Below are 122,703 nucleotides of genomic sequence, written 5' to 3'. Positions count from 1 at the left end.
AGTTCTAATCTTGCAGTCACACTTGATGAAATTGTTCTGGTCATTCCGTTCCAGAAACACAAACTTTGTTGCATGCTTTTGCCAAGCTGTACATTTCATATTCACTGCTGCTTTCTGTGCCAGACTGCTACTGTGTATGGGTCAATTGTGCTCAAAGAAAGCCACCACAAAGACAGCTTCACACTTGTTCAGCATTTTCTTCTCTGCACTAAACTAACTAAGCCAACCATTTTTCCATGTTTTGTCCTCTTCAAATTGTAACTATTTTCATGTGTCCTCACTGGCAGACAATGGTTCCCATTCATTTCTGTACCGTGTGACCTCACTAGAGTCTTGAAACAAAGTATAGAGTTTTGAAATAGGTGAATGTGTTGTAAATTGTCAATTTCAAATGACAACAGCAAAAGCAGAGGTGATGGTCACCGCAGTGGATTTCTTCTTCCATGAAAATATTTTATCAGTGCAAGCAAATGTTCATTCTATACAGAAATGAATGGAAACTAGCAGAACAGACATATAAAGGAAACATATAAAGCACTATGGTATGCCTGGGAGAATGGTTAGCTACCAGAGCTGTAGCTTTGGTCTGACATGTGCAATCATTGGTATGGTGCTTTAATGGGGTGTTTTCCTTTCTGTTGTTTGTGCTCTATATAGATTCCTATAATCAAAATTTAAAAGAAAGCAGGTAAATTACCCCAAAGAAGGAGCACAGATAGCACATTAAATAAAACTCATTTCTCCTTTATTCCTGTGTGCACATTAGATCTCTATCTGACTAATGCTACGAGACGTTGTTGGTCCTCTGAAGACAAACAAAGGAAACAGTGGAGCCATGAATGGAAGTACTGACGTCACCACAGTAGTGGAGATCTCTGTGAATCTTAGTTGCCGTGGTCACTGGCGTCAGCTGAAACCCACATGCAGCAACCATGTACTCAGAAATCAGAATCAATGGCTTGTTGAAAGCTCCATGGGCAGTAATCACTTCAGACCCAATTGCCTCACTGCACCCTCTTACCCCAAATATGGACCTTAGATCTGCCTGATTATGACTGACACAAGGGAAGAAGAGGGATTATGATTTCAAGCGTGCAAGTCTGCTGAATCCATCCCCGCCTTCCTGGAGAGCTACAGATTGTCTGCTGTTCGTTCTTCACACCTGTTGCCAATCTTCTTTCAACACTATTTTTAAAAAAAAAGATGGCAGGAAGGCTGTTAATGAGAAGCCCTTCCAGTCCACAGCAGCTTCTTTTTCGCCAGACTGATTCCATGTGAACTTAATAAGGCTAAAAGCAATGAAGCGCTCTCTTTATAGCCTTTATACTGATCTTGAATTGGAAGACTGTAGAGTTTTGTTTCAGTGATGTAACATCAGTCCGTCTCATTTGTTTTTAGAATGGAAACTACAAAATTTGTTTCTTTAATTGCGTCATCTTACAAAATGTCTCCACATTTTCAGTAATCAGGTTAATAATCTATATCATATGTCTGATTTCTTTGTATTATGATGATAATCAACTTAATATCACACACACACACACACACATGCGCATATATATATATATATATACACACGTGGACAAAATTGTTGGTACCCCTCAGTTAAAGAAGGAAAAACCCACAATTCTCACTGAAATCACTTGAAACTCACAAAAGTAACAATAAATAAAAATTTATTGAAAATTAAATAATCAAAAACAGCCATTACTTTTGAATTGTTGATTAACATAATTATTTAAAAAAACAAACTAATGAAACAGGCCTGGACAAAAATGATGGTACCTCTATAAAAGATTGAAAACTATTTGACCAGAGTGACATGATTAACTCAGGTGTGTCATTTAATTGACATCACAGGTGTTTCCAAACTCATAATCAGTCAGTCTGCCTATTTAAAGGGAGACAAGTAGTCACCCTGCTGTTTGGTGAAAAGGTGTGTACCACACTGAACATGGACAACAGAAAGCGAAGGAGAGAATTGTCCCAGGACATCCGAAAAAAAATGATAGACAAACATCTTAAAGGTAAAGGCTATAAGACCATCTCTAAACAGCTTGAAGTTCCTGTGACAACAGTGGCTCATATTATTCAGAAGTTCAAGACCCACGGGACAGTAGCCAACCTCCCTGGACGTGGCCGCAAGAGGAAAATTGATGACAAATTGAAGAGACGGATCGTTGGAATTGTATCCAAAGAGCCCAGAGCAACCTCCAAAGAAATTAAAGGTGAACTCCAAGGCCAAGGTACATCAGTGTCAGATCGCACCATTCGTCGTTGTTTGAGCCAAAGTGGACTTCATGGGAGACGACCAAGGAGGACACCACTGCTGAAAAAAACTCATAAAAAAGCCAGACTGGAATTTGCAAAAATGCATGTTGACAAGCCACAAAGCTTCTGGGAGAATGTCCTTTGGACAGATGAGACCAAACTGGAGCTTTTTGGTAAGGCACATCAACTCTATGTTCATAGACTCAAAAACCAAGCATACGAAGAAAAGAACACTGTCCCTACGGTGAAACATGGAGGAGGCTCAGTAATGTTTTGGGGCTGCTTTGCTGCATCTGGCACAGGGTGTCTTGAAAGTGTGCAAGGTACGATGAAATCTGAAGACTATCAAGGCATTCTGGAGAGAAATGTGCTGCCTAGTGTCAGAAAGCTTGGTCTCAGTCGCAGGTCATGGGTCTTCCAACAGGACAACGATCCAAAACACACAGCCAAAAACACCCAAGAATGGCTGAGAGAAAAGCGTTGGACTATTCTAAAGTGGCCTTCTATGAGCCCAGATCTGAATCCCATTGAACATATGTGGAAGGAGCTGAAACATGCCATTTGGAGAAGACACCCATCAAACCTGAGACAACTGGAGCTGTTTGCTCATGAGGAGTGGGCCAAAATACCTGTTGACAGCTGCAGAACGCTCATTGACAAATACAGAAATCGTTTAATTGCAGTGATTGCCTCAAAAGGTTGTGCAACAAAATATTAAGTTATGGGTACCATCATTTTTGTCCAGCCCTATTTCATTAGTTTGTTTTTTTAAATAATTATGTTAATCAACAATTCAAAAGTGATGGCTGATTTTGATTATTTAATTTTCAATAAATTTTTATTTATTGTTACTTTTGTGAGTTTCAAGTGATTTCAGTGAGAATTGTGGGTTTTTCCTTCTTTAACTGAGGGGTACCAACAATTTTGTCCACGTGTGTATATATATATACACACTGATCAGGTACAACATTATGACCACCTGTCTAATATTGTTTTGTCTGCTTTATGCTGCTAAAACTCCTCAGACCCAGGAGTCAGAGGAGTTTTATTGCCACAATCCCAGTACCACAGGTATGAATAAATTCTGTGGCTCCTGTGTGTTGCAGGGTGGGACCTACCAAGATCAGACTTATCCTGGCACATCCCACAGATGCTCAGTAAGATTTGGATCAGGGGAATGTGGAACCAGGACGAACACCTTAGCTCTGACGTGTTCCCCAGGCCACCCCTGAGCAGTTTTTGCGATGTGTCGAGGTGCGTTGACCTGCTGAGGGTGGCAACTGGTATACAGGACTTTTGTCGCCATAGGGAAGGTTGAGGGGTTGCTTGACCTGCAATGTTAAGGTGGGTGGTACATGTCAAACATCGACATGAATGTCAGGACTCAAAGCTCCCCAGCAGAACGTTGAATTATAACAAGATGATCGATGTTATTCACTTCACCTGTCAGTGGTCATACTGTTGAGGCTGATTGGTGTGCATATATGTATAGCCTACATATAACTAACAAATCAGAATTGTTTTTCATTTTTTACTACAAAATGTTATTTTTCTCTTTCTTAAGATGTCATTTTCTTTGCTCTGGAAACTTTTGTTATCTAAGATGTTGCCAACATAAAAGAAATCTTCCTGTGTTGCTCAAGTAACTTTAAATAACACAGAAACCCAACAATCATGTGTACTTTTTAAATACAACTTGATGAAAACCAAGTATAAAATGTACAGTTTGTTTGTGATGTAAGCATGAGCAGATTATGGAGTTTTTAGCATCTTCATTAAATGGAAATTTTGTAAATACCAGTATGGCAATGTAAAGAATGTAAGATTGTAATAAGTAAGAATGTAATAAGATTGTAAAAAAAAAAAAGTTAGTAGATCAGATTACACATATGGTTATCTCTCATTTTCTGTTAAAAAAAAGTAACATGGCTTCCTTTTGAATAATTCAGTCTGTACAATAAAACAATTCAATCTCTTTATTTTAGTTTTAAATAAACTTATACTGTTTATTGTCTTTCTGCAAACTGTGATCGAAAACTGAAACAGCTCTGTGACTTTGTTGCTCTTAAATTATTCCTGTACTAAGATTTTATTAAATATTTTTCATAGGTTGGACCGACAGAGCAAACCAACAGAAGAAAATTGGTTGATGCCAAAGAAAAGGTTAGAGTGGAGAGATAAATGTATAATAGACTGTGAAAACTCAATAATGTCACCCAAATACCAACAGAATACCTGCAAAGAAAGCTATGGCACAGCTACCGAGTGAGATTATATCACCGTGTCATTGTTTTGTCAAGTGTGTTCTGTCTGAGCTGAGTCTGAAATGACTCAGAATGGCATCGATACAAGGGGTTTAGTGAAAAAACAAGTCTTGTTAATTATGATAGTTAAATATAGTGTTTTAATGATCATTGTATGTTAAATACCATGTGCAAGTTTCCAGCACCGTCAAATGACAAATTACCATATAAATGGTGACTTTAGTGGAACTCCGGGGTAGTTGGCTCCATTGTGTGCATGCTGATTGTTGTTCTGCAGTCACATTATATTAAGATGGTTTTGAATAATAAAGGCATTAAAAGATCAAGGCAGTCGTTTCGCACTGCAAGTAAAAAAAAAATAAAAAATCGGACTGCAAGTTATCCAACTTGCTTTTAACTTTTTAGTCAAGTTAGCACACAACAACATTGTACTATATAAAAAGGAACATCTTGTATAGTTAAAGGAACAACATGTAGCAAAAGTCACAAGATGAAGTGGGAAACATTTAAACCAGTGATTATTTTCTTTTTTGTGTGGTGGCCACGACTTTACCAGAAAAAGATTCCAGACAAAGAAGATCTGATAGCATGACGACTGCTCTGTTCAAATATTTTCTGGGGCAGTTACACGTTAAGCTAAAGTCTAGCATTGGCATGTAAACATGTTCACAGTGACAATGCTAAAATGCTGGCACTGTTACAATGTACAATAGCTTAGCATCCTAACATAAGCTAAACAGCACTTCATTCAAAATTTATTTGTGGAATGGGAATAGAAATGTTAATAGTTACGCGTTTGGAAAATAAAATAAAAACAAGAGTATTTGATTGACTGCAACCAAATACACACAACATGAAATGACAGTGAACAAAAATGGGCTAAATTATTTAACAAAGACGTAAGTCACCCAAACCATAAGAGCATGAGTAGAAAGTAACTGGACGTTTTAAAATACAGACATTTCACCTCTCATCCAAGAGGCTTCTTCAGTTCTAACTAAATGATACAGAGTCCCATATTTTTAATCACATTTTTAATGGCTGCTTATTGTGAAACTGCCAGGTTGGAGCTGATTCAATGCGTTTATGGTGGTGATGCTTTCTGGGAAAGAATCTCAGGACTGTAGTATAAGTACCTGATGGTTGGTGTTGTAGAAACTTCCTGTCTTTAGAATTGGCTGTTATTTAATATAGATGGCTTCCTTCACTCCTCCCACAAACCAGCTGTCTTCTCTGTCCACAATGTGAACACTGCTGCCCTCAAAGGAATATCCCTTATCCTTCAGATGCAGGTGAACTGCTGAGTCTTGTCCTGAGGCTCTGGCTCAGCAGTGCAGCGTATTGAAGAGCAGAACGACAGTTTATTGCCGGGCGCATTCCAAAGCAACACGCGCAGAATCCAGAGAACCTTTCTCACTGTTGTATATTTATTTCGGGACCATTTGAGTCACAAAAAGTGACAATTCTGAGGATAAATACACCTCTGGAGAAGAGGAGATTCCATTATTCTCTATGACCTCCTGACTTTCTCTTTCTCTTCTTCCAACACCCAGAACTTTCTACTGATAAATTACTTCATCCATTTCAAAACATGAAATTAAGGAACTCACTGGAGTGATGTCCCAAAATCTGGACTCAAAGATCTGCGTAATCAGGACCAGTATTGAAGAACACGTCACATCTGGAAAATGCATACACAACACTAACACCCCCCTCCTCTCTGTTACAGCCATAAAAGACACCGACACATATTTTATCCTAAGCATCTATAATTCTAAAGTCTCATTTTTCTAATCGTTGAATGTATATGCTTGTGTTCTTAGTTAAGTTTACTGTCATATGTCTTGAAAGTCCATGATTTGCATGCATGTTTCCACTTTTATTGTTGTCTCAGGAACCATAGGAGACAATGACATATCATTTAATTCACCTCTTCAGTGGAATTTCGGATCTGTAATGTTCGTAGATATTTACCAATTGGACAGTAAAAGATCGAAGACCACCTCTTGAGATGGAGACAGCCATGATTGGAAAGTCACTGGAATCCATCTGGGGCTTTCTCATTAAGGGCTCTTTATTCTTTAATGATGGCTTTTTAAGGGTTCATTCTACTATTTTAAGAGGCTGGGAATTTTTTTTTTTTTGTTTTCCTTGAAGTCCTGCTTCTACCTGCTGCTTTAGTAACTTTTACAATGTGCAAATGCTTTCTTTATGAGCTATGAGCTTTGACACTGACTGTATTTACTTTGGCACACTTTTAAACGCAAATATGCAAATTGCCATCTCTGCGTTCCTCAGCCTGCTCATCAAGCAGATTTTCACAGCCACACATCTGACTGCAGGCCTCCCTCTTCCCCTTCGGAGTATCAACATGCAAGTATCGTTTTATTTCTGCTAAGAATTTACAATTGGCTTCTCAAGTTTAAAATGATGCTAAATTGATCGCCACACTATCAAGTCCTTACAGTGAGGATCACAGCTAACTCATTTGTTTGTTTAGCTGGATTTAGTATTTCAGTGTTTGTTTGTTACATCATTGCTGTTTTATTGATTTTTCATAGCAGTAGTAAACAAAGCTTTTGTGTATAATTATTGTTCTACTCTGTATTTCTTTGTTTGGGAACTGGAGGTCAATGAAATTAGAGTTCATGATTTCTGATTATAAGACTGAGCAATTCAAATAGATTTGTATACATATGAATAATAAATCTTAAATACTCCTGATTAAAGTGCCCTGTCATAGAGTGGTGACTTGTCCCGGGTAAAACCTGCCTTTGCCCTGAGTCAGATGGGATAAACTCCAGCATCCCAGCGACCTTACAGGTGTATAGATAAATGGAGATATTCCTGATGAAGGTCTCTCAGGTGGTCTAAAAAAGATCTGAGTGGTGCCCCTGATTGTAAAAAAAAAAAAAGTGCAAAAATGTTCCCTATAAAGTGCCACGAAATTACAACTCTCTTGTGCCATGCACTTGTGGAGTAGGGTTTAGTTTCTCCTATACAGTATATAGGTCTCTGCATTCCTCGCTGCATTGTACTGCATATATATATATAACGTTACTCATCTTGTGCGGGGGAGTTTTATCCGTTGGATGAACCTGTTTTTGTGTAAGAGTGTTGTTGGGTCTGAAGTGCACAGGGAACTGAAGAAACCTCTTGGATGAGAGGTGAAATATCTTTGAAAAGCACAAAGAGAGAGAGAAGCCCACTGGCCTGTACTAAAGCTCTTAGGATTGCCATGACCTGGAAGACTGAGAAAATAAAGCGTTTAGAAGGCAGCATGTCAGTAATAGATGTATAGCAGTGTATGCAGAGAACAAAGACTCAGAATGAAGGAGATTTCATTAGGGCAGAACATGCTGGGTTCAGACCGCTTGACATATGTAAAGACTATAGAAATGTGCTTCAGTTTTATCTCCTTTGACCAGAATACAATGATCCATTCAGTCAAAGAAATGTTTTTATCACAAACTAGGTGCAGCTGATGCAGCTCATTACCCTCCATTCAGCACCTGCAAAACACAACCAAAACAGAACAGAGGCATCAGGTGGAGCTCATTTCACTTTGACAGTGGCAGACAAGGAGTAAGAAATCATCCATGCCTGTCATGTAAAGGTGGTTACTGTTTTATGCTGTTTTCTTAATGCTGTTTTTTAAAATTCTTTTTGAACAGTTATTCCTAGTAATGACTTTGGTAGAGAAAAGAGGTTTTCTAAATGTTTTCATGTGTCATTTATTATGTATATTTTTCCAGCATCCCTTGTCCAGTGGTGCTGGGTAATACCTCAAAGTGATTATGAGCTTTTGGGTCCCTAGGCACAAACACCTGGATAATCTCTTATCCACCAACACCCTTCAGTACCCAGTAGGTGCATTTGATAACCCATTCATGAGCATAATGACGCCAGATGGGAAGAAGCTAATATTATCACAGCACCACTAATAATCTGCTGTCATTGTGTGATGACTCTCCTCCATCTGTGAACACTAATGATGGCTACAGTGACACATGCTCTCATTTCTGACTGACACTGAGAAAAACCAGTTGGTCAGCTGAGAGTAAACATATTGGACTCCAAGACTCCAAGGCGTGTGCTGCAGATGAATAACAGCACCATTGCAGAAATACACTGATCAGGCAAAACATTATGACAACTGACAGGTGAAGTGAATAACACTGATTATCTCTTCATCATGGCACCTGTTAGTGGGTTGGATATATTAGGCAGCAAGTTATGGCGTCAAATTTGGGTCAAAAGTCGCGCACTAAACGGGAGGTCTCAATGCTCCATTGCGGGGCTGTCAGCCTTTAGTACAGCGAAGTTAGCTCCATTGCTAACGGCAGTTACCCAGGTGGACTGACCAGAATCGGCCCAGAATCCCAGCGTGTCTACACCCCATGGACTTGAAATTTACCCCTAATTATAGAATCACTCTTAAACTCCCTGTCAGAATCACTGGAGTAGACACGCTGGGCTTCTGGGCCGATTCCGGTCAGTCCACCTGGGTAACTGCCGTTAGCAATGGAGCTAACTAACGTCTAATCGCTGTACTAAAGGCTGATAGCCCCGCAATGGAGCACTGAGACCTCCCGTTTAGAGCCAGAAATACGTGGAGACACTCACCCACTGGTAGTTGGAGATCCGGGCTCGGTTCTGTGTGTGTTCGGCGCAGCTGCAGAACAGCGGCAGCAACATCAAAGGGGCTCCAGCCGACTGTGCCCACGTGGGGGGTGAGTTCTTGCTGTCGCAGACAGCCAATCATAGGGAGATTGTGGCGAGCACTGGTATCCGCCCACAAAGGGTCAAAAGTCTTCTCCCCGCGCGCGTAAATCAGAGCTCCACGGATAGTTATGGCACCATATACGGATCAGTAGCAATGTCTCCACGCGCGTAAGAGGCTCCTCGCGCGCGGAGACATTGCCACGCGCGCGCAGAGGGATTTTTGCGCCCGTGTAGACTTTTTTTCCGCTCGCGCGGGGTACGTGTTTTGCGCGCAAGAGAGTGTTGCGCGTGCGCTACTTTTGACCCAAATTTGACGCCATAACAGTGGCGAACCGATGACAGGGTCATGGGTGACCAAGGCTTATTGGTGGATGGTGGAGAGCTAAGGCTGGCCCGTGTGGTCCAAAGCAACAGACTAGTTACTGTTACTTCAGCTCTCTTGCTGAATAAGTTAATACTGGTTCTGATAGAAAGGTGTCAGAATATACAGAGCATCGCAGTTTGTAGTGTATGACGCTGCGTAGCCACAGACCAGTCAGGGTGCCCATGCTGACACCTGTGCACTGCATAAAGCACCAACAATGGGCATGTGAGCATCAGAACTGGACAATGGAGCAATGGAAGAAGGTGGCCTTGTCTGATGACTCATGTTTTCTTTTGCATCACGTGGATGGTCTGATTCGTCGCTTACCTCTGGAACACATGGCACCAGGATGCACTATGGGGTCAAAAGCAAGCTGGTGGAGGCAGTGTGATGCTTTGGGCAATGTTCTGCTGGGAAACTTCAGGTCCTGCCATCCCTGTGGATGTTGCTTTAACATGTTACACCTACCTAAGCATTGCTGCAGACCAAGTACACCCTTTCATGGAAACAGCATTCCCTGATGGCGGTGGTCTCTTTCAGCAGGATAATGCGTTGCGCCACAAAGCAAAAATGGTTCATGAATGGTATGAGGAGCTCAACAATGACTTTAAGGTGCGGACTTGGCCTCCAAATTTTCCAGAGCTCAATCCAATTGAGCATCTGTGGGATGTGCTGGACGAACATGTCCTATCGATGGAGACCCCACCTCGCCATTTACAGGACTTAAAGGATCTGCTGCTTACATCTTGGTGTCAGATACCACAGCACACTTTCAGGGGTTTAGTGGAGTCCATGCCTTGAGTGGTTAGGGCTGTTTTGGCAGCAGAAGGGGGACCAACATAATATCAGGTAGGTGGTCATGATGTTATGCCTGATCAGTGTATATACAGTCTGTACAGAAATGGAAACTAGACAGCAGAAATGGTCTTGTTGTTGAAAAGGTCCAAGATGAAAACAAAGCTTTAAGTAAATGCTAGAAGTCAGGGATGGTCACCCATGATGGATCCAAGTTTTCCTTTTCAGTGCATAATTTGAAGAAAATAAAAATTGCTTTACATTTGTATCTTAAAAATCACAACAGCACCATTGATCTGTTGGTCCACTCTTTTGCTGTGGACTGAACAAATTTTGGATGGATTGTCATGAAATTTTGAAGTCATTCATGTTCCATTCAGACTGAATCATAACAGCTTTGATGGTCTCTCAGCCTCTTGTTACTCATCAGGTCAACACTAACCCAGTACTTGGTTGAAGTGCGAATACCTGAAAGAGTTTTCCCCATTGGTCGTACTTTGTCTTTAGTGCTAATTTGCACGCTAACATGCTATACACTATATAGTGCTAAACATTGTGCCTGCTCAACATCAACATGTCCGTATTGTCACTGTTCGCATGATGGCACAAAAACACTTTAAGTCTCTTACTTTCTCTGCCTTTGTACAACTTCACTCAGTTGCACATTTGTTTGTTTGTTTGTTTGTTTGTTTGTTTGTTTTTGTCCAAAGCATCATCACAAAATGATGTAATTAAAATGACCAGTGTTCTACCTAAATAGACTGTACTAGGTACTGGTCTCATTGTATTCATTTTAATAAACCTCCTCTCAAAGCTCCAGTTAAAGTTTTTGTTGACAGAGTCGAGGTCATGGTGGGAACGTAACTACTTTGATAATGACACCAGACTTCTACTTAAAAACACCCACTGTGGTTTTCACAGTTCTAATTAGGCAACTGTTGCACCATCCCTTCCTTGGATCACTAAATGAAACAGGTCAGGTGGATTTGTGAAGACATTAGTGCTAACAGATGAATAGAGCTGAGAGACTAAGCGAATGTGACATGTATTCACTCAAAGATGTCATATGTACAGACTAATTTGAAGCTCATTACTGCTTGACCCTTTCTGCTGATGAATAAAAGTGACAGTTCATTTGAGGATTCGCTGAATTCTCAGTGGCCCTCTAATGTAAGTCTAATGGGTCGCCTCCATAGCCTTCATAAAGCAGCGGATCTCTATTCAGCTGTAAAATAACAACAGACTTACATCTGTACTGCAACTGATTCAGAGTGTGGATGGCAAATTAAACCATGTGGAGGCAATATTTCTGCTGTCTAGTTTCCATTTCTGTACAGACTGTATATACACTGATCAAGCAAATATTATGACCACCTGCCCGATATTGTGATGGTCCCCCTTCTGCTGCCAACACAGCTCTGACCCCTTAAGGAATGGACTCCACTAGACCCCTGAAAGTGTGCTGTGGTATGTGACACCAAGATGTAAGCAGCAGATCCTTTAAGTACTATAAGATGCGAGGTAGGGACTCCATGGATTGGATATGTTTGTCCAGCACATCCCACAGATGCTCGATTGCATTGACATCTGGGGAATTCGTGAGCCAAAATTCAACAGCCTCAAACACCTCAAACTCAATGTTGTGCTCCTCAAGCCATTCCTGAACCATTTTTGCTTTGTGGCACAACGCATTATCCTGCTGAAAGAGACCACAGCCATCAGGGAATGCTGTTTCCATGAAAGGATGTACATGATTTGCAACAATGCTTAGGTAGGTGATACATGTCAAAGTAACATCCATATGGGTGGCATGACCCAAGGTTTCCCAGCAGAACATTGCCCAAAGCATCACACTGCCTCCACCAGCTTGTTTACCTTCCCATAGTGCATCCTGGTGCCATGTGTTTCCCAGGTAAGAGACGAATCAGGCCGTTCACGTGATGCAAAAGAAAACATGATTCAACACAGACTGTTCCACCTTCTTCCATTGATCCATGGTCCAGTTCTGATGCTCATGTGCCCATTGTTGGTGCTTTCTGCAGTGCACAGGGGTCAGCATCAGGCTTAGCTCTCCACATGCATCAATGAGCCTTGGTCACCCATGACCCTGTCAACGGTTCACCACTGTTCCTTCCTTGGACCACCTTTGATAGATACTGACCACTGCAGACCTGGAAGACCCCAAAATAGCTGCAGTTTTGGAGATGGTCTGAGCCAGTTGTCTTGTCATCACAATGTGGGCCTTGTAAAACTCACTGAAATCCTTACGCTTGCCCATTTTTCCTGATTCTAACACATCAACTTTGAGGACAAAATGCTCACTTGCTGCCTAATATATCCAACCTACTGAAGGGTGCCATGATGAAGAGATAATCAGTGTTATTCACTTCACCTGTCAGTGGTCATAATGTTTTGCCTGATCAGTGTGGTTTATTGATTCTTCTTGAGCTTCTGAATGTATATATGAAGACGAAAAACAATCTGAGGGCTTCCTGGATTCTCTCCGAGGATCCTGGTTTTGTAGTATACATCAGACTATGCAAGTAAAGTGAGGGAATTCTATATCTGCCTCTTTTTTTAATCTATGTAAGTGATGGAGTTTGGCAAGGTGGTTTTTAATGACCTCATTTTCATTTTACATCTTCATGCATGTGGTTAAATGGATGCATGTTCTCTCATTAACTACCCTATCTATGCAGAGGATTTGGTGATTTTTCTGTTCATGTTGCACTGCTCTTGTTTGTTCACAGTTCAATATGGATTTTCATATCAAATGTAATGCAAAATAGGAGTAATATTATAATTGATAGAAGCAATAAAGACGGAAATTGGCATCTCCTGATTTCTTTCTGCCCTGTGCTGCCCTTAAGGTGTGCAATGAGAAAATATTTATTTGATTTCATAACCTGTGGTGTTTCAAATGTTAAGGATATTTACAGACAGTGGTGCAAGTCATAAGCACAAGCAAATGCATTGGCTGGTAAATTCAGCGTGTGTACAGTGTGAAGACCTTTCTTTTTAAAGGTTCCTGTACCCCCCTGTAAACTGCTCGCCTGCAGCGCTGCTATAAAAATGGCAGCTTACAGGGACTCAGTCACTTTCTATGACAGTTTGAGCCCATTGTAGCTTCAGCGCAAACCAGATGTTTGCTGAAGTTGATCAGGGGGATTATTTCAACAAGATATAAACGGTTTTTACTTTTACTGTCAGTTTTTATTTATTTATTGTGCAATCAGACGGTTGATTTCTTTATTTCTAAAAATAGCCTTTATTTTGTTTTGCAGATGACCTATTCACATATATGTGTTTCTGTGTGTTACATCTCAGATTTAAAGCCACTGACATTCTTGTCTGTACATCAGTGCCTGATCATTGCAGGAAGTTCAACTTTATTCTCTTTTCTTATATATTTTCTTTCATTTTTATTTTTCTGTTTTTTTATTTAAAAGGCATTTTGCATAATGATAATGAATGTATTAACTACTGAAATATGAAATGACATTTGAGACTTTTATATCTGCTCATATATTTATTTAAGCGTGTATATGATTCATTTTTTTACAGTACATGACACAGAAAACAACATAACATTACTATCCTTCATTGTTTTTGTTCATATGCACAAAATGTCCTCACAACTAAAACTCATCCTGAGTAATAACCAATAGCAACAGTATTTATACACGCAAGAGGCTCACAGTGTTCACACCTAATACTGGCCTATTTACACATTTAAGATAGTTGCCTGATAAAGGCACAAGAAAATGCCCTTCATCCCACTCCACCGCAGAGGGAGCAACAACACATACAGTGCCCTGACATCTACAAGAGGAAAGACAGAGTGGAGGAACCGGTTTGTCAGAGTGTTCCCTTTTAGAAAGGTTGCTCGAGTTAGTACATGCTGAGGTACTGAGATCATTCTTACTGAGGAAAAGGGAGAGCGGGACAGGGAGTAGAAGCTCTGCTATTTCTTCCGACTGTGTTGGCAAATGACACTCAGAGGCCTATTTGATGGCTAAAAAAAGAAAGGCTACTGGAGTGAACAGTAAGGTGGGAGGCTTTACAGAGCCGCAGGTACGTGGTGACGTTAAAGTGGATGTCTGCTGCTGGCGTCCTTTTCTCCTCAGTACCAGTACAAGTCCTTCTTATCCAGATGCCGTCCTGACAAAGAGGAGACAAACACAAAGTAACTCGATTGAAAGCACATGACCAAATTCTCTAAATTAAAATTAAGCTTAAATAATTTTTGTCTTTTTTCACACAGTGGAATATCTCAGAATGAGATGCACCAAGTTCCAGAGTGGGTAAGAAACAAGTAAGGACGTCAGAAACTAACAGATAATCAGCATTAACTCCAGAAATGACAACATGATGGCAAAAATGATGATCTCCTGCATCTGCATACTGACCATTTACTCAATTCATGATTAAAATTGAATCTGAAGGCACACATTTATCTAATATTTGAATCACAGTGCTATTTCTAGGAATGCATTTTGATTACAATTGTGCCTGAGAATATCAATATAATCAATTTGACTGAAGAACCCTTTTAGAGAATTAAAGTGCCTCCAAAGTATGTATGTATGTATGTATATATACATACACGTATTGACATTTGCATCAGTATGACACAGGTTTGTTCCCATCAGCACAGTATCTAACGAACTGAGTATCTAATGAACTGAGTGAATAGGAGCTTCTTGATATGTTTCTTTCTAAACACTAATGATTTTGTGAACCGAATTTTTAACCGTTTCTCCATTTGACATGCAGTTAGTGTCATTTTACAGGTTTGAAGTTTTCCTAAACATGTTGTATTGCAGCTGCAGGAGTACCAGGTTCAAAGCCCACAGCCGGGTCCACAGACTCTCTGAACCCTGGAGGCACCGTCCAGCTGGGCAGCAGGTCTGGCTTGGAGCTGGAGGCCATGCTGGGCCCCATCTCCCCCCGGTCACTGTGCAGCAGGTTGAGCAGAGACGTGGCATACTGCTGACCGGTAAGACTGAGCCCCTCTGGAGACAAGGAGTATGTGATGGAGGGCAGCCCCGAACCCTCCCCTGTCCTGGCAGTGAAGGAGTGCCAGGAGCCGGGGGTGTTGTCTGCGGAGCTGAAGCTGAGGACGTGTGCAGGTACTGGGGGGGCCTGCGACTCTTCGTAGGACTCAGCTGCACTGCCCTGACAGGAGCCGATGGTGGGCTCTATGGGAAAGCAAAGAAGAAGCCATGCAGTGGGGATGAACAACATTGATTATTGTGTTTTGTTGAGGTCTTACAGCACTGATTTAATGAGCTTACCCAGTTTAATAGTTTTCCGTATTTTCTTGACTTTTGCTGCAGGTGCCGTGGACTTGCAGGCTTTGCCGAGAGCTCGGCTGAAGTGAGCATCCACCATGCTGTTGATGTCTCCCTTGAAGTAAGTCAGGATGACACACTGAGAAAGCTCCTCCACCTTAACAGCTCTGGGACTGTCTGGTCTTTCCTCCATGGGTCAGCTGTGCCTGGAACATAGTGCGGGATTGTTAAAAAATGATAATTAGCAGGATCTTAATGGAAGCAGTTATTTATTGATTATGAAGTTGTATTATTCTACATCAAAGATTGATCAGTTTTACTCTATATAAAATAACACAAAGGACCATTTTAACCACTATGTAAAACCCTGAATTTAAAGATTTAGAAAAAAAAAGAATAAAATTTAAAAATTAGTTTGTCTTTTTGTCGTGGTGAAAACATTTAGATTTACTCCTTCCCTAAAAATTCTGTATTATTTTTCAGGTTGTTTTTTTTTTGTTGTTGTTTGTTTGTTTGTTGTTATTTTTACATTCAGATACTTTACATATTTTGCATTGAAGGATGTATTTTTTTCTGACCTGGTCAAACCTACTTTGTTTAATGCCAACATGACCATCAAAAAGTTTTTTTGTTTTTTTTTTTACAACCTATGTCAATTTCCGCCCTCATTTTTGAAAAGAAATCAAAGTCAGTACAATAAAAGTGTTCATTGCTTCTTATCTCTGCTTCCCCCGGATGACTCACATCATCGGTGTATGTTTTTGAAGCCGGCTGATTCTAGTTTCAATTCAATTTATAACTATTGTAAGAATAAAGTCAAGTACAGCTTTCATTAATGTGAATTTTATAATAATAATTCAGAATTTTCCAACTTTATTTACAATTTTTACTACATTGCTTGAAAATTAGAGGAGTAATTAATAATTCTCCAGCAACAAATGACACCAAGTCTGAGAATGACTGCAAGAATTCAGTTTCAAATTTCCCAGAAAATTACTTTGCGTTTAAAAAAACATTTCACAAGAAATATATTATGAATTAAATTCAGGGGTATGAAATGCACGTTAATGTGTCCAGTTTTGGAAAATACAAGTCAGCCCAGTTGCTGGTAATTAAAACTACAGGAAGGAGTGAAATGTAAATACTCTTTCCTGCTGTGAAGACAGAAAAATATAGTAATAGAAGAATCAAAGCGCTCTCTCCTACATTTTAGGTAACTTGCTTCTCTTACCTGACCTGTTGATTGACCAAAGGGGACCAGGAAGTGCAACCTCGCATTGACTGGTTGATCAAAGCAAAAGTGAGAGGCAGCCCAAACTGTTGGGAAAAAATTCACTTGGCTTCATCAGAGTCATCGATTAGATTCGAATAGTCAACGTCTGTCTTTCTTCTACAGACAAAACATTTCACTCTGAGCGTTACCCAGTGTGTCAGTTTGTTAGGGTGTGTGAACACAGACAGCTATGAACAGAATGTTATCCGGCGGGTTTCTCCAGAACCCGACTGACAGCTTATCAAAACATTCCTCAGTCACCCTCTCCAAAAGTTACACACAGTTGAACAGTAGCTCTGAAGGGATTTCAGTGCAACCTTATATTATGTTTTTTTTTTTTTTAAGAAATATAAGCATCATTGATATTATAATGACAGTATTACTTGTTAACATGTCACACAGCACAGAAAAAGAAGCCGTTATTGATAAATGAATTTATGAACTTTATCAGGTCAGTGTTTGGTTCTACAAGTACATCTTTGTTTGTTTAATACCGACTGCACTGTAAAAAATAGCACATCACATTTGCATTGCATAGAAGAGGGGTGCAGTGTCTTTGGCTGACTTTTTGGTGGTTAAAATAATTCATAAGAATGTCCTTTTTGGGTGGTGACTTTTGCTTTAAAATTTCAAAAATAATGAATCAAAATTTGAGCAGACAATGAGTGGGGCTGAGTGTAAACATAGAAACTACAAACTGCAGTTTGTTAGCAAATGATGATATTTCAGTTGATGCCAGTGGGAGAAAATATTCCCTTCAACAATTATGTAGCTTGAGTTTCCAGAGAGATCCTAGTCAGTCCAGATGTTATATATGCACAAAGCTTTATTTATCTTGGTGGGTTAAAGTGGTCACACACACAAGAACAATACCAGGATTTTAACTCTTGCCTTAAATTTTACTTATAATCTCAAGGCAATGAAGGACAAACTGTACATAAACTATAAAATATCCAATCAAACAAAATTCTTCAGAAAATGTTACATTTTAATATGAAATGATTTTATTATTAATTTAAATTAAAAACAGCTTTATATATTTTCAAAGGAAACATCATATGCAGTGATATTTTAAGGTCTAAGGAGAAACGCAGACTGGAAAATAAGATTTGCTGAACAGAAAGTTTCTCACAAGATTCAGAAAATATTCACAACCACAATTTCCCATGTACTTAAAGCACTTTTAAATTACAGACAATCTTTTCCATTACATTCCAATGATACAATAGAAACCACTTAAAACTATAGTCTGATATGAGCCCGACACTACATTTACTCATTACTTCACTTTTGTTTCACTCACATAAAATATTATTTTGCTAAGTATCGGACAGTGAAAGCAGTGATAGAAGCCTGAAGGTGAACTGCAGGCTTTTAATAGATGCTGCTTCTAAAAACTGTGCACTTTTCAGAACACAATTCTTTATTTTAAGCTGAACTTTCCATGCTAATGTTAATGCAAGCTGCAGTACTGTCATGTCCCTGAAACTGCAATTTACTTGATCCTTCCTGTTCATCTTTCAACTTCACTGCTCTCAGTGTTTGAAACAGAAGAATAAACCTCGAAGAGAAACAGTCCTGAGGCTCACTCATGCCCCCTAGTGGTAGTGCTTCAATGCTGATGGTGTGGAGGAGTCACTTTGACACTGGTGGGTTGGAAGTGTCAGAGGCTGCTGACTCTGAGTTAACGAGATTGCTCTTTTTGCTGCGGCCCCCCACTGTCATCGAGTGGCTCCAGTCTGACCACAGTGGACAAGAAAGACAAAACAATTGATCATCCACCTTGAAAACAATTTCCTATGAATCATCTTATTATTGTACTGCAATGTATCATACGTCAACAAGCGGTGTTCTCCCAGGTACCTGAGTAATCACTGAGTCTGAAACGGCCACAGCACAAGTGGATCCTCCACTGTTTCCTCACATTTTCCTTTATCAAACAGTGGAACAGAAAAATAAAGAACCCTGGAACAAAAGCAAACGAAAGGTATGAGGCACACTCCTCTGTAAGTCTGACACTTAATGGTGATATAGACATTGTTTTTCACTTCGCTTGATTTTACTTCCATTTCAAAAACTGTCTTAAAAGTACAGTTTTTGAACCATTTGTGGAGACTCTCTAGAAAGGAGAGAGACATTAACTTTGGAATCAGTTTTAAATCAAGGAAATAAACAGTTAAAATGCAATGGAGAAAAAGGTCAAATCTTATGATGAGCTCATATTTACCGTGAAAAGTGTTGAAGATTGTGAACAGGTACATCAGGACCACTTTGCCCGTCCCAAATGAAAATAAGCCCATTGACCACGTCAAGCCCAACAGCACAGAGAGACCAGCAACTGCCCTCAGGTTCTGCAGAGCGTTACGGCTGTTGGCTAACGGCTTATTGGCTCTCATGCGTCTGATCTGGATCAGAACCACGATGAACATGAACAAGTTGCACAACACGATCAAAAGAAAAAATGCCACCACTGTCACGTAGTAGAAGACGTCAGCCTGCACCCAGCAGCTGTGGAGGGAGAGGATTGATCATAGAGAGTAATCAATACACACAGCAAACAACACACACCAGCTCCACTATATTTTGCCCACATCTCCACAAACTAACCATTAGGTGGTTGAAAAACACATTTATTTTTTAGAAATTTCAATTTGATTAATGCTTCCTTCGCTTTACTCCTAATCTCCAACATTTCTTTCAGCTGCAGCTCTGCGCCACAGTACTTACAATGAGCCAGTGCTCTGAAGACCCATTGTAGATTCTTCAGATGCAGCGTTGCCATAAGCATCTTTATTTACGACCAGCACCAGGCCAACTATCGCCAAAGGAACACCTGCGAGAACATGCAACATGCAAATTTGTATGTTTGTGCACCTTTTGGTTGTTGATAATCATCTTATTAGTATAATGAAGCCTAATCTACACACAGGCAATTCTAACCCTAAAGCCCCTCCAAAAAAGCTGTTATAGTATGAACTGATGCTGACACCTCCATCCCTCAGTCCTGTGCAAGAGTAACTGTAAAAGTCCTTTAAAAAGTCCTTGCAGCAAAGTCAGTGCCATTTTGGCCACGTCCGCTATTTATAGAGTGATCTCACAAACCAAAAATAATCCAAAAATGTGTACCTTGAAAAATGTTTTCTAAAAGGTTCAATTTGAATGACCTAAAACTTATGCCTGCATTTGGACAAAAAGGCCTAAAAGTGTAGAAAAAGTTGCATTTTAAAAAATAACTTTGCATGTGTCTTAGTCTCGCTCCCACTGCCTCCTTTCTCCTCCATCCTGAACATAGATCTAGATCCTTGAAATAAAGAGTAACTCCATCTTCAACTGCCAAACCTGAGCAAATCCAAATCCATTTCAAAACCTAACCCCATAGTGGAACTTTGCAGCTACAGTGCAGAAAGTGCAGAAAGTTCTGTCTTACCCCATCCTACAGCACAGAACTTGAGGATGTATGAGGGAATATAGGTGTTGAAGACCTTGACCAAAGCGATGTACATGTGCACAGCCTCCAGGCCCATCCAGGTGAAGCAGGCCAGCAGGAAATAGTGGAGTGTTGCAGCCGTGGCGATGCATAGACCATAGTTGGAGAAGGATGAGAGCCAAGTATTGAGTAGGAAAATCAAGTTCAACCCCAGCAGAGCAGCTGACAGGTTGACGAGTATCTTAGATGGGTAGTCCCTACGCAGCTTCCTGCAGTGTACACGAGTGGCAGACAACCATGAAGTTAAACTCAGGGACAGAAAGGCAAAGTTTAAATATTAAAAATGTATCCTGTTGTTTTATTTAAAAAAAGCTGAAATGCAATTAAAACATTTAGCACTGTGATGAAAAAGTATTCCTATTATCTTTATTTTAGAGCAGGCATGGGAAAACTACGGCCCCGAGGCCACATAAGGCCCTTTGGGCTTTTCAATCCGGCCCGCGAAATAACTTTGTCAATTTTAGAACTGACAAAATTTCAGTAAAGTCCTCATTTATTTGGCTTTCCCCTGCAGTACCTGACGTTTCTGTTGACCCACTAGATGGTGCGCTCCAGACAAAAGTGGCCTTTGTTGGTTTATTTTCTCTTCTTCTAATTTGCAGCTGCATTGAGCCCTGCCGTAGTGGACCAAAGAAAAGTCGACCGTGAGTGTCGAGCGTTTCAAAAGGAGTGGAATACTAAATATTTTTTTTCTCTGAAGTCCGTTCAAAGGCTATATGTCTTATTTGCAATGAAACCTTTGCGGTTTTTAAAGAATACAACATCAGCCGGCACTTTTCCACGAAGCATGCTAACTACGCTAGCAACCAGTCAGCGCAACAACGGACAGCTACGGTCAGAGGCTGGCAGCCAGTTTACACACTCAGCAAAATACGTTTTTTTTTTTCCTGCGGAAAACTCTACACTGGGTAATCCATCAGGAAGCCCTCTGTAAGTCTGTTTTGCATCTTGATCATGTGTGAAGCCAGTCGTAAAACTCGTTAACTTTATAGGAGCGAGAGGGCTTCAGCATCGTCAGTTCATGAAGTTTCTTGAAGAAACTGATGCTGATCACCAGGACTTGCTTTACCACTCTCATGTCCGCTGGTTAAGTTTGAGGAAAGTATGTCAGCGAGTGTGGGAGCTCTAAGGCGAGATTAGCTCATTTTTGGAGTTAATCGGGAAAACGCGGCAGTGATCGGCTCTGTGATTTTGTTTTTACCTGACACACATGAATGAGCTGAACGTGAAGCTGCAAGGGAAAGATCAATTTGTGCACGAAATGTACACAAATGTCACAGCCTTCAAAGCCAAACTGACTTTATTCACAAGACAAATGTAAAAAAAATCCTTCATTCATTTCCCTACACTGGTGACACTGACAGAGGCCAGTGGACATGTGATGAAATATAAGGAATCACTAGACGACCTACATGTTGAATTCTGCTAGTGGTTCTCTGATTTTGAAAAAATTGACAAGACACTTCAGCTGGTATCATGTCCCTTGTCACAAGACCCAGAAACAGCACCTCAGGAGTTGTAGTTGGAACTGATCGATCTTCAAAGTGACTCGGTCTTAAAGGAGAAGTTCAGCTCCCTGAAACTGAATGACTTTTACGCTTCACTAAGTGAAGCCAAGTTTCCAAACATTCAGAAGATGGCACACAGGATGCTGGTGTTGTCCGGATCTACCTCAAGTGTCAGCAGATGTTTAGCGTGATGAACATTAACAAAGCACACCACAGATCCCAGTTAACTGATGAACACCTCAGATCCATCCTGAGAATTACCACAACCAAGCTGACATCAGACTTTGATGTGCTGGCAAAAAAGGGTGACCAACAACACTGTTCCCACTGAAACTGAATGTGAGTATTCTTTACTTTGTCAGTATTGTCTTTAACATGTAATTCATATTAGTTTGCACAATCTCCAACCATCTGATGCTGGTCTGGCCTGTCTGTTGAATGTGGCCCCTGAGCCAAAAAGTTTGCCCACCCTTGTTTTAGAGCATTCAGCTGTATCACTAAGATTGTATGACTTCAGCTCTAGTTGAATACTCTGGTTGGGATCGTTTGGTGACTGTTTCTAGTGGTCAGGAATTAATTACTTAACATTAAAGTTAGTTTTATTGAACAACATACATATATTAAACATTTTCTAGTCATAACAGAAAGTCAAGGAAAAAAAATGGTAAATGGTTGTATTTACTGTATATAGCGCTTTTCATGATGATATGTCACATTTACCCATTCACACACTGATGGTGGGAGCTGCCATGCAAGGTGCTAACCACAACCCATCAGGAGCAATTAGGGGTTAGGTGTCTTGCTCAGGAACAACTCAACATGAGCTCGACGGGCCGAGGATTGAACCGGCAACCTTCCAGTTACAAGATGGCCACTCTACCCACTGAGCCATGCCGCCTATGATTACATTGACAAATAAATATGAAGCGACGTCGTCAGTACAGTATGAAGCTCTAGCGTCTTCATGGTTGTAGTTGGTTATGGCAATAAAATGGTCAGTCCAAACCATATGACAGTGTGTATTTTTGGTTTTGGTAGGAGTGACTTACTCAAAAACAAGATAGGTGAGTAGAGTGATGCCGAGAAAAATGGAGGATATGCCACAACCAAGATATGAGATCACTGTCAGAATGTAACTATCAGCTGGATTTATGGGGGTTCTGGATACATCCTGAAACACAACGTACAAGCAGGACAAAATTCAGATTTAAACCACTGGTGCTGAAAACTGCAGTTCCTCTAAACGACCACTTGAGGCTGGGTCAAATTGAGTCATTCAATAGACCTAAAATCCCCAATTTGATAGTAGAGGTAAACATGCTTACATCCTGGTACAGAAAACAGATTTGGTCTGTATATGTACTTTCCCATTAATGAAAACTGTGCAGAGGGTGACTTTTTTTTTATACAACTTGATAGTTTAAGCTATATTAAGCCTTAAATTTATGCATAGTTATAGGTGAGGCAAGTCTGAGCCATCCGTATGAGTCATCCACCTAGTTAATGATTAAAAGTCATTATTCTAACATTTCCAACTTTGGTGGCGCCGTGTAGTGGTATCAAATTAGCCACTATGACAAGCAGCAGCACAAGAAGTTAAAGTTCATCCTATTACACTTTCAAAAAGTTATAATATAATGACATAAAATATTCACACATTGTAGATTTAACATCAGCACTTTGCATCATTGACAGAAAGTCATGCAAGCAGTCATCGGTCGACCAGATTGCACACAGTATGTTGGTGCTTGTGGGAGGTTGCTCCCCAGTTGGATTTATAAAAAGCAGACCAATGACTCACCAGGAGGACAGCGAAATGTGTGAGGTGATCACAGAGACAGCTGGTCTGATAAGAAGAAATACTCTGGGTTTCACAGCCGTTGTTGTTCCAACCACCCTGCCCACCTGATGCACACACACACACACACACACACACACACACACACACACACACACACACACACACACACACACACACACACACACACAAAGCGACACACAGCGTTTTATTAAAGCTTCTTATCAACAGACACACAGCTTCCTGTCTTCAGGAGCCTTTATTGGTCTCACTGCTTCCTAAAAAGTACAAAGAGGCTCCGTACAGTAAATCCAACTGTACACTTATAAAACAGAATAAATAATGATCAACTCACCATTCTTCTTAAAATCCCAAAACACACATTGTACTTCGTCCTCTGTCTATAAATACGCGGAGGTGATGGAAGTGTTACTCACATGTGAATGCAACCATGTAACAGGCAAACTGAAAAACATTCATTTCTCACCTGTTTGGGCCGATGATGTTTGAGAGTTACCACAACTCGTTCCTTCATGTTGAAGGCATGGGTGTTATTGATGCTGGCAGATATTATACAGGAGTTTAATATCGTGCGGTTTTGTGTTGAATTGCATGTAACAGGGTCCTGTTCAATAAAATAATGAAAAATAAAGGTTGTCAAGTTAGCAAGTGGGACTATGACAAATAGTAAACATAGAGAATAGCTGACAGATATGTCATACTTGTTGTAAATTGTTCAATGTTTATTCATTAAATGGTGGAAAATGTCGCTTGAATAATAAATAAAAAGAAATATCATTTGCTTTTGGGTTGTTTTTGGAAATATATTTACGCCCCTTCGTACAGAGTTGTATTAAGTAACTTATGCTTGTGTCTTAAGATAAATATTAAACTCCAGCCTATAGACTCCAGTAAGTGTATTGCAGCATTTAAACTGCAAACAGAAAAACAATTATGCTGACTCCAAAGGTAACATTTTTTTCTTGTTTGTTCTGTAATCTGTAAAAATTGGCTGTGTTAAAATGGGTGCCTGGCAACCTTATTAAGTCACTCTACATAACAGCCCCGTAAAACCACAGATTGTTCTTACACTTACTTTTTTATGATTTTTTAAATATGAAATTAACAAACCAGATGTAATTATTAGCTTTAGAGGTACTGTTTTCTTACCTTTGGACAGAGTCAGGCTAGCTGTTTGCACCTGTTTCCAGTCTCCATGCTATGCTAAGCTAACTGTCTCCTTATAATTACACAAATGCTGAACTTCTTCTTTAAAATGTCACAACAATAAACACCGTGTGGCCTACGTAATAAATGCAAAATTGTAATTTCTTTCAAAAGAAGGCAAAAAGCAAACAAAAAAGAGACAATATCATAAGTAACAACAGAAGAAGATGCAAAAGAAAGTACCTGAAAAAGTTCATGGTTGCTGTAATACTGAAACTGAATACGAGTTGCTTTTCCTGCTCCAGGGTGGAAAAAGTCATGGAGTGCAGAGGGCAAAGAGATAGTAGCATTTGTCTTGGGGAGTGGTCCACTCACAAAGCTCTGGTTGACAGAAATCTGAGAGAGAACATTAACAGTGGATTGTGCTGCTACAGATTAGTTACAGAGTTTTTTCCTCATCAGCTGTCTAAAAATATCACTTCAGACGAGTCGTTCTTGTTAAAGCTTAATTTGTCACAACTGCTTCAGGCATTAATGTCTGTTTCTTAGCAGTGTTTCCTGTATGTCTAGTTGCTACAGGGTGTTAATGCAAATTAAATTCTCTTGAATTAGTCAGGTGGAAGCATTTTTTGAGTGTAATAAGCATGAATATTGTTTAGTGGATAATATTTCACCTCTGCAGTTCACAAAATCCCCCGATAATTTAACTTTTGTTGCATATTGTAGCATTTGCAACATCTCACCTCTGGGTTGGTTATGTCTGAAGCAGAGGACACACTGAAGGTGAGGCCTCTGAAAGTATCTGGATCTACGTTGACCAAGGAGAGCGCCAGTGAGGGTGCTGTAAAGCTTGCAGATTCACCTTGGAAATCCACGATGTCCCCTATCCTTTCTGTCAGAGTAAGTACACTTTTGCCAAGCACGAAAGACAAATACAAGGAAATGAAATCAGAAAAGTCAGGATTTAGGAGGACTGCACATTTCTGTGTGAAAAATTAGGAAGCCCTTCCCTTTTGTCCTTACATTTTTGCCACTGCAGCAACGTTAGTTTTGGAACGCAGGATACGGGCAAAAATACTGACAATGTCGTGTCCAACAGCAGGCTCGATGATGCTCATATGAACCACTTCAATGAGCTTCTCCATGACTGACTCCAGCTCGGACGGCGAGAGCTCGTCATTGCTCTCTAACTGATCATCTACAAGGTCCCGAATCATGCCCGCCACCTCAGCCGCATTATCTGGAAATCATTGGTGCTTGCTTTAACTTTTGGCACATTTTGCTTTGAGGGAATTGAAAATAACCACAATACATGTAGGACTGATCCTCTTACCAGTAGTCACAGTGATGTTGTCGAGGTCTGATATTGACATCAGTTTGATGCAATTACTCATATCAGCAGGAGCCCAACTGGTATCATCGGTGTAAATGTCTAACTTACTGAATACAGTAGAGAATCAATTATAACCAAAGCAGAAGACAATATTAATGTCAGTAGATTGTATCTCTTTGGTCTTCAGCTAATAAGATCAGCTGACAAAGGGAGATAAAAACAAACAACCTAATCACTGCTGGCGATTACTAATATGCATCTACCCAGTCTGTCACTAAGAGACCATAAATTTTATTATCCATATTTACTCTGCTGCATGAGTGATATTTATGCACTCTGTCAGAGTGGATGCACGAAACGATGAAGTTCATCATTGTACTAATAAGTCCCTTATAGGAAATTGATTTTTGCGGGAGCTGCAGGCTGGCAGGGATCTACTGGAGTTACATGTGTGGGGTCAGCGCTTGCGAGTGGCGTGGGAGGATTAGTTGGAACAGGATATTGCAACTGAGGGATTTTTCTTGTCTTGCTGAGCTGTCTCTATGGAAACAGACTGTTCTCTCAAAGATGACTAGGATCTGTTTGAGTTAAACTAGCAATATACAAAGAATGCCCTTTTCTCTCCTCGTATTTTATTCCAAAGATAAATATTTCACACTCAGGCGGCAGTGAATAACCGCCTGAATATACGCTGTCAGAGTTATATATGGCACGAAAGACATCATGGAATACACCAGACAATAAAATCTATAAAAATGTCTTTGTACAGCATGATAAACAGACATTAAGAAGTGTCATTTTAACATGTTTCGGTCATAATCTTAAAATCTGGCAGTTAAAGTTTTATTGTTTATGGTGAAATACTAAATCTACTGAGCTGGTATTGTCCTACCAAAGTCTGTAGGCTTTCGCATCAGATGGTTTGGTACATTGCATGACCATCGTTTGTTGTGGAAATGCATCAGGCCACATGTATAGTCCATAGATTGTTGACAGAGTTTCTTCCGAGCAGTTCTGTGGCTCTGAAAAAAACAAAAAAACAAAAGATATACACAACATTCCCAGTCTCCTTCCACAGTATATTCTTCTCTTTTATTTGTGTTGACAAATATAGCTTACTTATGTGTGTGATTTCCATTTTCGTTGTTTGAATAGTAATGGAGCCATTTTTATATCCTGGCGTCAAGGACTCGTCAATCAACTGTTTAATTTCATAGAAATTCTTAGTGTTGAATTCTTGAACATGGAAGTGGAATCTGTATGTCGATGAAATATACAATTAGCGGTAACAGCATTGGTTCGAATAACAACAGTGAAGTCACTACTTTATTAAATACAAATCAAATTTAGCTGCAATTGGCAGAATTTCGCATAATTTTTAATCTTTCTATATTTATAGTCACCTACTGTTTTTGTTTGTCACCGGAAGTCTAAAAAAAGAAGGAAATCAGAGATGTTGGGGTTTGTGTGTAATCGGATTGAATATATCAGCTGTTGTGGTGTATTAGATATTTTTCCAGATTACAATTCATTTACACACAAAAAAACTGTATATTGATTTGCACCTGGTGATCTGACTAGTAATAAACAAAATACATACTCACCATCAAACCAATATGTTGGTGCAGGCTCCTATAAAATATTGAAGATAAACCATCCAGAGCTGTTATACGATAGATTATGAAAAACAAGATGTCACTTTAATGGAAATAACTTCTTTTAGCACCACTCACCAGCCAGGAATCTTTTTCATGTTGAAATTCAGTACCTCTCTTTTGTCAGCTACTTTGAGCTGTTTGTTCACCTTTTGCCAGAAAACAGCAATTTAGTATAAACTGAAGTATTTTTGTACAGATGGTTTTCAAATGAAGTTGTGTGAGTCTCTTACCCATTCCTCAACAACATCGCTTGGGTCTTTAGGGCTGCCAGACATATTTAAGGTCAAATCTACTCTAACAAACGTATCCGGTGAGGCTGCAGGGGTGAGAAGGCAGATGACACAGCAGGGCTCCTTTACATTACAGTATTTGCTCTAAGACAAAAATCTGTATCAAAGAAGTCCAACATTTTGAGGAATAATACTTTTAAAAAGATCTGAACAGTATTTGTCCTCCACAGGAGACACACACTCTGTGCTCTCTACACCAACAGAAGTCGATACAAGGACAGACACGTTTTTAAATTGGCAGAACTTGAGGTAAGTTCTCACATATGGTCGGTGATTCACCATCATGATCATTTCGACAATGAAAGATGTTGGTAGAAGTTGAACACAAAGAAAGTCAAATGTATAAGAAAGGGCAGCTAAGACTGTATTTGCTTGTTTTTAATATTGATAGGAAACTAACGGTGTTCTTTTATAGCTCCATTATCATCTAATCCTATTCATTTACATGTCCGAATAGAAATTAAAATGTGTGAAACAAGAATCAAAACATTGAGTAAAGTTGTGTTCTCGTTAAATCTTGCTGTTTTTCCTGTGCTTTTATCAGATGGTATCTCTACAGGACTTTTAATTTAGTGTTGTATTGTCTTTCTGGAAGGGTTTCATGTTGTTCCATCTGTGGAACAATGCGAACCTGAACTGAACCAAAAACGCAACAAGAGTAAAGAGAAGGCAAACCAGAGGAGTTGTTTAATGAACTGACCTGCAGTGACGTTGATTTCTAAAGGCTCTTCAGTCGTTGCGGTATTAGCGGATTGTGTTTGCAAATGTTGAGTTGGACCTGTAAATAAAATGAAAATCATTTTCCAACAAAGCCTCCAACTAGAGTTTTGCTGCACCTGATTAGAAAACAAATTCGCTTTACTATTCATGTGTTATTTTCACTGGCATACACACCTGATGTAGATAAAGCAGTTCCTACAGTTGGAGGAACCTCTGTCCCTGCAAAGAGTTTTGCTTCAAGAACAGCAAAAACAAAGCATTAATTATTTGGTCTTAAGGAAGAAGAATCCAAAGAAAAGGTTGAAATAAAAACAGCATGATGTCTGATGAAAATCAAATTATGGGACTCTCAGTTCTCACGTAATGACTAGTTACTGATCTTGTGTTGAGTATTTTTTAGAACATGCTCTCTGGTTCTAATGTGTTTCTGCAGGTGTGAGATGGATTTTTTTCCCTCCACTGTTTTCATTAATGTATTTGTGCCACATCCTTTTGCTGCAACCACTTAATGGTGTAAATGAAAGTGCAAGATGTTCATGTGTGAAGTAAACATTTCCAGTTAAATTCAATCACAGCTTCAAGCCATTAAAACACAATAAGTGAATAAATGTGATTAAGTATTCAAATTCAGATAAAAAAAAAAAATCTGATATACATTACTTGTCAAAAGTTTGAACACACCTTCTTTTTTAATGTTTTTTCTTTATTTTCATGACTATTTACACTGTAGATTCTCACTGAAAGCATCAAAATTATGAATGAACACATATGGAGTTATGTAGTAAACAAAAAAGTGTGAAATAAGTCAAACGATGTTTTATATTTTAGATTCTTCATAATAGCCGCCCTTAGCTTTGCTATGCTCTTGCCATAATATGGATTCTAACAGTTGTCAAATAGGGCTGTCAACTGTGTGCCAATCTGACTTCTGCACAACACAGCTGATGGTCCCAACCCCATTAGGAATTCAAGAAATTCCACAAATTGACCTTGACAAGGCACGGCTGTGAAGTGAAGACTATTTCAGGTGACTACCTCATGAAGCTCAAGAGAATGCTAAGGGTTTGCAAAGCTGTCATCAAAGCAAAGGGCGGCTAATTTAAGGAATCAAAAATATAAAACATATTTACAGTTATTTCACAGTTGTTTGTTTGCTACATAGTTTCATTTATCTTACTTCACAGTTTTGATTGTTTGGATGTCTTCAGTATGTATCTACAATATAGAAAATAGTAAAAACAAAGAAAAAACATTGAATGAGAAGGTGTGTCCAAACGTTGAACTATCATTATATGTTCTTTTATAGATAATAACAGTTAGAATTGTGTTTGGCTATTTTTTGACTGATTTACCAATGCAATAAAATACAACTCACCCACAGGAAGTATGCTGATGGTATCAGAGTCAACTGTCAGGTTGAGGAGGTTCCCAGTGAAGGGCAAAGTCAGTAAATCCATCATGTTTTCCTGAACCACTTCCACATTAACAGCAGGATCCACTTTTATGTAGACTTCACAGCTGAAACTGCAGGTAAACCACAAGAATATGTTTTAATGTGAACTGGTTTGTCTAATAACTGGCTCATACACTGAAAAAATAATCCTATATTTCGGGAAATCACTCCAGAATTTTAAGGTAATTTTATGTTGTTGTTGTTTTTCTTTGTATAGAAAAGTCTGTGGAATTGCTGACATTGTCTTAATTAACAACCCAGTCACAGTTATTGCAAATATTGTGATATTGTACCTCTAAATTTGTTTCTCTTTTTTATCGAAAACTTATCACATCATGCATACATATTGTTCTGCTTTCTAAAATAACATTAAAATTAGCACAAAAATGGCAAAAATGATCTATAACTATCTGGAATATGCAGCTCTTTATCTAAAGTTTTATGCTAGCTGTCATTATTTTAATTATACTTTTTTTAAAAAGTTGATGATGTAGCGTATTTTTTTTCCTCACAGTTTTAGGCTAAATCTATTTTTATGTATGCTTTTACTTTCAAGCTCTGTTGTCCTGGATACAAATGAGGGGGGCTTTTTTGATTAGATCTAATATACAGTAGGTGCAGATTTTCATTTATCTAAAAGTACAAAGATGCCCTGCACCGAGTCTGGATGCCTTTCATTTATTGATTGATTATCAACACATTATAAGGTCTAGATAAAAGGCACTGGGTAGTATCGTACTGTCACCATGCTGTTGCTCCTGGAGCTCACTGTGGAGCTCTCATGGCTGCGGCTATCTTCACACTTTGTCTCCTAGACATTCAATAAAACTCCTTTTTTGGTGAACGCTAGTGTCAGGCTCCACTTTATGTTGCAGCTCACCAACTGGATCGTAGGGCAGTTAAATGTAATAATTTAGGCAAATATGTAACATTAAATTCTGTAACAGAACTTTTAGGTCTGTTGGTTTTTGAAGGTATTTGGAAAAAAAAAACTGTTACATAACAGCGTTTCTCTGCAAAATGTCCACAGATTTATTGTTTCTGCATGTTATTTAAAATAGGATTGTTGACATTAATTTTACACTTTCTGCCTAATTATATTTTTCAGATTTATTTTACAGTGTGTAGTGCAATTAGTAATCTCTTTGTTTAGTAGGCTCTGAAATCGTCTTACCACTGCTCACAGGTAGAGTCTGATAATGCTCCTAGTTCCTGAAAACACAGAGATTTGTTCACGTCTTCATCAAAAGGTTGTATGATTTTACTTGCTTGCTTACTTACAGCTGACTGCACTTTATTAAAATTCACACCTACTTTCAGTGCTTTTTTTCAGGACTCGTATATGGCATTAATTTCCTTGGAAAATAACACTGCGGCAATCTCTAAATGCTTGTCATTGGTTCTCTAATCAGCGCATCTCTGAGGATGCTATTGCTTCTTTCCATGGAAAATCAAACTGAAGACTCCAAACAGTCGCGTACCTGAGGTTGTTGCGTATGTCGGGCATCAGAATTATTAACTACATGGCAGGCCTGGCTGTAGGGGAACACAGATAACAGAAATTACAGACAGGATTGCTGTTGTGATTAGGATTAAAGTGCACCAATTACTTCTGTCATATTCTAACCACCTGGCACTGATGGGAAAGTGACTACTAAAGTGTATATTTACTCAAGCACTACATTTTAACATTAATTTGAGATACTTCCATGTTGTTTTGTTTCCCTTCCAGAGGAGAACATTGTAGTTTGCACTTGAGCATATTTTTTGACAGTTTGAGTCACTAGTTCTATTATAAATGAATGATATGTGTGAAATTATTCTGCATTATATCAGAGAGTTTAAACTTTGACAAATTGCAACAGATGAATCTTATTTAGAGATTAAAGCATCAGTAATACTAATGATAACACTCACAGGGACCACTTTTTTTTACATTTTGTCCTACTTAGCACTTCATACTTAACGCATAAGCATTTTTACGTTGCAGTGTTGTTAATTTCACTCAAGTAAAGACTTGACTTCCACTACTGCCAGCTAAAAGGAATGTTTTCTGAAAAAAAAAAACAGCCGTGTTACCTTGGAAAGGACACATTGATGTTCTGGACAGAAACACTTTGAGGTAAAATGCTCTCCAACTAAACAATGATGACAGAAAATATCAATGAAAATTTGACAGGCAGATTTAGACTGTTTGTATTCAGGTAAATTCTTCATACCCAGTTTCTCACGATTTCCTCCAGTGGGACTGAACGTTGTCCAGACTCATTAGAGGTGGTTACCACTGTCCACATTTTGATTTTGTAGTGTGACCATGCTGAAAAACAAGCACAACACAGAAGGAAGATAATTGCTAGGAAATATTTGCTGTAATATTTCCAAGAAAAATGTCAAACCAATCCAGCCGCTAAACTCAGGAATGTGCTGTTCACCTTTCCTTCGACCTTAAACTGTTTGTCACTGAACACTGGAAAGTCCATTATGTGTGCTCACTCATTCAACTCTCACCTACAGCGCACTATTTTGTTATGTGCACAGGTGAGGAATCTCTGGAAGTAATTGTGCATGTGTTTTTTTTTTTTATCTCAAGGCCTCAAATCGGATGTCCAAGAAATGCCATAAAAAGAATCCATGCTGTATTTACCACAGTGTAGATTGTTGTCAGACTGGGGACGACGGCCCTGTTTGAAATGCTTCAGATCCCAGCTCAGCACATCTCCATCGGCACAGCCCAGACTCCTCAGCTCCCCAGCATTCCATTCTCTGCCCCACATCCTGAACAGACCAATCTCACCAACCAGGTTATTGCCGCTCTCTGGCTGCACTTCGCCATCTCGCAGAAAATGAGACGCCCCGAGACTTAGAGTGCCATTTTGGGCCAGGTGTCCGTGTGGGATAGGATTTTGATGTGGCTCATCCAGAATGGTTTCATTCACGAAGACCCTCAGCAGCTGGGCTCGACCCGACCACGTGAGACAGACAGAGTACCATGCATTTTCTCTCAGCTCCTTTTGAAAGTGGTGTTTTTTTCCAAACAGCCACACTGTCAGATTTGTATTTGTACCCGCAAGCCCCAGCTCTACTTCACTTTTTCCTGGAGCTTTGTAGACAAAACCTGTCCAGGCTGTTTGACTGTGGCGGCATAAAAGCGTGCATGCAGTCAGCTCCCTCAGGGCTGGCACCACAACGCCTGGTTGGAGCTGCCACAAATTCTGATTGGTCATAAACTTCAACTTCTTTCCCCACAGACTGGTACTGATAGACGCTGCTGAAAGAAGAGCGAAGATTCAAGATACAGTTTATTAACCATAAAGATGAAAGAAATATGAGATTGCACTTAAAAAGAAGAGTCTAACAGACATATAGTAAACCAACAACACAGTCATTTGTTCACACCTCAGCTGTCCCACAAAAGAAAGCAATGTGCTGGCATTATTAACAGTTTCCATATTTATAAGTACTGGATGTTTTGTAGCTACTTTTTTAAAGTGAAGTTGGAATCATTTACTTGAACCCAGAGGGCACAGAGAAATCAGTGCACACAAACAGAAGGTCAGCATAGACGGGCTTCTGATGGACTTCATGTCAGCAAACAAGGTCAGTCAAGTGGTCATCTGCTGAAGGGCGACGACAAGATTTTACATTCACCTTGATGAAAATGACATCAAAAAAGATCACGCTATTTTTACGAGACCAAGCATAGCATAATGTAACTAAAACTTACCATGATTTGTTCCTTGAAATGTTCAGATTTGACAGTGAAGCATAGCACTGCTGGCAAGCGTCACTTTATTACTGTGTAAGGCCCTCCACACCCTCTTCCTTTAGTTCCCCCGAGTTACTCATTAATCACCTGCAATAAACACAACTAATAAACACGATAGTGCCAAACCTGTGACTTCTTCATGAAACCTTTGCAAAAGTTAAAACCAGTGTTGTCCCATAATTGTTTCAGCTCTTAGTGCTCACTATGAGCTCACCTGGTTTTAGTTTGTCATGTATTGACTCAACATATACCAAACTTTGTATTGTGGGCTGTTATATAAGCTTCCTCTTTAATATAAGCTTCCTTTTTAAACTTCCTCCTACATGACAATGGATGCTTCTGTGAAATGCTAAAATGTTTGAATGAATGTTGAAAATAGCCCAAAGCAGAAGGAGGGCATGATAGAAGTGTAAAACATCTGCATAAGTTTCAGTTATTTCTACAGATGCTGATTATAACTGAAATGAGTTAAATATCTGTAATCTGAGACAACAGGGTTGTGTTTTTGCAGGTCTTCCACGTTTAAGGTGGCCCTTGAGTGATAACTGCTCAAACAAATCTAATTGTTTTTTCTGCGAAACATAAGATGATGGTGCTGCTCTTATTTCCACGTGTACAGATCTGAAGGTCCATAGTGCATCCTTCCTTTAGGTCTGTTCAATTAAAACATCCAATGTATGTCAATAGTGATCCATAATATCCTGACAAGGTGGAAAGAAAAAGATTTGAACAAAGATCAGCCTGAAGGTTTCAGACAGTTTTTAGCTCCATGCTGCTGCCAAGTGGACAAACAGCTTATTGCACTTGTATTATTTTGTGCAACTAAGTTTATGGACCTTTTATGATTCAAAACATGCATTTCTCCTTTGCGTATTGGTAGTGGTGGTGTTATTGAAGATTTTATTTCATTCTGCAAATGCATTCACCCAAACAAAGTCTCTTTGTCTGAAGCAAGTTTGCTAACAAGGGTCTCATTCATGCGTTTTCATTCCTTCCTTCCTTTTCTCAGAAGCCAGAGTCAAAACAAACGGGTTCCCCAGAGGGAATATGAGACGACAAGGTGTGACGTGAGGTGGAGCCCAGGTGGAGGACTCCTATTCACTGGTCCATGGCTGGTAGACTGGTTGGGAACCTCTCCTGCGTCATCAGTGATGTAGATTAGGGGGGATTCCCAAAGATCTTTCTCACCATTGCCAACCTCTGCTGAGTCTGGAACAGACATTTAGAGGCAAACCACTCACACTCATAGAAGCTGTAGATCAGTGATTCGTCTGTGAGAAAACTGAAATATACTGATCATTTGAAACTTGCCAAGTAAGATTCCTTTGTTTTTTTCATTCTGAGCTTCTATCTCAGAAGTTATAGTTTCCTTGGCATCAGTAGCAACACAAGAAATTTTTATTACAGTTTATGAGTTTGTTATTATGTGCATGTGGCTATGTACTTCTTTTGGGTTGCAGTTTTGTACAACAACAAAGGTGGATAACATTCACCTTGGAGAAGGCCAATGGACATTTTGCCAGTGGTGGTTTGTCTCTATGCTGCTCTGCTCATGGTAGGTCTGACTTTTATTAAGATTTCTAAAACTCTGCATGTCTCCTGTACTATTTCCAGATAACCTGTACTTTAGGGTTGGCAAAATAACTAAATACAATTACTCAAGTCCTAGAGTTAATTAAATGCATCACGAAAGTTGTGAATGACTCTCTTACACACTTGCACTGAATGGAAGTATTTCACTGAACTCTATGCACCCACATCTGCTTACCTCGCAGCAGTATGCACTTTATACTACTGTAATCACTTGATGCTACTGTAATCACTTGATGCTACTGTAGTCACTTTATACTACTGTATTTCACTGTATCAGCAGCAGTCACTTTATGTAAGCTACTACTGCACTTTATGACCACTGCTGCTGTCAGTTTGTCTGCTTATTTAGTCACTGCTTTGGTTTTTATACACTTTTATACGTTGTGTCATTTGAGGATCACCAAAATAAGAATTTCATTGTACAGTGTAGCGGCCTAGTCTCTAATTATAACAAGATATATAACAATAAACCTCTTGAAACTTGAAAAGATACTACTAGGAAACGGATAAGCTACACTCTACTGCGTTGCATTTACCCCATTTGACACATTATGCTGCCATATTTCAGGTGAATGACATGATGTATTATTCAGTGCACAAAATCTGCTTCTTAATACTACATGTTGAATCTTATTTTTTGAAAAACAGATGATGAAAGCTGCCAGTCTTGTGAAATTATTGATACCCACTGACTATACGTATGAACCTCTTTCCTGTATTTTCTCAAAAGTAATTTTTCCTAATGCTATTGCAGGAGTTCTTTGATATTTCCAGCAATGGGACTTCTTTGAATTGAATGAAAACTATCACTTTTTAGAGAAAACGCCACCATTTAGAACTGTATTGTACAATATTACAATATATATTGAAATAACTTTGAAAACAACATTTAACAAAGTTTGACTTTGACTTTTTACCTTAAGAGGATTTTTAATGCAAGACTTTTACTAGTGTGCTGTGTTCTGTTGCTCTTGTAAAATAATGAATGCTACTTTATTTCCTCTGTGATCATATTAAACATGTATTTCTTCAGGTTTCATGGGTGAAATCTGAGCCAAGCTGTGATCAGACAGAGTTCTTACACTCTAATGGCACATGTGTCCCCTGCCCTGTATGTGTGGCTGGAGAACAGCTCTCAGAGGTACAACACATCATAAATACGTAGCTATACCATAGCTACTGTTTGCTTCTTGGTTGTGCTTCATGGGTCTAAGTCTATATGCGCATCGTTCTCAGGACTGTGGCTTTGGGGACGGTGGGGAAGGCATCTGTATTCTGTGTGAAGAAGGAAAATTCAGCACAGAAACAGGCGTGGCTCCTTGCAGAAGATGCACCCAGTGTAGGTTGCTGAACCGCCTGGAGGAGGCAGCATGTTCATCCACCACTGATGCCCTGTGTGGCCGCTGCCTCCCAGGGTCAGTTATACCACTAACGTCAGCATAAACACCAGTTGTAGTCAATGTTGTGTTAATCTTAAGTACTTGTGTTTGCAGGTATTATGAACTCAGGAGCATGACCGGGGAAGCAGAGCTGCTCTGTGTACCGTGTTACAGTCATGACACAGTCCATAAAGAGTGTCTGCAGTTGACACCTCAAAGCTCTAAAACACGTAAGATCTGGAAATGAACTATCGATTGCATGACAGCACAGTGGTAATAAGCTTTTATACATAGCTTTATTGACTGGTGAGTGTTCAGACATGTTATAAGGGAAAGCTTGTATTTCTCTGACAGAGAGTGAAGTCACTTTGCCTGAAGGAAATCTCAAAGAGAAGAGTGAGTAACTCTGGATGTTCATCAGCAACTTTTTCTTTTTTTTTAGCTGGTTGTCACTTTGACTTGACTGACTTTCTGTTTATTCAAGAAGTACAAAAAGAAACCTTTTCAGTGGTGCTGATCGGTTCAGCCACAGCGATGTTGATTTTCACCATCGCTCTGCTGCTTTGGGTTTTCCTTCTGACTGCTGAGAGATTCAGTGAGTAGGTTAATGGCTGGTGTTTCTGCTATATATCCTCCTCTGTATTTAGTTTGGTTGATTAATTCGTGATCATATACACCTATTGTAATGTTCAGAAGCAGTTCCTGAGTGTTGTCCGGAGCCTAAAGGCCTGTTGTCTGCAGCCGACCTGCAGTACACACCTCTGTGCAGCCACACAGAGAGAGAAACAACACCACTAGAAGGTCCCTCACAAATGGTTTCAGCTGAGGATCCTTCGAGGTATGCGGTGAACACTTCTTCAGGGAGCAGGTGCATCATCACTTCCACGCTCTTCTTGTGTCTATGTAATTATTTACACAGTTAATTATCTCCCTTCCCAGAGGCCTGAACTCGCTGAGCCATGACAATGAGTTGCATCCTACTTCTATTGTAATTAATGTCACCACCAACATCAAGCCCTCCAGTCAGAGCAAAGAAAACATCACACAGGAGCAACAGCAAAACCTCACCACAGAGGAGGTAAAGTCAGAAGCACCTCATTAACAACTCAGCCACAGATGTTTATCTGTTTTTCATCAGTGTCAAGATATTACTTTATACCCATAGCTTAACAGTTTATTCAGACGTCAACCTGGAAGTTCATGTGTCAAAGTATCTGTGGAAGAGCTTGGACAAAGAACAAAAAATGACATGTTTTTGTGATTTTTTAAAATATTATATATTAAAGCACATAACCTGTTAAGGCTGGAGGATTGTAAAGCATTAAATTACCCAAATCAGGTACATATTGTATACACAATAATGTTTATTTTTGGAATACACAGAGAGGTATTAAGAAATGAAGATCATTTTGATTTTACCATCACTTACATCAGCATCCCAGTAAGACTGAAACAAATTGATTTAGATGTAATTAACAAAGCATGAAATTTTATTTTTGAAAATCCTATTAGAAATCTTCTTTTCCAGGAGAAAATCCTTAGATTTTACTGTGTTAGTGGTTTAAGGGCGGCATTATCTTTCTAAAAGAAATATGTTCCAATAGCACAGTAAAGACTGGACAACAAACAAAGACTGTGTTTTCACAAATAGCATTTTTTTCATCGTGACAATATGTGGCTGTAAAAATACTATGATGTTATACTTAAAGCTACCACGATATGTTTTGATTATATTGTATATTTTACAGATATTTTCCTCATTTTCACTTTTAATTGTTTGCTTTTTGAAGTTTTTAACCCTGGCAATAAATTTGCTCATCAAATCTACAATAATATGAAACTGATCTGGTTTGATGTGTAACTGGGAAATATTTATTTCTTACTTGATAAATCCTGTCATTGCTTGACACTGATGCCTTTTTATACTAATTTGATAAATTGCATGTCTAAAATGTGTAATACATGAATTTGCTTTGCTCCTGTTAGAATGATGTGAGAATCTGTAGTTTTGTTTTTTTTTTTATTCCTGTCACTTCTATTGTGTCAGCAGATGGAGCAAAAACTGCAGACAATATGGGAGATTGCTCAAGGTATGTTTTCCACCAACCACAGTGCCTGTTAATGGAAAAAGTTGCACATTTTTACCTCTTAAATGACCACCAATGGTGAAAAGTAGCAAGGTACATTGCTGTGCTGAAGATACAACACTGAGGTATTTGTATTCTGCAGGTGCATTAATGTTACTTTATACCCTGAATATAAAATTATATTTAAAATACTTCAAACTAGTTCCATATGCAGCAGCTACAACAGTAACCTGCTGCTGACACACTGATGCTTCACTGTTAATAACCTAATGATGCTATATATATTCTTATATTATTCAGAGGAACTAAATGAGTACTTTTGCAATAATATTTTAATTACATTTTGCTGTTTATACTTATGTACTTTTACTTAAGTAGGATATTTCATGCACATTTTCTTGTCTTGCAAGTTACATTGCTGTAGTTGTACCTTTACTTAAGCAAAGGATCTGAATAATATTCTTCCACCCCTGATTTTTCTAGAAGTGTACACAAGTGATTGTACTTTTACTCCTGCAGGTCAGAGTATTGAGATGCTCGACTACGACTCAGTCCAGGACTTGTCTCTGCTGCTCGACTCTGCTGACAATGCCAACATTTTGCGGCGGCTGGGGCGATCCTTGGGGGTACCACCTCAGGTTATTGCCCACCTCCAAGGCTTCCAGGACCTTTTCCAGTACCTGCGCACCTCCACCTACACGCTGCTGCCCCAGCTGGCCCAGGCTGCAGCGCTCCTGCCTAATCATGAAGTCGTTGCTCGGATACACAGAGCTGTGGTGAACAAGTGACCACTTAGACCCCGGCCGGGTGTTGCCATGGCTTCAACTGTTATACAGTATTTCTGACCCACTTTGTATTATGACACCTTCACCTGATCACCGAACGAACCTAATACTTCCTGGTGGGACCCAGAGACATTGTTTTTACTGAAGTAACTAGATTTCAGTGAAATATGATATCAGCAATGAAGTAAAAGTGACTGTCTTTTTGCAGTTTTTCATCCACTGTTGCACATAGTGTGAAGAATTCTCCATATCTTAATGCATACAGATTTTTAAATAGATTATGTCATGTGTCAGTGCACAGTAAAAACAGTCATGATTTGTCTTTGAACGTTAAATAATACAATATCCAGGCCATTGAAACTGAACCCTGCATGCGGTGTTATTTCCTGTTTACCATGTAAAATAGATGAGCGGCCCTCTGGCTAAAGCATGTGAGAGACACCAGGACAGAGACTGCAGTGTTCACGGTCAGAGAAACAGGTCAGAGTCCTGAGAAAATGTGTTATTCTGTCGTTGGGAGACGTTTGCCAGATGAGCCACTTTCCTTGATCTCTAGCTCTGCAGATTCTTCGGCACATTAAATCTGGTAAGGCTTCAACTTTTTCCATTAAGATTTTTCAAATCCATTTGAAGAGCCTGTGATGAGCGAATTCTAAGTCAAATTTACTTTTTTTAAATTCTGAAATCTCTCAGAATCTAAGAAACTGATTTCGATTAATTGTGTGCTCTTAAAATGTCTTTCCTTAGTTGAACCTTCTTGTTTCATTCAAGCATTGCAGTGGTTTTATTTGAAGGCTCTGTTGTGTTTTCAGCATCTCTTGAGGATGAGCGTCATATTTATTAGAGTGCAGTAACACCGTATTAACACTGGGTGGAGCTGTTTGCTGTAATCGTAAATGTCACAAGAATTTGTCTCTCCAACCCTCCACCTCGATCGTCTATTAAAAAAGATGCCTCACTAATTAGTGTCACAAACAAGTTAGAAGCGTCAAAATTGCTGCATTCTCTGCTCTCCTTTTAATTACTTGAGCTTGTAAAAAAGACAAGAAAAAAATCTTCTGTCAGTGCAATTCTTTTCCACAATCAAATTGTTTCTTTCTCGGGGGTAGACACTTGTTTTCAATGAAAATATTTCTTTTTTGTTTTTTTAAAAAAATTAATAGATATCACTATGAAACTAATAATTACTTAAAATAAGACATTTTGTCTTCTAAGTTTTCTGAAATTTAATGTTCAAAAGTGCAAATGAAGTATTATATATCTAAAAAGGTTCTAATTTGCTTTAATTTCCAGAACAGAAATCTAGATGTTGAAAAAAGCCAACTTTAAAATGCTTATTTCATTTTCTTGATATATTAAAGTTTTTTGTACAAGGGAATTTTGAATGTCTCTCTTTATCACTCCACATATCAGAAAATTCATTCATTGATTCAATCTTTATGTAAATTTAGATTTCTATTGATATTATACTTATTTGTAATCTGTAATGTGCAAGTATAGAAAAGATGCAGTGTGCAGAAATGTGAAAAATCAACAAATGTAAAACAATATATTGTGTGCACAAAGAAAAAAACATTCTGGCATTTTTCAAAATGTGTATGTGAACAGATGAAACAGTCTCAGAATACATTTAGCATATATAGAGATAAACAAATAATGCTTTTATGAATAAAATATCCCTTTAATCAAGCTATGATTGCATCATGAACAAACTTATCAGTAACAACCTTCAGAATACACAATAACACAACTGAAAAGCTTAAAATGGAGTAAAAGTTTATCTTGAGTGTGGTCTTCAAGAATATGTGTTACAATAGAATTCCACAGATGTGAATAGATAAAGTGTGGTGACATAAACACATTTTCTTTAAACTAGACTGAAAGAACCAATGTGATGGAATCAAAATATCGCAAAATTCCAGAACAAGATAGGGGTTGCAGTTAAATTGAATTAACATTAAAATAATCATTCTCACACTGTATGGAACTGCTTTTAAATAGGACATAAACAGCTTTTTTTGTTGGAATTCTGCAGCCGACCATCCCTAAATGTTAATTTCACACATAGCAGCACTATGAATACAATGTTATCACACAGATTATAAAATGAGATTACTGTTCGTTGCACATTTAAAATTGTGCACACCATATACTATGTAAATTTGCACATTCCTATGTGAATAATTTGAGCATTTCGGCACATTAAAAATATTTTTCTCATCTTTAATTGCAGAAGAATTTTTGGATTTACAACATATTCATCTTGCAACATTTGATCTTTCATTCTGAATTCTGTAGTTATCAGAGTTTACTGCAATTCACCAAATCACCAGGTGAAATTCCTCGTATGCGAAAACCTACTTGGCAATAACCCTGATTCTGGTTGCTTCACGACAACACACTTGGTTCGTGAAAACTGGTCAGAGTGAGACGTCTTGTTTCTCGGTCGCTCTTTGACGTCCACGTCCCCGTGGTGTCCGAGTCCTGCCGGCAGCGATGTGTTACGCGCTCCTGCTGTAGAAAAAACAGAGAAGGAAAACTTCAGAGAAATGGCGGAGGGAGCTACGACTCTCAAAGGCTTGCGAGCCCAAATGGGTAAGAAAACTTGCGCCAGTCGTGACTGCTTAGTTGAACCAGTCGTGGATGTGTTTTTAAATATATTTTCTAGTGTTTGCAACGCAACTGCTGCGGTTTACCGGGTCGTCAGTTGTAGCGCGGCCAGCTTTTCTAGCTACTAATGTTAGCTCGCTGTCCGGTTATCTGCTCACAATGGACGCGGAACAATTCGCAACTTGCTCCCGCAATAAAAGTCACACATTGGATTGAATTAGCCAAACCTAGCTTATAGTTATGCCGGTATTTTTTGGGGGGAAACCGGTTGAATCTACTGAGAGTGAACTCCTCGCAGTTAGCTAAAGTTGCATTTGTAGCCCGGGAGCCGGTTGACATATCACGACTTGTCGCCTAGCACGCCTAGCTCGACTTTAGCTCGGCTTTCCCGCATATTAACGCATACAACATACTTTAAATGTTTGATAAACTCAGCTAGCCAGCTGCTTTCTAACACACAAACCTCTGTGGTATAGTTAACGTTGTGCTGTACTCTTGTCAAAAGTGTCCATCTGCTGTGTGTATCAGGAAGAGCTCAGCTTTTCTGCTCATGTCTTTTGTATTTACAGAGATCTGAGGTGATGCCCTCACTGGGAACCTGTACACGACTTGTTTTCTGAACCACAGATCAGCTGCTTCACAGTACATCAGCAGTTTTGTAATTTCCTGCTAGATACCTTTCTTATCTGATGGGAATTGATCTTCCTTCTCCTATATCCATTGGCTGACATTGGTTTTGCTTATTTGTTGACATATGGCATAACCCCCTCCACTCTCCAGGGAGGGCAACTATAACAATGTCTGACCTGAATTTCAGATAAAGCTGGAGTGTCAGACTCTGCCAAACACAACGCACTGATAGGAGAGTAAAGCCGTGTAGTTGCTTTTTTTGACATGCCTAGATGCATTGATAGCAGAGGTTTGGTTAGACCAGCAGCCCTTTGTCACGAACTGTTCCATTAAGCAAAAGACATGTTAGATATTTGGAAATATAACTATGTAGGCCAACCGAAGCAGCAGTCTCTATCAGTGCTTTTCATTTGAGTGTCAGCTGGCCCCATCCAGACTTAGACATGGATGTTTACTGTGCTTGCATCTGCGTGTATGAATGCATGGTTTGTTATGGCTGGAGCAGCAGTTGGGCTGTTTTTTAGTGTTTTAGGGTGAGGGAGTTTTCTGCATACCCACTTTGGGTGTAGGCATGTTTTACTCCTGGCAACTACTGGGCCATATTTAGTGCTGATCTTCTTCCTGTTTCCCTTAACTTTTCCAGTCATTTTTTTTCAATCTGGAACCCAATTCTGTGGCTTTATGAAAATATTCACCGAAGTTTAAAGGTATGCCTTGGTTTCCTGGCTTTGTGAGGAATAAAATGATGTCCTGAGCTGAAGTTTGCTTCAGTCAGAGTGGAGCACCGACAATAATAAAATAATGTTAGGAATCTAGCTCATGTGCATGGTCATTTCCACAAGAATGTGAGGAAGGAGAAAGCGTACCCTGCTATTATGAAGGGAGATCACACTACTGCAAGTCACACTGCAAGGTTATCCGGATCCTGGCTCAGCAGACGCTGCTGCAGAATTAAAAGCATGAGAAATATTTCTGAACTGGTTGGATTTAACCAAAGGAGGAAATCAACCGGCCTCCGCTTCACCGTGTAGTTTCTTGGATCTTGCTCTTCTACCACAAGTGTTCCAACCCTGTTTTGATTTTACCTTTTAAAATGACAGAAGGGCGTGTAAGCATGTGCACACGAGCACACAAGCCAAAGATTTGAATGACAAAACATGTTGATTTGTTTAGACTATACTTAACATCAGAATAGTTTTCTTTATATGGCATCAGTTTGTATGTTTATGTAACATATTTGTTTCTAGTTAACATTATCTGCATGCACATATGCAGTTCCCTTGCCAGATTTCTGTGGACATATGGCATAGTTTACGGATTAAGTCCCATTTAAATTTAGTTCTGAATTGTCCAGTTTTCGATAATCTGTCTCTCTAGACAATTTGTCTCTGAATCACCGTGGTAAAGTTTGATTTTATGTGATACTTAAGACAGAAACACTAATCAGCTGTGCAAAAGATGTAACAGTGCATATATTTGTCACACATTGTTGAAAGAGGATGTTGCTTCGACAGTTTTGGCTCTAATTGTTTTGATTTTCAAGGACCGAGAAACCAAACGATTATAGATGAAATTGACAAATAAAGTTTAATTATAGTTTGTTTACTAGACTGTAACTGCAAAGTCCAGATTATTCATAAATAGAAATAGCAGTTCAACTTTACAACCGGTTTTATTTATTAGAGTTTGATAATAGTAGACGTTGTTCATGAAATGCTCAGAAATAACTGGAAATGCATAGATTTCTGTTAAATACACTCTCATGCTTTGTCATGTGTAGTCGCCCCACCAAAGGCCCATTAGGAGCCGGGAAAACCCCCGTAGAGTCATAATCATAAATGCTAATGGATTTGGAAATGATTAAATCCTGTTAATGCTCATCTCAGTAAGAGAAATTGGTCCATCTGGAGGTGGAGACTCCCTTGGAAACTGGGATGTGTTATCATTATCCTGCTAGTACTGCAAATAGCCAAAGCTTACCTTTGCATGAACAGGTCTCGATAATCCCTTAGAAGATTTAGTGTGTTTGTGCGTGCATGCGTGTGCACGTTTGTGAGCATGCATGTTATCTATGAAGAATCAATTGTTAATGACTTTATTTCAAACCAGTAATACCCAAGAAAATTTCACAGGTTTTGGATACAGTTATCCAAAGAAAAGGAAGTTAGTGATAGTTGGAGTTGTTCTGTTAGTGCCTTTGATGGTGTTTAGTCGGAGTTAAAAGTCCCTTTGTAATTTTACTGCCCGATGTCAAATGGTCGTTCACCCTTATATTTAGCAGTGCAGACGTTTCCTGTGAGCCACTTAGTTGTACCATGCTACAGGACACAATAAAAGCTGCAGTTGGCAGGACTGCCAGAAATGAGACCTGACCCACTGATCTAACTCCTGCTTTTCCCTCAGACTGTGTCCGCTTTATCAACAGTGCTTGTGACATAGGCTGCCAGAAATATGTCTAACGATCTTGCTTGTTACTTAGAAAACTACCGTTTGACTGGGCCTGTTGTGATGTAATGCAGACTGGCCTGTTTCCTGTTAGCGTTTTGTCTGGCCTGCAGAGCTGGGTCATCACCAGCCCCCCTGGTGGTCTTTACTGCTGCCATAATAACCCAGCAGCCTGAGGGCTGAACCACATCCAATCAATAAGTATATGTGCTCTGTTCAGAATGTTTTATCAGTGTTTTTTGAGAATCTCCTGCCTTCTGAGACTGTTCAACTCTGCTGAAGCTACTATCACCGTAGCTGTGCACATTTATATAGATTGGGTTTGTTACAGATTCACCATTTTGGTTAATCACAGGATAACTTGCATTTCATTAAACTACATGATGGCTTTTTTGGAGAACACATTGTAATAATCAAAGTTACATGCAGGTCCCTGGACTGAGTGGAATTGGAATATTACCTGCTTCAGACTGGAACTCAAAATTTCTGCCAAACACTACCGCTTACTTGAATAATTGATTATCTATCAGGTTAATTAGCTGTGGTTTTGTCCCTCTAGTGTCTTTTAAGGTTTAGCTGAGTTTGTTGATGCAGCAGCAATGATTTATGCTAATGTGTGCAAATCTCCATAGTGATGGAGTGATGAGAGACGGCTCCTCTGATTGGCTCCTTTTATTTCTGAGAACACCTGGCTCTCTTGAGCTCTGTTGGAAAAACAGTGTCTCTTCCCACATCTCATCGAAGCACTTTAATCAACCCATGAGTGTATCAGTGGAGAGCATGTGTGTTTTATTCCAAGATACTGTTCCTGACTTGGCCTTGTTTTGCATATATTTTGCTTCTTTCACATCACGACAGAACCACTGTGGTTGTGATGTTCAGTGAAATCTTCATAGAGCCAATGTTTGCCACAGAAACGCTTACTAAAGTAGAAATTATAGTTGACGATTTTATTCTAAGTAGTCTGCATTGTGTGGCTGAACAGCTGCTACCTACTCAACCTGTTTGCTTTCCTGTCTGCCTTTGCTTCCTTCTTAGGGAAATTTTCATTGTTCAACAGTTAATTGTTTATTGAAATAAATAATCAACTATTTAGATTAGATTTATTTAGCTCTCAGATGTTTATATTATATTTAGTTAAAGCTTTTTAATTTAGCTTTGGATTATTTTTGACAAACGTGTGCTTCGGAAATTATCGTATATGTGTGTTGATGTGAGTCATTAGTACAACACTTCAGTTTAAATAACTTTATTATATTATGTTGAAAAATTGGTAAACACGGTGGCTTGGAGCAGAACATGAACGCAGCCCACGGTAGGGGTTTGAGGGGCTCATGCGGGCAACAGCAGACTGATTGTCTTGTCATTTCTGTGGTATGTTCCCGAGGTTAGGGTGCAAGGCTGGGTTTATCTTGTTGACTCGGTGGACCTGTGAATGTTGGAGGTTTCTGGTGAGCTTTCCAACCATTTTATCTGTTTCTAACCATACTGTCCTGATGTAATTGTAGTTTAAAAGGCTTCTGCATTTATGCTTGGGCCTGGTAGGCCATGGAGATAAAAGCTATGATTATATTTTTGGCTTATCATTTTCCCTTCTGTGCTGAGATCAGCTGTAAACTTGGACTGTATGTGCCCAGAATGTGAGAAGGTCGTCTGTGCTTTTTCTGTAATAACATCAGGTAATGACGCTTTCCTTCAGTGAGAGATAATGCCTTCATGTCAGGTCTCTGTGCTGTGTCTATCTCCTGCTCACTGTGATGTCTGGTTTGTTAAAGCCGCCTCGGGATGGTTATTTTGGAAGCTAATATGCTCATTGATTTTTGTTGACAAGGTCGATTATTTGTTGCTCTTCTTTTAACTCTGGCCTGTAATGATGAAAATCACATCATTTAAACATCATATTTCACCCTCAACTGATCTGTGTACGTTATTTTGTGCAAGGTAGTAATGTCTGAGTAGCATTTTTTATAAATCTACATCTACAGCAGTTTGCAAAATCATCTTCATTTCATCCACAAGGTGATTCTGTTGATAAGAACACTGCGAGTTGTGCATGTGAAATGTGATGTCACTGTTGCTTGTAAGCTGACACGTATTCTAATGAGTAAGCCTTCAAACTGTTACTGCTCTGTTCTCTTTGTTTAACTATGAATCATCTCATTTCTGAGTCGTATCTTCCTTGATACAGGCCTCAGCATGGTTGAGAAGCACTTCACTGCTCTGTGTATCACTTAGCAACAGTTACCCTGTTACACTGTGTGCTCCATCTGTTTTTCCTGTCAATTCCCTTGAGTAAAGGAGAATGTCTTGTCAGTAGGTTAATAGCAAATTCACTAGTCTCCCAAAATCCATACGCTAACCTACTGTATATTGTGTACAAGCATTCAGTGTGATACGCTGAATACACACACCAAAGCATGCTCAATAAAAACAGAGCAAACCATGTGAGCGAGGAGCTTATTCAAGTTTTATTGTTGACTTTGATGTCTTTGTATTCTTTGCAGTATTGTGTGTTTCCCAAATATATACAAACTAATGGCGCAGCATTCATGAACGATAAATGAGTCGTCATTAGTGTCGATTTAACAAAAATGTGGTCCGATCTTTTGTCATTTATTAAATGTAAGCTTACTCACCAGTAGAGCCGAAGAAAGAAATCTTGGGGCAAAAGTGAAGTGACCGCCACACTTCTACTGAGAATTAGCTGCAGACTTTGACCCTTCATAAGCTTCTTTGACTGGAGAGCATTGACACTGCTGTATAACACAGATAATCAGTGCATGACTACTTAGCTTGTCAGGCCTCTTTGCTGTGTCCATCTCCTGCTCACTCATATCTGGTTTGTTAAAGCTGCCTCAGGAGGATTGTTCTGTCAAAATCTCTACCTAGATACCCTCTTAAGTTTCTTATTTCCTCTTTTGTGCACTCATGCTTTCTGTTTGGTTCAGGGGTACAAACAGCTGAGTGAACGTAGCCTAGCACACAATTTGGCTTTAGGTTTAAAGGTCCTGTCGTCCTCTCTGATGAACAGTAGTTAATGTAGTTGATTGTGGAGCTGATTTCCATACAGATGGGAAATGCACGCCACTTTGTACTCTGAGAAACCATGGTTGAATTCCATTTCACATACTTTTTCTTTTTACTTTAACTACATCCAGCAGATGCCCTTACGGAGTACATATGGTTACATACAGTATGCATGCAATTAGGACATACTACTTTATCGTAATATTGCACCTTAAGCTTTGACCATCTTGCCTTTATATCCTTTGCAGTGTGTAGTGCAAAAGGAAATGTCATCTGTGTGTATGCACAGGATTGTGAGTCAGAATGGCCAGAAAAGCGTGCTGGCTTGCATACTGCAAATTGCGACCGGATATAGTAGGACATCCTGATATTTTTGGCATACTGCATTTTTCATACTATGTACTGAGGAATTCAAAATCTTTCTCTAACTTTCTATATATGGTATAGTATGTATGGTAGTAGGAGTATTTGGACACTTCTCATGATCAATGATTATATTGGGTACAGCATGATTGATTTTAGGTATATAAACAACACAGTAAAAGGCATTGCTTACTTTGATGTTGTCTATTAAGTGCCTTTATGTAACCATTCAGAGTTACCCTGGCTGCTTCGATATCTTAGCTTGGTGAAAAATAAGGCTGCACTTTTGTACTTTTTATTGCTATTTTCCAGTAATTTACGTGAAATCAGCAGAAATTATTTACTTTGCATTAGCAGAACATTATCAGTTATAAAAATATTACAGGAGCAACATGAATTTGTCTTTACATAGACTTAAACAAACCTCTAGAAACACTGGAGACTTCTGCTTGCACAGAAGCTTCTGAAGTACTAAGAACGATTATACTGCTAAGACCTTTAAAACTGAAGGTCCAGTTGGTGGTACATGTTGAGCTTAGCATGTTTAGCAAACAACAATTTTAGTGCAACCAGTGACAGAGGTGGTCTTGATATAGTCTTGCTTCCAAGCTGGACCAAAGGAATTTATGATTATCCCCTATTTGAGTCAATGAAAATGGATACTTTTAATTCTTTTGTCTGCTTGATGTGAGAAAAGTTGTATGATTCTTAGTACTGTTGGTGAATTGATCTGACTTTGCTGTGACAGCATACCAGATAGGTCATAGTATTTTTATGTCACTGAGCAAATCTGTTTGGTATTTTTCATGTTTTCAGTGGATAAAGAAACCTGCCAGTGTCTTTTCCTGCTCTGAAGCAGTTGCTGCACATTGCATGTATTACATCTTGTAATTTTCTACAGCATATCATTTTTTTTTTTTTAACTCTGAACCTTTCTCTGAAGTGAATGCACCGTTTTATGAAATTCACTCTTAAACTTTGTCCAAACATTACCATATTAGTTGGTGGTGATTTAAAATTCATATGATTTGTTGTGGGCTGCACAGTGGTTAGTAGTGGTTGCAGCAAGAAGATCCCCGGTTCAAACCCTGGTCTGGGCCTGGGATCTTTCTGCATGGAGTTTGCATGTTCTCCCTGTGCATGTGTGGGTTTTCTCCAGGCACTCCGGCTTCCTCCCACAGTCCAAATACATGCTGAGGTTAATTGGTTACTCTAAATTGTCCGTAGGTGTGAATGTGAGTGTGATTGTTTGTCTGTATATGTAGCCCTGCGACAGACTGGCGACCTGTCCAGGGGGTCCCCTGCCTTCGCCCGAGTCAGCTGAGATGGGCTCCAGTGAGGATATAGTGGGGTGTATAGAGGATGGATGGATGATTTGTTGTGCCATAAATGAACTAAAATGTGTAGATTCAGTCTGGTCCTTTTAAAAAGACAGTGTAACATATGCAGTAATGTGTGGTCTTTTTTTGTCTGTGTGACAGCAGTAAGATTTTATGTTAGCAATGGAAAGAGTGAGAGACTTTCAGAACACATTTAGAAGTGTTGATCAATACTGTGAGCTTCAGAGGACTGACTATCGCTTTTCTCTTTGTCAGCAGTTCCGTAATGCTGAATACATGCCAACAGAAAGGAAAGAAACCAGAGAAAAGACTGATGCTAGGACTCATAAAGCCTGATCATGTCCTTACTGTTTCCTTCCTTCCTGACCTTGTATCTCCTCGTCATGATTTTCATGGGAATAGTTTGTGTAAAAAAAAAAAAAAAAAAAAAGTGCTATTGACCCTGTGGTTGTCAAATGGAAGAGTTTATTGGCTACCTTAAAAACATAGTCGTAATCCCTGCCTTTTTTTGTAGCTGCTTAATAATCTGTAAGACATGATGAACTGTTTGTGTGTTAAGAAAATATCCTATGCTGTTTATTTTTATATTTTATGGAAAGTTAGGTCTAAAATGTTGTACACCACCGGGGGATATTACTCTGTATGGGGAAGCTCAAAGGGTGATATGTTTGTCACAGCAGCCCATCCATCCCAGCTTGTCACAGAAGGCACTGTATGTCTGGCTACAGGGTTGAGCATGAGTGGGGCGTTATGTCTGATGGCTGAATAGCTGGATTGTTATGCAGCTTAAGATCCGTTGGATCTCTCTAGAACTAGCATTCCTATAGAAAGCAAACAAAGCACAGAGGAAAAAAATGCTGATTTAAGCTTCATAGGTTTGGAGTACCAAAAGCAGTTCTGTTTGTCAGATATTAGTTGATATACCTGCTTTGTCAGCCATGACATCATGTGATTTTAGTTCTCTGTGTGTAAACTGTGGCTGTCTCTGTGTTTTAAATACAGCTGCAGCTGCACAGGCCCAAGCTGAGGAGCGGCGCAGCTTGGCAGGAAACAGTCCAGGACCTACTACCAACCCACCAGCTAAACCTCAGGGGTGTAGGCCAGGTAAATGACACCACACCCTGACACAGAAACAGATTGGTTCTCACAGATGCTGCCCTGTCACTGCATTATTGTCTTCCATAATCTGAACCATTAGATGCAACACAATCCACTTCCACCATCCTCTCAGTATGGCTTACTGCAGGTTAACCTTAGTCATCATGTTATTACTGTAACAGGTGACAAAGCTCATTAATGACAGTCACATGCACACATCTGCCCTGTCCCAAAGCCTTTGTAACACTATGCTGCATTGTAATCCACCCTCAAGCTTTCTGTATGTGTATTACTGCACGTGTTTTACCTTTTAACCACATACTTTGTACACATGTATGTTTGCAGTCATTGACGGTGCCTCACTTAGAATAGACGATCGACTGCGAGTGGCAAAAGAGAGGAGAGAGGAGGCAGATAAACAACAAGGTAAGAAAGTGATCCCAGTTCCTGTGGGAAAAACATTATAGCCAAGGCATGGCGACAGTGAATCATCAATAATCAAATTAATTTGTTTTCATTTGTCAGTCAATTGAAAATATTTGGATTTTCAGGCTAAAACAAGACCGATGAAGATGTTACCTTAGGATGTATAAATTATAAAGAACATTTTCGCAGTTTTGTGTCATTGTGTAGTCCAAGCTATTAACCAGCTAATGAAGAAAATAAATGATGAACCCTCTGACTCGAGCAGATTCTGGATATTTTTTACTCCTGTTACAATTTTCTTCACTGTAGGTTCCTTTTAGGTGGCCCTGTATGCTATAGATATTTTTTTAGTTACATTTTTATTTTGTTCCCATACTTGTTTCTGTCTGCAGCCCACTTCAGTGAAAAAGTCCCTACAGTTTTATGTCACATGACTCTTAATTGCATCTAAGTCGGGTAATGATTTCCTGTTTGTGCAGGGGAGCACGGATTTTTTTATTTTTTTGCACAATCTGGTCACTGCAAATTGTTATTTTTGGCAAATATTTAAATGGCACATGTAGAATAAGGAGAATTTCATTATCATATATCATGATCGGTTGAAGGACTGTGCACAAGTTGAAATTCCAATGATTTTTCCTGTTGTTATAGTTTCTTACAATGATAAATGGTATGACTTTGGTGCTATAAAAAGTAACTTTCAGACCCACCGACAGATTTTGCGGTTCAGAGGGTTACTCAGTAAAGAATATGAGTCCTTACTTTATTTTGTACGCTCTTGATAAAGTGATTATTCCACACAAATAAGAAGGTAACATACTAATAAGTCACTTTTTTCCTGCATGCACTCTCTGTCCATGTGTGCACATACTGTACATGTGGTCAGCTTTGCGAGAGTCTCAGATCATGGAGCGGGAGCGCAAGGCCAAGCTGCAAGTGGAGCGTCAGATAGAGGAACGTCAGAAAAAAGTTGAGGAACAGCGAAGGAAGGAGGAGCAAAAGCGATTGGCCGTGGAGGAGAAGAGGAAGCAGAAACAGGAAGAAGAGAAGGTAGCTGCAACACGGATGGTGGCAGAGTCTTCTGAACAATTTTTACTCAGCTGATGCTTGTGGATAAATGTATTAAATTAACATAGAAACACAGGTTTACGTTTCACCGTCTCGCGCATATTTTTGAAAAGGGGATAACAGCACAATTGTCCACACACTGTTGTGACAGCTACACTCTGCACAGATCTTACCTCGTCTGCTTCTGTTTCAAGGGCAAATGTTGCTCTGCTCTAAATGACTTGCATTTTTCTGTTCCTCTCTCTTTGTTTTAATGCAGGAGCACTACGAGGCAGTGATGAGACGGACATTGGAGCGTAGTCAGCGAGTGGAGCAGAGACAAAAAAGATGGTCTTGGGGAGGCCTGTCCCCAGACTCAGAGGGACGAACAGGTAGAGACTTTTTGTTAACCTTGATTTATCCTTTCCGTTCTGTGTTTACTGTTTAATATGACTTTCACCGTCTCTCTGCCACATCACATTGAAGAGCCACCAAGGATACCCAGAGAGCTCCTCACCTCTTTAGAACAAGTCGTGAAAGTGGTCCACAATGTGATCTTGTGTCACCACAGTTGGAATGAAACCCAGCCACACTGTGCATAAAAGCCGTTCAAATCTTTTACTTTTTTTTTTTTGCCAACACCTGATCATGATGCCGGATAAGATGTTTTGTTGTGTAGTTAATCAATTATGATCATCAAATCACAACACTTTTATCTATAAACACGCTCTTAAACTAGTACAGAATGCACACATTAAGAAATAGGTGTTCTAAATGCATTTGTTTTTCAGAAATACAGTGTCAGTTTACTATATCCATTTATTTCTTTAGACAGTGTCAGGCAAAGGCTTATGGCTGTCAGCCAGCTTTCACCCTCATCTCTCTTTCCTTGTCCGAAAGATTTCCTCGTCTTGTGTTTTATTGCTCCTCCCTGAGAGCTGTGTTTTCCCACAGGAGATTCTGATGCCAGTGCCTCATCTCCAGTAACTATAGTTATCTCCCCTGCCTCGCCAGAAAAGCCACCAAGAAATCGACAAGGTTTTTTTTGTTGATCATTTGCTCACAAATGTAGCAACACAGCATGAACTGGCACTGGCACTCCAGATACCTGGGTTACCTTCTTTCCTCTCCACCAACACTTCCCATCCATAATTCTCACCTGCATTCTAACTGGCAGTTTTTCACTAACAACTTTGTATGAGGCTTTTGTTCTGAAAGTGCTTTGGGGTTGGTTATTGGCTGTAAGTGAAGCTATAGGTTTTCACTCACTCACACTGAGAAGTAGGGCTGGGCGAAAAAATAAAATAAATTGATGTTAGACCTTCCAGTTCAACCCAGCTTTACTCATATTGATACGTGTAATAAATGAATTCTTTTACATGGGCAGTCAGCATATCCGTAATGCTCTGGAGTCTTTTTTTGTCTATAACTCCAACAAAAAATGAAAGCTCACTTTATTCACCAGCCGTTAATAGTTAGCGTGTGCTAGCAATTTTTGTTAATGCAACACATGCACTGACATCCTGTGAGGGCGGTCAGAATCTCACTAATGTTCGAAAAAGAAACACTAAAGGAAGAACTCTACAGATGAAAACGAGCTTTGTTAGTCCTGAGGGCACGCTGTCTTCATTAAACACAAAATAAAGCCATATTCAATGCAAGAATAAGTTAACTGCAAAGAGAAGCACCACCAATTTGTTTCAGCATCTTCACACTACCTTTTCACAGAATATTCTGTGTCCGTGTCCCAGAAAATGTAACAATTTTTACCAACAACACAGCAGCCCATTGCACAGTGTTTGCTGGCACTAATCTATATGCATTTAGTTTTAGTTGTCATTATTGATTTTCTGAAGTAACAAAAGATGTTGAACAAGAAAAATACTCTTACTGGCCACTGTAAAGCAATACAGTGCTTGTAATTACAACTGTCCATATTAAGGAATTTATGCTCAAGTGTACTGACAAAATGTAGACCGTTAAACCGATGTATATATGGCAGTTAAATGGGACATTGATTGTAGGTGATATTGCCCAGGCCTACTGTCATACACTTTGTGGCCACATATTGCATTATTATTGCATATTGCCCATTGGAACAGTAATAAACAAAGGATCAATGTATCTGGCATGAAAAATGTAACATTGTTGATCCTCTTCTCTTTACTAACCACAGTGTCTGTTATGGTATATATTTCCATGGAAACATGTACACTTCTTTACATTGCATTGGAAGTACATTACATCAGTGGGTTAATGAGAAATTCGTATCACTTAAAACAGTATAGTTTCTCTGCACTCTGTTTTAGGCGTATCAATGAAGCACTTCATCAAGAACCTACTAACCTTTGCCTGAGGGATTACAGTCTCGCAGAACCCTGTACTCCCTTGTATGCACCCAAATTCCCTCCCCCTTTGGCTGTCCTTCAATGTAAACCCCGCCTCCCTTGTCTGTCTTTCCTCCTCCCTCTTAGTGGACAAGCGCTCCACATCCATCATGAACCTGAAACAGCCATCTGAGGCTGGCATCAGCAAACGCCTATCCTCCTCCTCTGCCACCCTCATCAAGTCACCTGACAAAAGTAAGTCTCCGCTCTTCCCTCCCTCCCTTCCATGCCTTGTTTGTTCCTTCTCTCCTTACTCCCCCACCCACCCAGCAATCCAGTGCTGCATCTTAGCCAACATAATACATTCCGGACAGCCGTTTTATCAGCCATGTGAACGCTTTTTTGTGATTATTTATGTGTGAATTTTTCCAGGTGACTATCTCTAGATGATCTGGAACAAAACCATGTTTTCTACGAACCCTAGGACTACTTTGAACTCTGACCCTTGCTCTTTTTCATATCCAGGGTTTAACACACAGCCTTACTGGTGCACAGAGAGAAATTGGCAAAGTTGTCTTAGCATCTGTCTCTGGTCCAGAAACCTCTGTAATCGATCGCTTGTGTTCATTATAGGTCTCTTTGAAGCACAGAATTAATTCTTCATGGTTTTTAAAGGGTCCCAATCACCACATTGTGATGTGTTTGTCTTACATCATAGTGATCTAGAAAACAATCACTCTTCTCTCACAATATTCTTGAGCCTATTTAGTTTTAAAAGGAAAGCATACAAACTATTAACAGAAAAATCCTGAAAAGGGTATTGATTTCTGCAGAAAATAGTCCGTACATTCAGGTGAATAGTATCTCTCCATTGCTTCTGTGGGCTGCCAGTGCCATATTCTAACTTTTGACACAAATTTTTCACTGTGCTTTTCAAATTGTTATATTCTAAAAATTCCGAGAGACTTTTGTACCATATACAAGATAGTGTTATGTAATTTCACCACTGGGTGTTTCGTCATTGTCTCTCAGGTGTTAAGCCAAGGAGTTCATCTTGTAACCGGTTGCCTAGCAATGCTGCTCAGGCCAGTAAGGAAGACGGCAAAAAGCTTCAGGTGGAACAGACAGGTGCCAAAGACTCCCTCTCCATTCTACTCTCATAAAAAAGATGACATACAATACACAATTTGTCAAACCTCTACATTATAAATTGAGTCTTTTCACTGCCATGTCAACCACATATCAAGCTAGCATGCTGCTTGTTGTTTGGTCAGAATGCTGTTAAGATCTACATAAAACTAGGAAACTATTTAAGAAAAATTAGGTCAGAGAAGGTCAGATGTGGCAGTTGAAAGTCTTGTCTGTGTATTTAGCCATTATCTCTTACACTGGGACATCAGTTGCTGTCAGCCCTAATCTGATGACTCACATAAAGCCAAATGAAGCGCACATGACTTGTGAACTTTCTCTGGGGTTTCCTCATTGACTCCTTCCAGTGCCTGCTTGGCTATAACTCCACTTTCATGTCTGTAGGCCGTTCTATGAAGAAGAGAAGTACCTCCCTCACGCGAGTAAGTGTGGGCAGACCACAGACCCCTTCCAGACCTGATAAGGGGGCAACGGATGATCAAGGTGGCTAGCATGAACAATCAGCATGCACCGCTCAGGCCTTCATCACTGAATAACAAGCATGTGGCACTGATGTTAATGGCTTCTCATTCTAAATCCACATGTTTTTTTAAGTCTTTAACAATAATATCTGCTGCTGGACGCTTTGGGGGGTAAAATTGTTATTTATCGCAATTCAGCCTCATGGAGCTCGAGGGTTTTTTAACTGATGCTCTCTTTTTGCGGCATATGTCCTCTTTCTAACTATGCTGTCCTTTGCTCTCTCACTGACTGCTCAATTGCCCCTCAGGCAGATGCTAATTTTGCCACACTGTTTGTCTGTGATTTACAGGGTGCACTGCTTGTTTCATCACCTTTTCAACCTTTTTGCTGTCTCAGTCTACCAGATCCTGTACTGAGCCATGTTTCTCACTGCTCACAGCTGATTTTTTTTTAACCATTAATTGTTTTCTTTTAAGTGTCAACACAGGAATGATTTTGTTGTGTGGCTTGTTTGCACTAACACTGAGTATTGTTGTGTTGTCACAAAGTGTTTATTGTCTTCTCCCTCCAAGAGGACGTCATAGCTGGATTTAAGTTGCTCGTGCTTCAGTGTGGTGTGTGTCAGTGCCATCCCATCATAGCAGCACCAGAGCACAGAAATGACCAAAGCAACTCACTGCCGTCTGTGCATTTCCATTAACCACCAATGCTTTTGTTTGTCTTTTAGCCATATCTGCCTCTTTGTCCTGGTGAAATTGTAAAGATGTCCATGTTCTGTACACATGTTTGTTCTGTGTGGTTAACTTGAGCACAAGTACTACACAGTTACCATCATTCATACTGAACTATGACCTTATCACAGACTAATAACAGAGATATTTACCTGCGTTTATAACAGCAAGCCATGCTGCCATGCTCCCTGGGCTGGCACTCAACAGTTAACACAAATCAAGTCTGTCAACAACAGATGTCCTCTCAGTGAGGGGTTACAAAAGGAAGTGAGAATCTGCAATCTCCTTTTGAAGAGCTAACATTTAGGGACATGTGGAAAAATCAACCAGTCAACCACTCCTTTGTAGTTTAGGTAGCAAGAACAGCCTAAATGGGGAATATTCAATTCTTCCATTTCATAGAACCAAGGGCTCTTAGCTTCTGCTGTGAATTCAAGGTCCACCATAGTGCTTTTGTAACATGCTGACTTGCTCAGTATTGGCTAATGTATTACTAGAAAGGCTGTAGTCAGCCTCCTTATTTGGATGGTTTCAATGTGGCACTTTTTTTTTTTATCTCATCCATTTAAAACATTGCACAGCTGAAGCTAAAGAACTCCTGCACGGTCACAGTCACTCACCCTGTTACTTAGACTTTGATCTGTTTCACTTCTCATCTTCCTCCCCAGTAGTATTCCTCTGCTGTCTTTGAAGTTCATTAATGGTTTGTTTTTCCCATCAGCACACCTTCCTCTGCCTCAAGGAACCATTGATTTGACCTTATTGTCTACTTTGACTTATGTTTTAACTGATATTCAGTTACCAGACAATCGGTCTTTGATCTGTCTCAGTACTTTTCCATGGTGTCCTTTACTTACTGTCTTTTATTGACTATCCTTGTTTCACTGAGTATCACTGAAAGTTAAAAGGATAAAGACAGTTGACAAAGAACCCATGTAAGATTATGGAGACATAACTTTTGATACTATATGTTAATTCTTCCCTGTTAAATCACATGGTGACCCTTCTTTTCCCTTCATTCCCCATTCTTATCATCTCTTTCCCTCTTGGCCTTTTTGTTCTTTTCTGCTGTTTTTCGGTGATTTTTCGGCCGTGTAGCTCGCAGGGCACCGGCCAGTACTGTGGATGAAGGGGTCCTTAATCGCCTGCTCACCCCCACCCAGGCCTCACTAGCTAGGAGCAAGAGCGCCGCCGCCCTGTCCGCTGAAGGAACAGATGCTCCAGGTAACCTCCACTTGGGAGACCCTGACAGAGGAAGGATGGCTAGACCCACATCTTGGTCATCCCTGTTGAAATGCCATTTTGCCATTAGAAGGTCCGCCCAGTCACTCCCAGTATCGCTTCTCATCCCAGTACCCTGCCACAGACTCATGCTTTTGAAACAGTCCTTTGAAAAGTGAATGGTGGCCCCGTGGTGGTGGAATTACCGAAGTCTGTCTGCAGCTCTTTGTGTAAAAGCCACTATTGTAGTGATCAGCTGTTTACGTATGTACGATAATAATTGGAGGCAAAATACGCTCATGTGAGAGAATATAGTCACTCAGTAAATATTGACACACACACACAGAGGCTCAGCTCACATGCACTCTCAGATCTGACACAATTGGCTGTTGTGTGCTGAGCCGTGCAGGGCAAACATGGTCAGTAGCATTTGTCCGCATCTGAGGAGCCTCAGGGTCCATGCTGGGAGATTTACTCTAAGCTGCTTACCTATTGGTTCTTGTTACGTCAGAATGAGACTGTTGTGCTATTCCATGTGTTGTGGTAGTGAGACCAGAGTGCAGGCGACTTCATAGACACTTAGAGTAACACAAATAATTTTTTCCCCCGACATTATGTAGTAAAATATGCTGTAAAGCCATCTAGGTGTGGTTTTATGTCCCACTGGATGACTTTTATGTCTTAGATTTTATGTGAACGGGTTCTTTATGTGTAGCACTGTGATGGGGATGATCTACAGTACATAGGACAGCAGTTTAGGATATACATAAACCTAGCCTGGAGACAACCTGTAGTGTATCTCACACACAGATGAATCCTGCTTTTTTTCTTGCTGACAGTATGTTTTTAAGGACAGAAAGTACCGTACTGTACAACACTGACTCACTTCAAAGCTGCAACTGTACTCCTGCTGTTGGTTTTAGGTTGTGGTGTTTATTGACTGGCCATTACAAACCCATTAGTGGCTATGGATCTTCTGCTAAGTATAGACCCGGTTGAAACACGACTCATCCACATTAGCAGCAGTGGTGGTAGCTCATAGCAGTGCCGATTTCATAGTCACCAGTGCTGCTTGGTATGCAGACAGAATGAAATACAGAACACGTTTGTGACCAGGCTGTGGCAGGGAGAGTTCTTCAGGTCTTGGGATTATGATGGCTAATCCCTCAATCTGACACATCAAGCCAGTGGAGAACACTATTTCCTCTACGTAGACTGGATGCTAAAGAAAGTGCTTTTCAGCCACAGCACGTTTAGAGTTCTTCTGAAGTAACATAAGTGTTTTAGATCGTTGCTGCTTCATAGATAGTTGAAATTGAGCTGTCCCGAAACCACAGCAAAAGCTACCTTTTCTGTCTGATCTGGAACGGTCACAGTGAGATTGCTGAAAGGATCTGAACTGCATATTACACTCTTTTTGTAGTTACTGTACAGTTACACTATCAGCATTCACTGTGTGTTTAGTGTACTAATAAATCTGTGTGATGTGTGTGCAGTGTCAGTGTGTGTTGTACTGTGTTGGTGGTAGGTTTTATCTAGTTGTTGCTGTGCTGTGGTGCTTGGTGTTCCGATTTGTTCGTGTTGTGTCCAGAAGCTTTGGCACCTGTGGAATGTTTGGGTTTTGTGTGAGACCGTTGCGCTCTGCTCATCATGTCTCCAGTAATTTCCCACCCATTCGAAGCTTCACAAATCAAGCTATTGCCTGCATAAAGTGCTATGTCTAACAAATTGCTTTTTTTTGTGCTCTTCTCCCCTCACAAAAACACTCTCCTACATTTCTATCAACCATCAACTGCCCTCCCTCCTTCTCTTTTTTGCCTCTGTTTTTCCCCCCACTTCTCTTTATTATTCTTTCCTTTTGCTGCTTTGCTGCCCAACATGGTCGCTTGTCACTCCTCCCATTGGTTGTACTCCCCTGGTCCCGCGATGACTGTGTCCTTTACCAGAGTGTCACCTGTGTCCTCGCTCAGCCTCAGCCAGTCCCCTGCACCCACCGCGTGGACCCGTGCGCAGCCGCAGCATTGACCGACAGAAGAGCGGCATGACCACATCTGTGTCGGCTGATGGAGCCCTCGACCCTTCACTGGTGAGGATGCTTTTTGACGTTAAAATTACTAACACCACTGGCCTACAAAGAGAGCTGTTTGAACCAGACATTTACCCAATTAAATGGGTAATGTTTAAAACAACTCTATACTAGTTGAAGAGTTTTGCTGATTCATTTACAATACAAGGATGAATTTACAGTCAGTGAGTCAGGCAGTTTACCTGTACTGATGGAGTAACCTGGATGTTCTGTATTCAAACTGCAGATGAACAATTGATACATGCAGTTTATTACATGTGTAGAATCATGAGAATATCTTGAGTAGCAGTAAACTATTATGTTTTTGGAAAAATAGTTGAATGTTTATCTGAAAGCTTTTTGAAAGGGCCAGAAAAACACAAAATATATACTTTGAATAAGACTATGCAGTAAAAATTACTATTTGAGAAACCACATTTTGCTTTGATTTGCCAGCAGCTGTAAGATTTTGGAAATATGGATAGACTTTTTATTAGATGACACATAAACATTTTTTGGCGGTACTGGAAGAGAGGGATTATTATTCCAGAAGCTGCCTAAAGACCAGGGCAGACTTAAAGGCGCTCTGGTGTTTCAGTAGTGACAGCAGGTGCTTTTCTACACTGAATGACATCAATGACTCTGATTTATATGCACGCATCTGCCTACATTTGCCTGTCAAAGTATTTCTGCTGGATGCTAACCATAGGGAAATGTTGTTCCTCCAGCTGTTCTTTGGCCAGTGCTGGTCACTCATTTAACCTTGTTCATTTAAATGGTAGAATTTATCCTACTGCGACTCATCTTGATCTATCTCAGTGTTCTCACTTGGTGGCCTGTAGTGCCTGGCGCTCTCTCATAACCTGCCTCTCCTTCTCCTCTGTGGTTGTGAAGGGCTTCATTGTCGTAGCATTAGACAAAGGGATCCACAGTGACCTGATTATGGACAGATCAGGCCATGTAAAGTAGACCCCTCCCAGACCCTGGGGCCTAATGTAAAAAGCCTTTGACTTTTCTCACCATTTCATTGTCTCTTCTTCTCCACATGTACACCCTGGTGTGATGATAATTGAAATTCACAGCCTCATGCTTAGCACTCAGACTTTGCCTGACATTTGGGTTGCATTTTGTCTGCCTGTATTACATGCTAGCTTAAAGAAATGAAATATTTTCTTTTTAAACGAAAGATCAGAATCAATTTAAGAAAACGATATTAATGATTTAAAGGTACACTTAGTATTTTTTGCGCAAGAATCGATGTCCAAGTTTTGGAAGCTCGTGAAAGGATATTATGAGGAGTTTATGTTCACAATGTAAAGGTTTTGTAGCTGCTGATGTGTCTTTGCAATCGGTTCTCTCCTTTATACAGCCATCCTGTGTCTATATACTGTTCCTGCTACAGTGGTACATGAAAAGGAAATTAATTTCTACCAAGTTATAAAACTGGAGCTTGTCTGTTTATTTTCTCACATAGTCTTTCCTGCTTTTTCAAAGAGGATGATAACTAAAGGTTAGCAAGTGTCTTATTAGAACATTTTCATGTTGGATACAGAAAAAGCATTGTAGCAGATTCAGATTTTTTTTTTTTTGTATTCAGTAAACATGGCTTGGGGTGTACAGCACTGCATATTTGAGTCTGTCTGAGAGTCACATGTATGTGTTCTGCCCTCTTTCATCATGTTTACGGTAAAAAACTCAGCCCATGGGCATTACGAATAGAGTTGGTAAAACCTGAGCATTGTGTCACTGTCATGTGCCAGTGAGGCTACATGAGGCAGAGGCAGAAGAATATAAGGAAGTCGGTGGTAAATTTAAATATTTGCTAGGTTACTTACTTAATTTTCTTGCTTCATATTGATGAGTGCAAGTGGAAGTAACAAAATTTGGGAACCACTGACAGACCGAGAGGTTGTTTTTTGCTCCTTTTTTTTCCCCTGTCAGTCCAATCTAATTGCATGATTTGTAACTGCTTTGTTTATAATGTAATGATATTTCCATGTCCATTATTATGTTATGCTAGGCAAGAGTTTGTGGGAATTACCTTTTTGTTCTTGAAACAATTCTAGTTCAGAGAATCTCTTGATGGCCTTCTCCAATTCTGTCTTTTTATGTGAAACCACAGAAGGACAAGCACTCATCTACCCCTGGGGGGCAACGTCCTGCCTCCCCATCCTCTACCCTGGGACGCAACCGCTCACCATCCCCAGCCCCAAATTCAGCTCCAAAGAGGACACCTTCCCCAGCATCATCCAAGTAGGACTCTTACCATTTTCTCCATTTAAGTTGTTGGACTGGTTGGTTGCAACCTTTCATTTTAATTTGATTGTGAATCAAAATGAACACAACACACGTTTTCTTCTGATAGGCAAAGTCCTAAGATGCGCCCACCTTCACCAGGTGCAATGAAACAACGTCCCCCATCTCCCCAGCCGACATCAAGCAAGCCCCCACCCATCCAGAAGCCATCCCTCACTCCAACAGGGCCCCCAACCTTGCGAAAGAGGGACTCTAAATCCAAGGATCTATGTCCTGTTCAGGCTGTGTCTCCACAGTCCTCTGATGCCAGCAAGACCAAAGACAAAGATGGTGAGTAGTTAACATTAATGAAAATACAGCCCAAAGTAAAATGCATCATATATTTTGATTCAGCAGCCAGTGACAGTGAACAGTCATGATCATACTTGCAGACACTGTCATTCTGCCAACCAGGATGTTTGCCTGAATGCAGGCACTGATGCATCTGGACATAAAATCAATTTTAGCGGTTGAAGTAACCCAGCAGAACAAACTGAAATCCTAACTAAATAAACAGGACTTATGTTCTCTGCCATGTAGGACCAAACCTACTTAAAGTTATACCCACAAAAAATTAAAGTAAGTTCTTTGTTCTCTGATATTTTGCTGAAGCATGTCCTAGTCCAGGGAATTACCCATAAATAATTGGGTATTCCTTAATCTTTTGCAAGTAAGAGATTATTTCCACACAAAGGCTTCTTGCTAATTGTTCCCCATGTATTCCAGACTCCTGTTCCAGTTGCACTACGTTAAAGAATGCAAACAGAAGTTAAATAAAAATGACAAGAGTTCTTGGATCCAAAAATAAATTACATCAGGAAGATTTGAGATTACTAAATTATTAAAATCAATAGTAAATTTGCTTGTGATTCTGGTATAATGCAGTGGTCAGTTTGATTTGAGGATAATAGAGTGTTATTATTTGTCTTAATAGATAGGACATAAGCAGAACTGGGTTTGTGTGCATGTTGCAAACTGACGTGGCAGCAGCTTGGGCTGCAATAAATCTCACTAGAGCAGGAGACCTATTAAGTCCCAGCTGGAGTCGCATCCTGTTGAGATCTGGATTTGTTGCTTCTGCCACCTCCTGGAGAGAATCATGCTCTGCAAGGTAAAAGCTTTAGAAACAGTTTAATACTAAATGGATCCAGGCAAAGGCTGTTTTTCACTGCTTTAGAAAGATGTAAAAACCAAATTGCTGAACATGGCACAGTTTAGACATGTTTAGATAGACAAATTGGTTTTGGAGTGTACAAAAAGATTAAATACTCCTTAATAGATGCACAGTTAAAAATAACAGTATGAGTGGGAGCACATTTAACACCTGTGCTCAGAGATTTGCAACATTGCAGTAACATAACCTAAAATACTCAAAATTATTGAAACTTTAAAATTAATAAACATAAAATTCTAAATATCATGTAAATGGAATTGAAAAATCTCTGATAGACAAATTTATTTCACCTTAATGTAGCATTATCCTATTCCCTAACCCCCATGTGCTGTACAGTATGTGAATTCCCATAGAGTTTTCTCAAAGAGCACAGAGGTGATCATGTGAAAGTTACACAACACTGTATCAGACCAGATTCTTGTCTTTTCTGCTTCCGTCTTACTCTGCCATGGCTGGCCTCCTCCACCAATCAAGAGCTCTCCTCCCCCAGTCATCTGTCAACCTCGAGTGTCTCATGAAGGGCCAGATGCTGTGCCCTCAGGTCAGCACTACAAGGAGAAATGGCTGTCATGGTGACAGAAAGTGCTAAAATTATCTTCTGTGTTTGTCTTCCCACCTCTCAGACTCAAAGTCTGGCACCAACTCAGCCGCTGAGGCAGCAAAGATCCTGGCGGAAAACCGCAGACTGATGCGGGAGCAGAAGGAGAAAGAGGAGCAACTTAGGATACAGAGGGAGGAAGAGGAGAGGTAAAGCTATTGGAACTGTTGAGTGAATCTCTTATTGTTTGCCATCAGATAGGATAAGAGTAAAGCACCAACACTGTTAAATTTGCTGGGTTTAAGTCGACCAAAATCACACCTACACTATCGTTCAAAAGTTTGGAGTCACCCAGACAATTTCATGCTTTCCATGAAAACTTATACTTTTATTCATGTGCTAACATCACTGCACAAGGGTTTTCTAATCATCAATTAGCCTTTCAACACCATTAACTAACACAATGTAGCCTTAAAACGGGAGTGATGGTTTTTGGAAATGTTCCTCTGTAACCCTATGTAGATATTCTATTAAAAATCAGCTGTTTCAGCGAGAATAATCATTTACCACATTAACAATGTCTGTACTGTATTTATGATTCATTAAATTTTATCTTCATTGAAAAAAAATGCTTTTCTTTCAAATATAAGGACATTTGTAAGTGACCCCAAACTTTTGAATAGTAGTGTATATATGAACAACAGACAAAGCTCACTATTTTGGACCCCATAAAACTCAGCTGGTTGTAACTTTTTTTTAAAGCTCGTGAGATTTTCAAGCTACATGTATTTACACTGTTCACTGGTAGAAATGGCCTGTGCTTCAGTATGTTTTAAGCCAAGAGCTGCTGTTTCTTGATTTAATCAGGCTGAGGAAAGAAGAAGAGAAGCGTTTAGCAGAGGAGGCTCGACTGAAACGCCTTGAGGAGGAAAAGAAGCTTGCAGAGGAAAGAAAAATAAAAGAAGAAGAAGAAGCTCGTCTAGCAGAGGAGGAACGGGTGAAACTAGCGGAAGAGGAAGCACTGAAACAGGCCGAGCTCCAGAAGGAACGGGAGGAAGCTGAAGCAAAGGCCCTAGAGGAGGCCGAGAGAGTCCGCCAGGAGAGAGATCGCATTATGCAGCAGAACCAACAAGAACGTATGGAAAGGAAGAAGGTAGGATGGAAATGGGAGCCAATCTTCACTTTATTTGGATCTTGTTTCATCTGCTATTTCCAGATCGAATAGTGTCTGTAAAGAATCTGAGACGATCAGCTACAGAAAACTCAACTGGGATTTTCATCATCTATGTTTACTGTTCATATATTTGTCTTTTAACCTTTATTTAGCCAGAATTTTCTTTTGAGATCAGTGTCTTCTTCGCAAGGATCCTGACTATAGTGGGATCACAGTAATTTTAAATCAATGTCTAATGTAAACACAAATCAAAGAAATCGGTTATTAAAATGTTATCTTCACTTTTTATTTCAGAGAATTGAAGAAATAATGAAGAGAACCAGAAAAGGGGACCAAAATGACTTAAAGGTGAGTTCACATGCATTCAGCCCATACATCTCCAAGTGTACGTGGAGAAACAGTTCTTTGCTATGCGTTGGTTAACATCTCGATCGTGTCTCCTGTGTAGAGAGATGATGATAAATCCTCACAGGAGAATGAAGATGAGGGAGTGGATGAAATAAACTGTGAAACCAAAAGTAAGTTTTTCTTAGCTTTTACTTTGAAAACACCCTTGAGATATCAGAGTACAGTTACATTTTTATGACACGTGCATGCATACATATGCATTTTTAAGTTAGTTTTTTGTCACTGACAGTGGAGGTTTGTCGTTCTTACACTCCACATAAATGGCTTGTTTGTGTAAATTTACAAAATCTTTCCATCGTTGCTGTAGCCCACACGGATGATCTTGCCATGGAAGCTGACAAAGATGAGTATGATCTGTCCTGTGGTGAGCCTGCTCCACGAGAAGAGCCTCTGGGCAGTGTAAATGGAAAGTCAGAAACGGACGATAAGGAGAATAACGACACAAACACAGAAGAGACTCAGGCAGGAAGGTATGACTATGGAGAAGATAATGAAACTCACACAGGAACTGCTTGGTGTTATTTTGACCGTATTTCTAAGGAATAAAGATTATAAGGGGGTGAAATTTGCAGGGTTTAATAAAGAATGTGGCGCCTACATACTTCCTGTAGATCAGAGGAGATTTTATCTTGAGCCATGTCAAAACTGCCACCGCTATTGCTTTGCATATAAAATCCCACATAGCAGCTGTGGCGTGTTATTTCTGAAGAAAAGCACCACTTTTGTCACATAGCATGTTTTATTTGTGTAAAATGCTAACTCTGCTATGTAATTTCATTCAGTTTATTTTCATGGCAGTAACGACATCAATCATCTCAGGAAACTTTACATATGAAGGTCAACAGACAATATTATGTCATGGCGAGAAACCCAGCAAATATTTTGAATAAATATTTTGGAGACAGGAAGAAAAAATAAAGTTCATTTTAATGGGAGAAACCTCTGGAAAGGTGAAGGTCTGTCCTCCCATTCTGCGGTTGGAAATTGTATGAACCACAAGTAAGCCTGCAGTCTGAAAGCAAAGTACTCCATTGGAATAATATGGAACCAAGGTCTTAATGATAAGAGGAGTTTAGTCATTACTTGTCCTAATGCCCAAAATTAGATTTCAAAAAATGGAACTATATGTTTATGACCGTTTTTAAGGCTATTCTTCATTTGGAGTGATTGCTCTTGGAGCTGAATTCTGCAGAGAATTAACACATTATCTGTTTGGATCTTTGTGTGGGAGTTGTTGGTTGAAACATACAGAGGAACATCCATCGTATCCCTTGTTGGACTAGACTTTTTTCTGTAATCATGCACACATTTCTCCAGCTCTCACTCTGTAGCAAAGTTGGCTTGTGCTATGAGAAATTTGTCTTGTCACTTCCCCAATCACATTTATAACCTTCCCACACTAACACTCTCTTCCCTTTCTCTAGTCCAGTCCCAAAGAACCGCCTTGTTGAGGGCTCGGAATTCCTGAATGAGCAGGAATCCACCAAGGTGGGGCTGGTCTCAGGCATCAATGGTAAGTCCAACCAGTGGAGCTTTGAGGAACTCATTGACCTCAACGTCCACTCCAAGACCCGACCCCTCATTGAGACAGAGGACTGTAACCAGGTCTTGATCAACTGTGATGAGAGCTCAGATGGGACCAGGGTGGCCTTTGAAGACAAGGGAGCCCCCATCAACACCCTGCATTCCTCTAATCAACCTATAGAAGCCTTGTCAGGTGAGGAGTCAGTTACACTTACTCAGGTACTGACGATGCATGACTTCACGATAGGCTATAACTCTTCTTTCTTGTGTTTCTGTAGAGATTTGATGCTGCAGCCATCGCTGAGAAGCCTCTTACTGTTGCACTCCTAAAGTTGATGTCCAGCCGAGCTCCTTAAAAAAAACCAATCCTCTATCAGTTCCAAACAGCTTCCTCCTCTATCTCCTCCTCCTATTCCAGAGGAAGGAGCACAAGGTGAAGTGGAAAGACACCTTAAGTGCTACATTTGCACCCTACATGATGAGGAAACAAATATATATTTAAAAAAATGTGCTTCAGGGAAATTCTGTATCTTCCTTCAGCATGCTTGTTTCAGGTGTCTTTCCTCTTCCTCTTGTGTTTAGTTCTTCTTTAAAAGGTTTCTCAATGTTGTGTCCAATTTTGATGATGTTTTTTAAGAGTTTTGTCTTTGTCAGGGTTGCGTTGTTGTAATTTATTAATTTTGGCTTCTTTGTTATTGTAATTATTGTTATCATATGTTTAGTCTTTTTTTTTTTCTCTTGTATGAGAATATTCCAGCACACATGCACCATTAGGCTGTGTGAATTACATTGTGAATTAATGGAAGAAACATTCTGTTGTGTCGGGGTTTGGGTCGGGATAACATCCTAGGTTTTGCATGTGATTCATCTAAATTTACTTGACCGGCTGCTGTTTGCAGCATCCAGCAATATGGCCTTATAATTTTTTCCCAAATATGGATTTTTAAGTGCAAATATACTAAAATGTTTGTGCTGCAGCTCATACACGCACAGTTTAGCAATGTCCCATCACGTGAGTGGCTTCCTGCTTCACTTCATCGACCTTTGTCCCTTTCGGTCTGTTTTTTCATGATGGTGTCCCAAAATTCCTCACCCTGTGTTGTTTTCTTCTTTGGCCACTAGAGGGCTTCAGTAGCACAACTGTTACATTACAGGTGAAAAGTGTTGAGATTCACGACAAAACTGTTCTCTGGAGTTTCAACAGTGTGTTGGGGTATTTGGGGCACGTGGTCAATTTAGGTTTCGTTTTTTTTTTTTTTTTGCATATGTACATAGAATTTATGTTTACTAACACCATTGTGATTTAAATGACAGCTGAGTTGAATCCGGTTTTAGTGTCCACTGCATCTGTACCACACAACAGAACCTGGAACACACTAACTCAGACTACAGGCATAAATCCATTGGTTTCATTCATAGCTTCTTAAGACAGTGTGTTACTGAACTGAACTTGAATGTCTAACTGTTCTGGCATAAGTTCACCTTTGCTGAAACCAGAAAATTAGAATTTTCAGTGACCTGGCTTTAGCTTTACAGGAACTACAATTCCCACTTTGTCGACCATTCTTCTGCCAGTGTGGCTTTGTCATTGATTCAACTTGTTTCTTTTAAAATCCCGTCACACTAGCTGCTACATCACACAAAACTCATTTCAACTATTTTTTTAATAGTATAAAATTTGGCTGTTTGTTTATATATGAAAATACATTTCTACATATATTTAAGTGTTATTGTGTTGTGTATATAATCAGTATTAGGCAAATGAAGCCATGTGTAGGATGGGGTGGCACAGGATGTGGATAATTGAAGTCTCTGTGACTGTTAGTGAAGTTTCAGTTTGACTGGTGCCCGGTGACAGAGCTGTGAGGTTGGGGTCGGGCAGCCTGGAAAATTTGCAAAATTTCCATTGAACACTCATAAGAGCTCTGTAAAACAAGGGCCAAGTGGGGACCTCCTACATGTTTCCCGAGATACGGTGTGTGTAACTGTGTTTGTGTGTTAATTAAGCTTTCAGCCTGATATCTGCAAGCCCTAAATCCTAATATTGCCACACGAAGACCAAACAAGTTGACGTTTGGATGACGAGAAGTGTCGTTTATGTTCAACACGTGATGTGAGTTGTGGCTGCCGGTGCTTCTAATGTCATCAAATTACATTTAATATTATGTCGACGGATGTGGGGATGTTGTTGAATAGCTGTGGTAGGCATATCGGCTCAGGTTTCAACTGTTCTACTGTAGTATGAGGAGGGCACGTCCACCAAACACAGCATGACATTGCTCAGACTTGTTTTTGATGTTTTCTGTCTGTTCCTGATATCTCATGAACTGTATTGAAATCTTGAAATTCCCTTTGCTTGAGTAGTCTAAGCACGGGGTTTGGGGACCTTGATTCTTGCCTTGTTCTTTGCTGGCTGACTAAAATCTCTCTGTATATAAAGACTCTGGGCTTTCAGATCCTAGCTTTGATTAATAAGCTCAAAGAATGTAACAGACTCCATAAACCGTCCTGCATTATTTACCGTGTCTCTCAGAGCTGCTCGCTTTTAGCTTTCATACATTATTCATCTAGGAAACATGAGACTCTTTGCACTGTCGCAAATTGCTTGCAATGTTTAAGGAATGGTTACTGAGGAGTAGCTTTACAGACTCTTGGCAAAGCTGTGTGTGATATTTCTGCAAGAAAACAGTAATTTGTGTGTGGATCTGTGATTTGTTCTCACTCAGATGTTTTAGGAGTCTCATTCATAACCCATAACTTGCCTAAACCCAAACTTCCCCCCCAGATCTCTCCTCCTCCATTTTTCACTCATGAGTAGCACCTGTTTGGGGGGCTGTTGTAGTTGCTGCTTGAACAGATATTGTACCTATTCCAGGTCCTGCTGCATCTTTGAGGGCTTAAGTACAGAGCTGAGGGCTCTTAGTCCTCAGCGTTGTCTATAATGATAGGGTAGAACGGTGCCTTAGATTGAGATTTAGTATTTTTATTGTATCACAGTCAACTAAGACAGCTTGTCCTTACCTCGGCCTCGACAATCAGTCTACCCAGCCAGGGCAACTTTGTGAATATGAATATTTCTCTGGAAGATTTACTAACAACGCCCTGTCTACAAATAAAATTTGTACTGTAAATATATCTAAAGTGTACTGAGATGATACAGACTGTTAAAACAATAAAGTCTTGCAAAATATTTCTTTGCCGTGATGCAGTTTCTTTCTCCAAAGAAAAGCAGGCTTCATCTCTTCCTTTTATTCTTGTTTTTGATGAACTTCAAAGTTTTGAATACATGAGCAGGCTCAATCTGTTTGTATTTTCAATTCACTCTAAACATTTTTGAAATTCTCATAATCCATTCAGACACTCAGAGATGTAACAGATTATTAATCAAAGCTGGTATGTATGAGCAGCAGCAGGCATGTAAAAAGCATTCTCAGAAAGATTCCAGTAAGGCACTGAAAAGACCGTCTGTGTCACAAGGCTGCACAGAATCCTGGATAAGATTAGAGTAATAGTGCACATCAAAATCCCACAAAAGAAATTCTGCTGCCATGTTAGTATCAGCTCTTGACACTTAAACAAGCTGCAGTAACATATGTAGATAAATGAAAGCTAGTGCATGTTTAGTTGAAGTAACCTCGAGTCTGTCAGTCTTGCAAAGAGAACTTTCACCAAAACTGACTTGGCATTTTTATTTTTATTTAGAATTCGATTTTTTTTTAAATCATTTTGAGCTTTAGTATCAATGCCCAAAAAAATCTCAAAGGAGATTTCTTTTTTTCAAGAGTAGCTACAAGTCAGTTTTGGTGTAATTCCACTTTAAACAATGTTCCTCAGCCCCGCTGATTATGCAGTTTACAGCTTCTTAGCGCAGTCGGGGCAGTAAATATGATCTCCGTTGATGACGAAGCGCTTGTTGGCCAGTGAGAGGGAGCATTTCTTGCAGTTGAAGCAATACTCATGCCAGGAGTATCCCTCATAGTTCACCACATTGGTGCCATGGCCGAACCCTGCAAAGACGGAGACAGGAGGTCATCAGTCAGCAGCAGCACAAGACCGGCAGTGACTGTTTTACATCACTAATATCTAAACTACTCTTTGAAACTTCTGTTATGTAGTTTAGCATTAAGCAATGACAGGTATTCAATTATTGTAAAAGTAGGATCTTAAATCTGAAATCAAACTTTCTTTAAGCCTTTATGGGCCTATTTAAAAAAGTTTGAACTGTACTGTGGTGATGCTCCTGTGGTGCTGTGAACAACCTGAAATCTATACGTTTAATGACTAAAATAATGGTTTACCCAACAATACTTAATTCTACATGATTTTTTTTAATAACCAGGTAATTTGATAGTAATTCTACAGAAGATGGGGATTTTCTTGAAAGAAAATCTCCACTTAAACCCAAGTAATTATTAATTCATTAGGCATGCATTATTGGAAACTTTCTGCCCCTCATATTGTATGCTTGCCTGAAGACAAATTTTGGTTTTGCATGCTCAGCTGACCTACTTTGGGCAATCTTTTAAAAAAAGGGGGTGGGGGGGGGGGGGGGGGGGGGTATGCCGAAAGTTAATTGGCAATAATTAAGTGGTGATTACAATTCAGTGCCCTTTATCTACTATAAATAGTTATCATTTGCTATTATTTACTAATACTATTACTGAGTTTATTGCCAAAAGATCCACTTTCTCCGTTGTAAAACACTGAAACTGTCTCTGAACATGTTTCCACACAGTGACCACATTGCATTATGATCCACAACAATCTTCATTATAACTGCACAGGAAGCATCCAGACTCAGAAAGCAAACAAAAACATGATTTTAATGTTGATGATGCCCCAACCTGTGATGGGGTTCTTGCAGCCGTGGCACTTCTTGGCCACGTCAGTCTTGTAGCAGTCAACGCAGTAAACGTTGTTCTCGTGCGAAGTGAATCGAGCTCCTGCCAGAGGCTTACGGCAGGTTTGGCACACAAAACACTCAGAGTGCCAGGGCTGGTCCTGGTAGCTGATCCCTCCAGAGGTGATGGGCTTAAAGAGGCAGAGAGATACTTTGATCATCATGTCAAACACAACATCCAATCTGCTGAAGTGGAGCAAATTCAACCAACTGCACCATCGTTTTATTGGTTAGATAACACAAGATAGTGCTTTTCAGGCAAGCAAAGAGTAGCAAACAATGATATAATCTGTGCTTATACCTGCTTGCAGTGGAAGCATTTCTTGGCAAACTTCTTTTCATGGCAGGGAGCACAGTAGATGTCATCACCCTTGGTGAGGAAACTCTGTGTGCGGATTGGCTGCTTGCACTCAAAGCAAGTGAAGCATTCCTCATGCCACACCTTGTTCTTGTACTCCACATTCTGGGATCCTAAAACACAATAAGATGAAGTATTTTATTCTCACAGCTCGGGTAGAGTTTTCCCTTTTTCTTTAAAAGAACTGCGACTTTACAAAAGATTTGCTAATCCCCATTGTAAAGCATGGTGGTGGCAGCATCGTAATGCAGGCATGCTTCTCAGCAGCAGGCCTTTACAGGATTGTAAATGTTGAGGGAAAATCCAGTTTGCAAGACAACTGCCACTTGGGAAAAGATTTGTTTTCCAGCAAGACAATGACTTGAAGTTACAATCAAAGCAACCCAGAAAACATTTAAAGACAACAAGGAGAACGTTCTGGAGTCAGAGCCAAGAAATCAGTTCAGGGAGGAAAGTGCTGATCATTCACAATCCCTGTACAACGTGACAGTTCTTTTAAAAAGCAGAATGGGGTAAAATTGCAGGGTCCAGATGTGCAAGGCTGATTGAGATCTATGCACACAGGCTCGATGCTGTAATTGCAGCCAGAGGTTTATCTACAAAACACTGACTTCAGGGGACTGAATATTTATGCAATCACCTACTTTCTGTTTTGATTTTACTGAAATATTGCAGAAATCTGTTTTCATTTGTTGTAAATAATTGTCAATTTCTTCCAATGGCGATGAATACCTTTTATAGATACGATATATTTTGCACATGTCCTAATGCTTAATGTTCTGTTTATTCATGCAAATATAAAAATCCAAGACAACATATTTTGTGGTTGCACCTTTATAATATAAAGACATATTTTTTAATTTTCTCTGCAGAAACATTCACTTTTGTAGAACCACATCCCTCATAACAAGAAACGGAAAAAGGTTGAAAGGGCCTTTAAAAAATAAAAAGTACAACAGCAAACTCACCTGGCATGACCACCTTGTAGCAGCCCTGGCACCGGTTTCCATCCTCCCGGGAGCCACACTTGCCACACATTATCTTGCCATCATCGCGAGCGCTGAACGGCTCACTGGCCAGCGGCTTGTAGCACTTGGCACAGCGGAAACAGTCCTCATGCCAGTAGCGGTTCTTATGGTGCAGCTCCTGAGCCAAACAAACAAACAAACAAACAAACAAAAAAGCAGACGCAGGGTGAGCAGAGGTGCCCTCACAAAGTCCTCATGCTGACCTCATTAAAGTGGAGTTTGTTTACTCATCATGTGGGCTGAGGCTCGGGGCCAGAATACAGAACAAACCCATGTGGCAAGCATTAGAGTGGAGATGAAGTGAACTGAGATGTGGTGAGCCATGAAGGAGTTGGGGGGCTTAGTGAAAATGCTTGAAAATGTATTTAAGCCCCATTAGTTGTAATGACACATCTCTTCTCACATTAAACTGTCTGTGACTGAGTGGTGAGAGTAACCTGGAAGCAGAGGTCTGTGCTGGATGACAGACATTAAAGCAAAGCCTCAGAGTGCACTGAACATAAGTTATTCTAAGTAGGTATTTATTTTATCTATATATACATATATGTCATAGTTTTTACAAGTTCTGTAACCGAAAAAGGAATAGGTAGAAGCCGTGGCTTATTTTACCTATCCTGTAAAGGCTGCACTACAATAAAAAGTCCAGCACCACTATGGAAACAGCACAACTATGTCTAGAAAATGTCTTTTTTGCGGTATGACAAAATATAATTCCGCAAATCTTGAAAAAAAGAAAAAATATAAGACAAAAGTTGAATTTCTGTCATTATTTGTTTTACAATCAGAATAAAAAGCATTTTCCAGGATGCCACAGGTGTTAACAACATAGGCGTTTTAGCCCATTTTTGGGGGTGCTCAACCCCCAAAAATGGGCCCCCTAAATTGAATCCCAGCAGCCCTAAAATTTAAAAGATTTTTGTTTTTATTTTTTTGTATTGCATGTACTTCTTTTAACAAACCAGAAAAGTGTAAAAACCATACAGTACTTGGTTGATACGTAACGTTTTAACAACAAAAACACAGCACCCCCTCCCCCCATCTTGCCTCAAAATGGTTTGATCCCGCTTAACTTTACCAACTCGGGCTCTGAGCCTCTACCTGCAGAGCTAAGCACTGCCCCACAGAAGGTAATGTGCTGTAGCGGTGTTAGTACCTGGTTTAATCTTCTACCACTCAATACCAACACATTATTATCATTACAAGTCCTCATTTTTGCTGCATTTAATCACAGGTTACTGTTTATGTTGTTAGGTAGGTGTTAGCTGACGTTTTTTCTAGCTAGCAAACATTACAGGTGGTCAGTGTCTGAACTGGACTGAGAGAAGCTAGCTGTTGTTTCAGTGCACGTGTTAATATTAAAGCCAAGGTGCTACTGACTAGCTAACTGACTGGATGCCCATTAGCATTATAACTCCTATTGTGTGTGTGTGTGTGTGTGCGCGTGCGTGTGCAGACAGACAGCCTCATCATGAACATAAGATTGTTTTTTTTTTTTTGAAGAAAAGAGCCAGGTTCAGGTAAGAGTGTAAGATCAAATGGTCTATCTCTCAAGAGTAATGTTGTAAATTGGACCAATGTATCAATGTTTATATCTCTTATTAGATATAAAACACATTGTTTGGTTATTTGCCTTTAGGTTGACAGTACAAAGAGAGAGAGAGGATGCTATTTATTTGTATTCTTGTTGGTATTTTTTCATATTTATGTAATTTTTCATCTAGCTGAATACAATTTATTTGTGTATGATTGTCAGTCCAAAGAGGAAGAGATGAAAAAGGGGAAGGAGAGGAGAGAGTGCAAAGTCAAGAAGAACCAGGTAAGAAAACAAACAGAGAATAGTGGCACGCAAAATAGTAACTGTTAAGATGACAAAGAAAAACATCCATTCACAATGTAATTTTACATATGTCATGAGGTTATGTGTTCTACCCACATTAAATGCTTTCCAGAAGAATGGATATCAGTGGACTTCATTCTAAACAGGACATCTTTATTACATTTTCCTAATTATCTATTTGCTTTTCAATTTGCTTGATTTCACTATACAAGGAAGAGAACAAGGAGAGACTCTGGGAGATGAGAGAAAGCAGACCAGGGAAAGAGATGCTGTGCATCACATTTCAAATAAAAGTCAAAAAATAAGTCCTAGGTCCTTTTTTTTTTTTTTGGTGCTTGGTATAGGGGGCTGGTTTACTCCAGAAACATACATTCTGTTTATGTGTATGTTGAGGAGCTGCTGCATCTAAATGAGTCGTCTTTTCGCAGAAATTAGGATTACGATATGTTTCTTTTAAGATTCCAGTGCATTCCTCCTTTGCTGTGATTCAGCATTTAAATAAATTTTATCAGATTGGATGGTTTAGTCACAGACTTTTTCAAAAAGTGTTATCCTTTTTTTTCTCACAAATGTGGGAGTGAAATTGCATTAAAATGTACAAAACAGTGAAATTTATCTTGCCTGGCTGGGCACCTCTGGGTGCTCAGCACCCCTAAACCTCTGAATCGCCCCTGGTTACCAATACCGGAAGAAATGATCGCTCTACTTACTAGAATTATTCTATTTCCATACTTGTCTTCTATCTGCCTTGTGTAAACACGGCCTGCAATGCAGCGTAAAAGTCCAACACTCACATTGTTGTCATGTGAGTGTTGGTCACAGCAGAATCACTAATGGCTCAAAGTTGTGCTGAGTTTTTGCAGAATGTTGTTAGAAGAAATGGCTTATTGTAGGTTAAATCTTAAATGACGCACGTAAAATAATACGCTTTTGATGAAACATCAAAATTTTAAGGTTAGAGTTGGGGCATTTTAGGATGAAACCTTACATCACACAAGATATGTTCATGGGCCATCAAAGTTGAAAATTTTGCAGTTCTCTCTCTATCCTTTTTTTCATGCTCTGATAAATTGTGTCACTGATACAAAAAGAAAACACATCGTTCATACCCACTTGTTATATCAATCAATGGTTTGATGTAACAAAAATCAGTGAAAGGACTTAAAAACAAGCAATAAAAATTGGATGTTACATTGCAAGGTGTTTTTTAAACTACCTCAATATGTAGAATATAGTCATTTATGTCCATATTACAATTGCTAAATTTAAAAGTAACTGTATTGTCACCAGGGCTGCACAGTGGGGTAGTGGTTAGCACTTTCGCTTTGCAGCAAGAAGATCCCTGGTTCAAATCCCAGGGTGGGCCTGGGATCTTTCTGCATGGAGTTTGCATGTTCTCCCTGTGCATGCGTGGGTTTTCTCCGGGTACTCCGGCTTCCTCCCACAGTCCAAAAACATGCTGAGGTTAATTGATTACTCTAAATTGCCTGTAGGTGTGAATGTGAGTGTGATTGTTTGTCTGTATATGTAGCCCTGAGACAGACTGGCGACCTGTCCAGGGTGTCCCCTGCCTTCGGCTGAGATAGGCTCCAGCGCCCTCCGCGACCCTAGTGAGGATAAAGCGGTGTATAGAGAATGTATGGATGGATGTATTGTCACCTTGGCATCAGCACCAATGGGGCGTCTGCACTCTGCACAGGTGTTGGCACAGAGCTTATCGAAGCACTTGGTGCACACGTGCTTGTCATCCTTCTTCACATACTTCTTCCCATGCAGATTGTCACGGCAGTAGTAGCAGTCGAAGCGGTCGGTCATGGTGGAGGTTAGATAACTCTTGGGACCTGTGAAACAACAAGAGGACAGAGTGTCTTTGAGCATGCACAGCTTCTAATCTCCCTCCGTAGCAGGATGTTTCCTTTAAACGCCAGATGGGGACAGTGTTGCCTTTTCTAATGCAGTCGAGGCTCGCTGAACAATGCAGGTCAAAGCTGGAAGGTCCCATTCAGCAAATACAAATGGAATTTAATTACATTGCACTTGAAGCACCACATGGTTGCAGCTCAGATAAAAGCAACAAAAGAAACAGGGAACAAAGAAGAGAACTGGAGTTTGGTGAGCAGTGCAATGATGCTTGAGACAGTTACTTTACGTCTGATCTCTAAGCTTTAAAACACATGCAGAAATTGGATTAAGTCTACAATGAGGGAGTTCCGCTTTTCTGTTTTCCCATTAAGAAGCTGTGAGATAGAGCTCGACCAGCAGCATACCAAATGGATGAGAGAAGTGTGAGTGAGGCAAGAAAGCAGCCCACAGATGTCTGCGTGCAGACTTTTTATCAAGCTCTCCCTGGAAAGCTTAGGTCATATTTTTAGACCGTTCGACTCATTCCTCTCACCCCCCACCTTGAATCAGCCTCCCCGGAGCCTGGCCCACACTTGCTCTTTTGTCTCTGTTTTGCCCAGGCCATTTTATTAGCTGTTCCTGTAAACAATGTAAACTGAGTTGCCCCGCTCCATCATTTATCAACATTCCTGCCTTCTCATCACAGGCGACATCCACAGGGAGCAGTTTCTCAGAATAACTGTGCGTAGGGTGGAGCGTGGACATATTAAACTTTATCTACATCACTTTAAAGCTTCTCTGTCTCCAGCAAGGACAGCTGGACAGTGTGTGAACTTTAGCAAAATTGATTTATTCAGCGCAACAGATATAATTTTAATGCAGCTGGTATATCAGCAGCAATGGAGGAAACAATGGGAGGAATGGCATTTATGTCCCAGTAACCATAGGAACAAGGAAAATATTTATGAAATGGGATTGTGAGCTATTTAAGTCGGATGTGGTAAAGAGCTATGTGAACGAGATGAGCCTCCCGGAGCGTGGTATGTGCCCCTGCTGTGTGTGAGGATGGATGGGTGGATGTAGAGGGCTTGGAGCAGGGGAGCTATCTGCACCTGTGCTTCATGGATAAAGACCAGACTGAGGACTGAGCACCAACACACCCAACTCCACCTATTCTCCCCTACATGCAGTGGAACAGGGAAAACCTACCCAATCCAAAGGGTCAGTGTTGTCAAATCACACACAGTACTTATTACTAAGCCTGGTTGGCTCACAGATCTATTTTAAACTTGGACTCTCAATTTAAAGCACATTGACCTTCCAGAGGGGATAAATGTAGGGATGCAGAGTGATGACTACTGGGACTAGGCAGCTATTGTGGCTCCATTTGAAACATGTCCAGTCCTTTAATCCTTTGTTGCGGTGTGACAGCTGCCCCCTGTCAAACAGGCATGGTATGTACCGACACTCAGCTGTGGAGGAAGAGGAGTATTCCACTGTGGTCCCGTTGGGGAGGAGCCTTCTTTACAGAGAAAGGTCACAGCGAGACCAGTTTGAGAGATGAGTCAAAGATGGGACAGAGTGAAATAAAAGTCAGCCTGACAGCATGTCAGCCAAATCAGTGGCTACATTATTAGACCTCTCTGTTCTCTGCCTCTGTTTTGGACAATGACACTCTTGAAATTAGGCTTCCTCCATATAATCCTGAGAAATAAATGCATTTTGACAACATTTTCAAAAAGTACACTCCCACTCTGGAACAGACTGTCCGTACAGCTGTCAACATGTGCCAAGGATTTATTAATTTAAAGAGAGTTCTAGAAATGAGACCACAGATACTACAAAATGAGGGTATAATTACAAAGCATTAGTTCAATTTAATTCATTTGACCTCAGCAAAAAACTAAATTAAAGTTGTACATAGTTTTAAGAAAACTTCAGACATTATCATCCCTAGCACGACTTAAAATGTCATTTAAACTTTGAGGTCTTTTATGTTAAAATGTTCATTCTAAAGTCATCTGGTAAAATATCACTGAGCAGTTGGGAGAATGTGTCAGTTTAGTATTCTCAATTTCCAGTTGCCAATTCATATAGTTTCATACAAGTGTTGAATTCTATTACATTTTAATAACTGCTGTTTCTATTATTGTGTCTGCCCATTAAAACCAACGAGGCTAGGCTAAATAACCTCTCTGTGAAATGTCATACAGTTCACCAGAACCCCAAACTACATCCTCCAAAATGATGATACCATAGAATCAACTAATCTTAGCTGCATTTGTTTCAGCTAGGTGAACCTAATAAACTAGCAACAGAGTGTACAAGACGCTACAGTGAACTTTATTCAATGCTGAAATAGTTCTACCTAGTCAAAGGATGCAAAGATTTAAGCGCTGAGACTTGAACATTAAAGCATATAGTTAAGAGAACTCATGAGCATATGATTATGTTGTTAATGAACTTTTTAACCCTAAAATAAAAAATCCTTTTAAATCCTCATTACAGAGAGTCTAATGTGAGAACTAGCAGTGTGGTTTTCATCCAAGTTAAAAATAAAGGATCTGTATTGGAGCTTCAGTACCACACAGAATGATGGAATATAATTTGAGATACCACTCTGCCAGTGAGAGAAGATTTTGGATATTCCTATTGTACATTGAAAGATTGCCACCTCTAATTTTGCACAGAAGGTTCTTTGAATGAGTTACACATCAACAAATGCTCAGAAAACCTAAGTGGGCCTTAGCTGCTGGTGAAAAACATGTACTCTCAAATGTGGTGATTTTTTTAAGCAGACAAACTGAAGGATTAACAGTTCTTTTATGGAGAGGAAAAAATCTGCTACTCCTCAAGCTAAATAAACCATTCAAAATCCATTGGATTATCTGAAAACGCATTGCCGCTACGCTGATAACAGGCCTTTTTTTCTTAGCTCCCGAAGCTGAAATTTTGAAAGTAGGCCAAATCATATGCAGGCTTTTTACACTTTGCACCTGATTCCAAAAAAAAGAGAATACATCCAAGGAGTCATTTACCATCCAGGGCTGTAAACAGCTTTAAATTTTACCTGAGTGTCTGTAGAAAGTCATGTTTGCTTCCAATCAGGCAGAAAAGAGGAAGGATAAAAGAAAGACAGCACAGAGTCGGTAGCATCCACAGAACCCAGAGACCATCAGCCTCTGTAAATTATGGGGGCCTGTATATACCCCTCTTTGACCCACGCACACCCCCGACCCCACATCCAAATCCTTCACCCCTCCTGTCCTTTTTAGGGTATGCATTAGAGAACAGCAGATGAAAGAGAACATGATGCAGGGAGGATAGATTAGGTGATACAGATTGGATTCCACTGCAGTAACATCAGTAGTTAAAATAAAGAAAACATAGTCTGAATGTTCCGTGTGATGGCTACGGGGGATCACAGATACTCCCCCTGCGACAATATTACATGTTTTGTTGAGATTGTTCAGAGAATATACAGATGCTATGTTGGATCACCTAATCTGATAACTCACAGGGATGACTCACCAGAGGACCCAATGGATATTATTGACTGAGCTGAGGAGAGACAGAGTGTGGTGGCGTCTTATATAAGGTGCTCTTCGTGTGTCTTCATGACTGTGTGTTTACATAGTTACCGTATGTGAATGACTGTACGTCAGACTCTACAAGACGCTGAAAAACCAGTGAGTCAAAAGAGACCTTTTTGAAGGAGAGAAAAAATGCTGTTGGAATTGAATTATTCCTTCTGTTATCTTGGTGATTCTTAGTTCAAGAGAGCATATTTAAATCCACAGGAAACACACAACGCATTCCAGATAGAGAAGCAAAAAGACATCATGAATCCTCTCATCAAAGACAAACCCTCTGTTCTGTCATCTAACAGCAAAACTCTACTCAAACCAGCAGCAGAAATAGTTCAATTTAAGGTTGCTACCACCAAAATATAAGGTGAAAATAACATGTTGCTTTACCCGGTGGAAATATTTACACATATCTTCCAAAGTTCAGCTGTTTAGGGCCTACTCCTAAAAATAACAATTACAAGTCATATTAGAAACTAACTTAACACTTATGAAAACAAAGCAGATTTACAGGCTTCCTAATGTTGGCCATTAACTGCAAACTTCTAGCAATATTCTGGTAATACTGAGAAGTTCTACTAACCTTCTGATAACAAACTGACCATTTGTAGCAAACATGTCAGTTCATGTTTGTCATTGATCTCATTTCTGACAATAATGGTTTCTGGAAGACAGTTTTAGTTAACTGTTTGCAATGTTGTTGAAAATTTGCAATGAGATTATATATTCATATGCAGACTAGATCTATAGCAAACGTGGGGGATTTCTAGCTAACTCTATGGAAACTGTCTGGTAGATTTACAGTTATGTTAATTTACTGCAAATTTGTGACCGCATCGCTAAAAGTTAACCAGAGCTATTTGCCACAAACCTCATTTGTATTTGAAAATATGACTTTGTTGCAAATATGCGGCGTCAGAACAACAGAACCAAGTTGTAGTCACAACACTGACAGATCATCATCTTTTAAATTGATATAGCTAGCAGTACATGTCTAGAGTTGTGGAACAACATTATCATTCATTTGTAGTCGGATATTTGGCTAACTGACCTGATAAGTCTAATTTGCTCTGAGGCCTGTTAGCAAAGCAGGAAACCTCAGGTTTAACTGCAGGTCTTCTGAGTTGCAATGGGGCTCACTTCTTACATGTGCACATCCAAGCAGCCACCTCCAGGGCAGAATAATGAAACCAATGCATAACTGCTAAAGAATGCAGTTCCTTAATTGGCCACTTGAGGCTGGTTTTAGAAAACGAGTTAATTCCTTTCAATTCCAATGTTTAAACATCCAACTTTATATCAGAAATAAACCTGATTACAGCCTTGAACAAAAGACACTTTTTTTCTCTGTTGCGAATTTCAGAGTTTATATCAACTGTACTGGGGGTGAAATACTATATAACTCACCTGTTTAATTTGTATTTCTGTTAAACTGGGTAACATCACAGGATAGTCCATGTCCCAGACACATTTGCCCACCTCATCTCCACTCATGCTTCAGTCCCTCTGACTCTCCTTCCAAGTTAAAATAACACTTCTTTATTACGTCTTTGTTCACATCGAATGCCATATAAAGCTGCTTTCATTCACTGACCATATAGAGTGTTGCTCTCTTTGTCTCTTTAAGCTGATGAATAAAGCTGTACTTGTCAAACCATTTTTAACAATTGATAGTTTAAAAAACAAATCTGTGCACCACATTTAACACTGTTTTAATTTAAGACAGACATTTGAGAAGTGATCTTTTATAGCCCTTTTGGTTTTCAAAGGTATGTAAGACTTTTTAGGGAATGTCTTGCTGCATTTTTTCCCCAGCAAGTGTAGATGTTAGAGATAATCGTTTTCATTAAAGGGATATCCATTGTTCCTTGCTTGAGTTTTTTTCTTGTGACTGTAGGCCATCTCAAAGCCTTTTGATTGTTGTGCAGAACTTAATATAACAATAAAATCCAAAAATGGAGGCTAATTTAAGCATTAAAGCCTTGGGCCTGTTGATGTAATAAGATTTGGCAAAGCACTGGTTTGAATTATGTTTTCATATTGATTCCTTATTTGTTCTCACAACTGTTTAACATCTGCAAGGTTGCAGCTGAAAGAAAGGCACGTGTAGTGGATACACAACTGTAACTGCAGTCATATCTCCTTGTACTTTACTGGTGATAATAATAGGTCTGTTTACTTATGTGTAAGGTTTGTTGGCAGTTTATGTCCCAGGCTTTGGCTTTTTGCTCATATTTGTTAAGGATTATAGTTTATTCTTCATCTGAGAAACATGTGGCCAGCTCATCATGTTTGTGATTGGACGTCTGCTGACCACATCACCTCTTTAATATGATGTACTGTAGGTTTAGAAATCCTAGGTTGATTTACTGAGTTGATGGCCAACTTCATGCGACCACTGGTAAGTCTTGGTAAAGCCAGGTTCTTTAAAAGATATCCTGGGTATGCTGAGCTTACTTCTTAGTACAGGCCCTTGTTCTTGGCCATAGCAACTCCTGAGGGAAATCCCGGACTCTTAGGCCACTAAATACTTCACTATGTTAACCAGAAAATTGTTTTTTAAAACTACTTTGCCAAAAATAGCTGCCTGCTGCAGCCCAAATGATGCTATGGGAGCAGTCAGAGCAGAAAAACAAAACAATGAGCTGAAACAAGCAGCAAAGATGGCGAGTCCAGTCATTTGCTCTATTAATAGGACAAAAATAATGATTACAGCTGCTATAAATTCAGTTAAATGTTACCATTTGTACCACTGCCAACTAACAATTAATGATCAAAAACAACCACAGTTGGCACTTCACTCTGACGTGTTCAGGCTTTCAGAGTCGGTTTAAAAACAGAAATATAGAGCCACACTGTGAATGGGAGGACACTCTGGGCCTCTAGAGACCCCCCTTAGGGAAAGAGACTCATGACAAATCCACTGATCTTTACTGATTGTTAAAAACCATGAAATGTTCCATTTGAAAAGGAAAAAAATTCTTCCTTAACAATATTAAATAACCTTCCTCATATATTAGAAACAAAACAAATCAAAGAGTGAGATGGTGTGGATTAGAGTGTGTGTGTGTTTATGCTTAGTAGTTTAAAGGGCATCTGGTTGTAATTACAAATTTGATTTGGTCCATTACCACAGAACACAACATTACGTCTGTCCCCTTTATAATCTGTCACCCAATTACTCTAAACCCACAAACACTAATTAATGTGCAGGAGGCGCCATGACTTCCAGCCTGCAAAACTCTCCACAGTACGTGCTACATCACAAATCTCCTCTTCCTCCATTTATTCACATACAGACACTTGAGTTGTTCCTGTTGCACATATTTTAAGCTCTAACCACACACTAAACTTTCAGCTTCATCTCCTCTCTACTAGTTTTAATGTCTTTATTTTAACTATGTTGCTTTTTTCCCATCATTTGTAGCCTTAGCTTAATGTGGGGTGAAATAAAGATTGCAGTTTTATTGTCTTATAGTCCAACAGTTGACAAATGGAATAATGATGATGGTGGTGGTAGAAAACCAAAAACTGAAGATGAGGATAATTATGAAAAAATGCATCCTACTAGTATAACATGGGTCCAGTGTTACATGAGTAAAATCTTTCAACAAAGAAATCAACAGTGCATAATGCAACATACATTATTAACAGTTGTAAGCTATTTAAACTAGCAAAGCTAATACTAGAATTTGCATTCAAATCATCTGTAGAAGTGGTTTTGAAGAGGTCAAATTGCCGGCTCATGAGTCTGAAACAATAAAAACATTGTGTGCACAGTATACAACATAAGTCTGCAGCCATATGGTCGACGATAAATAGTGAGGGTATTGATAGGGAGGTGTTTACTGGGGAAATGTGAGGTGACATATTAGATTGGCAGTGTAAATATCACACATGCTAAATATCACAATATGTTAATGTGCCACTGTGCTGCCTTTGCCAGACTCAGATTTTCTCTTGCTGCATTCCATATTCAAAAAAAAGATGTAGTTTGGCTTTCACATTTTTATATAAACACCACTGAAAGTCCACTGCTGGAACCGAAAATGAAAAACAGAACTCGGTAATGGAAATTTTTCGTTTCATTTCTTGACACAATGTGTAAAACAAACTTTATTTCACACCGTATTTATCACACATTTGCCAGGCTACCGATTTCAGAGGCAGGACATGTTTGTTTATTGTGTCTTCCTGTTTTCATTTTTCTGACAGCACTAATATAAGGTCCATCTGGTTTCAGGCTGTGTACTGCATGTAAACAGTCTCATCTGCAGGGACCATGTTAACTCTCCCCTGCGACTGCTGTCCCGATACACAATGAAGCTGGAATGCAGCACCCACCTCCCCACCTGCCATCTGCAAAGCCCCACTTTTTTTAAGAGGACAAAAATATCTCCTGATCATGTGAAGCAACAAACAAAACTATAAATATGCTTTTTTCCAAATAACAAAATCCATAGCTGGCATTGCAACTGGTTAGCCATGTTCACATTTTGAGACTAATCTGTAAAATAACTTTAAAGTTGTCCTTTCCCCTGATGGAAACAAACAGTAACACACCCTCTCACATTAGGTGTCTACTTTTGAAACTCATCCTATCATAACATAGCAGGAATGTGTAGGTCTCTTGGCTGTTTTCCCATCACATATCACCATTCTGAGTGGTAGATCTGAGGTTTGGCTGTACTCAGAAACAGGAAATCTGGCCTGTACTTCCTGAATAAGTGAGATCAAATCGCTCTGGGTGACTGGAACAAACAGCCTCCCTCTTCCTGCTGTTACCAACGGCAACAAATGCCTCGTCTGTGCGTCTGAGGGCTTCTGTCTCAACATGACCTTGCGCCCCGGACGTCCATGTGTCTCTGTCAGCCTCCAAATCGGGTTAGTGTGCAGACAGAGCAGTGACAGACTGAGCCATGCTATCTCTGTCAGGGGAACAGTGACTCATCACGCACACAGAGACAAACACAGCGACAAGGCATTTGTTCGCACAGAAGGTGAACTACAACACAGACATAAGGTCGGGACGCAGCTGTGAGACCTAGACACGTCAAGGTCAAATATGTGTGGACAAAAGGCCACGAGGGCAGCTCTATCAACACAGTAACACTCCTGCTGGATGGAAATGGCTTGGATAGGAGTGTTACTAACACACACATTCACACACAAGGACTTTGAGATAAAGCCTTCACTGTAGCTCTCACTGGATTCACATGACTCAAGCCTCTAAGCACCGAAAAGCCAGTTCATTCTGCTGACGTGCGATGCCAGACTTTACAGAGAAGAAGAAATCCAGCTGTGAGCTTGATTCAATATTTCAATAATGATACGCAGAAACCATCATAAAAGTACCAGGGAGTCAAAGTGAGGCCTGTTTGTACACAAAAGCAGTGAACAGGCAGAAAAGCATCTTTTTATTTTTATTTTGCTGCCTTTAACCCCCAAAATGGTGCTTAAATGATCAAGTCTGGGTTGTATGACTCATGTCTTCATGGAGTCCAACATGGAGCCATTATTGGCTCCATGTTGGACTGGGGTTGGGCAGATCAGACAGGAAACAGAATCATACAATTCAAAGGGGAATACTGTATTTTTTTTATTTTTTACTTTATTTCTACATAGTTTTATATAGAGAACATGATCAGTTACATAAAGGAGCTCAAATTAGCTCCACCTCAAACAGCTACAGCAGTAAAATGCTTATTGTTTCTGTGATAATACTCCATCTGACTCTGAATGGAGTCATTTTACATAATGACAGCTTAACACAATGCAAGCTTATAATGTGCAACAGAGCACATTTTCACTGGTGTTTTCAGGGTGAACTAAAGGATCTGATTACTTCTCCCTTCTCTGCACACAAACGTGAACGCGCTGACTTCTCCTCTTATTAAATATCTTACATTAGGCGTCCACACGTCTCCATCTCTCTTTCTCTTTAACCGTGACTCTCACTCTTTCCTCATTTCTTTCTTCTTTCTCTTTTATTCATAACGTAATCAAGTGCAGTTCAGCTTAGATTTTTGTCTGAAGAGCAGTGCATCCACAGAGAGGACATTGCCTCCACTCAGCACGCTCAGCCCTCACACAAACACAAAACAGCAGCATTGCCTATTTAGGAGTCTTGCGCTGGGCTGGTGTGAGCGCTGTTTCATGTGTTTCATCAGCTTGGTCATCTAGACCCAGGACACACCCTCTCTCTCTAATCCTCTGTGCTCCTTTTGCAATAGTAAAAGAAATGATGAAACTGTCTTTCTAACAAACGCATGCCTCTGCACCAGAGCCCCCAGTCGCCTCAGTGTGGCAGATGTCCCGCTGCCCGTCTAACAGAGAGGCGACCTCACAGGCGCTGGCATACAACAGCTCCCATTGAAGAGTGATATAAATTATACACCACATACCAGGCTTTATGAATGCATAATCTGTAACTGTGCTGCTGGATTTGCTCACTGCTTTTATGCTGATGTTACATTACATTTTTAAAGTAAAAAGTTTCATACATGAGGCCCATATTATACTCTTTAAAGTGATTTATGAATTATTTCAGAAAAAAACAGTCTTTTGAAGATGAAAGCGCGTTAATATAGTACTGAGTGAGATTTTTTATGGGTTTTGAAGGATGGTGAAGTCATAGTGGAGCCACAAGGAGGTCCAGTGTGCCAGAGAAAGAGCCGTAATCTCCAGGTCTCTAATGACATCATGCATTTGGTTTGGCAGCTGTTCAAACCAGAAGGGAGGAGATGTATGTTTTAACAGTTTAAAGCCATGCATGGTAGCTTTGGGCTCTACTGTTCATTATCCAGACAAAAACATCTCTGCAGCACATTAATACCAGAACACACCATGTGATGTACAAGATAAAGAGCAACCTGGAGGACATTATATTGTCTGGGCTACATGTAGACATTATGTATGAGGGAGGAGAGGTCAATATACACCATAATTCCATTAAACATAACCTCTCAAGTAACCTATATTTAATATATCAACAAGACAAATATGTCAGATAAAGAGAAAATGTTCTTTTATATTGATCATCTTCCCGTTTCCCCAAAAAAGTTTCCCAAAATTCAGTCGATATACTTTTTATTGACATCAATGTTTCACTTTAAAATGAAATCCTGAAAATAAAAACACTCAAGGAAAAACTCTTACTTTGAAAAAATAACCTTTTGCTTCAAAAATCCCGAAAACACAAACGTGGAGTTGAAATTTCGAGATGTAGGACTGTGCGCCACATGCAGCGCATCACCTGTTGCGCGCTCAAGCCAACGTGTTCAAACTAGTTTGGTGAATCCAAAGAAATGTGGTGCATGTTTTGCACATTTTCATCCCTTTGCCCTCTGTGTAATTTAAACATATATTACGTCAGAAATGCCCATGCGTAAACAAACAAGAAAAATAGGCGCATTTACGCGCTACGTAACTGCTCTTAAACGGACCGAACTTCGCACTGGTGATAAACTTCTTCTGTCGTTTTATATCATCTAAAATGAACCGAGCAGCTGCAGATAATCCGGGTTAAACACGGCTGTGGCTTGGACTCACCTCTGCAGAGGGGACAGATGAGCGTCTTTCACTCCGCACCAGCAGCGTGTCCGGTGGGTTTGGCTGATAGGTAAAAATGCGCGCAGGCGACGCAGCTTTTAAAAGACAAGGAGGAGGGAAAAAAAGTGCAGGACATAAGCCAAACCTCTGTAAGCTCTCATAAACAATGACCTCAACCAGGAATTTACAAGCTCTCTTAGAGAAGTTCTCACTGGCCCTACTCTAGAGGCAAAGGGAATCATGAGGAGAATAAAGTCCTAACTTTTCTGCATCAGCGAACACTGAGACTTAACACTCAGCAGTCTGTGCCACAGGCAGGTCTGCTGTGCCGGAATCTCCACTCAGGACATCTTTTATTCTTTCAGCATTTCTGCAGATAGACTGGCATGTTAAGATAACACACTTTTGTCCTGCTTCTGTACTGCTCTCACTCGTCTCCTTCTTTGGTAATGAATAGAGGAATTACATCAAGATGACTCATTCTTCAGCAGGAGTAAATACATGCAGGCTGCAAGCTCAACCCTTAAGGCTAATTCATTACAAATTGATGTTTAAATTCTCAAAAGGTGTTCCAGATTGTAAATCAGCAGACTTAATTGCATCATTGTTTGAACTACAACCAAAGTGCATCCGTCCACTGAGATAAACATCTTGCTCCGAGCCTTTTTCGATGATGCATTTGTCTGTACAGTCAGAACAAAGACATGAAGGGAGGATTTTAAGATTCTTCTGTTGTGTTTAAAGCTGTGAGGATTACTCAAACATCAGCCAAAAGTACAACCTTGTTCACACAGCTTCATTTTCACATACAAGTTCTTCTTCGTAGCCACTTTGAAGCCCATCACATCGCTGTAAACACAGAGCTGCCCTGTTCTTAATAACTCACAAACATCATCATAACTGTTGTGACATTAGATCAGTGTAGATGAGAGTTGTGTTTGTTCTGTTCAGGTCCTTCTGGACAATGTGAAGGCAGGTAATCACTTTAATACAGCCTCATTTCACTAAACAAACCAGAAGTCTTGAGCACGTCCACTTTGCAAGCTGAAATAAATAAATCAAATCAAATGTTAAAGTGTGCACAGGACAAAATTGTAAAAAAAAAATAAATCCACTACAGTGAGACTTTAGAGTTTAGCATGAGTTTTGACAACAAAACATGACTTGGACGAAAAATTACTGATCAGTCTATCATGAAAGATCCAAAATGTCAGTGCTTGTGTTGGATGAGTTTAGTTGTTTGACAGTTTTGTTGTTGGAGACACAGAGCTCTACCCCAGCTGGAGCTAAGTGGCCCTTTAAAATTTCCTCCCCAGACTAACTCCACTATACAGACATTCTTGAGCAGACTGGAGGGAGTTGTGCCCATATTTGGATCATGTTACCTGATATTTGGCACAATTTGTGCCCGGCAGCAATAAATGCCATCAGTCTCGGCAGGGCAAAGCAGCAGATTTCACATTCACACCTCTTTGCTTTTGGCACATCAAAGTACATCAGTGTACATCATGGGTTACATGAGATGACTGCAACTATATTATGAGTAACTGATCAAATCTCTTATTCAGATTTTTTAAAAGCAGTTTTCTTAGTAAGCGAAAATCAGCAATTTTCATGGCACACAGGCTTGAAAGCTTAAAATCCAATGTCCGAACAGCAAACCATTTAGTCTGCCTCAGATTTAACTTAGGACAGGAAATCTTTGACGCATACTGTTATTCACAGAAAATAAGTCAAAGAGGAAAACAAACAATAATATAGACATTTTAAAATCCCGATATTATGACATTAGGCTCCCGAAAATGAAGCATTGTCTCCTTTGAGGTTCCTGTAACAGGCTGCATGTGTCTAAAAGCTGTGAAAAGTTTAACAAGAGTGTTTCTGTTGAATAACTTTGTATTTCTTATTTCATATGTTTATTCTAATTTTAGGTTGCTGTTCTACAAACTGGGCTGCTCAGTGGCATAGTGATTAGCACTTTCGCCTTGCAGCGCGAAGATCCCTGGTTCGACTCCCGGTCTGGGCCTGGGATCTTTCTGCATGGAGTTTGCATGTTCTCCCTGAGCATGCGTGGGTTTTCTCCGGGTACTCCGGCTTCCTCCCACAGTCCAAAAACATGCTGAGGTTCATTGAGTACTCTAAATTGTCCGTAGGTGTGAATGCGAGTGTGATTGTTCGTCTGTGTATGTAGCCCTGTGACAGACTGGCGACCTGTCCAGGGTGTCCCCTGCCTTCGCCCGAGTCAGCTGGGATAGGCTCCAGCACCCCCCGCGACCCTAATGAGGATAAAGCGGTGTATAGTGGATGGATGGATGGATGTTCTACAAACTGGTCAGGGAGACTAGACAAAAGTTACCCTTTAGGGCCAACTTTGGCTCATTAACAGAACTTTTTCTGTTGATCTATGAACATAATTCCTGTTAAATAAACTAACAAATTAAATTAACCGTTTAGCAGCATAAGGGAATGTTCCACGAAAGACTAAAAAAAACAAAGAGAAAAGTCTGGTAAAAACACTTGTGTGTGGCAGACGCGCTGTATATTTTTGCATAATTCCTTTCGTGTTTACTTGTCTTGTAATAACCCCGACCCCTCGCGTGGGAACGTGAATTACATCATTTTTTTTTATTTTGACTGTTAAATCTCCTCCTGTCCAGGGTCAGGCAGTCCCAGCCTGAAGCTACACTGTAAAATATTTGAACATTTAAAGCTTGTAGGCTACCTGCCATACTTTCACAGCTATTAAGATTATAAACCTATTTTTAGCATTATAAGAAAATCCCTTCTCAGATTTATGCACCTCAAATGAAATCACCTCTGGCACTAATCTTGTTTCATGTTTCTTGCAGATGGGATGATCTCTGGAGCTCAACAGCTACAAGCCAGACATGCAATGAAAAAGCAAACGAGGTAAATGAGGAGGCCATTACAGTGAGGGCTTTAATCAAAAGCACAGGCTTCTGTTTATTGTCCGTTGCACGCACATGAACAGGTGAGAGTATATTTACACAGATGTAAACAGTCAGTACCTGCAACACAGAGGAAAAGAGACGACACAATGTCTTTCCCGCTTACACACGCACACACAAGTACATACATCCATGTACACTTGCAGGCATTAACACACACACACACATTCAGACAGAGAGTTTGCAGTATAAAGATAGAGAGGACGGTCTGAAAGCACAGAGCACAGCAGGCCTCTTTGGTCAGCTACTTCAGACAACATCTCCAATGATCAAAGCTTATCACGAGTCATCATTCAGAGAACAGAGACAGAAACACGTACTGGCAGAGCAGTAGGCAAACACCAAAACCTATTTTACCTTTGCAGATTTCACATTTTTTAATGTGTCAGTTAAAGAACAGTGGCACACACTTCTGCTTGTATATAATAAACTTTTTTTCCCCCCCAAGGGGTCCATCGTCAGTGGAGTAAATGATTCATGTTCTATAGACGTCATGGCAACCGCCTCAAACACAGCGACTTGATGCAAACATACGTACAAAGTAACTGAATGGTGAAGTCATAAGATGGAGCAATGGTATGAAAGGATTTTTAACCAGCTCTACTGCCACCGCAAAGAGAAGAATTTCAAAACGAACCAACTTAGCTTGACATTTCACTGAACTGCCATGAATCTGCTAATTTCCCCACAACCTTCAAAACGTAAGCAAAATAATATAAAAGCAGATGTTAGATAAAACAAGCACATAGCAAAACAATACAAAGTAACAACATTCTCAACAGATGAGTGCAAATTATTCAGCTTTTTTCTTTACTTCATTACTTCCCTTCGTCAAAAAAAACCCAAAAACAAACACCCAATAACACAAACAGAAACCTATATAAAATTGTGGAAATAATAAATCATATTAAAGATCATGTGGCGCCGAGTGGAATGTCTGATTAAAAAAGCATTTAAATTAGAAGCTCCTGCACAGCAGAAGATAACTGCGGAAGGAAAAGCGATGTCTTCCTTCCACCTCTGCATCATCCCCAACAGACAAACACTCATACAAACACAGGCCTGGCTATCCTCCACTGTCCACATCTCTCTCCTCCAATCTTTACGCTATTCTTTAACCATCATCGGTCTCTCCTATCCATTCTGCACACACCCAGTTTTATTTTTCTTTGAGTCACCGAGAGGCCAAAACACAAAACCGTTGTGTTCGGCTAAGTCACCAAATGTTTTCTGGCTTCTGTCTGCATCAACACAGCGTTGCCACGGTGACATCCTATCAACACTTCCTGTTAAACCCACATTAACAGCTGCTACAAAACCATCCGTTCTGCTGGTACATGTACCAAAATAACCTCTACAGAGTACACTGCTAACACATCCAGGCAGGAGTACTCTTTAATAGTATGTATTTAATATTATTTTCATGACTTTATGCACCTTAATGCTACAAAACCCCTGTTCAACCATCAAACCTCAAGAACCCTTGTGTGTACAGCAAAGAAAAACAACATCCAGCATATAAACAACTATTGTTGTTCTACTTTGGCAGTTCTCATAATGACAAACTACCACAGTACCAGTGTAAATATCTGCTCATATTGGGGATTGATTCATTAGAATAATCATCAGGTGGGCTTGTCTTACACAAATGGTATTATGGTATTCATCGTATAAAATCTAAGGCTGCATCATTTAATCACCTAGTCAAAAGTTAACCTGCAAGAATTTTAATAGCAGGTTAATCATTTGAGTATTTTTTTAACAAAGTGCACAAAACTCTCCAGCTCCTCAGATTGTAAAGTGAATATTTTTCAGTTTTCAGCTGTTCATCAAATACAGCAAGACACTAAAATACTTCATATTAAAGTCTGTTAGATAGTGATGGGTTTGTTCACTACTGGTTTGACATTTCATAGACAAAACGACGAATCAAATAATCATGGAATAACTTGTAGATTAATGAATAATGAAAATAGTGACTGGTGGCAGGCAGCCCTACTCAAACCGGATACAGCAATAATCAATTCTGATTTGCCCAAATTCTGCTTACAAAATTCTTGTGTGCTTACCAATAACATCATCCTAAGTTCTTTTAGTGCCAGATTCAAATACCTGTATGTGTTTTTCAGGTCAATTTAATATGAAAAATATGATTCATATACTGTAATAGAAAATGTAAGCTAAATGGATATGAAAAATGTGATTCAGCTTAAAGTACTTAAGCTCTGTTGCAAAAGGAATACAAAACACTTTAAGGTCCTCTGCATTCAGTTTTCATAAAATGTCAAAATGCAGGACAGAAATGGCACTAAGCTTGCTCACTTTAACTCTCTTGGATCTCGTTTTCAAAACAACAGCCCTTCGTTCTGCTGTGAGCGACATCAGCTTCTAAAATAAGGTGTAAAGTCTCTCTCTCTATGTCACAGTCAAAGGTCATTGGGAGAGATCCACAACTTTCACTGCCAGGTTACACTGCATCAGTGGCATCACATTGTTACACACTATGTACAAGTGAACAGCACAAACTCACAGCCCACTGAGTATATTGCTACCTTATGGACAGAGGTGTCTGTTTTGTTTTTAGTATATAGTTTTTTTTCCTTTCTTTTTTACAAATGAAAACTGAATGACTGTCCATCGTGGATCGGCTCCGCTTCCCAGAGCTGACCCAGTACTGGGCTGGTCATGCTTAAAACTACAATTCCCAGGCACTTGATTGTAACCAAATATACAGTAAAGTTGTCCACTGGGTCAGCTTTGCCTCTGATGCACAGAGAGAAGGCAGCAACATTCGAGGTCAGACCCAAAACACAAAAGCCCTCAACCTCCCATACAAAGAAAACAACAAGCATCCTCAGCATGCATATCAAAGTTATAGTACTCTTGGTATATACTGTACATTGACAAATTAGCTAGTGGTTGCATTTACACACTAACACATGCTGCTAGACCTCTGTGCAATGCTACAGTAAGGTGACCGACACACAAATTTAAGCCAAAAACTGAGAAAAACTGACATTCAGTTGAATACCAAAAAAAAACCCCTGAAAATAAATATGACTATATTACAGCAATGGCAGAAAGGAGTGGAGATGAGCAGAAAGAGAATGAGGTAGAGACAGTGATTTGTCTATAGAAAAAGTGATCAAATGTAACAATGAGAAAACATGTGAGGAACAAAAAAGCAAGTAGAATGAGTCCAAGTGCAAGAACAAAAAAGAAAAACAACGCAGAGGAGTGAAAGAAGGAGAGTCAGGTACTGGTCTTATGCTCAATGGCTCGGGTCAGTCGGACGGTTGTCGGTGGTCTGAGGCTATTTTCACATCCTCAAGCGGTTGGGGTGGTCTGGGAAGGGCGGCTCTGAGTCATCCATGGGCAGCACCAGGCGCGTGCCCCTCATCACCAGCTCGTGATCTCCATACGCTAACTCTCTGTCCAAGTCATCCGAGGTTGCAGCGCCAGCGAAGGCCGGACCGCCGCTTGTGTGGGCACCGGTGGCGTCTGTACTGACTGTAATGTCGCCGTAGGTCAGGTTGATGTCACCGTCTGTCAGGATGAGGTCGGAGTCGTCGTCCTTCAGCTGGCACTCATTCTGTGGGAAGAGGAAGGATGTCATTTTCACACAGAGCAGAGAAAAAGCAAATGCTGTGACTTTAATACTCCATAACCACTAATTAAATACATTTTCAACCCCACACAGTTGAACAGTTGGCCAGTAATGCAAAATGTTGAGTATAAAACCCAATTTCTGCACTTCATCATTCAACAAAACTATTTTTCCATCTGTTTGTACATGATACGAGACAAACACGGCTCAGTTGGAAATAGCTCCCGTATGAAGCAGCGTCTGACCTCATAGGCCTGAGGGCTGGTGAGGAACCGGGCGAGGGGGCCGCAGCAGGGAGGCAGTGTGGCTGTGAGAGGGGGGCCGCTGTGAGTCAGGATGGGCTTCAGGTAGCTGAAGGGGGGCTCCAGTCAAGGTCGAATTACACAGGAAATAAACTGCTATTAGACACAACAAACAAAAAGACCCCAGGACAGTGTGATGAATCCTTAATGAACACTAAGCAGACAGGGGAAAATGATCTAAATGAAAGTGATTTAATTGGGTAAATAACTTAAAATGCAGACAACTGAATGACCTTCATACTAGAGTCAACACAAGAGATAATTTGCTGTCAAGTCTTTAAGCGGGGCTCCCTCTGCTGCCTGGAAGCGTGAACTAAAGTAGCCACCACTGAACCGGAACACGTTTGATTTGACTAGTAGTGTAAGCACATAAAAAGTAAAAATATGGAAATTTATAACACTGATAAAAACTAATCATTTCTCAGGAAAGGATACTTGTGGTCAAAGTTGTACCAAATCCTGAAAAGCCAGGCGCTTTCTTGTTTGGTGCTTCTTCTCTCTGAGCCCTCAGCAATGCTCATCTGGAAACAGACAGATTCTAAATGTCATGTAGACATATTTTCATCCTGATTACTATCAATTACATTATTCTAACGCAACACTTACAGAGTTGTCTTGATCAGAGTCCACTCCCACACTGTTGAAAGAACGAAACATATGCAAATCAGCTGCAGGTACAAGCTGTCAGAGCAGAATGGAGCTGTGAAGCATGTTTATTGTGTTTTACAAGCTCCTGTGGTACAAGATCCCATGACAAAACAGGAATGCTGCATACAAAAAAGACTTAAGAGTAAACTGAGGCAGGACCAAAGGTTATGTTCAATAATTCAGAAAGTTTAAACCTGACAACCAGAAGAAGAAAATGTGAGGATAATAAGGTCTAGACAGTCAGAGACAAGAATCTGAAAAACTTTTTTTCAAAAAACTGTCTACCTGATCTTATCTAAACTCCTCATGTGTCAAAGCCCATCAGAATGAAAGCAAAATTGCTGCTAACTGCTAATTCAGTTTGACTCATGAGCGGATTTGACAGGAGAAGGAGGGAGATACCGTATGCGCTGGCAGGACAGCATCTGTGTGGTGCCACCTCCACAAATCCAAACTGTGAAGAACACCACCAGCAGAGTGGTGGAAAACATCATCTGACGGGCATACGTGGCAGTGTCCCTGATGGAGAGGGCAAAGGTCATCGCGCCTCGCAGGCCTGAAAAGCACAGCACAGAGGATGTTGAATCCAGATGGGACAAATGCCGTGATCTCTGTTTATAGGCTTGTGTTGCTTATCTTTTAATCTATTCACACCGGGCTACACAATAAAATGAACGCAGGCCACAGAAGTGTTGTTTCCTTGTATTGTTCTGCTCTTGACCCAACTTTTATGTCAGGAGCATAGACCAGGAATGGGCAAACTATGGCCACCGGGCCCGCGAAATAATTTGTCAATATTAGAGTTGACGAAATTACAGTAAAGACCACATTCATTTGGCCTTCCCCTGCAGTACCCGACGTTTGTGTTGACCCCACTAGATGGCGCTCTCCAGATACAAGTGACCTTTGTTGGTTTATTTTCTCTTCTACTTTGCAGCTGCATTGAGCCCTGCTGTAACAATGAGTGGATCAAAGAAAAGAAAAGTCGACAGTGAGTGTCGAGTGTTTCAGAAGGAGAGGAATACTGAATATTTTTTCACTGAAGTCCCTTCAAAGGCTGTATGTCTTATTTGCAATGAAACCGTTGCGGTTTTTAAAGAATACAATATCAGCCAGCACTTTTCCACGAAGCATGCTAACTACGCTAGCAACCAGTCAGCGCAAGAACGGACAGCTACGGTCAGAGGCTGGCAGCCAGTTTACAGACTCAGCAAAATACGTTTTTTCTGCAAACTACGATTCAAGAGTCAAGCACGATGGTAAGTTATTTGCTATCATTCAAAATAGCAAAGGCGAGCAAGCCTTTCTCCGAAGGGGAGTTTTTGAAAGAATGCATGGTAGACACAGCAGTCTCCTGTGCCCAGAGAGCAAAAACAAATTTGATAAAATTAGTTTATCACGCAGGACAGTTACTCGTCCTGTTGAACTAATGCACGAAGACTTAGCCAGCTCACTGAACGAAAAAGCAGAGTCCTTGAAGCTATATTCATTAGCACTGGATGAAACTAATGACATAAAAGACTGCTGGCTTTTCATTTTATTAGAGGGATTAATGGACATTTTGAGACAACGGAGGAATTTTTGACCATGGAATCCATGAAGGGGAAAACCCGTGGAGAGGACTGTAGGACAGTATGTCTGGGGTCATCCAGAGGATGAAGCTGCCGTGGTTTAAACTCTGTGATGAACACTTCAGGTCCATCCTGAGAATTGCCACAACCAAATTGACACCAGAATTTGATGCACTGGCAAATAGGGTGACCAACAACACTGTTCCCACTGAAACTGAATGTGAGTATTCTTTACTTTGTCAGTATTGTCTTTAACATGTAATTCATATTAGTTTGCACAATCTCCAACCATCTGATGCTGGTCTGGCCCGTTTGTCAAATTTCAAAAGTCAATGTGGCCCCTGAGCCAAAAAGTTTGCCTAACCCTGACATAGACAGTAGATGATGATGATGATCAGCACTAACCTGCAAACATCATCATGTGCTGGAAGTTGGATCTGATCTTGTTGCGTCGTCCCAGATTCAGAAGAAATGAGAGAGGGTAGATATTAGCAGCTCTTCCCAGGAACACCGCAATCTGTGTGGTAAGAGGTTAAGGAGAACAAAACAAGAAGCAAAGCCTCCTCATGCTGTGCTAAGCTCATTTACTGCCCCACGAATCAAAAACCATTTGCATGTTGGTGATTAGTTCTACTACTGCAGGGTCTTTTTTCCGTGTAGAAATTAGTGGCATAGCTCCATATTCCCACAATGATATCAGACTGCAAGTGTAAAAAGCCCCTTCTGTGATCAAATGGAGGGTAAACAGGCTTTTATGCACCAGGTAGGCTTCTGTTCAAAAGATACAAATGCTCCAATGATGAACATCGGATTGAAGACATGGTTCTGGAAGGTGAACAGGGTCAGACCCATGTAGGAGAAGATGAAGTTCTCCGCCAGGAAATTTAGCAGCTCAAACAGCTGTAAGACAAGAGAAACAACATTAACTGCTTTAGATGACAGCAGAAAATTACACTTACGAAGGAACACAGTTGAGACTAAATGGATTGCATGGCACTGACTGCAATAAAATGCGAAAAATCTAAACTTTAAGTTGCATATAAATGCAATTACATTGTTTCATCTTAGACAGAAGTTTACAATTGTGTTTTCAATAATAATGCCCTTGCGCCCCGTTTGTTTTTCTATTAATCACTTTTAGTTTCCCCCCTGCTTTCAGATGTAATTGTTTCCTTGTGAAGCACCGTGATAGAGAGGACTGCAGAGACCTTCTATTGTGACTGTATGACAGCAGCACAGAACAAAGCTGACAGTAAATGCTAACATACTGTGCCTATTTATAAACCGTATTATAGCAAACTGACAGACAATTTATTAGTTTTGCACCCTTCTTTAATTGTGGGTGTGTTTTAAACCTTCATTTCTGTATTTAAAATAAAGAAGGCACAGACATGACTAAATTTAAAACTTATTGCCAAAGTAACAGAATGAGCAGTGGTGCGGTTCTAGTCCAGGTCTGACCTGCTTGGTTCTGTCCTGGGACTCAGGAGACAAGTTGTTGAAGGTGTAGTGAGCCTGAGTGATTCCACAGAAGAGCACCGCTACCACACCTGCAGCACAGACGAGAGGAACAGGGACAGACAGAAGATCAATGAACACCGATCAGTACGACATGATGCATTAGCAATATAGTGATGCTTTTCTGATGCTCACAGGAACATTTTATTTAATCTCATAGGAACCATTCAGCTGTGCTATTGCAAGAAAACCTGACAGGAGGAGGAGAAGTCCTCCAGCTGGACACAATCACACATCCAAATTACTCATCAAAATTTGCTAATTAAATAAAACCATACCCTTTACAACAACATAGTAATAAGTGAAATTACAGTATAACGGTATTCTCTTGAATGTGTAGATGTGTGTTACCTGTGAAGCCACAAGCCTCAGCCAGCAGGAATGTGCTCCACGACATGAGGAAGAACAGAGCCGTCTCCAGCAGCTGGAAATCCCTCAGTTTGGTGAACTTAGTCACGTACAGACGAGCAAACAGTCAAGGAATTTAATAAGATACTGAGAGACATTAAACCTAAACAAATGATTCAGTCACAATATAGAATTTTTTTTATCAAACAAGTGAAAATAGTATTAAAAATATGCCACTCAGTGGAGATAAGTTCATTTGTTTCAGTGTGAAGTCTTACACCGACTGACAGCTTCTAATAAAGCAACTGTCAAAATGTTGTCGTTCTATTATTTAATAATTTGTATCTTAATTTTTCCTACACCATCTTAAAAACAAGGTTGTGTCACTCACTTAATTAGTAAAGATAATTCTGTTTTTTTACACAAACCAAGTTATCAAATAGTAACACTGGGATATTAGCTTCAGTGTAACTAAATAATTGAACATTTAATGTGGTCCAGCTGTGTAGATAGGCTACAATCAAATGAATAGACTTCCAGAAAACATTATACGAGGATATGAGAGCGGTGACGACTCCGGTGGCTACTCCCAGAGCAAAGGAGCCGCTGAAAACTCCAAGAAAAATCCCAAAAGATTTCAGCATCGCCATAACCTCGAAGGTGTGGCTGTTGTCTCCTTCTGGCTGGTACGCTACGATAGATCTGAACACAGAATCCAAACATAAGTATTTGCGCAATGTGTGAAGAGAGTGTAAAGCATTTCACACATCAAGAAAAATAAATATTGACCGTAATTTCATAGAATTACACAGTATGTTAGATATAAAAGTTAAAGTCTGCATTAAGAAAATAGTGGAATCCATATATGATGGAACGGACTAACGTGTACTGTTAACAGTCGGCTTATCAGGCAAACATTTCTGCCCATAACTGTACATTCTTCCACTACAGTAGGTCTCTTTGTACATGGCACAGGGAGAGTTTCACAGCAAAATCTGTACTTTATGTAAACTGTTGATGGGAACTGATAAAGGAACAAAAAGAGCGTCAGACTTTATTTGGATAGTTCAGTATTAATACTCAACCTGAAACCAAGTTGCTCAATTGAAAGTCTACTGAAGTCATCTTGCTGTGTGAAAACAAGGACATGCATGTACTGTATTCTTTAAAATGTGTATATCCAGATACATGTTGACAGAGGTCAATTTTTTTTTGTTATTTGTTCTCACAAATCTTGCACAGGGGTGGAATAAAAGATAAACAAAGCAAACCAGAACTGCTTTCCATACCAACAGAGCAACTTATTTTCAACAAAGAGTGAATGATATTGAAAAAAAAAATCAAACCTGCTTTTAATATGGACAGAAAGTATGACGTGATAAAAGTGTTTTCAGTGAGCTGAAGACAGCAGAGGAACAAATTATCTGACTGTTTCACTTTTGCACGATAAAAAAATCTGAAAACTGTGACTAAACACCAACTTTGTGTCGCCTGGTAGTCGAGAATCAACACTGAACTATCCCAATAAATTCAAACTTAAAACAACAGCACGTTATTCTCAGCAAACTTGGACCAAATAACTTTGGAGACTAATTTAGTTTCTAGTTATTAACTGGAGTCTGAGATAAGAGGATTATTTAAAATTGAGCAGGGTGAGTAAGAGAAAGCTATCCTAAAAATTGTATTAAAAATTCTTTCCTCAGGAGGTTTTGTGATAAAGTGCGAGGAAAGTTGGCAACCACTATTTCTAAACAGGAAACTCAGATGCTATTTGAGCCAAGTATGACTCTGAAATCAGATTTGTTCACCTTCTCCATTCAAAGCCCCACACACTCACAGAACAAATCACCAGGCATTTTGTTCAGAAGCAATCCTGGCACTCTGCCTTCTCCTCGCTTCACACAGTGACTTTACAGATAACAGGAATGTGTCCTCAGCTGACTCACAATATCAAAGACAGTTAACTTAAAAAAAAGAAAGAAAAGAAAGCTGAATTAAATGAATAAATAATGCAATGGTCTGCGTCTCTGTTTGAATAACGCAGCGTCTAAAAACAAATGGCCGGTGATTTGTCATGTTTGTCCCAAGGCACCGCAAAAGCACACAATGCCATGCTCTACTTAGTGCACCCGTTCAATGGGCTGGTCAGAGTCTCTCTGCAGGGCCCGGAGCCTCCACTCTGCCTGCTATTATAATGTACAATTCTGTGGACGTTAGAGCAGTTTCATGTAGAGGAGGAGAAAAACTGAGCATTAGCTTCTATTTCAAGCTCAGCAAGGCGTTCATGTGAAGCTGATGTTAGGTTAGTTAAGGGTTCAATTGACAAACAACACACACTGTCTTTCATGTAAACCTGCGACTCCACAGCTTCATGCACAGCTGAAGATAGATGCAGATCAATGGTGTGATTTTGATTGTGAAGACGGATGACTTACGAGGACAAAACCACGGCCACGGCATCGTTGAGCACGCTCTCTCCAAACAGTAACGCGTACAGGTCTACATCCACCTGCAGCTCGTTGAAGATAGCCAGGACTGTCACTGTGAAACAAAGAGAAAGGCTCTCAGTTCCCCTTTTATTCCTTCATATTAGAAGTCAACCAAACAACCATACATGTCACATAGAGATCTAAGGAGAGATCAAGAGCTGTGTTCCAAATCTTTACTATACTGGATTCAAGAGGATTATTTTGGCAGTTAAGAGAAAAAAAAAAGACTTTATTGCAAGAACTGCTACTATATCCAGGTAAAAAATAACAGAGGCCGTATCCTGGTGGATGTTAATAAGATTCCAATGCTGGAATTCGAAATTGTAGGAAATTTTAAGCATATTAATGTGTAATTATTTAATCATATTTGCACTTTCTGTGCCATCATCCAACCCCCCCCTTACCACACTCTTTTCACCGTTTATCAGATATGGATCACTTCTCTATTTCAGTTTAACTTGGAAAAAATAGCATCCTTTAAATGTAGTGCAACCTCAATAGACAGCTATACTTAGTACGATGTATACAACATACTTTAGTTTTAGGATACACTGTTTATGTGTTCTGTTCAGCTGAATATGTACAACGTTTGAGCAGGTCAAGAGATAAAAGTGGAACCTGTTCAGAATTAGCGCAACCCACAAGCAAGAAAACTCTCAAGTCTGAGGTTTAGCATAAATACCAGGGTCGGTGGCAGAGACGATAGCTCCAAAGAACAGACAATCGGTGAAGAAGAAGTCTCCACCCAGCTGGCCCACCTGCTTCATCAGCATCACACAGCCGTACATGAGCAACCTGACGAAGGAACAGCAGGAGGTTTTGTTAGAAACAGCACTGATTGACATGTAGAGATGCTTTAAGTCAAATTACACTTCTTACCCGATAATGAAACAGGAAATAACTGTCCCCAGAAAGGCATAAGCCAGGATGGATCCCATGTTACGGAAAAAATGTCTCTGCAACACAAAACACTTCAACAGATTAACAATCATCTGCACACTTACTGTAATCTAAATCCTTCATCTTATGTACAACTACTGACGACTCAACAGATGAAACGTGGACATTAACATTTTATATTCAAAAGAGAACCTTAGTTCATCATTGGTGAAACATGTTAAAATTTTGTAATGATAGAGATTGTAGTTTTTGTGCAACAACAGAGAGTGCCTGAAATAGTACTGTACCCTCTTCAAGCTGTAGCCAGCATGAAAGATGATCGGTGGTAGGAGAATATTGAAGAACACTTCAGGGTCAAAGGTCACCTGAAGCAAGAAAAAAAATCACAAGATTTAAGGACTTATGGAAGAAACATAAAAAAAAAACAAAAAGACAATTGTTTTCATGGATATTACTGAGCTGCTGCGTTATTAGATAAATTAATTTGTCAAGAGTGACACATCTGGGACATCATGAAGCAACTTCCAGGACAATCAACAAGAAGAACGTGTTAAAAAAGGAGCTGCTTCTATGCACAACTGAACACATTGAGGCTAACACCATTTTTAGAAGTGAAACAAGATTAACACGAGTCTGGTTGGAATCAAACACGACAGCAGATATCAGCTGTAAACTCTGAGCACTGTGAGTTTCCTCCCAGATCCTTAGTGAGAACCTTCTTGTCTCTGATGGTGTCGAAGCAGGCCGTCTGGATCTTGTTACCATGATAAATTAGGTTAGATTCATTTTGTGTTTGGTGGTGAACAATCTAAGTGCAGCCTACCTATGTAGCAGCTAGTTTACTTCCTCCTTGTGTTGTGGTTTGGATTTCAAAAAAGTTATTCAGCTGGGAACTTTAAAGGCAACAAAGGATTCTCCACACATAATCACTGTGCAACAGGCACCATTATAGTCTCTTACGTCTCAGAGTTGCCTCCTGACCTCTATTTCACTCGAGGTAATAAGAATTTCTTATTATTTTGAACCAATTTTGCAGAAATTCTTTAATAGGCTTGAGACTGCATACTTTGATTCTGCACCTCTAAAAATATAACTGATTTGTAATGTGAAAATGAAAACCACAGTATCAAATAATATATGTAATTCATTCAGAAAAGACGATTATTATGAATTTAATCTGACAATGATTTTCTTCACAAACTAACAAATTATCTCGTCTATAAACTCACATGAAGTGAAAAATGTGTATTATAATTTCTCAGATGCCACAGTAACTACAAATTTCTTGCTTTATTCGAGCAGCAGGGTTCTCACATGTGACCAGTTGGTATGAGTTCACATTTCAAATAAGTGATTGCTGATGAATTTTATATTGACTGCCTAATCATTTAAGCAACCGATTGTTTCATCTCAGTATTTTAAGTTGCAACATGAACAGCAGAAGCAACGACGTCTGTAGAAATTAATTCGTCAACAGCAATAAATACAACTCATTGTGATCAGATTTAAAACTTCAAACAATAAACGACGGCCTTTACCTTGCGCAGCATCTCGTTATCCTGGACGTCATTCACCTCGTTGGCACTGATCTCCCCTTTTAAAGTGTACTCGTAGAATTTGCCGCTGATGTTGACCAGCAGGGTGGCGGGGCTGGCGTTGACATGGCAGCTCATTGTGATGTTGCTGATATCCCGAGGAACGTGTATGCCGTAACGCAAGATCACACCAACAATCAGGCCTGGGAAAGAAGCCAAAAACAGGAAGGGGAAAAAAAAAACAAGAGGAGGGGAGTGATTAATGTGAGCAGCTCATTGTTGAAACATGGAGGCCAGAATCAATGCCGAAATGTCACTACAGGAGTGAATGATGGTTGCTCATGATTCTCATCATTCCTACTGAAACAATAAGACAAAGTACAAATCCTATCATCGCAAAGCCTCACATCATCAGCTCAGCTTTCGCTATGAAAAATTACAAATACATGTTTAGACTCAATCTGCACGGTGGAACGGTGGTTAGCACTGCTGCCTTGCAGTGAGAAGATGACCGGTTTGCGTACCGTCCTGGGCCTAGGATCTTTATGCATGGAGTTTGCATGTTCTCCTTGTGCATGTGTTGGTTTTCTCCGGCTTCCTCCCACAGTCCAAACACATGCTGAGGTTAAGTGGTGATTCTAGATTGTCTGTAGGTGTGAATGTGAGTGTTTGTCTCTATATGTAGCCCTGTCATAGATTGGGTGTCCCCTGCCTTCGCACTAAGTCAGCTGGGATAGACTCCAGCCTAATGAGGATCAAGTGGTGCAAAGAAAATGGATGGATGGATGTTTAGATTACTAAAAGTTGCACAAATCCATGAAAGGCCTACACAGTCACACAGGTGCTTTCAATTCTGCAGCCTGTACTGACCTGTTCTGAAGAGGAAGCTAAATGGAGCTTTGCTGGGAATTTATTACCAAACAGTGTGGTTCATAAAATGATAACTTGTAAGTTAATGCCACTATATCTTCAGAACAGACATTCCCACTTATCAGGCAGGAAAAGCTAACGCTACATACGACGACGTCTACACCAAACCAGAACACTCAGTACCTGGACCCTGGAGGGGACACATCTGGGTGTGCCATTACTGAAACTAGTCACTGTAGATAGAAAATGTAACATGATTTTACTCAGGCATGGCCACCTTGTCATCTATTAGAAGACTAGGAAGAATACTGAGCACTCTCCAAAAATGCTGCCATTTAATTTAAGCTAAAATTTTGAAACGAGAGTCAAAAATAGCACTAGCAAGTGTTTTTTGGGAGGTGGAGGTTTCTGCAGGGATCATCAAACAAACACCCAGTGATTGAAATCCAGAAAACATGGCAGAAAAGTGCTGGAAGGCTTAACCAATAAAAAAAGGGTGAAGATGTATCTATGCTGTAGCTACTAGTGGTGACAGTGTTTTACTGTCACATAAAAAAACTTGAAATCCTTTTTTGTGCACAATAAAGCAATGTAGTAGCAGTTCCTCCTTAACCTTATAAGCATGTAAAGCGTCTCGACTGCCTGCAATCAGATGTAAAATCCTTTTATAATTAACACCAAATGTCAGACAATAAAAAAAACATTTAAGTGTTTTGGACTTTCAGCTTTAGGCCTTTTAATGTCTTCTGTGGGGGTCACACCACAGAAAATGATATTAAGCAATTTTAAAGTCTCTCTCCAGTCACGTATTATACCCCCTAAAAGAAACTAGATCCCAGAATAGAGCTAGAACTCAGTGGAATAATTAGATATCTCATCTGGCCTGGGAATACATTTGGGATTCCTCAGGAGGAACCGAAAAATGCTGCAAGGGAGAGGGACGCATGGGATGTCCTGCTTGGTCTGGTGCCACTGATATATATATAAAGAAAATGGATGGACTCGTGTCTGTGTATCAAAGTTACATATTGAAATGCTGTTTTGTTTTTTTCAGGAAAATAATCCTTTCCTGCCTTAAAAAGGCTTAGATTTAACATCCCTGCCTCTCTTTTCATTAATCCCTCCCAGTTCAAGCACACCAGCTCATCCATGTCTCTGCTCAAACACTGTCAAACTGCTCGCCTCTTCACATTAGCAAATTGAATAATTGAAGTCAGTCAATGATAACAATATTGAAAGATGCTAAAGATAAAATTAGTGGATGATCGTTCTACTATGATCAAATAAATGCTCTTGCTTTTGTTGCTTTTTGTTTATACAAACAATAATCATATTGAGTGGAGCTAAGCCCAGGATGCAGCAACAGTGTCCCCTGTATAGTAAAGAGTGACTGGGGATTTGTTTTCATGGAACATTTGCACACAGGGTGGAGAGCACTGTCATTGAAATTGCTATTTCCCACAGTAAAACTAACAGGGCTTCCTAACTGCACAATCTAAAGCAGGGATGTCAAACTCATTCCACAAAGGGCCGGTGTGGCTGCAGGTTTTTGTTCCAACTAAGCAGCATCACACCAGACCTGACTCATTTAATCAACCGATCTCAGTCTCCAGACAGGTGATTGGTCAGACTGTGTGCTGTAGATATGTTGGAACTAAATGCTGTAGCCTAGAGCACACAGTCTGACCAATCACCTGTCTGGAGACTGAGATCGGTTGATAAAAATGAGTCAGGTCTGGTGTGATGCTGCTTAGTTGGAACAAAAACCTGCAGCCACACCGGCCCTTTGTGGAATGAGTTTGACATCCCTGATCTAAAGTGTCTACAAAACTGTCAGTGTTGCTGCTGTTGTATATCTCATAATGGAAATTTTGAGAAGTGTGACACATAGTCTACCTCCAGTGAGTCAGACTACACAAATATAGATAACGGATTCTGAAGGTGACGAATGTCATGCAAAGTTCAGTCTTGATTGGTTTGTTACATATGAAACCACAGAAGTCTGAATCTGTGTTTTTGAGGTGATCAATAGTACACTGCAGTACTAAATGCTCAATTTGTGTCTTTTAACATATAAAAAAATACAATGTGGACATGTTAACAAGGTGGAAAAACTTCAAGACCTACAGATATTCTGCCTGTTAGCTGCAGACAGGGGTGGCCTTGGTGTCAGCCACATTTAAATTGATTAATTTTCAACCGCATTAATCTGTGGCCTTTACCACACCAGAGTACAGGGAAGTGAAATGTTTAGCTGGCATTTTCGTGTCGCACTATTTCTCACCTGGAGCCAACAGTATTTAGCTGCAAGGTAACATTTCCAGAGCAGAGAGGAGGCGTTTAACTCCGCCTGTTACCTCACAACACCAACCTAGACCTGCTGGCTGCCTACGTGTAATAAAAACAGCCCAGTGAGTTACGTCAGGGCTGGAAATGTGAAGCCAGATCATTGAAAATCTAATCAGCGGCACAGGATGGTAGCAATGGCTCTGCTGACGTCTCTCGGTCACGCCGGAGCATCTCACCATAAATCATCGCCAGCCCGGTTTCGTGCAGGAACCTGAAGCGCCGGTGTTTGAACAGCCAGATGGTGAGGATGGTGAGGGTGAGGAGCATGATGAAGATGAGCAGGTCCGCGCTGTCCTGCCGGTGGCTCTCCTCAGCCTTCTTCTCAGTAACGATGTTCTCCATGGCACTGTCCTCCTCCCGGGATGAAGTTGCTCGGCAGACACTGATGCACACAGACAGGCTCACCAGCAGCAGCAGCCACAGAGACCTCGCAGCCCTCCAGCCGTTGACAGTCACTTTAAACACCATTTCGGCTTTTCGGCTCTCAAACGGTGCAGCGTCGCCGGAGATAAAACAAACTTTGTGCCAATATTCTCAAACTGAGGGGAGTGGACAGCAGAAAGACGACAGCGAAACCAACTCCGGCCCGGAACTGAAAAGTAATCTTTCCAGAAAATGTTAAAGTTTGATTTCGCCGTAAAAGCACCACAGCACGGAGTTGTTAGTTAAAATCGAAACTAACACAAAAATATTAGCGCAACACGATGTTTGTAATCGATATTATTGTTTATGAATAAATATATACTTTTTATCGTTTATGACACAGTATTTACGCAAGTGATGATGCTAAATGTTAACTGAGGACTCTTATTTTGAAATCAATGATTTCATCGCTCTGAACCCAACAGTCATGCATTTATGTTTATTTTTATTTTAACCTGCTGTATTGAAAACGTGGCTCTTAAACAACATTGCAATTAAATTAATGATTGAACTGATTTATTAGCACATCTAATTCCGTGTTTTCTTTCCTTCTTTATCGTTTTGGTCTCTCTTCTTACCCCTGTTTCACTAACAAAAGATACAGTCTGCATAATAAAAACCAGATGACTACAAATTAGACATGTTTGAAGATTTTACTGTCATTTTTTTCAAAATTCTCTTTTCCCAAAAACTCGTCAATGTAGTAAATCTCGCGATACATACAAATAGATTGAATAAATGTGACGTTTAAATGTATGGGAAATTATTCTTCCGAATCTGTCATTTCGTCTAAATCAGCGTTAGTTCCTTATTAGTCAAGCTAAAGTTAAAAAATAACGTTTCACACATATATTTAAGAGTTATTTTTAGTTCATACTACACATGTTTGGACTGCAATTTAATTTTCAGTCAAACAATCGTTTTTGTCTAGGGTGCTGAAAAGTGCTAAAATCAAAATTTACGAGGAGAACTTGAACATACCAAGAGTCCACACAGTCGCCATCGCATTTTCGTTTTGGTCGTTGCTGTGAGAGCATTGTGTAGCTGAGGGTTGTCGGTTTTTAATCAGGAAAGTCTAGTTTACTTCTGCTCCCGTGACTGTTTATTTTTATCACTTAAATACGTTTATGCAGATGCAAGGTTGAAATTACAACAGCGGACATGACATCTAAACTGAAAGGTACGTTTAAACCCTCTACCATTAGTATAGCATGCTATGCTAACAATAGCTATCTGTTAGCACATCTTGCAATGTTTGTTTACCTTGTTGCCGCTACATTTATTTCATTTCACTAAATAATGTTTTACTAGTTCACAGCACACTTACTTAGCTACTACTGTTCACACTCTTACACATCTGTCATCAAAGTATAGTGGTCATTTACTTAGTTATCCTAATATATATATCAAACTGAGCGTAAGGTCGCTAGTGTTTTCTCGAATTAGTAATACATTTCATACTAATGAGAGATATCATGATAATGTTTGCTGTCTTACATGGGATGACTGACTGGAAAAAAAAAGGTTTAGTTTGGCCACTTGATTGTTTACCGCGTACTACTTTACGCTGTTTTGTATTTCAGCAGTGCAACAGACCTAATACATACTAAGAACATGGATAGATACTGTGTATAGAAGAGATTCTATGTAGAAAACTACATTTATAATACTACAGCTCAACAGAAACAAAAAAATGTGTATAACACTAAATACAACTATGATGAGCATTGACAGTTATAAAATCGCTTGATATGTGATATAATGATAACAATAATACTATTTACGTTATAGATTCTCACTAAAGGCATCAAAACTTTGAATGAACACACCTGGAATTATGTAGTAAACAAAGTGTGAAATAAGTTAAAACATGTTTTCTATTTTAGATTCTTCAAAATAGCCACCCTTTGCTTTGATTACCGCTCTGCTCATTCTCTCAATAAGCTTCATAAGGTAGTGTATATATATATGTATATATATATATATATATATATATACACACACACACACACACACACACACAGGGTGTCCCCAAAAAATGTGTTCACACTTTAAATAATTTTAAACTCGGTGTTTATTATAATTTGTTTAATTTTCAACATGTAAAAGAATTTACAAACATCATTCTATGGTTTTGTCACCGCCTGTTCTCAAACTGATGTCCGTTCTGGTCCAGACACTGCTGACAACGCGAAGCGATGGAATAGTACACATCATGAAACAATTCCCTTGGTATTTGCATGCATTCACGTTCAATGGTTGCTCTCAATTCAGTCACTGTTGCAGGTCTCATTGCGTAGACTTTGTCTTTTAGGTATCCCCATAAAAAGAAGTCTGGTGGTGTGAGGTTAGTTAGTTATCAGCTGCTAAAAGGTTTTTTTGGTTTTTATGTCATTTTGTTTTTATTCTAGTTGGGAAAGTCGGCTCCAAGAGTAAGGAGGATGCTCCTTATGAGTTGGAGAGCCAGTTTATCCTGAGGCTTCCTTCGGTGAGACTCTGTTGTGTTTGATTATTTCATTGAAATTCAATTTGACTATTAGCTGAAAATGATGTGGATTAAATTATTTTCTCTTGTACAGGAGTATGCTTCAACAGTAAGAAGGATTGCACAGTCTAGCAGTATGAACATGAAAGACAGACTCACCATCGAGTTGCACCGTAAGTATTCGCAGCACTGGTGTCGAGTGTGACCTGTGTGACCTCGCTGTTCAAGCACTAATTTAATATGTCCCCTACATTGTTCTAAAAGGATGCATTGTTAGCTGCACATAACTATGCATCTTTTTCAACTCAGCAAATCTGACATTCTCATAACTGTGAATATTTAGCTCGTTGGAAATTGCAGTTTTTTTATTTTATTTTTTTTTGTTCTGTTGTGACATATTACTGAATATGACTATCAATATGACTGCGTATTTAAAAACCAAATCTTTTGCACCTTATTTTATGCATATATGAAAATGGTATTTGTATTCTTCTTTTCAAATTGAAATGTTCCTTCTGTGTGTTCTGTGTGTAATGGCAGTGGTTACTAGAATCTCATTCCTTAATAATCCTTATTTTGTCCTTCTTTTTCCTCTTATTTGTAGCCGATGGTCGTCATGGCATAGTGAGAGTGGACCGTGTCCCTTTGGCCTGCAAGCTGGTGGATCTGCCTTGTATGATTGAATCTCTCAAAACAGTGGACAAGAAGACGTTTTACAAGACAGCTGATGTCTGCCAGGTAAACTGCTGCAGTAATCAGTGATCTCCATTAGCTAGAATTTTGATTGCTGATTTTGGCAGGGAGAGCAGTCCTGTGGCAATAAGAAGGTTCTTTAGGATACTAATTGTAAATAGAAAAACGTTTTACATTTTTAACATTTTCATTAAAACATTATCTGTCTTTTTGTTACTTATAACACATTAGTACAATATTGTAGAAATTGTAAAGCACATTAACTTATTTATCATGAATTTTTTGCATCCATGGATTAGATGCTGGTATGTACACTAGATGGAGACCTTTACCCTCCTTTGGAGGAGCCAACTGGAACCGACCCCAAGAGCAAAAAGAAGGACAAAGACAAGGACAAGAAATTTGTTTGGAATCACGGCAGTAAGTAGATAAACGTCAGCTTTAAGTGCTGTTTGTGCCAGAAACTTGACCCATCATTTGGGGAACACAGTTTGCCCTCCAAGCCTGATTGACCCATTTTGATTTCACTAATCCCGATGTGTTTATCTTTAGTCACCTGCCCTCTGAAGAACACACGCAAAAGAAGATTTCGGAAGACTGCGAAAAAGAAGGTTTTGACATTTTCATTCTCCCCCCAGTGCTTCCCTCCCATTTTCCTGACATCTCTTTAGCATCCTGTTTGATGATCCGTCTTATTCCTCGGCTATCTTCCAACAAGACATTTACATTTCATAAAACAGGAACTGTGGTAAAAGTGAAAACTAAGATTTACATATAAATAAAGCTTTTCCATCTTGGTTTGCCCTGAAGGCATGCAAAAAAGCAATTTCACTATAGCTTTGATCAGAGTGAAAGCGAGTGAGCTTGAGCACTACACTTCTACTTTGTCTTCTGAATAAATCTTCTTGAAGGTGCCGAGCCGAGCCATATTGATTTGGCCCCTTCTGTTTTTAATCGCTAATGTGCTCTCTGGCACGCAGCCAGCTGCTGCCTTTGTGTGTGTGGGTGAGAGAGACTGCAAACACTACAAGTAACCCGATCTCTCTCTCTCTGTCCCTCTCTCTCTTGCAGTACATTGAATCTCCTGATGTGGAAAAGGAAGTGAAGAGATTGCTGAGCACAGATGCTGATGCTGTCAGTGTTCGTATCCTTTTAGAGACCTACAAGTATTCTGCACATTCATTTTGAAAATCCCAAAAACCAGTGTCAGTGTGCATAACAGTGGCAATGTAGTGTAGATTTAACTTTCTAGTGTCAAACCTAACCTGTAGCTATGACTTTAGTTTTCATCCATCCATTCTCTATACACCGCTTTATCCTCACAAGGGTCGCGGGGGGGTGCTGGAGCCCACCCAGCTGACTTGAGCGAAGGCAGGGGACACCCCGGACAGGTCGCCAGTCCGTCGCAGGGCCACACATACAGACGAACAACCACACTCACATTCACACCTAGGGGCAATTTAGAGTAATCAATTCACCTCAGCATATTTTTGGACTGTGGGAGGAAGCCGGAGTGCCCGGAGAAAACCCACGCATGCACAGGGAGAACATGCAAACTCCATGCAGAAAGATCCCAGGCCCACCCCGGGATTCGAACCAGGGATCTTCTTGCTACAAGGTGAAAGTGCTAACCACTACACCGCTGTGCAGCCCACTTTAGTTTTCAAGATGCATTAAATAGTTTGTACTATTGTCATTTTAAACAAATATAAGAACATTCACACAACCCAATTACACTCAAAATAGGTTGATCCGAGGCCCAACTAGGTGTCCTGCCTCCCGCTTGGCTCACCGCTCTTGACTATTTCTATTGCCCTTGTGAGAGAGATGCACTGTGCAAAGAAGCTATTAGTGTTCTAATGAAACTCTCGACTTTCCTGACAGAATAAGAGCACAGCAGGCCTTCTTTGAGTGGCTGCTTGCTGTGTGTTAATTGAGATGGACTGTTCATTATCATTGCTTAGTTGGTCACAGCGAAACTAGATTCTAATTATAGTTTTTATGCTTGTATACCGCAGCAGACATATACATGACACTCTAATGAATACTAAGACTCCCATGGAGTATCATCTGGATTTTACCTTCGAAGTCTTCTTCAAAGAAAAGTTTTTTTTATAGGGGCACGAGTCTTTGGGTTTTGGACCTTTGAAGGGTGAATTGCATCTACAGAGAGTGTGCCAGCCTTAACTCATGGTGTTCAGGATATGAAATTATAGCAGAGGATGAGTCTAAGGAAGCAGATCAACACGGCTCTCTGACCAACCTGGACTCCTCACCTGGCACCTCGGGACACAAGATGGGCCATGGCTCCTCTGGTAAATACAACTTTTTTAGTAAATCATGGGAAGTAAGATGGGGTGCAGTGTTACAGAGTGCGACCACAAATCAGCAAAGTGTGACTACAAATTTTCATTGGTCAAGCCGGTGCAGCTGACAATTAGCATGTCTGTTTGTGTGCATCTTTTAGCTCCCAGCCCACATAGGTAAAATCACTGACAGTAGAACATCTTTTACTTTTTTCAAAGCAATTTCTGGTCACACACCTGTCTGACTTGCTGAGTGGAGACTAGAGGCTTCTCTGTGATCAGCCAACTAGCTGCCTCAGTTAATGCATGTGAGAAGTTTAGGGAAGATCAGTACATTATAGCATCTACTGATAGTCAGCTTGTGACATGTTTGTGAGACATCACCTTGAGAAAACAACCTTTCTGACTTGTCCCCTTCTAAACTGCATGAATCATCTCAATTTGTGGAAAGCATTGAGACTTGCTGAAACAGCCGACAGCCGCCACGGAGATACATTTTGAGTGTATCTAAATGATAAACTGATTTCTCTTCATGGAAAAGTAAAACATACCAGTACAATCAGTGTAAAATGTTAGTTTTAAATCCTGCGGTGGTCTTTTAATTAAATTCTTTTACAATTACTAGTCACCTATTGACTGAAAAATACACAGATTGTAGTTAGCTAATATTAGCCAGCGGGTTAGTTTATATGTAAATATACTATTTCATGAATAAGGGACATCAAAAGCACTAAATAGGCACTGTGGTGCAACAATCCAGAGTTCCTTTGTGCTTTCTAACTTCAACTGTACTGTCGAGAGTTGGAGCAGAGATTTGTTTTTCATATAAGAGAACAGCTTTGTGGTTATTTAATCCTTCCTGGTTTAAGTCCTATCAGACCACAGCTCTAAAATATTCCGTTTGTCGGTAGACTGCATTCTCACTGACCTAGATTGAACCCAAGCAATTGCTCTAAATCTTTGCCATTTCCATCTTTGCGTCCATGTTAATAACACTAATGTGCTTTCTGCATGGCCAGCCCAGCGTGATGAACTGAGGGAGATCTTCAACGACATCAGCAGCTCCAGTGAGGATGAGGAGGACGAAGGAGACCGGCACGAGGACGAGGACCTGAATATCATGGATACAGAGGATGATCTGGTCCGACAGCTCCAAGACAAACTCAACGAGTCTGATTCCACACAGCACGAAAGTGACCGAAACAACCAGATAGGTGAGAGGAGAGCAGCTTTTCTGTACACATCCAGAAACTACATTTCCAAGTTTTAATTAATAATTAAATGCCATTCTTCACAATTGTTTTTCATTTTGCAGAAAATAAACAGTGAATTGATTTCCTATTAAAATAATTACCACATTAATCCTGATGAAACTAATTTGCTATTTGCGGGCCAAATCAAATTATGACGGATTTGTTGTTGCCAAAAATACAGTTTATATTTCTTACCAGATTTTTGCAGTTTAGAGTATGAAAATTTTAGTGGAATATGCTCACCTATATAGACGATTACAGGAGTTATAAACGTAAGCCCATGTGTGGGAGGTGCATGTTTATGTACATTTACTTCAAGGCTACTTCGGCATTAGTACGTTTTTATTTTTAAAGTGTTTTAAACTGAAAACACTCTCAATCCAGACACGCATTTTAGCTTCAGAAATATGCTTTGTGCATATTAAAATCATGTCAGAGAACTATTCACGTACACTGGGTATGTAGATGTCTGTATAAACATGAAGCAGGAGGTAGGATGCTTATTTACAGTAAACGCTACAACGAAAGAACACCAGTAGCAAAAAATAAGACCAGTGATTACCTTCCCTTATCTATAGGAAAGGTCAGGTGATATAAGTGTGATGAATCGCGAAACATCGATTGACAGTTTGGAAAGAAAATATAGTTGTCTGTGTCATAGATTCTTGAAGTCTCAGTTTCTACACGTCCAGGCTAGAATGTAACCCTGGAGTTCTCAAACTAATCAACTGTTGGCAGCATTTGCAAAAGTCACTGTTTTAGGGATCCACAAATGCAGGAGTAATATAGATGGTAGAAGTAAATACAACAGACATTATGCACTTTAAATTAAAACGCATTAGTGTGGATGCAGCTGTAATTGAGCATCAGCTCTTCTTAAAGCCGTGTGTGTGTGTGTGTGTGTGTGTGTGTGTGTGTGTGTGTGTGTGTGTGTGTGTGTGTGTGTGTGTGTGTGTGTGTGTGTGTGTGTGTGTGTGTGTGTGTGTGTGTGTGTGTGTGTGTGTGTGTGTGTGTGTGTGTGTGTGTGTGTGTGTGTGTGTGTGTGGATGAATTAAGTGCCGCATAAGAATTATGCAATCTTTCATGCTGTGCTTGCAATTTCCACCTCACAGTGAATGCTGATTCTCATTGTCGACTTGCACGACTTTCAGCTAATAGGGATCCTCTACAATATCAACATGGGTTAATTTTTGATTCTTCAGGGTCAAAAAACTTGCAGACAATCTGATGTCAAATTAAATCCAACTGCCCTCAGATACTTGTCAAAGCACAGACCAAAATAAACTCAGCCAGGTGTCTGGACTTATAATCAGAGCTGAGTTTTCTAGGTCAGACATCACACACACTCAAACAAATAGCCCTGCTTTCCCATAAATACACATGCTGAGCTCTCGCCTACAGAGCTGCACACATTGCCAGCTCTCGGCTCTGCTCCTCAACCAACCAGTCTGACAGGTGTTGTGGCTCAGCGTGCATCTCAGACAGCTGTCCAGTCTGACAGCACAATGCCTCCTTATCTGCATACATAGAGCTGTCAGTCAGCAACACGACTGGTCAGCTCCACTGTAGCATCCCAGCAGAGCCTTTTGCAATATGTCGGAGTCAGGCTGTGCGTGTCTCTGGCAGCTGTGCAAAGCTGTAATAAATGACTCTGCAGGGACTCCTCCCCGCTTGATTCTGCATATTACAATGGCTATATAAAAGAATTGAGAGCCAGTAGGAGGGAGCAGTGAATGGGTAGTTGATAGTGGTGGAGCCGCAGGTTGTTGTGAGATACTACCAGTTGGGCTGAATTTAATGAGAACTCTGTGTGGAGCCCAGAGCAGACTGATTCATTTGTGTCTTTTAGAGCTTGGCCATGCTGGCACATGTCCTTGGAAATGGACTGATTGCTCCTATTAACTGCAATTTATCAAAATTAAATTGAGGCATTGTTGTGGTTTAGCAAGATATGTTTCCTATTGTGTCCTCATAGCTTTGTACTAGGGGTCAACTGATGGTTCATTTTAGGGCTGATACCAATTATTAGTAATCAGGGAGACTGAGAACCAGTATTTGGAAGCAGTATACATTTGCTGCAAAAAAGAAAACTATGGTGTCCAAATTCAAAATAACATAAACTTTAAATTAAAAGGTGAAATGGCTTTGCAGTGCTTTACAGTTGTTAACATAAAAGAAAGTTTTCAGTATTTATACTTCACCGTTGATATGCTATTACTCTTATTGTGTAACCAATCGGATTATGCTGTGGGTGGGACATTACTTAAGATCAGGTAGTGGTGACTACAGCTAGAGAGAGGTAACTGCATCAGATACAGGGATATTTAGAATCAATTTATTGTGTTGTAATCGGGTAATATAAAAGTTACACTGCTGAATATTGAATTCTAGAACTGGCAGAGCAGATAATTGGTCGACCCCTACTTCTTAGGAGTAGCGTTGCTCTCAAATGATGTCACATTATCATCTCTCCCATTTTTTTCTGTTCAGTCTTCACTGCGCGAGAAAGCAGAAACATAATTGACAGAACTGTTTTCTGGGTGTGTTTATGCCTTCTGTAACACATGAACCTCCTGCTGTTTCCCACAGTGATGGAGTATCAGGTGCAGATCAACAACATTAAGGCAAAGCTTCAGGAAACCCGCGCCCGAAAGAAACAGCAGGAGGAGCTCATCATGAAAGTGGAAAACCAGGCCCTCAAAGTAAGCAATGAGCACACACTGTCATTCAGAAACTAGGTCTGCATGTACAGAGACATAAACAAGATGCAGATGAGCTTGGAGGCAAAAGCCTTCTTGCAGCATAAATTCTTTCAACATTGATGTGAAAATCTGAGGAAAAAAACAGCTGATTGCACTCACTGTTGGAGACCAATAACTTATTTTTTTTTTTTTTTGGTATTTTAAAACCTTAAATATTACATCTCTCCCGCCAGCCATTTACTGTGTAAGCTTTGCTGTGGACCAAAAATGGCATGAACATTCATTCTCTTGCACAGAACTCTTTAGTGGAGGTTTTGGAAGAAGTGGAACATGAGCAGACATGACCCTTTTTACGTTGCCATTTAGAGCTCTCATTGCCCGGTGTTTTGGGACCGTCAAAGCCCCATCTCTAGTCGTTATTATCACAGTCGCAAGGAAAAGGTCAGCTGTCTCTGACTGGCATTCCAAGTGGCCTTTCTGTCAGAGGGGAGATAGTGACACGAGAAGCCCAGGCAGACACACATTTAAAGCCATCACAATTTAATGAGCCTCAGCATGTCGACTCGAACAAATCTTGTTTGTCTGTTTTCCTCTCACAGAACCGCTTCCAAGCCTTGCTGGACGAGATTATTCAGCAGGAGGAGCGAGAGATGGAGCAGGTAAGAGCCTTTTTGTAAAAGTCAGGAATCGGTGCTCGCTGTGAGCTTCCTGCAGCTTTCAGCACTTTGCATGAACTTACCTTGTGTGAATGTCAAACGTAGTGTTACAGACTGTTGTGAGGCTTCTGTTGTATTTAAACCCAACAGTTTTCATGCCTAATAGCTCAAATAGTTCAAATCGAATCAAGTGAAATTTAATTTGTCAGCAGTCCTTTTTGCAGTTATGGCATAGTGGCCACCCACTGTCTTGGGTCGTTGTTTGTATTGACAAATGAAGGCAGCAAATTAATGTGAATAGACATGTTAATCATCATCCACTTACCCTCCAATTACACCCTGGGGCTGTTGGGCATCAATCACGCCTTCTATTTTCTGCTCCAACAGCTGGCCTCCCTGCAGGAGCAGCTGGACTCACTGATCGAGAAGTGACCACCAGGGGGCAGTCTCAGGTCATCTTCAGCCACTCATCACCAGGAGAACGGCCTTCATCCAGGGAGGAGGGAGTCTCTATTAGAGGACTTCCTGTACCAGTTTTATGTATTTCACCTACAGCAGTGCAAACACCTTCCTTCAGTAACTACAGTTCAGATTTTTTTATTAAGTTGATAAAAGGTATTATTAGATACTGTGTGACTGAACTATCTGGTTGGCTTGTGTCTTGTTTTACTTTTCTTCTTCATGCTAAACCTCAATCTCAGCCAACTTTTACTGTAGCTCACTTTTTTTGTATTTCCTTAGTTTTATGAAAACAAAATTACAGAACTGTCAAAGAGATTGAAACTCATCTAATTGTGTTTGCATCTTTGTTGCTGCTTTGTAGTGTATTTAATGTGCTGTCCTCTGAACTTAGTGAATGTCAGCCAGTGATCCTAATCCACTGGTAATAGGACCCCAGGGAGCATTTTCTTAGTAACCAGTGTGTATGTGTGAAGTAATTAGCTCAACTTTAAAAACAGAAATTACAGTTTCATTAAAGAATTGAGTAGAACATGTTTGAGCAGTTCACTATAAAAAATAGAAAAAGAAGCCAAAACTAATGCATGAAGAATTGCAATCAATAAGTAATGGTGCAAGAGTGAATACATGGTTGAAATCCAATAGACATTGTTGCTGAAACAACTGAAAACTGGAGGTAATAGATAAGTGCTCAATATACAGATTAAACTAATGATTGAGTAGCTCGGACCGTGCTGACCGAAACATTGACAGTTCAACTGATTGAACTACAATATCCATTTTTATATAATACCGAGTTTAATAAGATCCAATTTAAAATGAGTTAAACCGAGCCTATTTGATCATGAGAGGTGTCGATGAAAGGGCTATCGAGTCCATCAGACATGTCTGTGGGGGTGTGTCAGATGAAAAAGGTTGGGAGCCACTGATCGGAACCAAAGGAGGACACATTACGCCCTCACAAGTCGTCATATTTGTGCTTTCTACTTGTATTGACATTTTCAAGCAAAAAAAAAAAGTCAATATGATAGCATTACACTTGGACAAGAAAGGGATCTCTCTGATAATGGAGTATTAGTGGAAGGTTTAGTGTTGTCATGCATACATGCATGAGTTTGTCTACCAGAGATTATAACATAAAAGCTGAGTAGAGAGTTGACTTCTCATTTTTTCAACTTTGATTATCTAAAATAGCCTGGACAGAATTGGGAAATGAATCGTAGTGGCTGTTGTCTTCAGTCTTCATGCCGTCTGGAGAAAAAAATTTTGTGCACCATACTGATACTGTGAATCAGAAGAGACAAAGAAACAAATTGAAGGTAAAGGCTAAAAGACCATCTCCAGGCAGTTTCATGTTTCTATGACCATAGTTTTGGATATTACTATAAAGTTTACGATCTGTAGAAAGCCTTCCTAGATGTGACCACAAAACTGACCCCAGGCTGATCAGAAGGATAGTTCAAAAGGTGGAAAAAGAACTAAGTAAAACTTGAAAATACATAGAAGCCAACCTCCAATGTCAAAGCACAGCAGCATCTGTTTGCTTTCTGAATGAAAGTGGGTGCACAGAAGAAGACCCATGATGACCCCACTTCTGAAAGAGAAACAAGAAAATCTACCATGTTGACAAGTCACAATCCTTCTCGTAGAATGCTCTTTGGGCAAATGAAATAAAATGTTATGCTTTTTGGTGAGTCACATCATCTCTTGATTTACAGAGGCAAAAAAAAATTGAGCCGCTCACAGAAAAAGACACGATCCCCGCTGTGAAACATGGACGAGACTTAGCTGTGTTATTTTCTGTGTCTGGTACAAACTGCCTCGAATCTGAACAGGGCACAATGAAATGAGAAGATTATCAAAGCACTCGGGAGTGAAGCATACTGCTCAGTGTCAGAGAGCTCTGACTCAGTGGCATTTCATGGCTCTTCCAAAGGAATAATGAGCCAAAACATACATCTAAGTGCTCCCAAGGAGGGAGAAGGAGAAAACACTGGACCATTCTGAAGTGGCTGCTGTAAGTCCTGCTCTTAATCCAGCTGAAATCTATGGAAAAGGTTGAAATTGTCAGTTGGGAGAAGGGACCCATCTAACATGAGAACAGTTGGCTGAAGAGGAATGTTAGTATTTAAATATATAAGATGTAGAGATCTCATTAAGCGTTTACCAAAGTTGTATGATTGCAGTGACTGTCTGAAAAGGATGTGCTGCAAAGTATTAGAGTAATGCTCAATGTCATTTTTATTTGTTTTTTTAAAAATTCCATCAGAAATACAGAGCAATATACCTGTGCTAAACAATAGAGAATATATATGTGGTTTTTACTAAAGTACCAATGTTTTTGACCACATTTTTATTTAGTATTTTTCATGTTTTTGTTTTTTGGCTCTTTATCCCAATAGGAAAGCTGTGTATGACCTTTTCATTTTGGATTGTTAACATTGAAATTATGATGGACTTGTTTCCTTGGTGATGTGAATTACAGCATCATCAGCTGCAGCATCTGCCTGTTATGTAAAACTAGTAAGCTCAACAACAGAATCCTGAGGGCAATTAAGTGACAAATATTGTACAAGAACAGCACTTTATACAACCCTGTCAATTTCCACTTCTTACAATGTTTACTGACAATTATCACACCTAAAATAAGAAATAATGTTCTGTACTTTTAGCAACTAGTTCTCAGCTGTATATGAAAAGTTTGGTCAATAAGAAACACAAGAGTAAAGAGTCTGTAGTTCTTTCGTCTAAAAGAACCAGAAGAATTGATTCATTAAAGGAGGAAACGGTAGATATTGCTGGTTGTTCTGTCGCTCTGCGGTTTCCTGAAACTGAATATCAAGTTTCTATTTTAAATGATTTACCGTGTGAGCCCAAGAAGACTTCAATAAACTCCCTCCATCCCCTGGACACAACAGATTTTATTACCGTGTTGAATCTTTTTTTTTTTTAATATGTTGTTGAGTTTTAATCATAGTTTTTTTCTCTTCGTTTGTGTAGTTTTGTCGTCTGTGTGAAAGGTGCTAAACAGATAAAGTTGAATTGAAAAAATGAATAATTGACTAACTCACAATTGTGTCAACAGAAGTATTTTTATTGTGATTTAAGGGTTTGTTTCATTTTTAAGGTTGGGGATAAAATCTTGACAGAAAAAAATTAAAGAAATAAACTACATTAAAAAAGCAAAGAAATCAAAGGGAAAAAACATTTAATACAATAAAACTTTTAAAAAGAAAATTAAACATTATATACAATTAAATTATATTAAACCGACAATATTTAATTACATAATGAAACAAAAGATCCAAAACATGTAATTATGAAATTAAACAAAATATTAAACATTAAAGTTGAAATATTTTAGTTAATTAAACATTTTAAATACAATTAAACATTTAAAAAATACCAAACATTTAGATTATGAAACCTTTAAAAAGACAAAACATTTAATTA

General features: G+C 39.8%; 7 protein-coding genes and 2 long non-coding RNA genes across 14 annotated transcripts; 3 read left to right on the top strand and 6 right to left on the bottom strand.

The window, feature by feature from the left end:
- Positions 1–13,942: 13,942 nt before the first annotated feature.
- On the bottom strand, positions 13,943–17,101 carry vgll1 (vestigial like family member 1). The gene is made up of 4 exons (XM_051954748.1): positions 16,945–17,101; positions 15,717–15,919; positions 15,258–15,620; positions 13,943–14,580 (listed from the first exon to the last, which is right to left on the bottom strand). Exons 2-4 carry the CDS (start codon positions 15,904–15,906, stop codon positions 14,543–14,545), a joined length of 591 nt encoding a protein of 196 aa, XP_051810708.1. The 5' UTR covers positions 15,907–15,919; positions 16,945–17,101; the 3' UTR covers positions 13,943–14,542.
- A 1,138-nt stretch (positions 17,102–18,239) lies between these two features.
- LOC110945461 (adhesion G-protein coupled receptor G2-like) lies at positions 18,240–20,873 on the bottom strand. The gene is made up of 5 exons (XM_022187045.2): positions 20,414–20,873; positions 19,714–19,819; positions 19,214–19,494; positions 18,850–18,951; positions 18,240–18,725 (listed from the first exon to the last, which is right to left on the bottom strand). Exons 1-5 carry the CDS (start codon positions 20,508–20,510, stop codon positions 18,622–18,624), a joined length of 690 nt encoding a protein of 229 aa, XP_022042737.2. The 5' UTR covers positions 20,511–20,873; the 3' UTR covers positions 18,240–18,621.
- Positions 20,874–22,966: 2,093 nt separating this feature from the next.
- LOC127535917 (uncharacterized) lies at positions 22,967–24,274 on the bottom strand. Its single transcript, XR_007944849.1, has 3 exons — positions 24,135–24,274; positions 23,783–23,886; positions 22,967–23,152 (listed from the first exon to the last, which is right to left on the bottom strand). It is a non-coding gene; the product is annotated as an uncharacterized LOC127535917 (long non-coding RNA).
- Positions 24,275–31,877: 7,603 nt separating this feature from the next.
- Positions 31,878–33,430, bottom strand: LOC127535913 (uncharacterized). Its single transcript, XR_007944791.1, has 4 exons — positions 33,045–33,430; positions 32,620–32,717; positions 32,480–32,538; positions 31,878–31,936 (listed from the first exon to the last, which is right to left on the bottom strand). It is a non-coding gene; the product is annotated as an uncharacterized LOC127535913 (long non-coding RNA).
- Positions 33,431–35,673: 2,243 nt separating this feature from the next.
- Positions 35,674–40,013, top strand: LOC127535824 (tumor necrosis factor receptor superfamily member 27-like). Its single transcript, XM_051954704.1, has 9 exons — positions 35,674–35,721; positions 36,793–36,900; positions 36,996–37,174; positions 37,253–37,368; positions 37,626–37,733; positions 37,832–37,976; positions 38,078–38,216; positions 39,189–39,228; positions 39,745–40,013. Exons 1-9 carry the CDS (start codon positions 35,674–35,676, stop codon positions 40,011–40,013), a joined length of 1,152 nt encoding a protein of 383 aa, XP_051810664.1.
- A 2,448-nt stretch (positions 40,014–42,461) lies between these two features.
- map7d3 (MAP7 domain containing 3) lies at positions 42,462–71,254 on the top strand. Of its 6 annotated transcripts, none has more exons than XM_022201770.2 (19): positions 42,462–42,605; positions 51,428–51,529; positions 51,869–51,949; positions 52,836–52,999; positions 53,277–53,388; positions 55,471–55,578; positions 56,356–56,451; positions 56,857–56,955; positions 58,764–58,889; positions 60,857–60,972; positions 63,074–63,204; positions 63,317–63,537; positions 65,044–65,167; positions 65,826–66,111; positions 66,427–66,480; positions 66,581–66,650; positions 66,848–67,010; positions 67,965–68,257; positions 68,343–71,254. In XM_022201770.2, exons 1-19 carry the CDS (start codon positions 42,560–42,562, stop codon positions 68,348–68,350), a joined length of 2,400 nt encoding a protein of 799 aa, XP_022057462.1. In that variant the 5' UTR covers positions 42,462–42,559; the 3' UTR covers positions 68,351–71,254. The 6 variants fall into 6 exon arrangements, with proteins under 6 accessions (XP_022057462.1, XP_022057466.1, XP_051810934.1 ...); XM_022201774.2 differs by having other exon boundaries at positions 60,833–60,972; XM_051954974.1 differs by lacking the exon at positions 56,857–56,955 and having other exon boundaries at positions 60,833–60,972.
- Positions 71,255–71,298: 44 nt separating this feature from the next.
- fhl1a (four and a half LIM domains 1a) lies at positions 71,299–89,425 on the bottom strand. Its single transcript, XM_022201775.2, has 6 exons — positions 89,168–89,425; positions 77,847–78,028; positions 74,291–74,468; positions 73,266–73,435; positions 72,909–73,095; positions 71,299–72,071 (listed from the first exon to the last, which is right to left on the bottom strand). Exons 2-6 carry the CDS (start codon positions 78,000–78,002, stop codon positions 71,917–71,919), a joined length of 846 nt encoding a protein of 281 aa, XP_022057467.1. The 5' UTR covers positions 78,003–78,028; positions 89,168–89,425; the 3' UTR covers positions 71,299–71,916.
- Positions 89,426–92,106: 2,681 nt separating this feature from the next.
- On the bottom strand, positions 92,107–108,857 carry slc9a6a (solute carrier family 9 member A6a). The gene is made up of 16 exons (XM_022201776.2): positions 108,450–108,857; positions 105,058–105,257; positions 103,807–103,884; positions 103,499–103,575; positions 103,302–103,414; positions 102,566–102,671; positions 100,691–100,832; positions 100,134–100,239; positions 99,726–99,814; positions 99,051–99,164; positions 98,670–98,781; positions 97,096–97,249; positions 96,652–96,682; positions 96,481–96,566; positions 95,989–96,094; positions 92,107–95,728 (listed from the first exon to the last, which is right to left on the bottom strand). The coding sequence occupies exons 1-16, from the start codon at positions 108,739–108,741 to the stop codon at positions 95,456–95,458; spliced, it is 2,079 nt and encodes a 692-aa protein (XP_022057468.1). The 5' UTR covers positions 108,742–108,857; the 3' UTR covers positions 92,107–95,455.
- An 827-nt stretch (positions 108,858–109,684) lies between these two features.
- Positions 109,685–122,169, top strand: taf7 (TAF7 RNA polymerase II, TATA box binding protein (TBP)-associated factor). Its single transcript, XM_022201777.2, has 12 exons — positions 109,685–109,876; positions 111,108–111,184; positions 111,276–111,354; positions 111,786–111,919; positions 112,174–112,294; positions 112,427–112,485; positions 112,946–113,018; positions 114,076–114,189; positions 115,200–115,394; positions 118,023–118,135; positions 118,735–118,794; positions 119,179–122,169. The coding sequence occupies exons 1-12, from the start codon at positions 109,858–109,860 to the stop codon at positions 119,221–119,223; spliced, it is 1,089 nt and encodes a 362-aa protein (XP_022057469.1). The 5' UTR covers positions 109,685–109,857; the 3' UTR covers positions 119,224–122,169.
- Positions 122,170–122,703: the final 534 nt, after the last annotated feature.

Source organism: Acanthochromis polyacanthus, chromosome 10, assembly GCF_021347895.1.
Source record: "Acanthochromis polyacanthus isolate Apoly-LR-REF ecotype Palm Island chromosome 10, KAUST_Apoly_ChrSc, whole genome shotgun sequence".
Taxonomy (NCBI): Eukaryota; Metazoa; Chordata; class Actinopteri; family Pomacentridae; genus Acanthochromis; species Acanthochromis polyacanthus.
Note: the sequence above shows the minus strand (reverse complement) of the source record. Positions and strands in the feature narration are given on the sequence as shown.

Coding starts and splice junctions, on each gene's coding strand:
- LOC110945461 (XM_022187045.2), bottom strand. CDS start 20,510: ATGGGCCTGGAGGCTGTGCACATGTACATCGCTTTGGTCAAGGTCTTC. Junction 19,820..20,413: donor GTTCTGTGCTGTAGGATGGG/GTAAGACAGAAC, acceptor ATGTTCTCGCAG/GTGTTCCTTTGGCGATAGTT. Junction 18,952..19,213: donor AATCTTCAACACTTTTCACG/GTAAATATGAGC, acceptor CTTTTGTTCCAG/GGTTCTTTATTTTTCTGTTC.
- map7d3 (XM_022201774.2), top strand. CDS start 42,560: ATGGCGGAGGGAGCTACGACTCTCAAAGGCTTGCGAGCCCAAATGG. Junction 56,956..58,763: donor GGGGGCAACGGATGATCAAG/GTGGCTAGCATG, acceptor TCGGCCGTGTAG/CTCGCAGGGCACCGGCCAGT. Junction 67,011..67,964: donor GAAGAGACTCAGGCAGGAAG/GTATGACTATGG, acceptor CCCTTTCTCTAG/TCCAGTCCCAAAGAACCGCC.
- LOC127535824 (XM_051954704.1), top strand. CDS start 35,674: ATGGACATTTTGCCAGTGGTGGTTTGTCTCTATGCTGCTCTGCTCATG. Junction 37,734..37,831: donor TCTGACTGCTGAGAGATTCA/GTGAGTAGGTTA, acceptor TGTAATGTTCAG/AAGCAGTTCCTGAGTGTTGT. Junction 39,229..39,744: donor AATATGGGAGATTGCTCAAG/GTATGTTTTCCA, acceptor TTACTCCTGCAG/GTCAGAGTATTGAGATGCTC.
- vgll1 (XM_051954748.1), bottom strand. CDS start 15,906: ATGGAGGAAAGACCAGACAGTCCCAGAGCTGTTAAGGTGGAGGAGCTT. Junction 15,621..15,716: donor ACGGAAAACTATTAAACTGG/GTAAGCTCATTA, acceptor GCTTTCCCATAG/AGCCCACCATCGGCTCCTGT. Junction 14,581..15,257: donor GGCTGTGGGCTTTGAACCTG/GTACTCCTGCAG, acceptor CCTCTTTGTCAG/GACGGCATCTGGATAAGAAG.
- taf7 (XM_022201777.2), top strand. Junction 111,185..111,275: donor TTATCCTGAGGCTTCCTTCG/GTGAGACTCTGT, acceptor TCTCTTGTACAG/GAGTATGCTTCAACAGTAAG. Junction 113,019..114,075: donor TGCTGATGCTGTCAGTGTTC/GTATCCTTTTAG, acceptor CATGGTGTTCAG/GATATGAAATTATAGCAGAG.
- slc9a6a (XM_022201776.2), bottom strand. CDS start 108,741: ATGGTGTTTAAAGTGACTGTCAACGGCTGGAGGGCTGCGAGGTCTCTG. Junction 102,672..103,301: donor CGTCTCTGCCACCGACCCTG/GTATTTATGCTA, acceptor TTTGTTTCACAG/TGACAGTCCTGGCTATCTTC. Junction 100,240..100,690: donor CCGGAGTCGTCACCGCTCTC/ATATCCTCGTAT, acceptor GCTCGTCTGTAC/GTGACTAAGTTCACCAAACT.
- fhl1a (XM_022201775.2), bottom strand. CDS start 78,002: ATGACCGACCGCTTCGACTGCTACTACTGCCGTGACAATCTGCATGGG. Junction 73,436..74,290: donor CTACAAGGTGGTCATGCCAG/GTGAGTTTGCTG, acceptor ATTGTGTTTTAG/GATCCCAGAATGTGGAGTAC. Junction 73,096..73,265: donor AATGCTTCCACTGCAAGCAG/GTATAAGCACAG, acceptor TGCCTCTTTAAG/CCCATCACCTCTGGAGGGAT.